Source organism: Calypte anna, chromosome Z (assembly GCF_003957555.1).
Source record: "Calypte anna isolate BGI_N300 chromosome Z, bCalAnn1_v1.p, whole genome shotgun sequence".
NCBI classification, from domain to species: domain Eukaryota; kingdom Metazoa; phylum Chordata; class Aves; order Apodiformes; family Trochilidae; genus Calypte; species Calypte anna.
In genome coordinates, this window is record NC_044274.1 from 64,425,251 (window position 1) to 64,562,841 (window position 137,591).

Sequence of the window (137,591 nt, forward strand, 5' to 3'; positions counted from 1 at the left end):
AATGAATGACAGATGCTCTTTATTAACCTCTTTCCCTTTCCAGAAAAGGAAAGAGAACAGGGCAGAGTAACAGGTTGGAAACTAAACTACGCAGTTTGAATGGAACAATAATGAAGAAGAAAGTAATTAAACATATGCAAATATTACAAAACCACTATCACATTCCCCCCACTAACACCATCAAGGCTGCTGGACAGGCTCTGGGAAAGTCCCAGACCGGGCTCCTGGAGTCAGCATCATGTGGGAACTGGATTCATCATGTAGGAACTGGATGCACAGATTCAGGAACACACAGATTAGGATCGAAGACAGAACAGGTGAAGTCCTCTCAGCACACTGGCCACGGAGAAAGACACCTGGATCCTCTTGATCCCTCAACTTTATTCCTAGTATGACATGTGTGGAATGGAACATTTCATTTGGTCAACTTGGGTTCCAGTCTCCTCCTCCCCATGGGAGGCATTGCTGGTGTGACCCCTTCACCCCTTTTTGTTTCTGGAGCACAAGAAGTTTGGGAGAACCAAGCAGTGACCTTGATTCTGCAACCATTCTCCATCAGTAAACACAAACACTGGGATTTATCAGTCACAGGAAGCAGATACTCTCTGAAAAACATGCTGGTAATTTCAGAAAGTGCAGTTACTTAAAAGATACTTAACTGAAGAGCAAAATTACTAGAAAGAAAATTGTTTCTGAGCTGGCAAAAATTGGGACACCTGATTTTCCCAGGAAAAGCTTAATATTAAGGCAATGTTCCTTCCAGTTATGCTGAAGCACAGATGTTGCACTCATTGCCAAAACAAGTCTTTGGGTAGAAAATACACAAGGTGGCAGATCAGCTGTAGCAGCTGTGAGGCCAAATGTCTACTTTAACGAGGATTTTAATGGCCTTTCCTTTGCCACCATTATCAAGGGGGGCTGTATATGCATTGTAGAACAGCAGCAGGAAGAGTGCTACCCAAAACACCCTTCGTGGTGTATGTATGTGTGTATTTATGTATGTGTGTATGTATGGATGCATGTATTTATGAACATGTGTATGTATGTATGTTTATATATTTGTATGTACAGGAGCAGTAAAATAGAAGATGCCCTTTACTTCTCATTGATCCAACAGAAAACAGAGGGAAAAACCTGGACTTTGCAGGAGTGATCTTAAATTACACATGCATTCAGGAATATTTCAGAAGATTCTTCCCTGGAAGAAAAAATAAGTGGAAACAGGCTAGAAGAAATCAGGGAAAAGATGGGCTTTCCAAATCTGGGGTCTATTGTGTATGTGTTTCTGTCTGTTCTGTTTTGCAACACTGCAAGCTTGGGAAAGAGTGAATGAGCCACACCTGAAACTGTTGATCAACATAAGCTGAATATAAGCCAGCAATGTGTCCAGGGCAGCCAACAGCATCCTGGCTTGTGTCAGAAGTGTGGCCAGCAAGCCTGGAGCAGTGATCCTTTCCCTGTACTTGGCACTGGCAAGGCTGCACCTTGAGTTCTGTGTTCAGTTCTCTGTTCAGTTCTGGACCACTCGCAAGAAGGACATCAAGGTTCTGGAATGAATTCGGAGAAGGGCAGCAAAGCCCTGGTGAAGAGTCTGGAACAAATGTGTTGAGGAGAGGCTGAAGGAACTGGGGTTGTTCAGCCTGGAGAAAAGGAGCGCTAAGGGGAGACCTTATTGCTCTCATCTACAACTACCTGAAAGGAGGTTATAAAGAGGTGGGGATTGTTCTCTTCTCCCAGGAGAAGATCGTTCTCTCTCACAAGCGACAGGATAAAGGACATGGACCCAAGTTGCATCAGGAGACTTCTTGACTGAAAGGGCTGTCAGGCACAGGAATGGTCCGCAGAGGCGCTTAAAGGACGTGTAGATGTGGAGCCTGGGACGGATGTGGAGTCTCGGCGGATTCAGGTTAATCCTTCACGATCTCTACCCACCCCAACCCCCATCTCACGACGGGACCCTGCGGCGCCGCCCGGGCCGGGCCTGAGGGGACACGATCGACCCCGCCCCCGGGCCACGCACAGGCGCCTGCGCAGGGCGCGCGTCCCCGTAGCGGTGGCAGCGGCGGCAGGAGGAGGAGGAGGAGGAGCGGGAAGGGGAGCGGGAGCAGGATCGGGAAGATGGCGGCAGGAGGCGGTGGGGGCGCGGGTCCGGGCGGGCGCTGGCTGCTGTGGCTGTGGCTGAGCGCCGCGCGGGGCCTGACGGAGGGCCTGTACTGCGGGCGGCGCGTCTGCTACGAGGTGCTGGGCGTCAGCCGGCAGGCCAGCAAGGCGGAGATCGCCCGCGCTTACCGGCAGCTGGCCCGCAAGTACCACCCCGACCGTTACCGCGGGGATCTGGGCTCGCCGGACGACGACGGCGGCGGCGGCGACGACCCACAGGCAGCCCACGAGAAGTTCCTCCTCATCGCCACCGCCTATGAGACCCTCAAGGTGAGAGAGCGGGACCGCCACCGCGGCCGGAGCCGCTCCGGTAAGAGACAGCGCGGGGGGCCGGCGGAGGGGGCCGCCCCGGCGGGCCGCGCGGGGGGCGGCGGACCGGGTAGCGGTAGTGGGGCTGGCGGAGGGCGGGCAGGGCGCCCGACCACCCCCTATCGCCTCTGGCCGCGTCCCTCGGCGGTCCCGGTTTCGGGAGTGGAGGCGCCACCTGGGCGAGGAGGTGCGGGGCCGGGGCTAGCGCCGTCCAGGACACGCTTCTGGGCACGCTGCTCGCCTCTCTTGGTCATCGGCACCGGAGTCACCCGTGTTTGTGTACGGGTTGCTGGCAGTCAGCAGTCCTGAGAAGGAAAATGGTAGCCTTAAAGTACGCTGAAAGGTATTTTAAACCCTGTAAGTTTTGCTCGACGGCTGCGCCTCATTCGCTGCGTGTGTCCCTGAAGCGTGCTTCAGAAGAGATCGAGATCGGGAATCGGCTCGAGTTTGGCCTCTCGGGTGGCTTTTCCCCAGGGGTAGGATCGGAACCTCTCGGGATCGCAGTGTTCATCTCAGCAGGCTCTGAGGGTTTCCTTTCCCCTGTGTGGTCTCAGCCGCCTTGCTTGCTACCAGCAGTCGGGAGGGGGGGGAAACCCCGAGAAACCTTTCTCGACAGACAGTCAAGGAATGCGGGAAGGGAATAGAGTTTTTTTGCAAAACATTCTGTATTTAGAATCTGTTCTCTGGAAAATAATTTTGTATTTAAAATTAACTGACTGGGCTTTATCTTAGGCATATGCTGCCAACCAAAAAAGTAAGCAGTGACTTGAGTGGCATGTGGGATCTGTGACAGAGGCTTATCAGGGCAGAATATATGTGGCTTGGCAAAGATGCAACTTAGGGATGAAAGAATGAAACTTGAAAGTGTTTTAAGGCTGCAAGAAAAAAAAAAAAAAGGAACCTTTTTTGGGGATAGGAAAGGAATACATTTCAGAATTACAAAATTAGATTTCTCATCTCTTAATTAGATGGAAATGAGGATAACCCCAGAGAAATTAAGAACAGTGAGGTTATTTGAAATGGCCTTCCTTTAGGCAAATTATACAGCCCTGAAAGATCCTTCTAAAATATTTGTAAAACAATCTCCTGTTAGGTTCTTCAGTTGACTGTCTTTTCCTGAGTGACATTTCTTCACTAGTCCATCTGGATTTCCCATTCTGGAGCTAAAAATGTCTATTTTGTGAATTTCAGTTGCCTGTCTTTATATCAGTATGTATTTTTATATCAGGATTACATATCTTCATGCAGTATGTGCTTATGCATTTAAGATCCTGTATGTCAGATGTGTGTGGGCAGATGAATGTGAGAACCAATTAATTGAGAATACAAGAAAGAGGATAAAAGATTTTCCTCCATGCTTTGTACCTGGTGAGGTTGCAAATTTTACAGCAGTGTGTTTATAAATGAGATGTATAACATGGTTATAACAGAATAAATGAAAGCGGGGATCTGAAGCTGCACATGTTTTTTGTCTAATTCTGCAGGATGAAGAGACACGTAAAGATTATGACTACATGCTGGATCACCCAGAGGAGTATTACAGGCATTATTACCACTACTACAGCAGGAGACTGGCACCTAAAGTGGATGTCAGATTAGTGATTCTAGTTACGGTGTGTGCCATCTCTGTGTTTCAGGTAAAATTTCATGTTTTTGTGACACTGCTCAGGGAGTTTCTCACTGAGAAGTATCTGTAGCTTTAGTAATGTGTCAGTGAGGGGGCCCATGCCTGTCTGCTGCATTAAACTTCTGCATGGTGTCCATCTGAAGACACAGAACAGTGTGTGTTGGGTTGTTAAGCGGCATAAGTAATTTTTAAAAAATCAGAGTAATTGGAAACTAAATTCAAGTTACAATTCAAGTTACAATTCCGATGATAGGGCTAAACACCAGCAGTTTACTAATGTGTGAATCTTACATTGCAGTGTGGTTAAACACCACAATGAACTCAGGAGAGAAGTCAGTTCAGTTCAGTGAATTTTGCTCAGAAGGTGGTAGTTCCAAAGTCGAGAAGATTACCTGTGTTTTCAATTAGAAAACTTGTGCCATTGCTGACAAGTATTTAAATGGAAGAAGGTGCGTAACTGAACTTAGGCATCTGTTGGATTTGTTGTTCAAAACATGGTTAAAAACACCCTGAAAACAAAGAGGTGACAATACAGTTCTTTTTGTAGTGCAGATAGCTCACTTTTTAGTGGGATTTTAGAAGTTAAAACAAAAATACCCGGTTCAGAATTTGGGAGCTTGGAGTACTAAATTCCAATGGCATATGCAGCCAAATACTAAATTTCTCTTCAGATCTACTTCCAGTGGCAGAGTTTCATTTCACATCTTATTTTGTCTGTAAATGGTGACATTCACTTCCTTGCGGTCCAGCTGCGAGATGATTGCAAATTCAGTCTAAACATCTGTATAAACTGATTTACCTCTCTTTTGCTCTCAATTGTTTCTCCATTTTGGCCTTTGTTAAGGCTGTATGATGTATCTACCCTTTGTCTTGGTAAATGTTATGAAATGCTGCTTTGTAAAAAAAGTTGCCCCAGTAAGACCCCAAGCACTGTGTTTCTGGTTTGTTGCTTTTTTTTTTTCTCTCCAATTTTTTTTCCCCTAAATTTTTGAAATTTAGAGGGTAGCTAGAGATTAGAGAGAGATGTTGAATCTTGTAAAGTCAGCCCTCTCAGACTGATGAGATTTCTATGTGCTTAATCCATGTTTAATTAACTATTTTAAACGGATAGCCATTTTGTAATGAAACATTCATATACTAGCTAGCTTATTGATAAACCAAGAGGGCTTTTGGGAACTGCTGGCACAACGTAGCATTAAGCTTCAGGAGTTAACAATCTTCTTGTGAACAGAACCAGTCTGAACAGTGTCTGCTTGTCCTTCCTCATCAGTGTGTATTGCTGTGAGATACATATCTGTACATCTATTTTCCAGGTGCTGTACTAAGTTTGGAGGAATAATTACAGCTTCTGTAATACTGCAGAAGTATTGTTACCTTTAAGTTTTTGTCCTTGCTGTCGTGTAATTTTGGTTAAAGGTGTATGACAACATTAGTGTTTTTCCAGGCAAATCTCCAAATAGGAAGGTGTTTGTATAAAAACAAGTTTTTCATGCTTACTCTTCTTCAATTACAGTTCTTCAGCTGGTGGAATAGTTACAATGAAGCTATCAACTACCTAGCTACAGTGCCAAAATACCGTATACAAGCTACTGAGATTGCCAGGCAGCAAGGTTTACTCAATAAGACTAAAGAAAAAGGCAAGAACAGGCGGTCTAAAGAAGAAATCCGTGAAGAAGAGGAAGAAATCATCAAAGACATTATAAAAAATAAAATAGATATAAAAGGTGGTTACCAGAAGCCCAAGATATACGACATCCTTCTGTTTCAGATTCTTCTTGCTCCTTTCTACTTGTGCAAATACATAGGTTGGTACTGTTGGTGGATTTATTGCTTCACTATTAAAGGGCAAGAGTATGGTGTGGAAGAGAAGCTGTATATCATACGAAGGTACATGAAAATGTCCAAGTCTCAGTTTGACAGCCTAGAAGAACATCAAAAAGAGACCTTCCTGGAACGGCAGCTGTGGATACGAGAAAACTATGAGGTGGGTGGCTTCTGCTGGAGAATCTGGTGTTAGTTATCCAGTGCTCCCAGAGTAAGGACAGCTGTTCTGTGAAGGTGCTTTGGGACAGGGCCATGTGAAGCATTGCTTCTTATTTTAGCTGTTGCTTTTGAAATTGAAAAGACAGACACTTGGTGTGCTTTTATGCTTATGGAGAGCAGCAGCTCCTCACTGTGCCTGTCTATATAGGAAGTGGGTCAGGGGACATCAGTCTGTGATTGTAAGGGAATCTATGTGAACAACATGTAGTTGAATTTGATTAAAGGTTTCCTTATAACAATGTGATAAGACAAAATTATAACATCAGATGGAAGACTGTTCTCAAAACAGTAATAATTTGCAATAAGGATTACCTGCATCATCTGAAATTCCTTTCATTGGTCTTCTAAGCCATTAATTCCTAAGTAGTTTTTTGAAACTGTCCCTTGATAGTTCTTTGGCCTTCAGTGAGTCAGAGACTGGTCTTGTGCTGTATACCTGTTCAAGTAGAGATAGCATATGAAACACTGTTAAGTGCAACTGCTACTCTTGGATAGCCAGTTACTAAATAGCCAATATATTTTTTTTAGCTTTCTGTGACAGCAGTGAATGAACATTAGCCACAGCACAGAACTGCAGTCCAGAATGACTTGGGATGCCTGGCAGATTGACAGAATCGTTCCACAGAGGCTCATCTGTGGGCCATCTGGGTGTAAGGTTTTTGGAAAAGAAACAGAATACAAAGTTGGCCTGCTTAAGGGGAAGAGGATCTGTGCTAGGAAAAAATAAGATGGTGACAGAATTGCATTTGCTAGTGGCAGGGCACCAAAAATAGAGAAATGCTTCTTTTGAAGTATGCAAGGGTGGATTAATCTAGAAACTTGTATGAGGAAAAAAGTAGAACTGGTATTACTGTAAAAAAAGAAATAGCCAATAGGTACATATACATGCTGAATTACCACAAGCTAGCTAGAAAAGAGTCTAGAAGTCCAAAGACTTGAGTAAAGTTACTTGTAGAAAATGAATTTTCTGTAGATAGAGTAAGATAGGATGGATATCCTGTTGTTGTAGAAAAAAAAAAAAAAACATGTTTGGGATCCATGTAGTCACTAACAAACAGTATGCTGTGGTTTGAGAGGACCAGGATAGAAGAATCTTGCCTGGGACAGCACCAGCAGCTTCCAGTCAGGTGACCCAAATTGAACAGTCACAGTATTCCTTCCTATGGTGCTCAGGGTAAAATGGATCCCAAGAGAACCCTTTGGTGGCTTCCCTGGCTGCTGTGCTAGCTGGCTTGGGGCCTGTTGCTGCTCCTCCCACTGCTCCTTGTTTCCTCACTGGAGAAGAGCGTTATAATGCAGGTTACTTTCTGCCTTCCCCAGCAGGACTGGCTTGGTTGCTCTTGTGTTGCCAGCTATCACTGGAACCCTGGACTTGGGCACCCCCATCTGCTGCCAAATCCAGTGTGGGACTTTTCCACTTGGGGAGCAATTACCAAGCTCCACATTTACATAATTTATATAAATTTTTAATTCAGCTTCATATTTATATAATTTATATGCATTTGTAGTTCACTATCAGTACTTCATTAAACATAACGTAGTTTTTTCTTCCAACCTTGAAGTTTCTCTCCTCTCCTTCATCATCCCCTGGAAGGGTAGTGGGGGAATAACAGAGAGCATCTGTCATCTAGTTACTGTCTAAAACCATGACGTGATGCTTTGGTCACTGAATATGACAGCTGTGATTTTTGCCAGGAGTGAAGGCTTTTCAACCCAGACTCCTCTCCTCTGATGGCCAGCAGGTATTTTTTTTGTGAAGAATAGATGAAAATTGCACATATGTAGCAACAGTCCAGTATAACTTGCAGCTTTGGGACTTCCTGAAAGGGAAATTGTGTCTTTGTAGTCAGTTGCTTTAATTAATTTTCTTTTGATAAGCTTATCTTTTCACTCCTTGAATGCATTAGAACTTCCAGTGTCTGCAGTACCATCTGGCCAGGAATTCAACAACAGGTGTAGAAGAGGTTGTTTTTCTTTTAAGGTACCTGTGCATGTGCTGGTTCTTTTATTACTGGAAATGGGGAATAATCATGCTTTTGTCTCCCTTCAGGTGCTTCCTGTGCTTCTGTCTACCATTCCTGTAGCCTTACATGAAACTTAGTAACGTCTCTTCTAGGCTGAAAAAATACGCTTAGGTGTTTCTCCCTAAAACCAGCACTGTTCTTTGATTATTCAAGGTGCCTGTCTGCATGCATCTGTCAAGATGCCTGAACTGCATGTTCAGTTTTCTAGTGTCCTTTTATAATCACTGACCAAAAAGTCAACACATAGGTGTACCTTAGAGCTCCACAATATTTTTCCCCTCTTGCTTTCCTAATAATTCTTAACATTTCTGTGATCATTGGGCATTGAGCTAGTACATTTATAAAGCCAACTATAATATTTCTATAGTCCCTCTTGTGCATAGTAGAACCTTAAACTCAGTTCCCTTCTGAGAAGAAGTCAGATGACACTTGAGAGGACATTAACCTGTATGGTGTTGAGGTTTACACTGTCTATATCTACATAAACCACAGAATAAAAGTGCAGATACTGCTGCTTTTGTTAGATAATTGAATTTGCTGATAATTGTGTATTTCATATAATCACAGAATGGCTAGGGTTGCAAGGGACCCCAAAGTTCATCTAGTTCCAACTCCCCTGACATGAGTAGGGGTACCTACTGCTAGATCAGGTTGCTCAAAGCCCAACCCAACCTGGTCTTGAACACTTCCAGAGAAGGGGCAGCCACACTTCCCTGGGTAACCTGGGCCAGTGTCTCACCACCCTTGTAATAAAGAATTTGCTCCTTATATCTGATCTAAATCTCCCCTCTTCCTGTTTTTAAACCATTGCCCCTTGTTCTCTTGTTACATGTATGTGGAAAAAGCCCCACCCCAGCTTTCTTGTAGGTCCCCTTCAGGTGTTGGAAAGCTGCTATAAGGTCATCTCAGAACTTCCTCCTCTGCAGGCTGAACAACCACAACTTCCTCAGCCTGTCTTCATAGGGAGGTGCTCCAGACCTCTGAGCATTTTAGAGGCTCTCCTCTGGACACGTTCCAGGACATCTGTGTCCTCCTTATGTTGGGGACTCCTGAACTGGACACAGTACTACAGCTGGGGTCTCACAAGAGCAGAACAGAGGGGGAGAATCATCTCCCTTGACTGTCTGTGCTTCTTTTGATGCAGCCCAGGACACAGTTAGCTTTCTGAGCTGCAAGCACACACTGACAGCTCATGCTGAGCTTCTGGTCCAGCACCACCTCAAGTCCTTCTCAGGGCTGTCCCCAGTCCTTTCTCCTCCCAACCTGTATTCATGAATGGGATTGCCTCAACCCAGGTGCAGAACCTTGCACTTGGCCTTGTTGAACTTCATGCAGTTTGCACGTGCCCACTTCTCAAGCCTGTCAAGGTCCCCGTGGATGGCATCCCTTCCCTCCAGTGTGTTGACTTCACCACACAGTTTGGTGTTGTCAGCAAACTTGCTGAGGGTGCACTCAGTTCCCCTGTCCATGTTGCTAAGAAAGCTGTTAAACAGCACTGGGCTGAGTACCAGCCCTTGAGCAGCACCACTCATCACACATCTCCATTTGGACATTGAGCCACTGATCACAACTCTTTGGGTGTGACCATCCAGACAGTTACTTATCCAATGAGTGGTCTATCCATCTAATCCATTCTGGTCCAGAGACCAGAATGACCTGACTGGCCTGTAGGTCACTGGGTCTTCTTTTTTTTCCATTTTTTTAAAATGAGGGTTATGTTTCTCCTTTTCCGGTCAGGAGGAGCTTCACCAGACTGCCATGACTTTTCAAATATGATGAACTGGCCATGGTGGATGGCTTTGAAACTTCATCCACCAGTTCTTTCAGGAGCCATAGGTAAATTTCATCAGGTCCCATGGACTTGTTCACTTTCAGGCCCTTTAGATGTTCTCAAACCTGCTCTTCATCTGTAGTGGGAGGATCTGCCTTTTCCCAGCTTCTGTAACCTGGAGGGTGTGACCAGAGTCCTTGCTGTTGAAGACAGGAGGGCAAAGTAGTAATTGAGTACCTCAGCCTCCCTCATCCTGGGTCTCTCCTGTTTCCTTCTGGAGTGGGACTACATTTTCCCTTGTATTCCTCGTATCATTGATGTACCTGTAGAGAAACTTCTTGTTGCTCTTTACTCCCCTTGCCAGATCCAATTCTCTCTGTGCTTTTGCTTTCCTAACCTGATCTCTTATTTCTCTTGACTGTTTTTCTGTACTTCGCCCAGAGTATCTGTCCTTGCTTCCACCTTCTGTAAACTTTTTTTTTTTTAAACTTAAGTGTGTCCAGGAGTTCCTTGCTCATCCATGCTGGCCTTCTGGCACTCTTGCCTGCCTTCCTTTTCACTGAGACACATTGGTCTTGGGTGGTTCTTGAACGTGGACCAGTTTCCTGGGCTCCTTTCCCATCCAGGGCTTTGTCCCGTTGTACCATACCAGGCAGGTCTTTGAAGAGACGAAAGTCTCTCCTTTTAAAAATCAAGTGCCATCAGCTTACTCACCCTTTCCTTGCTGTCCTATGTCATGATCACTGCAGCATTGTCTCCCATTCAGTTTTGCATCACTCACCAGCCTGTTTCTCTTGGTAAGTGCAAGGTCTAGCAAAGCTCCTTTTCTGGTTGGTTCCCGTGCCGTTTGGAGGAGGAAGTTGTCATCAGTGCACTCAAGGAATTTCGTGGAGTGCTGGTGCTTTGCTGTCTTGTCCCTCCAGCAGATGTCAGGGTGATTCAAGTCCCCCATGAGGACCATGGCTTGCAAGTGCAAAGCAGCTCTTATGTGTCTAAAGAGGGCCTCATCCACCTGGATGTCCTGGTTGGGTGGCCTGTAGCAGATCCCCATATCTCTTACCCCTGACTTCCCTTTAATCCTGATCCCTAGGGTCTCTGTCAGCTTCTCACCCATCCCCAGGCAGAGCTCCATGGACTCCAGATGGTCATTGATGTAGAGAGCAATATCCTCACCCCCTCTTTTGCCCTTCCTGTCCTTTCTAAACAACCATCACCACACTCCAGTCATGGGAGGAGTTCCACCACTGAGGGTCCCTCTCCCTTGGCATCCCTAGTTTAAAGCCCTCCTAACTTAAATTGGCCAGTTTCTGGCTGGAGGGTCTTTTCCCTTTCTCTGACAGGTGGGCCCCTTTGGCTGCCAGCAGACCAGGTTTATTAAAATGAGCCTTATGGTATAGGTAGCCAACACACTTGACTCTGGCACCACTCCTTCAACCATTTCTTGACTTTTCCAGTTCTGTTGGCCCTTTCCTGCACTTTTCCTTTGACTGGGAGGACTGATGAGAACACTAGCTGTGCTCCCAAGTCCTCCCGTGCTACTCAGCACTCTGTAATCTTTCCTGGTAGTTTTCAGTTTACCCTTATCTGTATCATTGGTGCCCACATGAAAGAGGAGTGGATAATAGTCACCTGGATCTATGAGTTCAGGCAGTCTTTCAGTTATGTCCTTAATTTGAGCCCCTGAATTTCAGTACAATGACACCATTTCTTGACAGAATTTAATTACTTATCATTTGATACTGCCAGTACTTAATGCAAAGAAACTAACTTAGTTGAGAAACTCAATTAGGAATTAAATATTCCATAGCCATATTCTATTTAGGCAACGACTTTGAGATTGGAAAATAACTAAAGCAAGGTGCTGAAAAATTGCATTGATCAGTGTGGGTTCTGAGAAGGGACTCAAAACAAAACCTAACTTTCTGAGCATTAGCAGCTCTTTACTGTGAATTTTTTTGTTGTTGTTGAATGCCTGAGCATCGAGTTCTTTTCCTCAAAAAGTTTTGGATCTTGCAGCACTGTCTTACAAGGAGGTAATTTTGATCTCAGCAAAAATGAAGAGCATTGCAACTGCTGCCAGTAGGCTCCTTGGCTGGAGGTACTCCTACGCTTCATGTTGGTCAAGGTCTGCTTATCTATTGCAGCTCAGTCTTCTGTAAAAAATGCTTATACCCACACTGAGGTTCACTTGAGCTGTTCCTTCAGCCTTATTAAAAACTTTTCTCTGTCTTTCAGGTCTATAAACGAGAACAAGAGGAGGAGTTAAAGAAGAAGATGGCCATGGATCCCCGATGGAAGAGGTACCGGAGGTGGATGAAGAATGAAGGACCTGGAAGACTGACATTCATGGATGATTGAAAGTTGAACAAAATGTGTAATCATGTTAGAAAGTGATTTGCAGAACTTACCACTACATCATTCAAGAGTTTTGTCTGCTGTGACTCAGCAGTAATCTAAAACTCAGGAATTACAAAATCAGGCCGAAAAATATTACAGGTTTACCATTTTTATAATTCAGACATATTAAACAGGTTCAGCTTGATGTATATATGCCATTTACTTGGGGATCTGTGTGGAATTCAGTATTCCAAGCAATGTATTTTCTCAACGTTTCATATTCATGATCAGTGGAACCATAACTCAATAGTCTTTCTGAAAATGTTTCTAGATCAGTCCTTGAAAATCTTATTTTTCCTTTTTAAACTGAAGGGTTCCTGCAAGCAATCACTGGAAATCATATATTCTGAAGCAAAAGCCATTTTCTGTTTTCGTCTCTCTTCCGGCTACTTTTCAGTCTTAATTTCTAAGATGCCAAATTGTTTTTTGATGTAAACAATATGGGGATTATAGCAGAGTTTTTGTTATTCCTATTCCAGTTGGAAATGAATTTTATTCTTTGTGGGAATAAATGATGCATGATTGATCATCACTGTGATGCAAACAAGCCTTAATTCTTTGTTCTACAGAGTGAATAATGAAATAATAAGCTCAGATCTTTTGTCTTTTGAGTTTGGCTTTTTGTCTTGTATGTTGGATTGTACCTGCTTGTTCAGAACAAGCAGGGGGAAGTTCAGATTGGATATTAGAAAGAATTTTTTCACAGAAAGGGTGGTCAGACATTGGAACGGGCTGCCTGGGGAGGTGGTGGACTCTTCGTCCCTGGAGACATTTAAAAAGCGACTCAATATGGCACTCAGTGCCATAGTCTAGTGACTGTGGCGGTAGTTGATCAAGGGTTGGACTTGATGATCTCTGAGGTCCCTTCCAACCCAGCCTATTCTATGATTCTAAGTATACCAGTGAATATTAGTCTACTTAAAGTGACATTTTTTCCACCAAATCATTGGTAAAAGGGAAAACGACTCCTTAGCTAAAAAGGGCAATTTTGTTGATGTCTTATGTTATCTTGGGCTAGTGCAGGGATATTTTGGAAGCGAGGTGGCCCAGGGGGTGGCTCCTGTGAGAAGCTTCTGGAAGCTCCCTTGTTCTGACTCCTCCTCTGCCCAAGGCCAAGCAGACAGGAGAAGCTGGATGTGCATCTATGAATAACAAGTTATAGAAGGGGAAATGAAACCACAAACAATAAACGGACCTGCAGAGGAGAGGAGAGGAGGTGAGAGCAATGCCAGAGTAGAGACGTCAGGGTCCATGGAGACAGAAGGAGGGGGAGAAGCTGCCTGAGCAGAGATTTCTTTGCAGCCTGTGCTGAGGTGGCAGCTGTGCCCTGCAGCTCATGGAGTGGCGTCATGTGGCATACATGGATTTGTGGCCCCTGAACACTGACACTGTGGAGTGTCACAGGTGAGCAGACATGAAGCTGCAGCCTGTGCAGGATCATGGAGAGGGGCAGATGTGGCTCTGCAGCCATGAATGACCCCGTGTCAGGGGAGGTGACTGCTCCTGAAGCAGCCGTGACTCTGTGGGCAGCTGGGGCTGGAGCAGTTCCTGAGGGACTGCACCCCATGGGAGGGACTCATGTCCCAGGGGTTCCTGAAGGACTCTCTCCCATGGGAGGGACCCCGCGTCGGAGCAGGGGAAGGCTGTGAGGAGTCCTCCCCCTGAGGAGGAAGGAGCAGCAGAAAAACCGTGTGGGGAACTGACCCTGAATCCCCCCTGCCCATCCCCTGTGTCCTGAGGGGGAGGCAGCAGGGAAGCAACCCAGGCATGGGGAGAGGGAAGGGGTAGGGGGGGCAAATATTTTATGATCTCATCATATTTCCTCTTTCTCCTGGTAGATTACATTAGGTCGTCTTCTTCACAAGTTGAACCTGTCTGTTTTTGCCTATTAGTGTAAGCGAGGAATGCAAACCTCCCTCTCCTTGTCTGGATTGAGATGGATTTTCTCCTCCCTGTCCCACAATGGAGGTAGGGAATCAGTGATAGGTGGCCCGGTTGATACTGGCTGGGCCTAAACCATGATGTGTTAATAAAAGTGTATATAATATACGTAATGAACGTGTTTTAAATTCTAAATCTCAAGTATTCTTTATCTGTTCTCATCAGAGTACTTAGAATGAATAATGCCAGCAGAACACTGGTTTCTGCTCTAACTCAGCCCAGGTCAGTTTCCATGATTTACTGGTAGAGGGATTCTGTTACCACATTTTTAATGAGATCTTTTACTGGGGAAGGAGCAGGTGGGGAGCATAGCCATATCAGACTGCTCCTGTCATTTATCACATCTCTGAAAGCAAGTTCCTCAGATGTGTTCCTGCTGGCTTCTGTGGAGACTGGGCCTTGAAGAGAAGCTCTTCATCTTGCTACTCATGCCAAAGCCCGTGTTAACTGAAAGCTTTAAAATTCTTTTTTATTAAGTCTCGAAGAAGGACATTTCTGATTTTGCAAATGTGACCTGTCCTCATTTATTGGGGAAAACTTTTTGCTCTCTTTGTCTCTTGCAGTTTTTCTTGGAGTATCATCTCAGTTTTCTGTTTAAAAGCATACATAATCAAAACCATGCTAGAAGTATTTTGCTGAATTGATAACTATTGTATGTTGAATGATACAATCATATAATCATCATGGTTGGAAAGGACCTTCAAGATCATCAAGTCCAACCATCAATCCAAGAGGAAAAGCTAGATTTGTCCTTCATCTCTGCTGCATGCAGTGCAGCTATAAATTCAATGGTCACTTCAAATCTGAAACTTGTTAAAGTGGGCACATAGAATAAACTGTGCTTGCTTTCCTGAAGTACTCTTAGGGACACTGTAGTGGTGTGGCAGGCTCACTGCAAAGATGTTGGTGAAGTGAGAGACCTTCAAGCTTGGGTGTATTGCTGCTTTGGCCCCAAAACAGCCTCCTTCAAGAGTGGAAGGAGAAAGATGAAATTGCTGTAGTAAAAATAAAGGGAATAAAGGTAAGCATAAGTGAAATGGTGTTGATTATTAGGTAAGACAGTTAATTAGGTAGGTTATTATTAGGTAAGATAGTTACCTTTTCCAGATGTGGAGAAGACGCACACAGGAGGATCTAAATCTGTGGCCACAGTTTCACAGAGTAACAGCTCTGCTGGTCTTGCCTCATTTTGCTGTCTTTTCCCTCCCAAGCCATGCATTTGGATTACACAAGCAAATGAAACCTCAAATCTGTTTTCCCCTTTTACCTTGGTTAATTCTAATCAAGATTAATTCCCTGACCCAATGCTACTGAAGTAAAAAAGGTCCAGTGGTGGGGCAGTCCCTGGGGAGGACAGAACTGTATTTCTGTGGCAGTGGTGTCTGGTCTCTGTAACACTGACCTGAAAAGAAGTGAGTGAAGAAAGTCATCAGGTGTATGACCTGGTGGTAATGTTCTGCAGGCTTGAACCCTCTTTCCTCAACATGTGAGCCCTTTGAAAATAACCAGACCTAGGCACAAATTAATGGGTTTCAGCAAAAAAGTGTCTGGCAGTGGCACTACAATCATACCTCCACTGTGAAGTATAGAAAACAATTGTATGTTTACAAAGCTGTGGGTGTTGCAGTGACACTTCATTAGCTGAGGCTGCTGAGCATTTCTAGACTAACACTGTAATTCTCAGTGATGTGTATCTGCTGGACATGACCTTTCAGACCCTATTTATCTTAAAATTAACTTGACAAAGCAATCACATATATAATAAAAAAGGCAGGAATAAGGCTGCTATACCTGGTAAAGGCAGTGTAAATAGAGATGCATCACAGAAAGTTAAGGGTTGGAATGGACCTCAAAAGATCATAGAGCCCAACACCTGACAGGACAGGGTCTTCTACAGGAGGTCACACAGGAACACATCCAGGTGAGTTTTGAGTGTCTCCAGAGACTCCACAACCTCCCTGGGCAGCCTGTGCCAGTGCTCTGTCACCCTCACAGTAAAAAAAATTTCCCTCATATTTATATGGAACCTTTTATACTCAAGTTTATATCCGTTGCCTCTTGTCCTATCATTTGGCATAACTGAGAAGGGCCTGGCACCATCCCCCTGGCTCTCTCCCTTCACATATTTATAAATATTTATGAGCTCACCCCTCATGCTCCTCCAGGCTGAAGAGCCCCAGCTCCCTCAACCTTTCCTCATAAGGGAGATATTCCACTCCCTTAATCATCTTGGAAACTCTGCTCTGCACTCTTTCAAGCGCTTCCCTGTCCCTGAATTGAGGGGCCCAGAACTGGACACAATATTCCAGATGTGGCCTCACCAGGGCAGAGTAAAGGGGAAGGAGAAACTCTCTCAACCTACTAACCACACCCCTTCTAATGCTCCCCAGGATGCCATTGGCCTTCTTGGCCACAAGGGCACATTGTTGGCTCATGGTCCTCCTTCCATCCGCCAGCACCCCCCAGGTCCCTTTTCCCTTCACTGCTCACCAAGAAGTCAGTCCCCAACCTGTACTGGTTCCTGGGGTTATTCCTACCCAGATAAAAGACTCTACACTTTCCCTTGTTGAAATGAATTATTTTTTTCCCTGTCCAGCTCTCCAGCCTGCCAAGGTCCCTCTGAATGGCAGCACAGCTTTCTGGGGTGTCAGCCACTCCTCCCAGCTTTGTGTCATCAGCAAACTTGCTGAGAAGATACTCTGTGCCATCATCAAGGTCATTGATAAAGATGTTGAACAGGACTGAACCCAGCACTGATCCCTGGGGGACCCACCAGTCACAGGTCTCCGGCTGGACCCCATGCCACTGGTCACTCTTTGGGCTCTATGGCTGTCCTGGTTTGGGCCAAGATAAAGGTGATTTTCTGTCTTTTACTTTTGCTTTTAGCTAAGTCTCTTGTAAGTAGTTGCACTTGCTGAAATTAACAGCAAGTTTCTCAGACAGTGTGTGCTTCTAGGACTGATAACACTTGATGTTTATAGTTACTGCTAGATACTGGTGTGCAGAGCCAAGGACAGCTCTGAGAAAAACTTTTACCCTCCAGAAGGAAGAAAGAGATCCCACCTGCAGCCTTCGTTTGGGGAGGAACGGACAGGATAGATGCCAGAATTGATCAAACACAGTATTCCATCCCATACACGTCATACTCAGTATAAATTTGAGGCATCACGAGGGCCAAGCCATGCTTCCAGCTTCCAGCTGCCTACTCTTCCTGCCTTTCCTGTTTCCTGGTGTAGCCAGTTCATAATCCATCTCAGTGTCCATTCTTCTACCCTACATTTCCTGAGCTTGCTCATGAGGATGTTATGGGAGACTGTGTCAGAAGCCTTGCTAAGGTCAAGGCAGACCACATACACTGGTGTCCCTGCATCTACCCATTCAGTCACAGCATCATAGAAGACTGTCAGATTATTCAAGCATGATTTCCCCTTGGTAAACCCATCCTGACTACTCCTGGTAACTTCTTCTCTTCCATGTGCTTAAAGATGATCTCCAGAATGAGCTGCTCCATCATTTTTCCAGGGACGGGCATGAGGCTGACTTCAGAAAGAAATGTTTGTATGAGGAACTATTGCTGGTACTAGGTAGCGATGAGATCTTTGTGTGGAAAAGTGTGGCAAGATCTTGGAGAAAGATTCCACCGCCTCTCAGGTTTTTTTCAAAGTACTGTTAACTGTTTTGTAGCATGCATGTACTTTCAAATACATAGCGTATTGTGGGGTGAAACATCCATTTCACTTAATATTAAAATCGTATTCAGATCCAGGAGCTCCCATGCTCAGCCTGAGTCTTTTCCAAGACCATACTGAGCCTTTGGTTGAAGCTCAAGCATGTCCATGGCTGGTTGTCCCTGTGTTCAGAGAAAACATTTGATGCTATGCTTTTCAGCCCATTAAACTTTTAACAGGCCATCAAACTCTGATGGCTGGCAAACCCCCACCAAGAAGTGAATTATTTATGGTCACCACTGACACGGTGATGAGCACTGTGGTGGGGGGGCAGATATGCAGCAGCTGCTGAGTGGTTTGAGCCCCACAGCTCACTGAGGGCAGAAAAGGCTTTTCATTAACTCTTTACAGGCTGTTTGCCCTTTTCCTTTTCATCTTCCTTTTCTTTTTCCTTTCTCCTCTCCTCTCCTCTCCTCTCCTCTCCTCTCCTCTCCTCTCCTCTCCTCTCCTCTCCTCTCCTCTCCTCTCCTCTCCTCTCCTCTCCTCTCCTCTCCTCTCCTCTCCTCTCCTCTCCTCTCCTCTCCTCTCTTCTCCTTTCCCCCATGTCTCCCCCCCTTTTCTCCCTCTCAACACTTTCCCCCCTCGCTTCCCCGCTCTCCCTTTTTCCCCTTTATTCCTGCTCCGTTTTAACTCAAAACCTCCCCACCAGCCCATCCCTCCCACCCCGAAGAGGCCCGGGCGCCGGGGCTGGTCTGGACCAGCGGGGCGGTGCCGAGGGGCGGCGGGCGGAACCAACCGGGACCCAGCCCCGGCCCCTCCTCGGGGAGGCTCCTGGGGAAGCCTAGCCCAGTCTGGGGGAGCCCACTCCAAACGAGCCGAGCCGAGCCGAACCGAGCCGAGCCACCCGTCTGTCTCCGCGGTGCAGGCGTCCTGGGGATGTCGTCGGGCGGCAGCCTGAGCACCATGCAGCGGCTGGTGGAGCAGCTGAAGCTGGAGGCGGCCGTGGAGAGGATCAAGGTGAGGAGAGGCAGAAGAGCTGCTCCCCGGGTCATTTCTTCCCCCTTCGTCCGCGCTTCGTCTTCCCCCTGGAGCGGGTCGGCGGGGCAGGACTGGGTGGTACCGTGCGTGGGGTGGGTGCCCTCCCACCCAGCTCTGCTGGGCAGTGCAGAATCCACTCGTGAATTCTGCACCAGCAAGCAGGGTGGGCAGGAGCAGTTCCTGGCGGCAGAGCCAGCCCACCCCCCGAAATCACCCCCGCTGCGGGGCAGAGCAGGGTCCGGTGTCTGTCGGTGTCTGCTGACACGTTCGGTCAGAGCAGGCGATTTTCTACGCATGCATGAACCTTCTCCCTCCAGCAGATTTCCAGACAAAGGCGGGCTGGTGAGGCCGTCCTGACAGCGCCCAGGGCTTGGTTTTGTTTATTTTGCCCAAATCGCCCGAGCAGAGCTGTCCCAGGGAGCTCCCGTTTCCCCCCACAGCGGCTGGGGGGCGGGGGGGGAGATCTCCACAGCTGCTCTGCAAAAGCGACAAAATCCACCCACCGGCAAAACCCGGCGTAGGCTGTAAAATGATGAAGGTCATATTATTTTGTATCCTGCACTTTCTTCTTCTCTCATCGCCTCCCTGTATTCGCCATCTTTCTCTGGCCAGTCACAGCACGGCAGCTTCCTCAGTCTGACAGTGCCAGTGTAATGAGCTGCAGGAACTTAACTAATTGATTTAAAGAATAATTCAGAACACCATTCCTCTCTTAGGCAGGCAGAAACTTCAAGTGCTTATTGCAAGGTAAAACCAGTATGGCTTTTGGACATTGTTGCAATCGGTTCGTGAATTTTACCCACAAATGCTGAATTGGCAGATGTTTGATTCACTAAAAGTGACCGTATCTCTGCAGTGATGTGTGGGAGTGTGTGAGAAACAGCACAGTACAGAGTAGAAGTGTGTGCTCTCATGGAAAGAGGGATATTGGGTAAGACAGAAGTGACTGACCCAGTATTTCTGTTGCCTTATTCCACAAGCAAAAGCCTGGATCTCTGTTCCTGAGGTTTTTCCTCTGTTCCTGAGGTTTTTCTTTGTTTGTGTTTACTTTTTTGAGGCATACAGCCCCTCTCCCCTCTCCTCATGTAGGTATTACATGAAAATACAGTTTTATAATTTATTGGGGGTAACTTTGTGGCAGTAACAAATTCTGTAGATGAAATTCTTCAGGCTACATGTCTAATATGGGCTTGCTTGTACTCCAGGGAGAACTGGCCTTGATGAGACCTCAGTTTCCTCTTCCTTGAAGCATTGTGTATGGCAGTGTCTTTCCAGGTCTGCTGTTCTAGGAACCTGTTAGTGTCCTTTTATCAGCACAAGTCAAAAGTGTGTCCTACAAAAAGAGTCACCTGGGAGTTGTTGATTAGTGTAAAAACCACGAGGCTTTTTCAGCTGTTGAAAAACCACTTGGATCAGTTTTAGCAGGCACAAGAGTTAGGAGAAAATGTTTTGGCTGCTTTGAATAGGCAGTGTGCTTTCAGAAGAAAGCTGGCTATGAAAGGGTATTTAAGAAAAAAAAAAATTCCGATGGTGATTTTGTTTACCCTGCCAGCTGAAAAAGCAGACAGGAACAATATTTTCAGAAAGAGGAAACCAAGTAGGAAAGAAGTACCCACACACATCTGCATGCAGGAGGCTGCCACAGGGAGCGTGTTTGTCCTGTGATGAAATACAGCAGAAACCCCAGTGCTTTCTGTGTGAAATGGAGGAGTGAAGAATGGGTGAGGCTAAGAGTAAGACAGATCTGTCCTGGAACAACATTCTGCTGCCATATGGATAATTCTCACACAGATCTGAAAAATGAGGTTTGTACCTTTCCAGGAGCATCAGGGTATACAGAGCTCAGTACGTGCTCCAGGGCTTGGCACCAAAGTGCAAGGAGACGCAGTGAGGAACTGCTCAGCCTGCTGTGCTCACAGGGCTCTGGGTGATTCTCTGCTCATTTTCCCAGGAAAAAGGCTCAGGCAACCTTGGCCTGATAGCTCTGTGATGCTTAGTTGGGTACCAGCAAGGGATTGACTCTGTGTCTGAGACAAGAGAGTTCATGCTGCAGGGCTGGGCAGGGATGGAGGCCTGTGCAGCATGCAGAGAGAGATCCTCCCCAAGGAAGGGAGGTGTCACAGAGCCCACTGACAAGCATCCTTGCTGATGCTTCTCCCTCTTCCACTCAAGAGAACCTGGGGGGCTGTGGGGACATGCTTAACAACTCCCTATAATGCTGACAGCTGATGGGTAAGTTTGGACAATTATCAGGATGAGTGTCCTGGAGGAGAGCTGGGAGGTGGTGAACAAAGGCAGCAGTGAAGCAGCAAACAAAAGGCCACGTGCTAGGCTGGGTTTCCCAGGAGCTTCCAGGTGCTGTTAGATGGGATTGCCAAGAACCAAAATCCCATCAGGGTGCCTGGGGTGGCCCCTTCAATCAGGAGGCTGTGAAGCATGGATGATCCTTCAGGCTATGGTCTGGTCCCTCCTCTAGCAACACTGCAAAACTGTGTTGGAAGAAAATTCATTATTCCAGGAGTTCTGTTACAAAGGCAGAAGTGAGGTCAGAGGGGAACTTGAATTCTCATCAATATGCTCAGAATTTCCTTCTGCAAGAAAAATGTAGCAGACAGTGTGGTTCCCTGCATCTGCTACCAATGTGTGTCTGAGAAACTGAGAATTCCCTCATGTTTTCATTCATAAATGCAGACACATGACTGACTTGCTGTTCATAGGGAGAGATGGGGAGTTCAGTGCTGGAGACATTTTGCTTTTAGGCGCCTGGGCCTGTTCTGTCACTCTGGACTGTCCTCTTTGGGGGTGAGAATGTCACTTCACTGATGGGGGAAGGTGGCAGTTTGGACTTTTCATCTCCATCTTTTTGCTTTCATCCCTTGTTACGCTCTGCGTTGCTTAACAGTTTGGAAATGAAAATCCTTTTCATAAATTATCTGAGGAGATAAGGGTTCAAATACACACTTGAAACAGTGCTGTAGATTGGAAAATAGTGTGGTCACAGCCCTGGGCATTTTAATGAAGACAGATTCTGTCACATTTGCACAGTCTTCTGGTTAATCACTGGAGTAGTATTTCATGCATGTTGCACTGGAGCTCTATAAATGTGCATCTCTGCTGATTTAGTTGCTGTTTTAGAATCCAAGAGCTGACCTGGCTGCGTTCCAGCTCTGCTTGGTAATGGTTCTTCAAGAGGAAATGCCTAATAGATGTTTGTGAATGAATTAGTTTCCTGTCTGGATTTGTTTTCCTTTTTCCTTTACACAGGTCTCTCAGGCAGCTGCAGAACTCCAGCAGTACTGCATGCAAAATGCCTGCAAAGATGCCTTGCTTGTTGGGGTTCCTGCAGGGAGCAATCCCTTTCGAGAGCCCCGGTCCTGTGCTCTTCTCTGAAATCAGGTAATAAAGTCAGAGACAACAACACAACAGCTCTGATATGAAACTTAAGCCCTAGGAGGGACAAGCGCACATGGTAATGGTTGAACGTTGAGTTCTCCAGAGCAAAGTGTTCATTGCTTCTCTGCTGGCTCCACAAATTGTCTTTGGTTTCCTTTAGGTGTGGCAATTGAAGCATGTCTTTTTCCTATGGCTCTTCCTAGAGGTGTTTTGTTACTGAGGATTGTTGTTTGTTTGTTGTTGTTGTTTTGGGTTGGTTGGTTGGTTTTTGTGTTTGAAACCTCTAGGGTCATCAGTGGCATCCAAAAATAACAAAAAATGTCCATGTCACACAGCTGTGTTTGACACAGCCAGACATAAAAACCACTGACATAACCAGCTTGAAGAATAAGACCAAACTGTGTCTATTGCATGTGTTCCCATAACTCCCTTGCAGCTTAAGCAAGAACCTTCTTAAAACACATTTTAGCTTCAGCATCACATTGCAGCTGATTTGGCTGCACTTCTTCTTAGGCCTTTTCTGTTGTTACTCTTGATACAGCACCAAAAGCAGTGGGGGAAGAAAGGAGCTGAGGCAATCTGTACTCACATCCTCTGTAACCTTTTTCAACACAGGTCTAAAGCATGAGATACTTCCTAAATTCTGTCTGCTTTGCTTGCAGCTGCATGATGTGGACTGCATGACACCTGCAGGCTGGGTGGCTCCAGTGTTTGCAAATTTATGTTGGAAAAATTTATTTATTCTGTATAACAAACAAACATGGAAGTATTATATTCAGAAAGGCTTACTCTTCTTCCAAAAAAAAAAAAAAAAAAAAAAAAAAGAACACAACAAAACAGTTCCCACTAGAGAGCTGAAAAAGCTACAGAGAAGAACTACTGAATCATTTGAGACTGGATCTTTCTTTGAGACAGGTATTAAAGTGAAAAGGAATGTTTCCTTCGAGAGCAGAATTTAAATTAGAACATAAACTACCAGTAAAATCTTCCCCTTCGTGTTCCAGGGCTCCTGAGCTTACATCTGTGCTTGTGTTTCATCACCAGCATGGTTTTGATTGTTGCTACATAGATTTGACAAAACAAGATTGAACCTGAAGTGTGAAAACAACTCAGCATGTGATACTCTTTTGGAAAAATCTGGGAAGGGAGAAAGCACAAGCAGAAGGTGCTACCCTCAATTCTTCCTGCAAATAAGAAAAAATTGACAGTGATTGCTGCATATGTTCTTTTGTTACTGAAGCAATCTTCCAACTTTTTCTTTTTTGTGTTTCTGTGTATGTCTCTATTTCAAGGATTCATGCTTCATTGCACCATCCAGACAGGATAAAAATTATTTTCTCAAACAAGCTTGGTGGTTAATTTATGCTACTTCTAGAAATGCATAGCTCAGCCCAAGATGTCATCTAGTCACCTTCTTATAGTATGTCAGTTATCTGGTTTATTATTATTTAGTTACCTTAGGATCATAAAAAATGAAAATAAAGTCAAAAAGCCAATGAATTTTTTTTATTATATTCAAGGATGCCAGCATTCAGAAGAGAAAAGTAATTATTCAGTTTTTTTTCTCAGTGCAAACAAAGCTTTTGTGTTACAACTTTCAAGAGAAATGTGTACCTTAGGAAGACAGCATTTAATGAACCTTTTTTTCCTCTTACAGACAAGATCATCAGAGAGTTGCCTTCAAGCAAGAGGTGAATAGCAACTGCCTTTCCTTCACAAGAAAGTCTCTTTCTGTGTCCCAGCCTTTGTGTGGCTAAACCAATGTTTATTTACCTGTTTGTTCTTCTGTATCTGTACTTCACTACCTTTTGCTAATGTTTGTGAATTTTTTAATGTAACTCTTAGTCTTTTCACAATCACCACTGTTGCTACACTAGTATATCTTAACTATAGAAATGTTACTTGAAATTTACATTTTAGGAAGAAAAACACACGAATTTCTACCAAATTACTTTTATTTTGGTAAACTATAATAGTAAATACTATTTGGGTTTTTTTCTGAAATAAAACATCCAAAAAAGTGAATGGTTAAAGTACAAAACTAAATGCTGTTATTACTGAAATAGTTTTCTCAGTGGGAATTCTGCTTCCACTAGCAAGATCTGGAACCAACAAGTTTTTTTTTTGAAGTGTATGTAGGTCTGTGAATGACACAATATGTAGCACAGAGTTGATTCCTAAGGCATGTTTCTTTCAACACTTCTAATCTGTAATATTCTCCTAATTTGTATTTGTAAAGGTACTGCTGTGGTGGGATTTCCTTGATGTTTTTAAAATGTGACCAAACAGATACTAAAAATCCATGAACATCCAAATACAGGTGCATGCATAGCTGTCAAAGTTTGCAGTACACAAAACTTTGTAATAGTTTTAGTGCTTGGTCATTTGCCTTCAGTTTTATAGAGCACTTTTACAAGGACGACTAACTTTTTAAATAGTTTTTTTGAGTTTTTTCTACTTTCTATTGTTTGTATTAATCTTTTAGAAGTTTGGAAATAAAATTCCTTTCACCAATGGCTTTGAACACATTGTTTAATTGTAACAAAGAGCAGATACTTTGTGACAAATTGTAACAAAGAGGATGCTTTGATCTTGCAGTGGAAGGTGAAGCCTCAAGCTATTTGGCTTTTTAGAAGAGAAGTTTGATACTGAATTTTTAGAAAATGTTTCTTACTAGCACAAAAGTCCTATTTGTTGCTCTTTACCATGTTATTAGTAAATAGTAACATTACCATGCTCCCTTGTACATTTGAAACTACAAGGAAGAAGTTTGCAATCTGAGTATTTAATTTTTTATGGGGCAATGATTGTCCTCCGGGCTCAGTCTTTGTCAGAAGATTTTCATGCTCGCTGTCCTGCAGGAAGACACTGAAATGAGAGTCATAATACTGCCAGTACTCATTGTGCCTCTAAATACAGAGAACATCCTTCCTTGAGAGCTTTTCTTCACTCTGGCTTCCTTCCATTGTAAGCTATTTGAGTATGGCAGCTTTTGTGGTACACATGCACACACTGTGGAAGCCCAGAGGAAGAAGCATGGTTATTCTTGCACAGAGGCTGTCAGAGATAGAAGTCAAAATGCTCAAGTCAGGGTGGAGGGGAGAGATTTGAGAGTGTGCTCTGAATGCCTTCAAGCAGCCAGCATCTGGCTTGTGGCTGGTCCTCCCAGGTAAGCCCTTCATATACTTCTTTTAGCTCCTGCAATAAAACCTCACCTGTCCCCAGGCCCCTCTGCTTTCCTGCTCAGCCTCCTCACTTGGAGCTCTGGGTGGCTGCTGAGCTGGCATGAGGAGCTGCCAAATCACAGTCTGCAGGGCAGACCAGCTGCTGGCAGTCAGTCAATCGCTGCAGTCTCTTGGCTGCCCTGCCCTGCCCAGCTCCCTGTGGTTTCTTTCAGTTGGAGAACCAGGGTCCACACAAGTGGGAGCAAAGCTGTGAGCATGCTGCAGGTCCTGACTGCATCCCTGCCTTGCACCAGCCATGGTTACACAGAGCCGTGCAGCAGCTGTGGGATGGATTGGTGGCTCCCTACCCTGCTGTACCTGTGAGTGTGGTGGTCATGCTGCAGTCCCACAGGAGGATTCCAGTCTCTTCAGAGGAGCTGTGCTTGCAGCATCTGTGTCCAGTTCTGAGCCCCTCAGTTTAGGAAGGATATCGAGGTCCTGGAGCAGGTCTAAAGGAGGGCAACGAGGCTGGTGAAGGGACTTGAGCACAGATCCTATGAGGAGAGGCTGAGGGAGCTGGGGCTGTTCAGCCTGGGAAAGAGGAGGCTCTGAGGAGACCTCATCACTCTCTACAACTACTTGAAAGGAGGTTGGAGCCAAGTGGGGGTTGGTCTCTTTTCCCAGGCAACTCTCAGCAAGACAAGAGGGCACAGTCTTAAGTTGTGCCAGGGGAGGTTTAGGTTGGACATTAGAAAGAATTTCTTTACGGAGAGGGTGATCAAGCATTGGAATGGGCTGCCCAGGGAAGTAGTGGATTCTCCGTCCCTGGAGATATTTAAAAAGAGACTGGATGTGGCACTCAGTGCCATGGTCTGGTAACTGCAACAGTAGTGGATCAAGGGTTGGACTTGATGATCTCTGAGGTCCCTTCCAACCCACCCAATTCTATGATTCTATGATCTCTTTGCCCTCAGGGCAGTGTGCAGCTGAGCTGCTGGGTAGAAGCAGGGAGGGGGGGATAAGATGCCAGCAATGCCACCTCTGCCCTCCCAAGGCCTGGTCTGTGACAAAAGCTGGGTGTCAGAATGAGCTCTAGAACAGAGTTGGTTGGAGTGAAGTCCCTTGGGTTCCTGTGGGGAGTCTGTTATTTTGTGTTGGCTAAATGAAGCAGCCTGCATCTCAACAGCTCAGATTTTGCAGGTCCCCTTTTTTGAGGTAACCAAGGAACCTGACAGATGAGTCTGGGCAGGCAGCAGAGCAGGGAGTCTCTTACCTGCACAGCCCACAAGACAGTCTCTCACCTCCAGCTGCAGAGGGCTTTGCATTGCTTTGCTGAAGGGAACATCTCATTTTCCTTTACCAAAGCCTATCCAAGAGGGCTGCCTGCTGAGGTCCCAGCTCTCACCAAACACTACACAGAGTCCTTCATGCCAACCTCATGGCAGCAGGATGCCCATAATAGAGGAAACTGAGTGCACAAATAGAGCAAAGCTCTGTGCTAAGTGCCTCAGCACCCCAAGGTCGCTTTTCCCACTGTCAGTCCATCAGCCAGGACCCCCCCCCCCAAGTGCAGGTGCCACCAGCCATGTCACAGGACAGTTTGCAAGACTGATCCAAGAACTGAGTGTCCCTGCCCACCTATGGAAGTCTAATGAATAGCTTTTATATTGCATCTTTTTGTCTCAGAATTAGTTGTGTCCCAACTCCTAGTTAGGGATGATTTAGGAGGGGAAAAATAGAGAGCATCTTTATACATAATAATAATTTTCTTTCCTCATTAAAATGACAGGAAGTGTTGGGGGGGGGAGAATGTCAGGTGATAAATTTGTCAATGTGTACATAGCTGTGGGAGACTAAGAGTCATAAACAAACACAGGAAAATCTGCTGGTCATTGGAAACCCTTTGTTTTCCACTGTCCAGCCAGTAACTAACTGTACACTGACATTTGTTCCACCTAATGGGAAATAATTGCAGACAGCACTTGAATTTTCTTTATTTAATGTAAGCAACATGCCTTTGTTTTCTAACTGATGCAAAAATTGTCTGAGCTAGTCTCCCATGACTATTTAGGTGAAAGTTTTGGCATCAGCCCTTGCCTGTGGGAAAGGGAGATGTAAATATATTGCTTGGCTGTGGCAGATATGATTTTTTTCACTATGGTCACTTGTGACTGAGACTTTGCAGTGCACTCTTAAAAGTATAGATTCCTGGGCCTGGAAATTTGTGAGATAATTCTGAAAAAGCAGAGCCAAACATGTGATTCAAAGAGATGGAAAACGGTTTGGTCAAGTGACCACAAAAATGGGCCAGAAATAGTAAGTGATCTGGAATTTCTGTTTAAGACTTTCTCTTATTTTAGGCAAAATAGGGAAACTGTGGCTTGTTTGCAATTCTTTTTATGCTATACATGAAAAATACTTCCTACAGTCTTGCAAAGAATTGAGGTACAAATGATTTAGGGATATTACTGTGAACTAAAATTGCTATTAGTGCTGTCATCATAACTTTTAGGAATTCTCAGCTAAAAATCTCCACTTCATTTTCTCCTAGAGACCAAAGCCTCCTCCCCTAAGTGCTGGTTTTGTTTTTCTGAACAGTGAATATGAGTTCAATGAAAGCTCAGTATTAAGAAAGTATTTTACTGCAAGCATAAACCATGAACTTGGTTGGGGTTTTTTTCCTTTGTTTTGGTGGTTCCTTTGTTGTCAGTTTTTTGGTTGGTTGGTTGGTTTGGTTTTGATTTTGTTTGTTTGTTTTCTGTTTGATTGTTTGTTTTCCCCTTTCTCTTATTCCATCTAACTTAAAAGGACTTCTGAGTTTGAAAACTGAATAATCTCAGCTGAAGGCCACTGAACAGGCACTGCATGCCTGCACAAACCACTTAGGCAATGAATCATGTATCCTGAATTTGCAGCAGAATGGAGTTACTGTCTGCCATTAATCCCACATGTATTTCCAGTCCAGCTGCCAAATCTTTAGATGGAAAAGTGAGGGTTTAGGCTCTATCCTCTAAAGAGGGTTCTATCTTCTTTCTCTGTAGCTTGTATTTAAGATGACTTTATTAAAAAAAAAAATTTAAAAAAAAAAAAATCTCTTTGCCCTTCCAGCTGTAGCCTACAGTATCTGTCACTGCCCCCCAGAGGACTCATAACCCTACACTGTAGCTAAAAAAAATTGTGGATGCCACCAAATGGCCTCTGTCAGATTACTCAGAGAGCTACGGTCCTAGTTTAGTTCTCTGAATTAAATAAATGTGTTAGAATCCTAAATTTCGACATATCTTTCACATGCTGTCCATAAAAAAATCAGGTTGTTTCTGCAGCTTGTTATGATGAGAGGCTCATCACATAGTTTCTAAAGGAGCTTTCAGAAGGAGAGAAGTGGAACTGAGCCCAGGGGACAGAGTCACAGCTGTAAGTGCAAGAAAGCTTTTAAGATGTCATGAGCAGCCCCGAAGTTCTGACAGATCTAGTTCATCTTTAAGTCTGGAAAGCTGCATGTTGAGGGAGCAAACATGGAGAAATCTATGAGCTTCAGTGTCTATTCCTTTATAAATATTTTTTTTTTTGTATAAACAGTGATAAAGTTAAGTTCATCCATGAGAACAAACAGACAAGCAGTAATTCATCAAGTTCAAGCAACAAGTTTGTTTAGTAAAATTTTAAAAACATACAGAAGAACCCTGAATTAGTATGGGTTCCTAAACTCTAATTTCTCTCTAAAACTGAACAAAATAAAGAATTTAATCCATTTCCCTTCAAATAGCTTAAGAACTTTTAGAAGTATGTGTAATATGCATATCCTCATCTCATTCAAAAGAATTTAAGACGTGTTTGTCCATCTCTTCTTCCAGGGACTCTTTCGTATGTCAGTCTCCTTTTTTTGAACTCTGATATTTCTGCAAGACCTGAATCTGGAAAAGAAGTGTAAAGAAAATATATGTATGCTAAATTAAAACACAACACACATGCAGACTTAACTGTTTCTCAGAAGCAGTAGCAGACTTTAGGTTTAATCAGTATGCTCTATATGAAAAGTATCGACTGCCATAAAATCAAATGTTTACAGATTATCTGCTATTTATTACCACTGATCAGCTTTATGCATACTGACCTATAATAATAATACAGGGCCTTATATAAAATATATACATCAACCTGTCACAATGTTTCAGTAAAGATTTTAATGCTGATTTCTGTGTCATCAACATTACACTCAGTACTATTCAGTAACTGTAAAAGTTAATACTTTTTAATGAGACATGTTTGTGTTTCCAAGTCGATTACAAAGCTACTGAAACACTTTTGATTCAGGTATTTTTGCAATAAAATATTTGAATAGTTGCTTATTCAAAGCAAATGAGTGCAGTAAAATTCTGTTTAGCCTTTACAAAGAATATTGTCAGAAAAATTTAAAACTGACCTAAGAATTCCATTGTTCAAGTGGGAATTCTGGTTTGGCATATTGGCATTAATTGTCTGTGGTTTAATAAAAGTTTGATCTGCAGCCTGAAGAAATCACTGGGGGTTCCCAGAATGTCCTTTTAACTTGGCTCTGTTCACATTTCTTAAACTTGGGCTTTCATATTTCTTAAATTTGGGACTTCAGAAGGCCTTCACTGTATTAGGGACTTTTTTTTTTTTTTTGCAGTAGCGTGCACTACTTACTATACTTATTTTTCCTCTAGCTAGTGAATAATAAAGTAAAAAAAAGCCTATTCTTCAATAATCTAAAAAAAAATTTTTTTTTTCCTTTTTTGGTTAGATTTAGATTTAGGTATATCCTACTAGGCAAGAGTAGTACCGAAAGCTTATCATTTGGAAGTCAAAATGTTTTCAGAATGCTGTATAATGTACAAGAAGAAACTGCCCTGATCTCTATGGAAACAATTGTATTTAGGATTTTATCTGATCAGTGCCAATTACAGGTTACTGAAATACTGTTAACTACTCAGCAATCCTCCAGGTCTCCATTTTAATCAGATCTGTTCAGAGTTTCCTTGTGAACATTTTAATTTACATAGGTTGAAAATTAAATGCAGTTCACCATATCTAATTAACTTTTCCCCTCTTTACTTCCAGAATAGCCTTAAACAGCCCATGAAACATAATTATACAAATTAGTTACTTGTGTTTTATGAATGAGTCTGATCTAATTAAAGTATTTAATGCTGCGTTGACCTTGCTCTACAAGAGATTGAACAATAGGCAGCAACAGAGAAAATATGAATTGAATCATCTGCATTGTGAGTTAAGCACATTATTTAAGAGACTGAAGCTTCCATTTTTAGGCAATGTGGAACCTCACCTATAAGGAAGCAGCAGAATTAAAAAAAAAATTCAACACACAATACAGCAAGACTCAGTTTGACAGGTTCTAGTGATGCTTTCTTGATTTTAAGACTCTGTGGATACATAGAGTATGGATACATAGTATAGCTTATCAAAAAAGGTCTCAAAACAACTGTATTGGGGAAAATAAACCAAGGGTAAGAAAACTACAAAACAAGAGAGAAGCCTAAACTTTTTCTGCAAGGACTGTAAACATCTTCAGGCTAAACAAAATTCTGAAGTACACACCATACCAGCTATTTGAAGAAATATGGCTTGGAATGATTTCAAGATGGAGAGTTTAGCCTTGGAGACATTAGCTAAAAAAAGCATTCCAAGAATAAGGGAACTGTATAAACCAAATTTAGAAAGTTGTCAGAGTGAAATTCTTAGGCAATTACTGCCAACAGCAAACACAACTGTTAGTAGTATCTAAATTTTACTCTCTGGATTTGCAGATTCTACTTTTTGTGCTTCAGAGAAAATACTTTCTAGTCTTTTCATAGCCCTTTTTGTCTGAACTTATATTTACAAAAATAATCTTTCTCAAAAACTTATAAAATAAATCTTGCTTGGTTATTATGCACATTCCAGGCACTGTAGAAGAGAGAAAAGGCTGAAGTTTACAATATTGGAGAGCTACACTTTTAACTATTTTACCAAAAATGATGGCATTAGTACGGTTCTACTTAAAAAAAATATTCTTTATGCTCAGACCAGAAAATAAATGCTTAGGAACCTTTTATCACAGAAGAAATATACATACAAGCAAGTTTTTTGGTAAAAGATACATGCAAATGTTGGGCTGGATATATTTAACAACTATTTGAAGAAAACACAGAATCTAATCTTACAGCTACTACTGTTTCTAGTTAAGATACAAACAGAATTTCAGCCTTGTTTTGGGCCTACCTTTTCTATATTTTTCTTTTGTCCATAAGACTTGTTTTCTTTTTCTTTTAGATTCTTTACCTACTTGGTGAAAATTCAGACTTCGAAGCTCATCTGGGTCAGCAAAGAAATTAGAGAGGAGACCATCAGATACAAAGGAACCACATGGGCCTGTGGGTGAGGGTTCATTCCACAGGGTCTGGTCGATCAGAACTTCTGGTGTCTTAAATGTTGCATCTCCAAATTCTTCCAGAAAATTCTTAGAGCTCTCCTGAGTTGCACAGTCACTGAAAGTTGAAAAGAAATCCTCTTTTTCAGAGTTTTTTGAAGACTGATCAGAACTATACTGTGTCTCGAAGGAATGTCTTTGATCATCAAGAGAACTTCTAACATCAAGATGAGCAAAATCTTCACAGTCCTTCGGTACAGCAAAAAAATTCTGCTTCTTCCTTGTAATTACTTCTGAAGAACATGATTTCTTTTGCATATAGCTTGGAAGATCAGAGTCAAGAAAACCCTGATGATGATAGAAGGGAGTAATTATGGCTTCAGAATTCATATGAGGTGGTCCTGGTAGAGAAAAATTTGAATGATTCTGTTTGGAGAATGAAAAATAATCTTAATTGCCCACATTTTACAGAAAACCAAGATGCCATTGAGCATTTTGATTGCAGTTTGTTTCTTCAGAATAACTGAAGAACTTTTTATCATAACTTTTTATGATTCTAATATACTCAGAGTTTAGTTTGCTTTCAAAGCAGACATGTTTTCCTAGTAATTAAAAATATTACCTGTACTGTTTTGTGCCTTACTGAGCAGGTCTGAAGACTGATGATTTGGTTTGAAATCTGGACAGAATGTGTTGAAGTTATTCGTGTTTCCTAGGGATAATTCAGCTTTCACTGGTGCTTCTAGTGGAGCAGCAGCTTTTACACTGTATGAAGATGTCATTTCACTAAAATGCTGAAATAAAAAAAAAAAAAAAAAAAAAAAAAAAGGATATTTGAGTACTTGAGTGTTTATCTTACATGTCTACACTGTCAAAAAAAAGTTAAACCAATTGCTAGCAGTCTAAGATGTATGAGTTTTTGCTCACTGGAAAGAAAAGACTTACTGATATATGAAAGATATGAAAGATACAGGAGTCAATGTGCCACCTGCCTTAAATCAATAGAAGAGAAAGTAATAGCCTGTGTCTTGATGTACAGGAAAATCAATACCTTAACAGACTTTATTCTATTTCATTAGTTCAGGGCTCTAGTGATGTAAGGGTTAATATAAAATGCCTGCTAGTGATTGTCTAGGGGTCACATTGACCTGAGAGAGGCTAACACAGAATGCTTCTTTAATAGAAACTAAAAAATTATTTAGGTAGCCATCACCTTAAAAGGGAAATACATGTGCTAAACTGGTAACTATAGCAATCTCCTTGAGATAAGAAACAGAACGCGTTGTTGGCTTGGCTGAAGACTGAAGAAATGTGCATGGCCAGAGAAGAAGAGCTGAAGAGTGTACATGGAGTTTCATTTTTACTTTATCCCCAGGACCCCCACTGAGAGACACCATGGCAAGTGCAGGGAGGACAATATGAAAATTACCTCCTGGGACTAATTTTGATACAAAGCAGGAGCAGGTGATGCATATGTATCGGTGAAATGCAATGAATATGTAAAACTTTAGTGTCTGTAACAAAAGCCTGATTGTGAGATTGGTGCACACAGATTTTGAAGGAATTATCCCCTCATCTCCCAGTGCTGAATAAACACTCCCCTCCCTGTAACTTCCCAAGTCAGTTTTGGTGGTGTCCCAGATGGGACACTTCTCCACCTGGGTCCTGCAGGACTGACAGACAACCTTGGAGGGACTCGGTTCCTAGGCACCCACTGTGGGGTGGACAAGAACTGTGATTAAGGAATGTTTAATGGATTTTAAGGTACAGGGACCCATAAGTTGTTTAGGACACTTGCTCTGGGTCAAAGCTGCCGAGATAGTGCACCAAGAGATGTCTTGTGCAAGGCAGAGCTCATTGGGTAAATAGAGAGCCCAATAGGGCACAAAGGACCTGTCTATTAAGAGGCAGGAGAAGGGTACCCGAGGGACCTTACCAATGACTGTATGAGTCGGGAGAAGGGTAAGAGGAAACAGCCAGATGGTGGGATCCTAAGTGGGATCCTAAGTGAGGAAGTGTGATTGTAGCCTAGGTAATTGTAACTTTGTTTTGTCTCTATGCTAAGAATCAATGGTGTGTGTCTATGTGTGCCTGAATGACATGAACATAGTTATGAAATGAGTATCCTTTTATCTGAGGAATTACTGTTACCTGATTATGCTCTGAAGTGTGGAAACTGTGGGGAGGAAAAAAAAGAGGAGAGGAGAGGAGAGGAGAGGAGAGGAGAGGAGAGGAGAGGAGAGGAGAGGAGAGGAGAGGAGAGGAGAGGAGAGGAGAGGAGAGGAGAGGAGAGGAGAGAGGATAGGAGAGGATAGGAGAGGAGAGAGGATAGGATAGGATAGGATAGGATAGGATAGGATAGGATAGGATAGGAGAGAGGATAGGATAGGATAGGATAGGATAGGATAGGATAGGATAGGAGAGAAGAGAAGAGAAGAGAAGAGAAGAGAAGAGAAGAGAAGAGAAGAGAAGAGAAGAGAAGAGAAGAGAAGAGAAGAGAAGAGAAGAGAAGAGAGAAAAAAGGAAAAAAAAAAGGGAGGTTTATTACTGGGAATTGGGTTTCACTTACTGTAAGTGTAAACTTTGGTCTAATTGGGACTATTAGTAGTCAAAGGCCAAAGTTTTAAAATTTTTATAGGTTTGGAAGTGAACAAAGTGAGTGTGTGCTACATGGGGATTATCATTGCAACCTACTTTATGAGATCCTTTGTAGGAGGTGCAGAAGTACATGGCTGTAGAATTTAGTGGTGGTGATTCTTATGATCCAAGCTTTTATTTAATATTTTGATTGCGAGGAAAGATCGGCCACTACTCATGAATGTTACACGAATTTACAAAAATGTCAGGCTTTATGATTTAAGTGAACTGCAGGGATTTATTTTGAGGAAGGGAGAAAGTGGCACCACCTTTGGAAGAAAGGGCAGGTTTTCGGGCGGAGAGATTTTGCATGGATCAGTCACTCTGGGGAGAGAGTTGTTAAGAAAAGAAAAGAAAAAAAATGAGAGCAATAAAGTTTTATCACTGTCCACCAGTGCTGGTCTCTGGATGGAGACAGGAGGGGTGAGTTGGACCCCCTGTTCCTACTTGGCTGCTGTTCTCAGCTTTTTTCCTGCTCTCCTGTAGCTGAAGCCGAAGTGGTGAGAGAAAGCGAGGGAGCTGGGGGGGTGAGGGAGGGAGGGGGAAGAAAGAAAAAGAGAGAAAGAGAGAGAAAGAGACAGAAAGAGAGAGAGAGAGAAAGAGAGCAAGCACCTTCTCCTTTTCTCTTTGAGTTTTTATACAGCAGGAAGGGCTGTCTTTTCAGAGACTTTTCCATCTCGAGAACTTCTCTTTAAATTGGAAATGTTCAGTGCTTGTTATCTCACTAAATTTATTATCTTTGTCTTGACAGCGTACCAGGAGACCTTCTGATTAGCATTCTTATCTTTAGGCGCCTGCTAGGCACGATACAAACAGTAGCTAGTTAAGTTTGGCGTAAAAATCTGATAATTGAGAATAGGTTTGACATATTTTTAAGAGTAAAAAATGCTGAATTTGAGAGACAAGTTCATGTTTTCGAAGTGTTTACATCAGTCATTTTGTCACTAGGACTGTGATGTATCTCGGGGGCTCATCCTAGAAAAGTGGAGCTGACTCTACTGGGAGTACTTAAAAGCAAACTTGGTGTGGAGTATTACCTGTTGTTTTTCTTCTAGCACCCACTGCCTGAAAGTTGTAAATAAGAAAAGCATTCTAGATGTCTGGAGGCATCTCTCCAACTTAAGTCTCACTAAGGCTCTCAGAGCAAAGAAACTCATTAGCATTCCAAAGTCTCTCATCCTAATGCCAATGGCATGCTAAGGTTCAGTAACTGCAAAATAAAGTGCAGCATATTGGACTGCCCCACAGTAAAAATTACTGTTTGTTAAAGATCTCAGTTTCTCTACCCTCTGTATAGCAATACTGCCTGCCTGATGGGGTGGTAGCAGATTTAAAGGAAAACGTACCATCACTAGTGTGGACTTTCCTGTGACAGTCAGGGCTGCTGAAGAGCCAAAGGGCCAGCTGCAGCTTACAACTTATCATGGGCAGCTGTAGGTGTCCTCACCTCCCCCTCCCCACTGCAAGGGGAATAAAAAGGGGCCAGGCCCTAGCGGAGGCAGTGGCAGCGGGACTCTGCCTGCAGATGGCCCGCAGAAACCTCAGTGCTGTGGCTGCCACCATCAACATCGTCACAGCCTGTCACCTCCTGCCCGCCATCCTCAGGGACCTTCCCCAGCTATGCAAAATTGGCTGGGGGTGAGCGGGCATTGGAGGAAATGAATTTCTGACTGGAGCAGGGAGAAGGAGACAGGCACTCGAGGTGGAGGGAACAACCTAAAGCAGTGGCCAGGCCAACCCAGGTGCTGAGCTTCCCTAGGAAGAAGCAGTGGGTCCCCAGGCCAAACAGAGATAAAGAAGAGGGAGTGCAGAGACATTTCACGCAGCCCGAAAACCCAACGGCAAATTAGAGACAAAAGCTCCGAAATGGCTCCTTCTTAGTGCAAAGGACACGAGCTGAGCAGCACAGGGGCGGCTTCCTCGCCCTGCCCTCACTCGCACCCCATCCACCATTCAGCTGGTGGAGGAGCCAGGTTCCCAAGACTGGGGCTGAACTCATCCAAAGGTGGCTCCAGGGATGCTCCTGAACAGGGCCTGACATCACAAGGGATCAGGGAGAGGGAGCCTACCCACCAGGGTGACGCTCCGTAGTGGTTGGAGCAGGGATGGTACAGCGGGGATATAGGGGTGATGATTATATCGGAGTAAAAGGGAACCACCACTCAAGCTGAAAAGGCATATTTATATAAACACTTAAAATACAAATTGGGCAAACAAATAGGGATACATAAATTTTTATATATGCCCAACTCTCCAAAGCCCCTTTGGGGTAGGGACTTACTGGAACAATTGGGAGCAGTAATAAGATTTATTAAAGGAGAAATAACTCTTGAAGTAAGGGATCAGAATTATATTAAAATAATTAGCTTATAATTGGCCACCACTCCCACAGAAGTTAAAATGGACCAAAAGATAATAGATCAAGTTTACCAAGGAGTATTGGCTTCTGATATCCCAAGGAGAGCTCAACCAGTTATACATTTTAAGGACTACCAACCTTCCTTGGAATGATGGAATGGTGTAGGCTTTGGATTTATAACTATGGGATACTGGTTAAACCATTGTATGCACTAACCAACACTGACCAGAAACTGCTTCAGTGGAATAAAGCAGCAACAGGGGCCTTTGAGAAACTGATAAAAGCTCTAATGGAGGCCTTGGCACTTGGAATACCAGATGTGAGTGAACCATTTTTCTTATTCTCACATGAAAAACAAGGTATAGCCCTAGGGATACTGGCCCAGGACCTGTATGGTCCACCATACAGACAGGCAGTGGCAAATTTTTCTAAACAGCTGGATATCCTGGCTAAAGGTTGGCCCAGATGCTTGAGAGCTGTAGCTGCTGTACTATCTAATGTCCAGGAGGCCTGAAAATTCACAATGGGCCAGAAGATCACTGTGTTAGTTTCCCACACAGTCTCTGCTGTCCTGTAAACAAAAGGTGGCCACTGGTCATCTCCTCAAAGGTTTCTTAAATATCCATCTATAATGGTTGAACAAGAGGATGTGACTACTGACAATAGTCGTAACTAACGTTGTCAACCATCTTCTTTCCTTAGTGGAAATACAGGAGAACCTGTTGAGCATGATTGTCTCCAGACAATAGAGGCAACCTATTCAAGTTGACCAAACCTTAAGGAGAATCCCATGGAAGAAGAGGAAAATTAGATCATTGATGGAAGCAGCTTCGTCCTGAATGGAAAAAGAGCATCTGGATATGTGGTAACAACGGCCACTGAGGTAACAGAATCCAGCCTGCTTGGCACAGCTGGCAGATACCTTGGCACAAAAGGCAGAAATCATAGCCCTTACTTGAGGGTTGGAGTTGAACCAATAATTCATATTAAGGCACACCAGAAGGTAATCTCCAAAGAAGAAATGGGGAACTGACTGGTGGATGGAGAGGCAAAATGGGAAGCAAAGGTAGAAATATGTACAGAGAATGCCCTTGTTCCAGATGGACAAATCATACTTGAAGGAAAGCCTGTATATATAGAGGATCAAAAACTTGTAACTGATATAGGAAGGAAGTAGTGTCTGCAATGGATTGGCATGTAACATCATATGATTATCATACATCATAGAAGAATAGTAATGAGCAGGGAAGGGAAGAAGAGGGGGTAAAGGGAGGTAGTGAGGGAAAGCAGCCAGGAAGGCAGTAAGGAAGTCACATAATGATGACTTCACAAAAAAAGCTGTTGTGAATTAGGTGACTCAACGGTTTAGATATGAATTATATGATAAAGCATATAATTAATTCTTATATCATAGCAGCAAGTAGCTTTGTATCAAAAAACCCCACAACTGTACTACAACAATGCAAAAAGACATTAATTAGTTTTAGATCTAAGACATTAATTAGTTTTGGCCAACCTTTAAAACTTTTTTTGGAACCTCTGGGAGAAGTTCCTGAAGTTGATCAAAGCTTGCAAGGAACAACTTGTTCAGTGAAGATTCCTTCTTTAACATCCACTGAGCAACCAGAGGGTTGATACATGGAAATGTAAGCAAGCATTTCTCTTTCTGGAATGGAAGTTATTTGGTTAGATTAGTATCTGACAAAGTTTTTATTTTCCCTGCTTCTACAGAATTTTACCTATTCCCCATGAATAGGTCATACAGTTCATCATAGAAATAGAGCTTTCAGTCACTGCATTTTTATAGCCCCAGGAACACTTTTTTTTGTAACTACAAAATCCCAATAGTGTATAATTTTTTTATAAAACAGTTAATTCTGCATAATCTGATAAAAAGCAAGTACAGTCTAAAATTGGTTCTTTTCTAGAGGATGAAACTAGTGAACCATGTAAACTTGCATTGAAAATGCACCACCAGCTTTATGGTTTATTCTCCATTTTGAAGAGAATTACCTAAATCAGGATAAACTGAAAAAGCTGGTTTTGCTTTACAGAAGTTACATTTGATAACAGCAAAGACACCAGTGGCAAAAGCAGGAGTTGGGAGGGATAGGCTCAGTGTCACACAGAGGGCAGCAAATGAGAGCTGTAGCATTTTAAAAATGCCACCTTCCAGTCCTGACTCTATTAACACTCTGTTGTCAACAGATGCCAGGATTTTAAAAGTTTAACAGAAACAAAATACAACCAACAACTCCTCTCCCTTTTTATCAGCACCCTTAATCTCTACATACTACCACCTTTGCTCAAATATCCCAGACATGAAAGGTCACACCAATTCCTGCTTTAAAATACTTCTGAATTTTGCAAAAGCCAGAAAAGATCATGGCTTTACAAGAACTCGAAGTTTCCAAATAAAATGAACAAATACATGTTTAATTTGAAAACCTGTGTATACAAGTTAAAGAACACCACATATTGGATTGTGGTTGATGGACCTGTTCCACCACTTACTGTAAATACCCAGTAAATAACTATGGCATGAAAAGTTAAACAAATTTCTGCTATCTTGTATTACAGCAAGTCTGTAAGTGACACCACTGACTTCAGTGATGGATCAATACTTCTGAAATTGGCTTCCTGCTACAGTGAGCCATTGTATGTGTATCCTTTGCAGCTGGGAGAGTCTTTTAAACTTAGTGCCTGGAACTGGAGAACTGTACACGCTGGCCACTGGAGGATGAACTTCTCTACTCATTAATTGTGAAAGCATGAAGAAATTCCAAGTTGCAGCTAATCACGCTGGCAAGGATGATGGAAGCATACATATATATATACATATATAAAACCATATATATATATAATGTGCATATGTATATATATACATTGTGTATATGTGTATATATATATGTATATAAATATGCATACATATGAAGCGTGCATTATACATATGTATGTATATATATGTGTACAAAACAATGCTTTTTTAAAATAATATGTTTTAAGAGAACAACAAAAAAAAGCCTAGAAATGTATGGGTCTGAGAAACAGGCAGAAAATAGTGTAATTTAATGGAAAGATAAGCAAACCTCAGATGGCAAGACAGAGAGCCAGGATTTGTCCAACCACTCATGAGGACTGGAATGAGATGCTATTAAAATGTTGTCAGCAATCTGACGAATTACCAAGGCTGTCTCTTCGATTCCTGGCATAAGAACTACCTGAAAGTGACATATAATATTTTTTGTTAAACTTACACTAAAGGAGAGTCTTAATTTGCTGCAGTAGTTAAATGGGAAAGTTTATAGGTGACCCTGAACACAACAGCTGGTAAAGTGGAGTAATTAAACCTGATCCATGATTATAACATGAAGGAATTCCAACCTCTCAGCTGGCCATGAATTACACTCCTTATTTATGCAAATCCTATGTAAGTGAAATTAAGTTTATCCTGTAGTCTTTCACATGTGATCATGCTTATGGGTATAGTATGAGTTCCTAAAAACTAAGTAATTCTTAGATGCCTAATACAGTTTTAGAAGATGTGTAACACTTTGAAGTTGGAAGTAATTTCCACACGAACTACACTGTACAAATAAGTAAAAAAATGTCTAAAAAATGTGATGTCATAAAAAATAAGTAAGTTACAGAACTCAGCTTGGTAGGCTGAATGAAACTTTTGCTCCATTTTCTAATGTTGATTATGTTAGGTACTCTATGATGTGATTTATAATGAAAAAAAAGTTAATTTATCTTGCAATAGTAAAAAAACCCAAGAAACCAGATGACTGATAAGGAAAATATGCTTTCTTTCCTTCTACTACACTAGTAACATCATATTAATCTGAAACTTCAAATTAAGCCAAATCAGGATTTATAAGCATTCAAATAATTTATGAAACTATGAAATTAAGGGTACAATCTAATTTCTGGACTCCTACTCATAAAAACACTTCAGCTATTTGAATCTGATTCAACTTGCAGTGGAGTCAAGACAGTATCTTCACTGATATCCAAATCACTGAATTAAGCACCTATCTCATTTTAGTAATTTCAAGCTGCTTTATCTTTGTGATATAAAACGCATACTTGATTTTGCACTTCCAAAATATCATACAATTACAGTTAAAACAGAAAGATTGTTACAAAAAAAAAAAAAATTACCTTCACTTCAAAGTCTTCTGACTTCTGTGTAAGTTCAATTAGGGTGGCATAAATTAAGGCAAGGTTAACAAGAGTATCTCCCCTGAGACTGTACCTATAAAACAGTTTCATTGGACCATTCATGTTTCATATGCATATGTAATAATTCTAATAATTCCATATGCTTATAAAAGCCAGTTTAGTTTCCTGGAATTTAGGATACTAGTACAGTTTGAGCACTAGTATCTGTGAAAGGAGAATCAGGACACAGTGATAAGTGCTGCAAAGATGCACCATGAGGAAGAGTGTGGAGTCAGCCCACAGCAAAACAAGCCAGGCCTGAAGGACTGAATCAGAGTCCTGGAGAAAAAAGTGTAAAGAGAGGAAAGGTGGTGTTTGGAAAACTTACCACTTGCTCATAGAAAAAAAAAATAATCTCAGCATAGGTAAAATAGGAATGTTTTTGAACTGGCATCAACAAAAGCTGTGCTTTCATAGCAAAAGGAGAATCTTGATGGAAGGGAAGAACACTTGAAGATTATCTTCCTATTGCAGATGAGGTACAATGATTCTAACACAATAATTTGTAAGCATTCTAGGGGTCAATTTACTTCAAATAATTATAAAGAATGATTCCAGAAGCTTCCTTACTCCTTTGAAATTGCTGGACCTATTGATTTGTAATACACCTCATATTAGCATTACCTGCCTCAAATCCTGCTACTTTATAAGAACCATTTCTGTATCTCTTGCGTGAGACTAGAAAGAGCCTAACACATAAACCCATCTTTGCTAACTTTGTTTAAGGTGCCCAGTGATTACAGTTACTTCTATCAGTGAGATTTTTAACACGAGCATGATGACACTGTAACTAAGTGAAAAGCCCAAACCCACACTAGAAATATGAGTTTAAGATATTTATATGGTTCTATGAGAAATGTGCTCCTGCAGACTAATTTAAGTGAGATTGTTAGCTTCTTCTAATATGCAGCTTTCTATAGTGTCAGGTTTGTTTTAAAAATACCCAGATAATGCAAGAATTAAAAAACTTACTCTAAATCCAGTCTTTCTCTGGAATAAAAAACAATCCAACAGCATGTATATTGAAGTGATAATGCCATCAGCTTTGATATTACATTGTCACAGGACTTCTCATAATTTAATTCTTCCATACTCTACCATAAAATTAATATAAAAAGTAAAAAGTAAATGTATTGTTAGGGCTATCACAAGCTTTTAATGTGCATCACTCTATTATGCAGAAGTTAGATCAAACATCAACAAAATTAAATAATATAGGTATTAAAGACATATGCAGGAGTCAGGAAAACTAGGGTTTATTCCCAACTTTTGTTTGACCTTTATAAAGCTGATTCTATTTCATGCTGCTTTTTTCCTTTTTATGATATTATTTTTCTTTTTTAAAATGAAATTATGATACTATTTTTCCTATTTTTTATGATATTATTTTCCTTTTTTTTCCTTTTTATGATATTATTAAGATTTCTAAGAACTTTAATAATGCAAGATATGTAACAAGCCTCATGGTACTTACTTAATCTATACAAATCACATTATACCTATACTGCATACAAAAAGTACATTGCTAATTGAAGTGGCACTTGTAGTAATCTGGAAATGCCTACCTCTGTTGTGCTTGCAATACAAATTGAAAAATTTATTCTTTGTCTATCTTTCAGTAGCAGTTCTACCTGCAAAGTCATCTATCTAAGTGAATGCCAGAATTTAAGTACTATGCTATTGTCTAAACTTCTGTTTTATTGAAAGGATAACAAATTATCCTCTAGACTAATTTAAGTAACTGTCTGAAATGGGATGAATTACCACACAGCCCGATAAGAGAGTGTGGTCTCAGATACACTTAGTTGGTTAGTACAATATTTCCTCATACAATTCTATTTCCAAGTATGTATCCTTTAACTATACTTAATACAATCCAGTATTAGGTCAAATGTTACATTTTCATGAAGGAAAGTAGGTTCAGACAGGAGAACATTTGAAACTAGTCAGACTGGCACTGATAAATTGTGGAGTTAATGAATTTGGAAATCATTTCTGTCATGAGGCAATGCAAGAATTAAACACAAGGAAGAAAAGATATGTTAGAAGGCTACAGATATGGCCTAGGAGTGACCCAATGAATAACAGAATTTGGATATATTAGGTTTATTTTGTACCTGCAAAAAGATAGCAGTACGTTCATCTATTGTCAACACAACATATCGATCTGTACTTCCAAAGAGACTTAAGGAGTAATTGCTGCTTCTTTCAACAAAGGTAATGCTGTACCTAAAGAAATAGAATTATTTTATCAAATCTCAATTAAATGAAATAATAAGGTTTTCTTAAAGGAAATCAATAACATACATTTCTTAATACAATTTTTTAAATCAAACAGTCTTTTCTACTTTGATCTCAAATGCTCAAGTTCACTTTAAGACACACTTGAATACACACCAGTGGAGCAGTGAATTAATGAAATGTTACTGAATTAATTATATCATGTTGCTAGCTGTACTGAATATGACCTTAATATACAGCCTTTGGGATAAAAAAAAAATAATAAAAAAAAAAATCCAAAGACACAGTATAGAAAGTGGGAGAGATAAACCAAGAAAATACACTGATAACCCTTCTGAGCTGCTATTATTATTGTGTACTGCATTTCTTTTCTTCCTTTCATAATTGTGCAGCACAGGGAAAGCAAACTGAGTTAAAAATCCTTGACTGCCATTGGTATGATCCTAAATTTTTCTTACTGAGTAAGAACTGCCTTCAACAAAGCCTCCTGTTACCAGCTGTGTTAGCAGAGTCACTGAATGAACAGCACATGTTTTAGGACTTCTGGGGGGTCTTGGCTGACTAATGAGGGAAGTTGAGAAAAGACAATTGTCATACTACTTGGCCTCATCTGTAGAAAACACAAGAGGTCTTGACCTGAATCTGCCAGCAGTTAAGTCCTCTAGAAACTTGTATGGACAGTGTAAGCAGACATTAACAAAAAAAGTGAACTATAAGCTTTTCTGAAACTATGTAGTTCTTTGCCCACCTATTTAATTACTTCATCAGTGCTAAAAGTAGCCAGTGAGAAAGTACCAAAAAACATTCCTGAATATTTGTCTTACAGCCAGGCCACAGAGCCTTTTAAAAGGTCAGAGTTTAAAACTGCCTGTCAAATTTAATCATAGAATTTTAAAAGTCAAATATGTAAAGTTTTTTTCTCCTGTTGAATTTCAAATAGGCATAGCTCAGAAGTAGCCTCTCAGTTGACTTGATACAACAAGGATCAAAACTGGTTTATCTTTAGAGCAACACAGTGAAGTCAGCAATCTCTACATCTGATACTGCGCTTAAGAGAGCTGCTGATTTGTCTCTTTTCTCTATTATTTTTCTGATAAAAGGTACTTTTATCACATACTACTGTGAAAACAAATTGCAAGAAAATTATTTCAAAGAAAATTATGCATACGTGCAATCATTTACAAGCATTGGAATTTTTGTGGGTGTTAAAAAGTATTCTAAGTAAATATTAGGAATGAAATTTACAAATAAAGTAGATTTTGTTTTTAGCTTAGCCTTTCATGCATCAAACAAACAAAACCTCTTCTATTGTTGCTTTTTTTTCCTTTTTTAAAGCATAGCTCTGGTACTTCAAATACAAAAATTCCCAATAATTTTTTATGAATAATTAAATACTAAAAATAAAAATATATTGTATAACATTAGGATTTTCAAGGGGAATTAGGGAATTTTAAAAGTTGTTTTGATTAAAAGTGCCGGTTCATCATTAAAATAAACAAATTGGCAATTGCAGTCCAGGTGATATACATGTGAAACTATGGAATTAATCCATCAACTTAAGGAGAAAAATGATTGTCTTGCCTTTTAAAACATTAATGGTATAATTGTAGTAATGCATGCTAGAGTAGGACAAAATAGATGTCCTGGAAAACTGGAAATAAACAGTCAATAAGATTAAATGGGTTATTTTCACTCACTTGGATTCCAAAAGCTGAAGAATATTTTGCATGTTAAGAAGTCCTTCAGTTGTCAGAAATACATATGGAATTTGTACTTCCAGAAGAAATGAACCATACTGACTCCCTGAAACATTTTGTGTATGTAAGATAACAGTTCCATAGCTATAAAGATACATTTAGGTATTTAAAGAGACATATTTTTGAGCGTGACTTTATTCATGCTCATTAAAATGCTTCCATTACATGTTTTTTGTTTGGTTTTTTTTTTTTTTCAAAATTGAACTCTTCTGAAACTCTTTAAAATTAAAATTTAATTTATATTCCTTAGATCTACGGCAACATCCCCTTAGGATGAGGAAGGGTAGATACATACTGTAGTATCTGTAAATGACTGGTGACCCTGGCACAAGTCTTTATCATCTTTATCATTTACTACTACATCCTAGACAACACTAAGCTCATACCCTAAGGAAAACTTCCTGTTTTATAGATAAAACAGCTGTCTGTGCTTAACTTCAGCTTTCAGAATTTGTTATTCATTCTTTTCCACAGTTACATGAGCATAGCATTTTATTAGGGAACAGAAAATGTTTTCCTTTCATATCCCAGCCCAATTGTTTAACACAATTCTGGAGAGCACTTACCCATTTGTATTGTTTCAGGGAGGGTAGTTTTAAAAGTCATGTAAGTAACATTCAGTTTTTTGCACAAATTATTCCAGCAAGAGTTTTCAGAATAATCATATTCCATTACTAATGAGAAGTGTGTCCATGGGAAGTCAGCTCCAATTTGCTGATTATGTACAATAACACAGGAATATCTACTAAGACTTAAAAAAAATATAACAAAATATTTTTAAAATTCAGGTAGAATTGCCCTCAGAATAAAAAAAATATTTTTGCTTTGAAGAATTACCACTGCTTAAAGTCTGTTTACAAAAAATAATTTACCCTTTCTGAATTTTAAACTGATCAATTTAATAATTAAAAGCTGTACTTCCCATTCTCCAGTTACCTACCTTGGACTATTCATATGTTCCTGGAACAACACAATCTGTCATTATTCTCCCTCCCCATTAAGTCCTCCCCCCTCTTCTTCTGAAACATGAAAACTCTACATGTTTCTCTACATACTTTTCTAAGCAAATTTTCCTAAAATGTGCAACTCCCCCAAATTAAAAACACAATTGCACATATTTGAGAAGTTCCTATAAGCCTCACAGATAAGCATTTTACTAGAGTGTGGACAAAATTCTCCCTTCCTAGAATGAACAGGGAGATCCCTATTCTGAATGTTTTCATTCCAGACTGGAAAGTTCCATGGAAATGAAAAAAGTAAAAACTTGAGTGAAAACCAGGTAACAACCTGAGTAAAAACTTCATTCTCAAAACTGAAGAATTTAACTTACTTGCTGATTATATCTTTACAGCCTAAAAAGGTTCCCTTTTTATCCGAATTCAAATCCACAGCTTTTAAACCTGTACAAAAAGAACTAAAGTCTTAATTTAAAAAATGAGCCTCTGCAGGTATGAATCAGCAGTACGTAGTAAATATGAAACACTAAAGAGTATTAAAATTTTATCATTGTCTTAATGAAGCCAAATGAGATTTCAGTTTCTATTACATTGGTGGGTATAAGGATTTTAAAACTTCCATTTTTTAATTAAAGTACAAAGTAAAGTAAACAAGTTTCATGTCTCATAAACTAACAACCTGATTACCTTAAAATGAAAAATTAAAAATTAGTGCAAAGGGAATAATCTCTGCCACTTTGTGGCAAATGTAAACTCCTTTATGTTTTCTGTACACTTCAAGTTTTACAAGTATGACTGGTGTAGGTAAAAAGGGGTATTTGTGTAAGACAATGCCTTTCTTCAAAAACTTAGTTAGCTGGGTTGACTTGTGTTTGCAGCCAAGTCTTAAGATCTTAAAACAAATAAAATACTTAACATTAACTATTGTTATTAGTAAAAGCATTGTGAACATGCCTCCTCCCTTTGAAAACATTCTAAAAGACGGGGTTCCTCCTTTTAAGAGAGCAGGAAATTTACTTTACTAGTAAAGGCAAAAGAACAATGCAATACCTGACACTGTTGATAAAATTCAAGCAAGAATGAGCCACAAAAAAAGGGTTTTAAAAAGCAGTATAGAAGGAATCAGTGGCTTGCTCTAAACATAAGTGCAGGGTCAAATAGCTGTCCTCTTAAGAAATATTTATTTTACCAGCTGAATCTCTGATGTAGAACAAACTTGTACAAAAACTGCTCACAGGTAGAATGATGAATTGATTAAAATGTTGCTTGGGGGCTGAGACACTGGAAAAAGTATTTATTTTCCTTGAGCTTATTGCTACAGCTGACAGCTTACATATTTAGCAGATGAGAAAAGCCATCAACAGATGGCCAAGGGAAATAATTATCTGTACCTAACTACTCAGTTAAGATTTTAAGCTAGGGAGCTTAGTTATGAGTTTCAGATTCTAACTGTAACCAAGGTTCCAAGGAAGAAAACTCGTGACCACTGATCAGCTAAAAACAGAGACAATCTGGCCAAAAACCCAGATGGAATCATAATTAGGCAAAGGGCAGCCCACACCTCATTTGTTTTCTGTTAAATAAATCTCTGACTTGGCTGATGAAATACCATTCTCTCGCAACGAAGACCACCATACTAGAATTCTTAGTTGGCAGAAAATAAAATTAGAAGATATAAAAAAGGTTGATGAAAGAGTTTGAAACAGAAAACAGGGAGAAAAGTGTATTGAAAGGTTCCTGGTGAGGATAAAAGGGACGAACACCAGCAAAAAGTATACAAATAGGAAAGCAGCAAAGATCAGAATCACAGTAACTTCTTCTTTCAAAAACACACATAAAAATAATTATTTACCATCTACTTTAGATAAGCTGTGAATGAGAGCTCCTTTTTCTCTCTCAGAGTCCATTCTTGTTATGATTAGTATCTGGAAGAAGTAAAGTAAAAGAAACTCTAGTTCTGTAAAAAAAAAAATTTCTTCAGTCTGCATACATCTTTCTTTCTCCTTTGCACAGGAGGTGGGAGATGGACTAAATAGGTGGCAAAAATGGAAACCTTGGAGTCTTCAACAATGACAGTCACAGAATCATAGAATATCTCAAGCTGAAAGGGACCCATAAGGATCATCAAGTCCAACTCCATGCTCTTGACAGGAATATCTAAAACTAAGCCATATGACTAAGAGCATAACCCAAATGCTCCTTGACCTCTGGAAGGCTTGGTGCCACAACCACTTACCTGAGCAGCCTGTTCCAGTGACTGACCACCCTCTCACTGAACCTTTTCCTAACATCCATGCTGATTTTCCCCTGATGTAGCTTCATTCCATTTACTCAGGAAATTCATCTTAAGGAAGTTGTAGACTGTGATGAGTGCACCTATCAGCTTTTCTTCTCCAAGCTGAACAAACCAAGTGATCTCAGCCATGTTTCAAAAGTCTTGTCCTTGAGGCCTTTCACTGTCTTGGTTGCCTTCCTCTAGATGCACTCTGACAGTTCAATGCTGGTTTTTTTGTTTGTTTGTTTTGTTTTTTGTTTTTTGTTTTTTTTTTGTGTGTGTGTGTGCCCAAGACTGCACAACAGTACTTGAGGTGGGGCTGCACCAGTGCAGTGTAGGCAGAGACAATCACCTCCCTCATCTGGCTCGCTGTGCTGTGCCTGATGTGCACCAGGACAGGCTTGGTTGTTTTGGTTGCCAAGGCAAACTGCTGGCTCATATTCAACTTGCCATCAACCCAGATCTCCAGATCTTTCTCTGTGGGGTTGCTCTCGAGACTCTTGTCCCCCAGTTCATTTCTCTAACCAGATTTACTTTATGCCAGGTAACAAAATCCAGCAGTTGCTCTTGTAAAATTTCATATGGTGATTGCCCAGCTCTGTAGCCCATCCAGACCTATCTGTAACCACTCTCTAACCTTGAGGGGACTTACAGCTCCTCCTAATTTATTATCAGGAGGAAAATCATCAAACTCTTTTACTGTGCATTTGACTCCTGTATCCTGATAATTTACAAAACCATTAAAGAGCACTGGCTTTAAAATTGAGACACCAGGGACTGACAGCCAGTTTGAGGTATGCCCATTTACTATAACTTTTTGAACCTGACCCAGCACCCAGTTGCTTAATGCGTTGTGGATTTGTGTAGGTGTGTGTGCTAGACAGTTTATACAGAATTGTTATTGATCCAGACAGTAACAAGAGTTTTGATAAAACCAAAAAAACACCACACCCACCAGCTTCGCTTGGTCAGCTAGATGGGTGACCTTGTCACAAAAGGAAATTAAATTTTTAAAGCAGGACATTCCTCTCATGAAACTGAGCATGACCAATCACTGCGCTGTCTCTTATGTATTTTTCAGCAATTCCCAGAATAACCTTCTCCATCACTTTATCAGGCACAAAAATGAGCCTGACAGACCTGTAATTACCAGGTCTTCCTTCTCACCATCTTGAAAATTCGAATATTTGCCAGCTTTCAGATGGCCAGGATTTCCCAAGACAGTTGGAATATAATGGAGAGGTTCTGCAATTACACTAGACAGCTCTTTCAGTACCCTGGAATGAATCCCATTGGACCCCATAAATTTATAGGGAACAGATAGAGCAGCAAGTGTTAAACAAGTTGAGAGCTGACTGGGAGTTTATCATCACTCCAAACTTCCAGCTCCAGGGGCTGGGGTGTTGAAGACACTGTTGAAGACACGGTGAGGAGGGTGTTAAATATCTCTGCTTTATCTATATCCCTATTTACCCATTGAACAAGAGACCAATGTGATCTCTAATTCTTATTTTGCTGTTAACATTTTTAAAAGCCCTTTTTGTTGTCCTTCATACTGCTGGCCAGCTTGAACTGTAATTGAGCTTTGGCATATGAATTTTCTCCCCACAGTGGCAAACAGCACTTCTGCAGTCCTCCATTTCCTGTCCTTCATTACAGTGTCTGTTTCTGCCTAGAAGATTTCCCTTTGTTCTAGAAGAAGGTCACCGCTCAGCCAAGCTGGACTTCTGCCCTATTGCTTGGCTTCTGACACTTTGGAATTGCCTGTTCCTCTGCTTTTAAGAGAGGGCAGTGAACAGCACTCCTGGACACCAACACCTTTCCAGGGGGTCTTACTAAATAGCTCCTTCAGCAGCCTGAAGTCTGCTTACTCCACAGCTGGGTTCAAAGTTTCTCTGGTGTTTTTTCACCTATCACCAATGATTTGAAACTGGCAGTATGTGTTCATTACAAGAGTTGAAGAAACAATATCATAGAAGACATCAGTATCAGAATTCAGTTTTATAACCAAAGCCGTACTAGAAAAAAAATCTTAAATGCAAAAATTGGAATAAAAATTTAAAAAGCTAAGGACACTATATAACCTTCTTACTGTTATACTACACAGATTATAACATTAGAGGCATTATCACTGTGGAGGCAAAACTTAAAGAGATCTAGAACTCAGCCTGCAAGACTGTGAGGAACCAGAGGGAGGTATTAAATGTACTGCTGAAGTAACCAGAAAGATTTTTCTGACCATAAATGGACTGCAATGAAGTGTTCCTGCCAGAGAATCTCATCTCTGAGACATCAAATACTGCTTAAGATGAAAATGTTGAAAAGGATTAGAATCTACAAAACTGATACAGTCTCAAAAAATGGCTACCAGAGAAGGTGTTTATACTGTCCACTGCTTCGACCAATAGAAACTGAACTTGCACTACATCAGCTGTCTGAGTATGTAAAGAAGAACATGTACACACAGAAATGATTTACACCTTACTTTCAGACAGAATGATCTCTGAACCTTTATGCTATTGTGTAGATAATTTTCATGGAGCACACAAGATTTTTAAGAGGGCACATAACACTGTCTAACTCTTGAGATATACTGATGCAAGACAATCATATATGTAAATATTAAGTATGTTAGATCTTGTCTGAAGAGAACTTCTGGATAGCAGACTGACAAGATTAAGGCAAATTTCCATTTCCTTACATCAGTGCACAGAGCAGCCACCTGGCAACACACTGGCTCCTTTCAAACCAGTTTTGGACAACCGCATTTTAAGAAGCAGACCTCCTTTCTCATAAGCCATAAAACAGTGTACTCATTACAAGTTGTGAGCTAGATGACATTTTAGTCTTGTTCTGTCTAACAATGAGCACAAAGGATAATGAAACAGAAAATAAAGTTGTTTCTTCCATTCCATTAGCAACTTCTTGCTAATGAAGGAGATGTCTCAATATAATCCTTCATCAATAATAATTTTAGTTAATAAAAGGATACTGAATTGTCATATTTCACATCATATTAACTGACAGTGATGTAATGGGACAGGAAATGGCTTATTCAACACAACTTTGACTTCACATTAAAACCAGAATATTCCTTCTGCCTATTCTGGCTCATTGAAACCTGTCTCTGAACATCAGAGAACAAAAAACAATCTTATAATAATGAATACAACAATATATATTCTCACAATACATGGGTATGCATGCATGACCTTCAGTTTAAGTCACGCAAGGAACTCAACACTCAGGAGAGTTATAGTTAAAAATCTTTAAAAAAATACTATCTAATGGAGTTCAGAAGAAAAGCAGAATTGTCACTGAGCTGACATAAAGATGACAAAGCTGTCATATGTCTCTTAGTACAGCTTAATCCTAGCACCACAAAACAAAATGCATTACTCTTAAGAAGGAGAAAATTATGCTGAAATCATCTTAGAGGACTATTGAAGGACAGACACCAAGACAATCAACACCATTTTGTTTTGGCTTCTTCATTTCCATTTTAAATTCATGGGGGGTGCACAATAAGCTATTATATTTTTTTTAGGAAAGTTTAATTGAAGGATGTTCAGAGCTCTTAGAGCAGCTCTTAACAAAAAGGAAAGTGGAGTATGGAAACAAGTTAAATAGATGAAAGTAAGCTTTCAGCTACTCGTGTTACTTTGGTGTGTGTTCAACAGTGTGAATTCTAATCCAAACAGTCAGGACACTTGAAAGATGTGGTAAATGTTCTTTAAATAAATAGCAAATTTTCTGCAAAGGCAACTGGCATATTGCACTGTGTGGTGTCTCCCAAAATATTCACATATCCAGAAAAAAAGAGTATCTTCGGGTAACTTGAATCACCTCCACAACTCTTATCTTCCATACCACAGTTATTCTTTATGGATATTTGCATCTTATATAATTATAATGCCAGGAGATTGGCCTGATACATGGGTTAAGCAGAGGCCATCTGTGAATAACAAAACTCATACTCCATTGTGTGTATTCTTGGAGACACACTGTACAAGTACACAATCCTGATTTGTGCTGTGATTCTCTTTGCACCAGAAACAGACCAGAAAAACGCCACCTGGTACAAGCAAACTGGCAACCATGCAGTAATTTTAGAACTTGTATGCCTGTTATTTCAGTCATTCAACAAGGGGAGATTTGATCAAACAGAAACCTGAGCTGCTCCTGATAGAGCTCTTAAACTCTGTTATCCTTATTTAACAGAGACTATGAGTTGGAAAGGTAATTATAAAACTTTCTTCCATAAACCAACTCTTGTTGAAAGATGGTTTTATAAATATTCACATAGTTTGGAGCAGTTTTGTTTGCTTAGAGAAAATGTTTAGATTATTAACCTTAACACTGTGTTCCTTTCCATTGCTTTGCATCCAATTTAACATTTGACTCTGAAGTTCTGTTATTTTGGGATTTGTTTCATGCTTTTTCTGGCTGCTGTACTGTACAATCTTCAGCTGCCTCCAGATGTTATTCAAACAGGATTCTAAGATGTTTTTATAGATATCCTTTGCCTTGGACAAATAACCTGTTAATAAAGTAACAAAGTAATTGCAAGGTCAAAAGATAATTGCCACGGTTTGTGTTTAATCTACACATAGATTTAAAATTTGTGTGAAGAAAAAAAGAAAAATTAGTGGCTCATCAATATGAAAGGACACTATTGCTACAAATCAGATACTTAAATAGCATTTATAAAACTGTTGTAACTCCTGTATATTATCTGTTACATGACTCCTGCCAGAATTATAGAACATTGCATTCTATAGCTGCGAAGTTTCTTTTGTTAATTTAACTGCTTATACTAAATAACAACTTTATATTCTCACTGTGCAAAGCTTTATTTGCTCTGTGTTTTCATCACATTATCACAACTACTTCTCAAGTCAAAATGATGTCTTTTGTATATAGTAAATGGTGAACAATACTGGGTTATTTGAAAATCCATAAAGAAAAAAATACATCTATGATAACTACGTGATGAGTGACACAGCACAGCACAACATCACTGCAACAGTGAGGACCCCAGGGCCTACTTAGAATCTGGCTCCATTTTCTAATTTTTTTTTTTTTTCATTTTTACTTGTGCAGTTTCCTGTATGAGGTGCTGCTGTGATATGAAAGGACATAATTCTGAACTAGCTTTTGCTACAACAGAACAGAGGAAGAACAACTGGTCATTTGTCTCCCTCCTATTGTCCTACGTTGTTTATAGTAATCATAAAAAGAATTCCACTTATCATTCTAGTTATACATAAATTCTGTATTTTTTTTCCAAGTCTCTTATTGCTAGAAATATTTAAAGGAACATAAAATAATTTCTATCCCCCATAGGTCTATCTATGGTAGATGTTTTCTGCTTTAGGGAAAGACCCTCCATCAAGGGATAATTCAGAGTGACTCAGGTTAGATGCTCTGAATCACTTTATCTGTTATAAAAAAGAGGGAGTTTCACTTTTCTAGCATTCAGAGTTAATTTCAGCTCCTTATGAATGCATTCTAATACATCTGAAAATTTACAGTATACAACTATGGGAGTTTAGCAAGCATGGCATTATCACTTTATGCATAAAACTGGGTTACAACTAATTTTCACATTCCAAATTTGAATGCGTAAAACCAGAAAAGCTCAAAAAGTATTTCTGTGTGAGTTCAGTGCTGAAGACAGGACCTTAAATTCAAAGTCCCTTATCATATTTTAGATAACCTTTAGATATCTTTTAGATAACCCTTATCATATTTTAGATAAAAACCTTATCATATTTTAGATAACATTTCAAATTTTGCTTAAAATACATTCAGTTTTAATTTCCTCATTTCCAAGCAGCCTAAGAATATTTTTAGGTGGAAATTGTTCCACACTTAGAAAAGGTAGATTGTAAATAACAAAGAAGCTGACAAATGTGTGTTTTGAGAAATTGGTGTTTCTCCGTTTCCAGTGATAATTTTTCATTCTAATATGCAAGACAACACATTACAGTAGTGGAAGTTTTTATGAACATTTCGTAGAAAAATTCATATAACAACATAAAGAGCCGTATATTAGTCATGAACTGAGCATATACACTGCCAAAGTACAATCTTCAGTAAGTTCATTTCTAATGATGGAACAGAAATAAGCAAGAATACGTGGTTGAAAATCATATTGAAGATGTCACTGGCAAAGAATCACAGCCTACAAACATGAAGGATGGACTGAAGAATAGACACCTTGGGTTTCTGGGTATCATTATTCACTGTTAAATACAAACCTATTGCTGTGTCCAAGCCACATGTTAAAAGAAGATCTCGAACTGTCACCAGCAGGTGCACCAGAGCTGCATGTCTGAACAGCATGATCTCATTCTCATCTACTTTACCTTTGAAAATAAAAACACAAAAATTTGAGAAATCATGCTATACAGGTGTAATTAATCTAAAAGATCCTGGTATCTCAGAATTTTCATTAAACACACTTAAACAGACATAATCTTGAAAAGTTGGATGTGGTACTCTTGGAAAACAGCTTATGATATAGTATAATTTTTCCCATGTCATCTGTTCCAGGGCAAGTGTTTTTGAAAGGTATGTAGGGATAGATGCAAGGGATAACAGTTTCCCAAGTTTTGCTGTAAAATTAATACTGCCTTACTGATTTTAGTACAGGAATCTGTAAATATATATATGGAAACAGCTAAATTTCTCATATTTTGGTCCATTTAATTTACTCATCACATTAGTCAAATCACTAATTTTTTCAACATCACTGTAATTCCATTTAACCTGTTTTGCAAATATTCCAGAACTCTCTCCAATAAAAATCATTACCTACTAATCAATGCAATTTTGTAGCACTTATAACCATAAAATGAACTTTTACAGAATCTTTCCAACAAATTTTAGACAATAAAACTCACATTCTCTATGGCAAATTTGGACCCAGCAAGTCCTCACACATGTGAGAAAAATTCCTATTGTCTAGTTTCTTAACTTCTGATAGCAACTTTCTCTCACCAAATTAGCTTCTCCTGATGAAAATCTTAACCTTCTCTGAGAAAGAAAATTTGGAAGACATATGCTTCTTCTTGGATCCATAGAGTAAATAGAACAATTTATGGACTACTTATTCTGTGTTATGTAACAATTTTCAATAAATCTTCAAGGACTTGATTGAACAGGGAGGAACAACTGCTCTGAAGAAGGAAGGCATTTTTGGGAATAGCACACAGAGTGTGATGCAGTTCAGTATCTTAAGAAAGGAAGTATGTGCCTGGTGCAGAGTAAGTGGACTTAATAATAAAAAGCACACGTTCAAAATGATAAAAGTGGCTGAGAAAGATAATTAAAGAATAAATGACTGATGAAGGAATTACTGAATGAGATGCAACAAGTAAAAATCAGCTAGTTCTGCGAACTGGTATCAACACACATTTTAATTAAAAAAGACAAGTGAAGTACTTAGGAAGTAAAAATCAAACTTACAAAACACAGCATACCAAAGCATTAGCTGGAAATAGCATGGAAGACAGAGACAATTATACTTTATCAAAAGACAGAAAGTGACTGTTCATCTCTATCAGTCAAAGTGCTGACACTGAAGGACAAGAACTGCTCTTGACATTACTTGTAAAAACTTAGTAAGGAAAACAGGCAATTTAGAAACAAAGCAAGAGAGTAAAAAGCACTTTTTATAGTAAAAAATGGGAGTATTTGGTGATATTTGGTACAAAAAGAAAGGACCAGCAGTGGAAGTTCAATAATAGCCTAGCAAGTCATTGTTTTCTAGGTTCACTGAATGACTAATTAAAAAAATCAATGAATGGATTACTAAGAAACTGAATCAGCACATTCTAGAGTAAAAATTGGATATTGCACAACTATTTAAAACCAGGAAAGCAGTAGAAGATTTAAGGAAGTTACTAGGGACGTTTTGGAATTTTCTGCACAGTTAGAAAAAGATTAATTAGGAATGGGTTGTATATGCTATTGTCTTCCTCATCTACGTGTTAATATGGATCTTCCAGCAAGAAAATTTTAATTTCCTTCTGCTTATTTACTAGGGAAAAAAATGCAAGTCTCCCCTTGCACTTCACTGTCTTTTCAGTGCAGATGATAACAGCTACATCAACCTGACCTGAGCAAAAAGGTTTTAATCCTTTCCTTGATTTCCTTGAGCTGTAGCTGAACAATCCAGCTATTTCCTGCGTCCATCTTGTGTTCAACTACAGTTTGAATAACAAGGTATAGGTAAATATTACCCATTCCTCAGAAAACACTTTCCCTTAAGAGCAAGATGACTATTTGTCTTTTCAGTATTTTAGCTACTAAACATTTTCATTGATTTAATTGCTGTCATTTTAGCAGCTAGTAACATATTGCACAGCTAATCTACAGTTCCCTGAAGTCTGAATGAGCATGCCACAGCACATAAAACTGCACCTGAAAGGATATAAGTTTTCTTACACATATCTTGCATTAAAATGTACACTCCTCCATTTTCCCTTCATCTAGAGAAGCAGTAGCAGCTCTCTGTATACTTTTCTAAGCATTGTTTTCCTTTCTGTGTTTCACCAATACAGATACTGAGTTTCTTCCTCATGTTTGTAAAGATGTTTATTTTTATCTAAGCTCCCTCAAATTAAGATAATGCTGTCACTGACAAATTTAATATAGTAGTTCTATAGATCACACACTGTCATTCTGCAGAGACCACTAACATTTTTTTGTTTGCCTTGTCATTAATTTGTAATTTCATTATGATCAGCTTTGAAAAAAACAGATCCATCATCCAAAGCAATAAAGTTTAGATAGTTAAAGTTTGTCACATAATTCATAACATAATATAAAAACTTGGCAGGTAGTGGACAGCCTGGAATGTTATACTTACAAGGTGAGCAGAAAAACTAAAAAAATAACTGGTATATTTTTAATAATTGATATAATTTTAATATTTGATATAATTGACATATTGAATAGCTTTCTAAGTCTTCCTCAAACACAATCTGTAGTTTGCTGTGAGGTTTTTCCTAACCCTCTCTTTATCTATAGCAAAAAATCTTCATAGGGAGTCACAGATTTGCTGGCTTTTTTTCTTTTTTTCTGTTTTTGTGGACTTTTCATATATCACATAAGAAAGAAATGAAGTCAGAAAGAATCCAAGTTAATATGGATTTTTTTCCTTCTCATTTCTAATATAGGCTTAGCATTTTGCATCATACAGGTGTGACAAACAGTAACTACTAAAAGGAAAGAAGGCAGGTTTTTATTTTTTAATTTATCATGAAAAAATAATTTCAACATTGTTTGCTAAATAAGGAGCATTTCCAAAGCTTATCTAAAATATTTTAAAGTTAAATTTAATTAGCTTTTTTTTTTTTTTTCCTCTTCTTCAGTATTCAGGTTAATAAATGCAATGCTGAAGAACTGGAAGAAGTTCTGGAAATAAAAGAGAAAATCAGGTACTGTAAATCTACAAGATAAACTGCTGGAAGTTTTTCCATTATTTTACCAAACAACTTGAATTTTGTATCACCAATTAAATCTTTATTAGTACTAAAAAAGAAAAAAACCCTAAAAGACATACCTTCATTAAAACGATCACATATCACTTTCTCTTGCTGTTTTAAGAAAAACCTTGTATGATCAAACTGAATGCTGTCAAAGCTCCACTTAACAGAAGCAAGTACACCCAGATGTGCCAAATCTTTTAGAACAGGTGTGGCTGCTTCTTCCAAGAGGCAGTATGCCTGGCATTGGCTTTCTGAAGAGCACAACAAGCAAAACATAGTGGTAAACAAAACATAATGGTAAATTTTGGTTTTATGTACTACAAGTGGACAGCAATAGACCTAGCATAACACAAGCAATACTGACTTCTTTATAATATTAATAGAAAAACATTTGCTAGACCAGGTGCTTCCTGAGTGGTAGGATTAAAGAGATTGTCACAGCAGGCAACCATGTTATTCCATGCATTTCATAAAGTCATGAAACTGCATGATGAAGAAGTAGGATCTTCTACTCCTTTGACTCTCACTAGGATTGCACTATTATTCCATTGCTCTAAAACCACCCTCTACTTTGTTGTTTGAATTTATACTTACTGCCTTTACATCCACTTGTTACTATAACTTCACCTTAAACGGTTCCCTAGTATTTACCTCATGTCTTTGTCTATCAAGGTTAAACAAGCCAACTCTTAGTCCCTTTGTGCTTTCATACTAACAGTTTTTAACATAATTTGTTTAATATCATGCTGTTTCACAATTATTTCAAAATTAAAAATTATTGGTATTATTGGTATTATCATCCATCACAAAGATGTCAGTTGCTAGATGAGTTGAAAGGGATGTCCCTTTCCTTAGGAAAGGAGATAAAACTTTTCCATACTCACTTTTTAAAATTATATTTGAAGATCAACAAGATCAGATCTCTGTGATTCTCCATTTTGATGGACTTACTATTATTTTTCAAAAATACTTTCAACTGATCAATATAAATGATGTAATTTGATTATCAGCTGACTTAGCTTCACTTGCTCAATGAACTACTTCATGAGATCATTTAATAATTTAATATTTTTAAGCAGTCTAAAAAAAAATACATTACTATGTGCAATTTTCAGCCTTTATGGAAACAGGTCAGATACTGCAGTATTTTGGATGCACATTGCATAGTTTTATTCAGGAATTCCTGTATTAATGTTTCATTTTCTTTTAAAAGTGTATTTCTACTCGTACATCTTCAGTGTTCCACTCTTAAGTAAAACTCTTGTCTGAATCTTTCTAACATTTTTTTTGGCCACAGGCTTGTGTTGCTAAAGAAATTTTCCCTCTTGTGCAAGGCCACCATGATGGAACATTCTGTATTCCAATATATAATAGAACATCCAGTCCCAACAAATACTTATTGTGCAAAACGCTAAGTTTTGCTTTGACAGCACAAAAGGTCTAAAATCTTCATTTATATTCAAGGAGTCTTGCTTCAAGGTTTACTAAAAAAAAAAAAAGTATTAAAACATGAGCTTATGGCTGTTAATGTGATCCCCATCTCAGATGGAACAGATTAAAATAACATTCTACTCTTTCACTGGTATATTGAAAGAAACTTCCATTAAGCACATGGTTGGACTGAATGTATTTCTACATAAAACCAAACTAATCCGTGCTAGGCCTATAACTTTCTAGCTCTGTTTGTGCTTAATGTGAGGCTGTGAAAATATCTTTGATAAATATCTTCTATGCTCTTCTGCATGACAGAATTGTTGTTACTGCACAGTCTTTGCTTCAGTGCTTGAAAAGCACAACAGCAAGGCTTCACAGGGTAGGGCTTACCCATTTATTTGATAAATCCATAGTGGATGACTACTGTGTTAAAGACATTTCTTACCAAAAGTATTGCAAATCCCTTCTGTTCCCAGTTCTCTCATTTAGTCATTCACAAAAAAAAAAAAAAAAAAAAGCAAAAAAAAAAAAGCAAAAAAAAAAAGCAAAATAACAACTTGAGGGTATTAATTGATATGAAGAGATTAATGTTCACTGATTTAGGTCAGATATAACTTAAAGGCTGCATTAATTTTGCATGCAATCTGCTTTAGCCTAAGGATGGAGATCAATAGCCTGCTCTCACAGTTGTGTGAAAAATAAATATTCATCTTCTTGGAAGAGTTTTCAGTCACAAGGAGAAGAGACTACACCTAATAATTTCTGTATTTGTCTGAGTAGTACAATTCAAGATAAAATTTTATTGCAAATCTATGTTAAATAAAACATATTGAAAGACAATATACCTGATGCTTGAATATCAACTACGACACTGTCCTCGTTCTCTTGTTCTTTTTCCTCTGTCCTGATGGTCTCACAAACAGAACTGTCCTCTTTCTGGATATGTGTATGTTCTTCTTCAGGTTGTGGCACTAAATCATTAAAGAGCAATGAACATTTAGGTAGCAGTATCATGTAACCAGCTCAGTGAATAAGAAAACTGATGTAAATGAAAATACAAGCACAAAATTTCAAGATAATTAGTTTCTACAACACATACATTTGCTTTTAGCAAACTTCATTATTGTTTTCATGGGTTTATGTAGTATGGAAAAACATCAAGAGAGAGATGAGGCACCATCAGACTTCACAGCCTAAGAAGTCTAAAATTATCAGTCTCCTTTTCCTTAGGGCAGAAATACAGAGCTGGGAAAATTAAGGAGCTGGTACTATTGCCCTGTAATAGAGCTCCAGTGAGAAACTCATATGCCTTTATGTGGAGAAAAAACATGTATGTGAAGAAAGATGCTGCTGGGTATAAGGAGCTCAGACTATGAAAAATATCTTGGTATGTGTGAATTGAAAAGATCAGATACTATAAGTGACCTAGAAAAAGAACATGGAAGCTGCAAATGACCGGGGAAAAAAATACTTATTCAAAATAACTTCTCCTGTCTTTTATCTATCTTTTTTAATATGTTACTCTTTCTAGGTCTCCTTCCCTTCTTCCTCATAAATACTGAGGCATGAGCAACAGCTTCTGCCCACAAAGCTTCCTTTGGCAGCTCTTTCTCTCTTTTTGAGTGGGCTTCTGGCTGAACAGGTGTCTCTTAAATATGACTGATTTTTTCTAGTTAAGAATACCAGTTTCCTTGGATAACAACTGATTATACAGAGAACAAAAGAAAATTACTTTTTTTTCTAGTTAAGTTAAAAGAAATTCCTGATTTTGAAAAACCTCAGAGGGTTCAAAATTGGATTATATTTTCATTTATACTTAGTCCTGTGTATTTACTGAACTAAATATGATACACAATTACATCCCTAGAAAACAAGCCAGACAAAAAAAAGCCAATATAGAAAGAGCCCTATAAGTGATAGCATTATTAATTTCAGTTAAATTTATAATCATACTTAATAAAAACTTTTCGTTATTACAAAAAGTATAAAGTAATTTACATCATTTCTATGTGATGAGGCCTATATATTTTAATATCTGCTCTATATATCAGATATAACTGATCTGCAACACTGGGGTTTACCTATAAACGTTTTCTAAACTGGATTTAACTTTTTAAAACTTCTGCATGTAGTACAGCTTGTCTTCCAATACAACAGCACTTCTTGTTACGAAATGCAGTTCAAGGAAGAGTTCACTAGATGGTAGCATAAAACTTGAGTTCAGCATCTTGAGCTCACACTTCGGAATTTTTGCTTTCTGAGTCTTTCGGGCATGCTTACCAGTGCCAGTAACACATCAATACTACCAAGAAATAATTTAATCCACAAGATTACATATTTTTGCAATTAAATAAATATTCCAGTTTTATAGAAAAAATGCTGCAAGCTTTCATGTAAAAATTTTAATATTTTTATACATATAACTGAAACACAAAAATCTTCCACACAACTCCAAAAATTGAAATTACATTATTGAACACTTTTAGGGATGAGGCATCCACAGCTTCTGTAGTAAACCTGTTCCATTGTCTCACAACACACACAGCAAATAATGCCTAACTTAAATCTTCCCTCTTCCATTTCAAAGCCTTTCTTTCCCCCTTGTCCTACCACCTCATGTCCTTACAAAAAGTCCCTCCCCAGGGACTTTTCACACTTAAAATATTTGAAAAAGAATTTTACTTCTTGTTCTTGTCTGTGCGATGTTGGTTGCACAAAATTAGGAGTATTGGTAACTATGGTTTGACAGCAAGAACAGGTAGCCTGGAAGGAATAGAGAGAATTTGTCTGAGCAGCCAGGGATTAGATTAGAAAAGTTAAAGCCTTGATAGAATTAAATCTGACCAGGGACATCAAGGGTAACAAGAAAATCTTCTACAGGTATGTCAGCAATAAAAGGAGGCCTAGGGATAAGGGAGCCCTCTCCAAAAGGAAACAGGAGACCAGCTACCCAGGATATGGAGAAGGCTGATAACACCTTCTTTGCCTCAGTCTTCATTATGAAGGACTCAGGTCACACCACCCAAGTCACAAAAGATAAAGCCAGGGACTGGGAGAATGAAGAACCATCCCTGTTAGGGGTAGTCAATTTCATCTAAGAAACTTGAAAGTGCACGAGTCCAGGGTACCTGAAGACAGGCACCCACAGGTCCCAAGGGAAATGGCAGAAGAAGTTGCTAAGCCACCATTCTTCACATCTGAAAAGTTGTGGCAGTCCAGTGAAGTTCCCAAGGACTGGGAAAGGGGAACATAATCCCCATTTTGAAAAAAAGGGAAGAAAGAAAGACCCACAAGATCTGCAGGACAGTCAGTCTCACCTCGGTGCCTGGCAAGACCACAGAGCAGACCCTCCTGGAAACCTTGCTAAGGCACATGAAAAACAGAGATGATTTGCAACAGCCAACATGGCTTCACTAGATGCAAATCCTGTCTGGAAAATTTGGTGGCCTTCTACATGGGGGTTACACACTGGGGAGAGAGGGACTCTCTGGGTGTGGGAAAAGCTTTAGCTGCTGTTCAGAGATAACATCTTTTTCTCTAAAATGGAAGGACATGGATAAGGAATCAGCGGGATGGTGGCAAACAGTTGCAGTCAATAGCTTGATGTCCAAGTGGAGATGAGTGACAAATGGTGTGTCTCACAGACTGGTATTGAGAGCAGTGCTGTTTAACACCACTGCAGTGACAGGGACATTGGAACTGAGTTCACCATCAGCAAGTCTGCAGATGACAGTGAGCTGTGTGGTGTGGTTGATACACTGGAGGGCAGGGATGCCATCCAGGGTTGAGAAGTGGGCCTGTGGAAATGGCTTGAAGTTCATTAAGGCCAAGTGCAAGGTTTGGCATGTGGCTTGAGGTAATTCCATACACAAATACAGGTTGGGAGGAGAAAGGAGCAGCCCCGAAGAAAGGATGGTGACGTGCTGTTTGATGAGAAGCTCAACATGAGCTGGCAATGTGCACTTTCAGCCCAGAAAGCCAACTATATTCTGGGCTGCATCAAAAGAAACATGGCCAGCAGGTTCAAGGGAGGTGATTCTCTCCTTCTACTCTACTCTCAAGAGATCTGGAGTAGTGTGTCCAGTTCTGAAGCCCCCAACACAAGAAGGGCATGGATCTCTTGGAGTGAATCCTAAAGAGAGCTGTGAAGATGATTAGAAGGCTGGAACAACATTCCTATGAGGACAGGCTAAGAGATCTGGGGTCATTCAGCCTGGAGAAAAGAAGACACCAGAGAGACCATATAGCAGCCTTCCAGTACCTGGAGGGGGCCTAAAAGAAAGTACAAGGGAGAATGTTTTTAAACTGGAAGAGGATAGGTTAGATAAGATACTAGGAAGAGAATGAGTGAGCTACTGGCAGAGGAGCTGTGGATGCCCCATCCCTGGAAATGTTCAAGGCCAGGCTGGATAGGGTGTTGAGCAACCTGATCTAGAGGGAGATGTCCCTGTATATGGTAGGGGGGTTGGACTTAGATGATCTTTAAGATCCCTTCCAACCCAAACCATTCTATGATATGATAACTACAATGAACTTGATAAATACAACGGATGAGTATTTCTCCAATGAGGTCAGGAGATCTGATTCAGAACAAGTGGACAGAAGAGAGCCCCAGGGGTAAGTAGCATTTTAGAGTTACTTTGTCAGAATAGTGTTAAATTAAAATATTTATTTTATTGAAGATCACTTTATGCCACCAGAAAATCCCCAAACTCAAAATAAAATCACCACACCATCCAAGAGAAACAAAATCCCCTGAGATACCTGAAAAAATAAAAGGCAAGATTCTTAGCTGAAAATTCATCTACATTAAAGATCATGAAAATGTTACAACTGGCTTCAGAAAATTTTTTTCTTTATAAATCTACTGCAATGAGCTACCATCTGTGGTAACTGATAGAAGAGAGCAGAATTAAAAGTGAAAAGATGGCAGGATAAAATGGTTCACGTACCTTTTGCAGGACTATCAGCATCATTTTCCCCATCTCTTTGGGTGAGTGTATGTTTAGATCTCAGCATGATAAAGTTGCTCAGATCAGAATCATCATTTCCCCACTTCGTAGGAAGTTCAAATGATGAAGGCTCTTGGTCACTGGGTGAGTTGTCTTGTTTAAATGACACTTCTTTACTGGTGACAGATCCAGATGATTGGGGTTTTTTTTTATCTTGGTTCAAGAAGTAAACTGCTTCTTCCAAATTATTTTGTTTTATACTTCCTCCAGTAATCTCTTCCACAGATGTATTTATACTGTGGACCTTGGCAGGTGATGCAAGGGGGGGGCAAAAGTGCTGCTTTTGAGTCTGTGGTGACAAGTCCAGATTAATTACTTTTTCTGACTGATGCCTTTCAGCAGAAAGCAGCTCCTGGCTAGTTACGTAAGTATTCTCCTCAAGCCATTCTAAAAAACAAAATTTAATTATTCTACTGCAACTTGTTCCTGGCAGGAGTTAATTATTTTGTATAATTATAGAGAAAGCATTTTTTTCATTTCTTCTTTCTGCCTTCTTAAACCCTTACAATCTGCTACTAGAAAATTTGGATTGATTACTCCTAAATACAAACTTTCAGTGCTAAGAAACCAAAGCCCATGCTGCTGTTTGGAAAAGTTCTCACTATCTGCCTGGTGCTTCCTGGTGTTAAAATTCTTTTTATTAAAATGGATGCAATACTTTTCATTAGGAGGAAAGATTTAAAGATTAAGGTTGTATTTTATTTTTTTTTCAGGAAAAAAAAAGTAAAGCATGTAACTACCTCCCTCTAAAGATCTGCAATTTTTTGCACTGCTGCTGCACATCCATGTTAAACACAGTAACTAAACATTTTATGATATGAAAAAAAGCAGATAAGTGAAACCATTCTTCATTAGCAGTGCCTATTTGTTTCATAATATATTATCTTATCATCATTCCTTGGAGTTCTACAACCACAACTTGTGCCTTGCTCTCAGGCAAGTATTTGATAAACTCTAAATTTTTTGCATTTTCTATTAAAATATGATGACAGGTATGCATAGTGGACAATGAAAAATTCTGAGGTTTATGAGTGGTTCATAAGTAGCCAGCATAAACCCCTTCTGAATAGCATCACAAAATAAAGAATTTTCACTGTAACACTCTCCCCACTGACCTGCAGATAGGACTATATGAATATCTGCTTTACTAAGATATACCAATGCAATGTTAGCATTTTTAAATAAATCATCAACATTACTGTTAATTGTATAAATTATAATAAATAATAAACTATTTCTTCAAAAAAAGTGTGGCTGTTGGAGGCTGCTTTCCGTACGCATGTTAATAGAAAAGATAAGTGTACTTAAACATTTTTGTTCCCAATATTTGTTCTAACTTTGTAAAAGTAAACCTGAATTCCAGTTGTGTTGCTACTTTTTATTGCTATAAAATATTTCATTCTTGAAAAGAAGAACTCTTCCATTTCCTTCCTTCATGGAGGTATGTAACTGTCACTGTGTGATTTTCTATTATTGTACCTCTCATTGCCTTTTAATCACTTTTTGTTAAACAGAAGATACTTACTTTCTAAATGATACGATGTAAATTTTGTGAATGTTTCTACTTCTATAGGAAGCAAACTGTTTGCATAAGTGGCATCCACATATAGTTGCTCCATAGTCTCTACAGTGACTGGATTTAAACCCAAATGAAGCCACCAGCCCTCCTCCAGTGAGCTAAGCATTGGTTCTTCTACCTCAACTGGTAGCATTTCCTTCAGTTCTATAAGTGAATAACGCTGATGTGCAAGTTCACCAGTAGGATACTCTACAAGAACAGAAATCAACATAAAGTATTATTAATCTAGAAATAGGAAAACAGAATGCCATTTTGGAAATTAAAGCTCCCAAGATTTGACCAACTACGCATATCCCTTGTTTATACTTCCATTTGTACCTCAGTGTCCACTAGTGAACATAAAATCAAAGCAGTTGATATTTTTTTTAAGATCTAGTAATGTATAGTGGCATTATTAAAGCTAAAAATTACTTTGTTCATTATCTGTGGGTTTACTTGTCACGCTTACAAAGACTTAACATAATCCTCACCTGAAAATAAAAAGAACTTAAATAGTCATGAACTTACCACATTTTATTTGCAACTATAAATGAATGTACCAATTAACTGGACAGCATAACATGAACTCTGCTCTTGTCTGCTCTTGTTGTCTTGTCATAACATTGTTTTCTTTTAACAGTACTTTTCTGTTGATTGATACGTATGTTGAAATATTATTCAAGTTTAAAACAGCACACAGAAAATAGTACAAAAAGCTAGCAAATTTTGATACATTCTGTCCACAAACATGGAACTCTTCAACACCAATCAGAAATGGATAATCAAACAGATATCCTTACCAACAAGCAAACGAGAGCTCATATTATCCCGATACTTCTCTGATTGCCATATCAAAGATTCCAAATACTCCCTAGAGGGCTCTGTAATCAAAATACTAGGAAAAACATAAAACAAGACTTAGAGGTATTAAGTTGAACAGCATTATCTGTTGAATATTGATTTACACAAGGCTACCTTTTAAAGATGTACTCTCTCTGTAAATGTTCAGTTCATTCGTTCATTCACTCATTCACTAACATTTTGCCCAGGTAAAGGAACTTCTCTCCTTAGCTACAGAGCTCTGGGAGGAGGCAAATAAGTTGAGAAATACCAGGAAGTTCAAGACTGAGATAGACTACTGGAACTGCACCCTGCTTTCCCTAAGACAGGCCTGTTGAGCAGACAGGACACATGATATGGAGGATTTCCCACCCTCTCTACCTGGCTGAACGCAGTGACTTAAGGGATAGAGGCAACATCTACCCCGTGACCACCCCATCTTTCCAGGTGCTCTGGCATGACAGGTATGAAGCTCTGCAAGCAGAACTGGACAGTGATGAGGATGATGGTTAATCCAGCCTGGAGGTGTTGCTGAGGTTAAGCAGGCCCCTGCTCTGTGTTAAAATGCTTCAATTAAAAAAAAAAAAAAAAAAGAAAAAGAGCAAAAAAGCAAAAAAAAAAAAAAGCAGGTCACTGTCATAGGAGACTCCATTCTCAAAGGAACAGAAGGCCCAACATGCAGACCAGACCCACTTAGGGAAGTCGCTGCCTCCCCGGGGTCCAAGTTAAAGATGTACAGAGAAAAACTCTACCCTGGTATGGCCCTCAGATTATTTACCTCTCTTGATTCTTTAGGTAGGCATCAATGGAGTTGCAACAAGATGTCCAAGGGCAATCAGAGGGTACTTCAGGGCCTTGAGATAACAAGTTAAAGGATCAGGAGCACCAGTACTGAGCTTCCCTCTCCCTCCAGTTGCAGGGAATGGTAAATGAGGTAACAGAAAGTCACCAGATCAATACCTGTCTCTGAGCCTGGGCTAGGGATTTCAGTTTTTTGACCATGGGTCAGTTTACAGGACACCAGGCCTGCTGGCAACAGATGGTGTACATGTGTCTCAAAGGGGGAAAAAGATCTTTGTGCGGGAGCTAACAGGCACAGTAAAAGGGCTTCCAACTAGATTTGAAGGGGGAAAAGAGACAAAACAAGGCTCACTTGAGATAACCCTGGGGGCAGTATGCCAGTGTTTGAGGGATGGTGTGTTAGAGGTTCTTTGGTCTGCTGTCTCAGTGGAGGTAGGGGATGGAGACCCAAATGGCAGCAAAGACACAGCCACATGGAAATTAGGGCTTCCCCCCCAAAAAAAGAGATGATTCATTTAAGAGTACAACTTAAGTGCATCTACACCAATGCAACGTAATGTATGTGAAGGGCAACAAACAGGAGGAGCTGGAAGACACAGTGTATCAGGAAAACTATGATAAAGTTGCAATCACAGAAACACACGTCTGGAGTGCTGCAATGGATGGATGCAGACTCCTCAATAAGGATAGGCAGTGGGGTAGCCCTCTATGTTAGGCCATGTTTTGACTGTCTACAGCTTGCTGATGGTGATGCAATGTTGAGTATTTATGGGTAAGAATCAGGGTCAAGGCCAACAATGCAAATGTCTTGGTGGGATTATGTTATAGACCACTCAACCAGGATGAAGAAGAAAGCGAAATAATCTATAAGGAGGGGGGAGTAGTTTCATGACCACTAGCCCTTGTTCTCATAGAGAACTCACTCAATGTCTGCTGGAAATTTAACACATCAGAGAGTAAACAGTCTAGGAGGTTCCTGGAGTGTGTGGAAGAGACCTTCCTGACACAGCTGGTGAGGATATTCAAATCTTTTTGTGCATATGCAAGAAAGATGGCAAGGCAAAAAATGCTAGTCTTAAAAAAAAAACAAAAACAAAAAAACAAACAAACAAACAAACAAAAAAAAAACCAACACAGAGAGAAAGAAATGATAAAGCAATCCTGATCCTCTGTCAGCAGGAAAAAGGCCTAAATTCTATTGCAAATTCCATTGCTGAGAGATATTCCCAAACCAGACAATACTGTCCTCCTGCATGAGACACTTACTCAACATATGTATTTGCCATATGTATAAATATATGGATACATATACATACTTGCTATATACATATTTACTGTTGCCTACTCCAAAAGGAATAGATTTTTCAGGCTATTAAGTCTCCCATGACAAAGAGGCCTGCAGCAGCAACTGCTACTTCATTTTTCAAGCTCCCTTGAGAAGCCACAGGTATGGATCACACATTCTGGTCAATTTTTCACACAAAAATGGAAATATATGTATGTGTCTCAAAGAATATAATTACTATTTCACAAATTGACTAAGGCAATTTTTTGCACTAATTTAGAGGATTTATGAATTAAAGGATTTATTACTACAAAACTTTAATTACCTGTTGCTAGAAAGAGGAATAGGTTCTTCTTGAAGGTCTGTGCACAGAAAATTAACCCATGATCTTTGTTGTCTGCGTGGGGGAGTTAAAGGTACTTCCATTTCTTCTTTCAGATATGGAATACATTTAGCTAGAAATGGTATAAAGTCCCACCCCAAACAAAACAAACAAACAAACAAACAAACAACCCTGAATCACAAAGTTACTTGTGAATGTAACACACATACTTAAGAATTTTACACTAGTGAAGCTTTGGATTAAAATACTGAATATTTTCATGGGTCAATTCACTAGTTAAGCAGTAAGTCCCAAATATTTCACATTTCACTTCCAGACAGCTTGGCCATAAAAATGTGTGGATTACATTCCTTTACTCATCCTGTAATGTAGCTCTGGCTAAATACTGTTCCCATGCAAAAGTAATTTTTAGGATTAAATCAACAGGTACTATGTTTGAGATTTTGATATTAAGTGTTCATCCCTGACTGCCTTCCCACATAGATGAAGTTAATTAGACAGCAGATTCCAGACCAAATTGTTGTGTCTGTAGCATTCAGATGAATGGACTGAGGAACTTCAGAAACAGACAGTCAGGATTTTAAAGACAAAATTTCTCTTTCAAGCAGAACTAGTATTCATTGTAATTTCTATGGATGAACACTGAAATGAGTTACAACACTATTTTTTAAAGCAGTATATAAACAAACCTGGCATGTTGAAAGTCCCCTGCAAGTCACTTTCCATATACTTTTTTTCCCCCCAATAATATCGCACGAGGACATTTTAATGGATTATTGCTTTTCATTCAAATCAATACAGAAATTGCAATTTGCAATTGATTTTGGTGTGATTCCATAAAAACTGACAGTTGACACAATTGCACTGGTATTTGTTGGCATTCTTCTAATAATATTTTTTGTTAAGCTTGACTGGAAAGTAGAGGTCACAAAACCCACAGTTCCTCCACGTTATGTGAGAACAGCCAGAAAAACTGCAAATAAGTGCTTCCATAAGGAAAAACACTTGTAACGAGTTTCCTATTCATTCCAACAGGCAGTAAGCAGCTGCAATCACCACAAACACATTGTTTGGCCAACTGGCACACAGCAGGCTAGGAATCAGACACCTGCCCAGCTGCTCACAGCTGCTCCTCATCTGACCTCACAAGCAGATAATAAGGACAAAGAGCAATGTTAGAAAGCCAGAGGATGTCCAGTACATACAGGGGAAAACAAACAAAACAAAACAAAAGTGAGAAATAAAAGTAGTTACAAACAAAAGAAACAGACTTCCCATTTGCCCAGAGAAATAAAAATAAGCTCAATGAACTCCTCCGCCTCCTCACAAACTGGTTCTTGGGATGAGAAACTAATTTAGCACCTTTTTTTTTTAACAAGACCAGAATTGATCTCAGGACATAAAAAATTCCTGACATACCTAGGAAAAGCAATTGTTTCTCCTTGAGAAATACTTTTCATATTTGTTCTTGTGTAGTTAATTTTGCCTTTGAGGCTGAAACATTTTGACCATCTAAATTAGTTAAATCCTGCTTGCACTCAAAATGCCATTCCCCTTCTCAAAGCATTAATGGCTGAGTGAATTCCCTTGTCCCTCAAGAATTTCATCAATAGACAATCCCCATAGCTAGCAGGAGAGGAAGGCAAACTGAAAAATTTACAGAAAATGCAATTAGTTTATGACTGTTTCTTCTTTAAGTTTAAGTGAATGTGTATCACTTCTGGTAACTCATAAACAGCAAAATTAACTAGAAGGAGAAGACTTCGGGTTGTCTCTGCTGAAATTTGACACACAATGCAGGAACTTTCATTACCAAACAGAATCTTAGGACTGCATATACAGATTTTCAGGTCTCTATCCAGCTGATCTGAGTATAACCTTTTAAAAAAAAATACATGGAGGGTATCTTTGCCCCAGATTGAATCTTACCTAATTCAATGGCAGAGCTAAGCCAGCAAACTGGCAATAAAGATTAATGTAATGACTTTATTTTTAAAACAATTGAGGGTGATTTGACTGCTCATCTACTTTCTAGGAATGGACAATATCCTAGATTAGAACACAGCCATCTTGTTTTTACTGTATACAGGTCAAAGATCCCAAACTGCTTAGTTCTACTGCACTTAAGCTCCTCCTGCTTGTTATAAGCTATAGAATAAAAGAGAAGTCAGACTGTTCATCAGATTCAGATTACAGTAAATCATCCTAAGCAATCATCTCCAGATGGAAACTAAGTTTAACTTTGTCTTGGTAGGACAAGATATGGTGGCTTTGCCTTGAGCTTTTATATCAGACACTTTGAGTCTGATATGATTCCTCCCAGCAAAAGCTCACTACAATACAGTACCAGGAGTGTGATGCTGTCAGCCTGAAGGGAACCACCACTAGTTCAGCTTAAACCATATTGACACCAAGGCAAATAGGTGGGCCTCTGTGTTGAGAAAACTCAACATTTCTCAAGGATTTTAGTAAATGTTGTATGGAATACTACCCAGTAAGCATGCACTGGAAGATATTACTGCTGTTGTTCAATGCAATAATGGGTAGATTTTTTTTCCAATGTAGGATATATATTGGGATAAGAGGTACATGTTTATTCACCTCAGTCCAGATCACATCCATTTGTAAATGTCACTCTTTGCATGACCTTACTGTGAGAAATTTAAAGTGAAAAAAAAGATATAGACAACACTTGAAGCCAAGAGGAACATGGAGTTGTTTGAATTTCACTTTTAAAACTCTGGAAGGAATACAGCACTTCTACCTGCTTTCAGTGCAGGTACAAAGCAGTAGATTACACAAAGCAAACATTCTGATGTCTATACAGTGCATGTCTTCCCAAGAATGGAATATGGAGACAATCACTTGAAGAATTTATTTGAAATACCACATGTTGATTTATGTAGATCTTCCTACCTGACTCACAGAATCCCAACATACTTCTGCTACCATTGAAGGAAACCTCTTGTGGCACAGGACAGTACTTAGAAATTTCTATTTTGTATGTAATTTCTGCTTTGAGATCTGAAATCAGAATTGAAAGGGTACCTCAGATGAACCATTTATTCTTTTTTCCCATCAGAGCATTTTTTTTTCTTTTAATCCTCTTACTGAATCTCCATAATAGATACTTAAGAAGTTTTACAGCTATGCTCAGTAACCCCAAATTCCTCAGCTAATCAGAGCAGTGCTCAGACCTTAAAGGTGCCAGGAAAAAAATATAATACCGAACAGTCACTATCTGAACTATTCAAAGTTTTTAAGACTACAGTGATGTAATTTCTGGAACAAGTAGATAGCTCAAATGTATTCTACGAGTTGTATGTGTATGTAGATTTTCTTGCTACTAAAAAGGACTGAAACTGCATAAAAAAAGAATGATATGTTGATAAGTATGTACAAAATCCTCAAACTTCTGCACTGGAGGTTGGGACATTCAGCTTGGGGCATAGCATGTAGACTGTGAGGTACTAAATGTATCAGAAGAATGCACATAAAACTGCCCTTGTCAAATACACACTTTAGGGAGTTTTGTTCCTATCTTAAATAAGAGACTGGGTTCCTGCCCTATCAGAAACAGAATTCTGCACACACCCTCCACACTCAGAAGCATGAATCTTTCTCCTTCAGACTGATTCCTGTCCACCAAAAAAGTGGCTTTCCCCACTTGCTCATCAAAACTAAGGCATTTTTTACAAACCAGAATAAAAATCTCAGGCACTACTTTTTTATTTTAATGACAAAAAAATACTATCATAAATACCAACCCAGTATGCAGTAGCTGCCACTAGAGTTGTACTTCTCTATAGTATAAAAGCATTTAGTGAATTTTCTTACATTCCTTTAGAAGAAAATGCTACTGTAATTTATAATATTCCTATTACCCATGAAAATATTTAATGCTTTTTTCCCAGGAATCTGCTTCTGTGTTTGAAACTGTAATACAGGCTATTTTTACAGTATAACAGTACTGCATATAAGGATGTCTCTGAAAGTAAATTTAATACAGCTAAGAAAACTTAGCACAAAATAATTATACTCATGGTAGACTGAATATCATGAATGCAGCTCGTGCTACATTTTTTTCCCAAGATTACAACACAAGCATGGATTCAACCAAATGGCAAATAGTTTACTTCCCCTTGGCTACTTGAGGAGACATTTTTAATACTCACAAATTTGGTTATAAGCACAATCCATAGTCTCATACAGAGAAATTCTCATTTGATAGCCTGTGATGTAATTCATAAGAGAACTTAATAAAAAATAATGTATGCAAATGAAAGGAAAATAAGGTCAAATATATAAGGAAACCACGACTCACCTTCTTTGATCAACTCTCTGCACATGTCTTCAGCAGCCAGAGTTTCTGGAGCTAAATTTAACAACTCTTTCACTTCCAAGTGTGATGGAATCTTAAGAGAATCTGATCTGCCATTACTGGGTTTGCAGAATTTTAATGGAACAGGCAACATGAAATTCTGAAAAATAGTAATCAAAAGTGAATGGTAGGGAAATTTCCTTTGATGTTACTGTACAGTCAAGGGTTTCTCAAAATCTTGAAATAGCTGACTTCTAAACCAATAAAAGAGCTTTTAAGAAAGAATACATGTGACATTTACACAGCATAAGCAAAGCTTTTTTTTCTTCCAGTGCAGAGATAATGCAATTTAAAAAAAAAAAACAAAACCAACACAAGCTGGCCCTCCAAATTACATAATATGTGTTGGACCTTTCCCTCTCCCATGCCTGTGTCATGACTCCCTGGTTTGGTTAATTTGTATTTGTAGAGTAACAGTACCTACATAAAACTGCCATCATATCAGGTCCCAGGAGAAATGGCTGATCAGACTGGAGATTCCCAACAACAACAAAGAATTTAAAAATCACACATAATACCAGTGTTTCTAGCCTTTTACAATGAAGGCTACAAATGTTTGGTCAGTATGAAAAACATTCAGTAAAATGACTTGAACATGAACAAACATGCTTATCATGAAGCAATCATTAATATAATTATTAAAGAAAAGTATGATACCTCTTCATCCTTTAAAGATATAGTACAGAAGTTCTCTTTAATCTCCTGCAATTCTTTTTTACTATCTTTCATCTCCATTTCATTTTGGAAAGTCAAACATCCCCTTTAAAAGATCATAAAATAAAGTTTGTTACTCCTTTGTCTAACTTCAGATCTAGGATTAAAAGCCTTACCAGTAGCTTAAAACTTATTATTTAAATTTTTTTAAAACCATGCTTTTATAAGAAAGCAATTCCAAGGGATGCTGTACCAATCTGTGTCATGAAATGAAAGTCTGTTTCAGTAAGTATTACATTAGATACAGAGCAGGAACAACGCAATAGTGGGACCTGCCTTGTAAATGTTACAGAAAAAAATCCCCAGGCTAAATTCATCTCAGCATGTAAGCTCTGTCACTTAAAATGCCTTCTATAAAAGCTGCAAACCTAATTTTCTTCTAATGTCAAGTTTTTCTACTATATACAAAATCTCTGTAATCTTAAATGTTGGCAATATTTATATTTTGTCACCTTTCATTTCTATTTTCAGGAATCTTTCAGTGCCAAAGGTGGCACAGTCATGTACACTATTAATTGAAATGAAAACTAAATGTGTGTTCCCTCGTTTAACTGGCAAGCTTTTAAAATGTCAAGAAGTAAAACTCAGAATTTGGGGGTGCTATTTGTCTTGTAAAGCAAGGATACAGGCACAACAGGGATGAAGATTTTCCAAGTAGAAAGAAAACCTTTCACCCTTGTGGCCATTACAAAATCTAGAATGACTTTCTGGGGGGATAGCTTCCTCAGCAGTCCCTGGCACCACTCCTCTCCTGGAGGAATACTTCAGTCTGAGAGTATAGATTATTCCATTCCTAGCCTTTGGATGCTCACTGACTTTCAGAAGAAGTCTAAGCTCCTGTGACTAGATGTATCTCCTTGTGTGCTCCACAAGGAGATGTGGACTCCCACCTGGAGAAGGTGGGAGAAGCAGCAGGTCAGAGCTATTTCTGTAAAGGTTCACACTAGCAATTTTTTCTCCTGCCACTGGTGTCTCTGAAACTCGTTGCAGAATTTGCATCATGTTCTCTTCATTGGATATTTACAGCACTCACACATGCACATTGTCTATGTCTAAGATTCACTGCAAGGTAAGGGTGTTTGTTTGAAACAGCTGGCAGACAACATCACTCTTCTCTGTTCTCTTACTAGGTAGGGACAGCTAAATCAGTTAAAATCTGATTTTCCTTGCTTATGAATCATGCAACCCTATCAAGTGCAAAACAATCTACAGAAGTCATCCAGGCATGGAGTAAATCAGCACAAAAATTTAGCCAGACATTATTAATGCCTGTGTACAGATGAATATATTTACAAAAAATACAAGGCACAATCTGAATGTAACCCATACTGGTTTTAAAGTAACTATTCAAAACCGTGACATGAGACAGCATTCAATTAAATCTAAACAACGCAGCAAAAAGTGAAGGAAAAAGTGAGCAAAAACCTAAGAATAATTTATATTTGAACTTGAGGAAATACATTCAGCAGGGTAAGAGCACAGACTTACTGACAGTCTGACTCCGAAGAGAAAGATGTAACATGGAAGGATGTAGAATCCTGGCTCAACTAAACTTAGTGGCATTTTACTGATAGGAAAAAAAAAGAGTCTGAGGGAGGACCATGTCCATTAAAGATGGACATTCTTATCAGTATTCAAAAATGCAATCCTGAGCACGTTTTGCACTTCCAGAATTACATAATTTTAAGCATTCAGTTCTTTTAAAGAATGCAAGGTCATCCGAGTTATTTTTCATAAGAAGAAAAGCTCACATCCACCTGTTGCAAACGTAAATGAATTTAAAAATTAACACACAAACTTAAATGAAGATGCTAAAATGTTAATGGTATTGTGCACAATTACTTATGCTTAATATTATACAATTTGTAGATACCTGAAAACATTCTCTTCTGTTAAAGTTCGTCCTTCAGAATCTAAAAGGGGATCTTTCACTAAAAAAAAGTGTAGTCTGCTCAAAAGTACAGATGAAGTGGGCAGTTTTTTACGAAAATTTTCAAGATTATCAATAAAAACAAATTCCTCCTCCAAATATAAATCTGAAGAGAAAGAACAGAGAGTACATTAACAAGCAATATAAACGTAGGAATATAAAGACAAGAAAATTATGAGAGTGAAGGGTACTGTTGACCAGCTGTTGAAATGCTATAAATGTCAGCAAGAAAATAACTACTTTTTCCTTCAAATATTTTAGGTTTTTAAAGCTTTAAATGCAATGAAGTTTAGAATTCCAGTGGCTGGTGTGATAAGCCTTAGTTTTCTTTTGCTTTGTCTTTTATCTTCTATTTTACTTATTAAAAAGAACACATACTTCCTTTTCATGCCCTTGTTTGCAATGTAAAGTATGATAAAGGAAATTTTGGGTTAGACTTGACTGATAAACATAGTTCAGTGGAATTTCTAATATAGAAATGAGGCAGTCATTGCATACACATCCAAACCTAAATTAAGACTCTAACTTTGAGACAACCAAAAAAGTAAGGTTACAAAAGGAGCAGACAAAATTCCAATTTCATGGAATCATGTACAATAAGGCACAGCTTTACTCTTGATTTGCAATTGCTATCCCAGTTTAGCTGTAGTTTTAATTATTGTTTTTTTACATTCTTTATCTTTTGACTCTAAGTGGCTATAGTACTGAAAGTGTATGGAAAAAAAGTTTTTCAATTGATGCAATTATTCTAATGTGATTCAAATATTTAATTAGTGCATTTTTTTGTTAATTTTAATGTATTTTAACCTCTTACTCCCCATCACAGGAAAGCATGCCCGTGCAAGAATCCACTTAGATGTTTACTAAAGTGCCCTCCTGAAGTGAATTTATGCCATCACATAACTGCTTTCCTAATACAGAATTTTATGATTGCAGCAATAGCTGGAGTTTGAAATTCACAAATGGCAGTGTTTGAAATCCACGCAAAACTGAAATGCCTTGCCATCTTGTGATTTCAGGAAGTGCAGTGCCACACTTCTCAATATGCTTATTTTTTCAGAGTTGTCACATGAATGTGGTATCACCCAATTCCTTTGATTCAGTAATTTCTGGTCATCAAAGTACATAGGAGAACAACTTCCAAGAGGCTTAGGCATGTGCTCAAGTACTTTATCAGTTTGGGAGCAAATATTCATTTTGTGTTTGCATGGGTATTTTACTTTCACTGCTATCATGTGCAGTGTGAAGTTAGAGCTCTTCAGCTTAGCAGCAAAACATGGATCTCATTCCACTGCGACCTCTTTCTTTTAACAGTCTGTGCAAAACAGAGAGGCTGTCAACAGCATGCTTAATATTGAATATTTGGTTGTAATCTAATAGAAATCTAATGTAGTTTGGAAGAAAATTATAACTCCACAGCTATGCACTCAACCAAATGCAGTTTTTAGGTTTTCCATTTGATGTGTTTCATATTTCAGAGTTTTTAACTTTCTTGCTATTTTCCACTGCCATAGCCCAGTAATAATTACATAGCAACATGTTAAATTTGAGAATAATCTATTACACTAAATGTCACAATATTCCTGGAAACATTTTTGCTTTGAACAACAATATTTAAATACTGCAGTTCTTAATAAGAAGTGTAGGCATTATTTGTTATACTAAACCCCAACAAATTAATGACTGGAAAATTTGATTTCGTGCTTTGAAAGGATGAACAGAAGTGTATTAACAGAAAAAAACATAAAATATTTCAAAATGTATAAGCTCGTAGTAAAAATTTCTTGCAGTACTAAAAGGAGCTGTTTTGATTTCAATTATAATCTTTCTCCATGGGAAAAGTAGATTTTAACTTGTAATTTCAAATCCTTTTATATTTTTTTTTCAAAACAGGTTAGATAATTATGTCATATAACCCATAATATTTTAATTCCTACCTATCAATAATTCCACACATTTTCACAACCCCATGTACATTTTTTCATGCCTTTATTGAACTCTCTTCAGTTTTGTAATCTTAGCAGACTAGCTGGCATTAATAAGCAGGTTCTTCATGTCACAAAACACCTTGCAAATCTTTCAGAATGGCAGCTTTTAAAAATGTCAGAACTTACAGTTGCCTCAAAAGCGAACAGACTTTTGCTAACATTTCATTCTTTAATGCAAACAGAAAGTTAGAAAAAGGGTAGGCAGTCACACATTGGTTACATTGAATGATAATTACGGATCTGCTAATTCAATGAAATAGTCATTACAATAGGGAATAATTTTGTATTCTACCAATTAAAAAAAAATCTTCATTTTTATTTTTGTTTAAGTATAGTAATAATCAGTAACTTCAAAAGGTATAAAATGCTTTATGACATTTATACTTCTTTTACTTTATTTCAGAGACTTCTGTGGATGTAAAGGAATGGCTAAGGCATGGGAAAACATCTGAATTATTTCTATCCTTTTTGTTAGCACACAATATAGAGAGATTTATTAACTACTGAAACTTCCTGCATTATGCCAAGTCACTTGGAAAAAAATCAGGTAATTACCTAATCAGATTAATTAAGATTACTTGCTTTCACTTATTATCTATAGTACACTTCCACTATTGATATTATGTTCCTAGTGAATGTTATCTTGTATAATATCACATCAAGAACCACCTGCCTTCTCTGTTAGAGTGTAGAAAAAAAAACATTACTTCCCTATTCTGAAGGTAACATAATTTAGAAAAACTAAAAAAATCTGTACTGAAAAAGTATACCTGATATTACCCCATTTGAACAACTTTCACCCCAGCAACTCCTTAATTCTTTCCCTCTTTAACACAGTAAAAGAAGATGCCACAAGGATCTAATTTTTAAAAGGATCATTAACATTTTGATCCATGACTGATAACATCTAAATATGGTGATGTTTTTTGAAACTTTCTGCTATGTATTTAATAATCCTGAAAATTCTTTTGGCTTGCACCTACTTTGAGCTGTTAAGACAACCCCCTGCTTTCTCCAGGGAACAAATCTCTCTTAAATGTTTACAATGTTTGCAAGTGCAAATTGATCCCTCAAATGACATCTTTGTTGTTTGTGTAGCATGCACTCTAAATTATGGCTCCATGAAAAGGAAGAAAATAATGAACTAAATTCTTTACCTTGCCACTGTTCTTGAAATTCAGTGGCATAGTCAGTCTTAAAATGTCTTTCTTGCATGCATTCTTCCTCAAAATCATTCTTCTTAAGTAAAAAAGGTCTTTCTACCTCAGTCGGAGAGGAGGGGTTTGAGCTTGGAATAATGTCTACTGATTCATTACTAATAAGAAACTCTTCGCAAGACATAGGTTTCCTAAAAAGCAGAAAAAATATTTCATACTTAATCAGTTGTAAAAACACTGTCATAACTTTTCTGACCCCTCAGTTAATCAACAGCATTCAAAAAGACACTGTAAGAACTTTTACAGTCACAGTACTCACCAAAGATCAGAAATTATAGAGTTGTTATCATTGTTCACAAGATACACAGTCAAACTACATGTTCAGTTTTTTTTCCTGAGACAAAACCCTTCAATTTTACATCCAGCGTTAAACTGTAGAAAAGGATAGTGTCTGTAAAAAAGCATCCAATCTATTGATGTCATAACACTTGTGACAAAAGTTTTCTGCGGGTAAAATTTATAGCTGAGTTTCAAAAATCATGATTTTATCGCTAAAAATTATAGTAATAACTGCAATAGGGAAAAGACAGCATAAGTGGGGAAACAAATACAAATAATTTTCATGTCACTCTTCATACTCATCACAAGATCTCTACTATTTGTCATAAAAAAACCCTGCTTGTCATATGAATCACAAAATAATTTGATTATAGAGAAAAAAAAAATCACACTTGTGAATTAATTATGCATCTGGATAAAATATTTGTAATTGTTAATTGAAATGTGGTCGTTTTAATTCTATGTTATCCATGTAGATTTACTGAAACAAACTGATGAGTAGTGACAGCATTGAATACCTCAATAACAACTGATTTCTCAACTGTGCAGCCTATTGATTTACTAATTTTTTTAATAATCCCTTGTGTTACACAATCTTGTTATTCACTAGCAATAGTGAGTAATGTCTACTATATAACTTTAAAAAGTTTTAACTATTTTACAACTACTCAGTACAGCTGAAAACTTAATTTTGAAACTACAAGTAGCACAGTTCACGAACAATAACTATGCAGTATTGGTAATAATTATTGTTCAAACTTCAACATGACATAAGGTTTTGAAGATCCATAAAACTTAGAACACTGTGCCACGTTACACATGGGCCAACTTCACTGGTTTTCCTATTGTTTTATGCAGGTCATGGGCAAGTGAGTCACTGATTTGAGACTACATGGGCCAGCCTTTTCCAGAGTCAAGACCTTAGTGGTGGTGTTCTGGATAATGGTAAATATTTTATATGAAAGACAATGCTTAAGTTTGGGAACACAAGTTCAAGTCATACAGCTATGCTTGCACAGTGTTTTGGACTCAGAAGGCACTGCAATAGAATTAACATATTTAGTGTCAACCAGATCATTACAATATAAAGTAGGACTTCCAGGAGTCTATTTAAAATATGGACAGTTGAGTCCCATCATCAAAATATGCATGGTAATTAAATGCATGTACTTTCGTAGGTAAGGGGGTTTTTCCAATTAAGCAATCTGGCAGTATCTAGGAATTATAGACTCAGTTCCTTATCTCCTTTGCTGCCAGATGTCCTTTCTCACAAACACATCTTTCCTCCTAAATGTAACTGCTCGCTCCTTATTTTCTAGTGTCATTGCAACCAATTATTAATTGGGACATAGACTAAGATGTCTTTGCATCGGTTCTGCAGCATCCTCATAACATTTATCAGCTCCTGAAGGTGCAAAGATGACTTTTTTCCTTTATTTTTCCTGAGGATGCAGAAGGTAATTCAATCATTCTTCACTGCCGCTTTCAGCACTAGTCTAAACATATAGTCAAAACTCATTATAAGGGAGAATAATTTCAGATGAAATTACTTTTGTAATTACTTTATGTGATAAATCTCAAAATCTATATAGTTTTATTTAGAAAACAGTGGTGTAGTGGTGACATTGATAGATTCTGGACTGAACTAAAACCCCAAAATATAATCAAATGCTTCCAGATCACAGTATCACAAGTTGAGGCAATCCCAAGCACCAATACAGGCTGAGCAGTGGCTGGCTTGAGAGCACCATGAGGAAAAGGGCTTGGGCGTGCTGGTGGATGAGAAGTTCATCATGAGCCATCAGTGCACACCTGCAGCTCAGAAAGCCAGCAGGATCCTTGGCTGCAGCAAGAGAAATGTGGCCAGCAGGTTGAGGAAGGTGATTTTCCCTCTCTACTCTGCTCTCCTGAGGCCCCACCTGGAGTCCTGTGTCCAGTTGTGGAGCCTTCAATACAGGAAGAGCAGAAATGCACACAATTTACTAGCTTTGCAAAACCATAATTTCCTTTCATATCTCAGGTACACTGTAAAAACTGTGCTGCAAACCTGTTCTTAAAATTAACTCCATTTCAGAGATCACTTGATACATTTTGACTTTATAGATATAACTTAAGAATAAATAAGTCTATCTTCAATTGCTGTAACACAAATTTGACGTTTTATGTCTGCCTTTCAAAAGTCTATAGATACTATTATTTGAATTGCTTCATCTGCGGTTATGAGAGCCAACTGCCTTAGAGAAGGAGGAAGGAAAACCGTGCTCATGCTTCCTCTTTGTGTTTATGCACAGATTTCAGAGACTTTCTCCAAGGTCATAGGTAGATTACACAACCATAAAAAAATAAAGAAGCTGATTAACTCAATAAAACCCACAATACTACTTTTAGTGAAAAAGCCATCTTTAAGGGGCCTGCTACAGTACACAGTTCTAGAACACTGTACACTTGCTATGATGATAAAAAAATTCTATATTATGTTATCATTAGTTTATGATTCATGAAGTACCTGAATCAAAGGAATCATGTATATTTTTACTTAAGTTTACTGACTTTTTCAGAAAATCTTCCACGGATAGACTTTTCTTCCATTCATCCAATGCTGAAATAGTGAGCATGTTCTGTGTTGAAGTAACTGAGACAAAAAGAGAGGAAAAGAATCACACAGAGTACATTAAAATTAATATTTATGTGTATACACAGGTTTTAAAGAGGAAACAATGGTTTTAATTACCACTAGCAAAAGCAAGTGCAAATACACCAGAAAGATGCAAATACTTTTATATTGTATAAAATACAAAAGTTTAATATTTTATATTATTCATGCTTGGAAATACTAATTTTTTTCTGCAGCTCAAAACCTCAGCATCATCTTCCTAACCTCTCCCAACTAAGTAGATTTTGTATTTTACTTATCTCTGATCATTGCTTTTTTTCCATAACCACATGTCCAGGCAGAAAGCTTTCCAGATATCTCTACAAACTAATTAAAGATCATGCTTATTTATGCTGCCCTATACAAATAAATATCCATTACCCATTTGATTCTCCTTAGGCAATGAACACATTCTACCTTCATGAGGTATATGAACTGACATACTACTACTTCCAGAGGTAATTAATTTTTTAGCAGATTAATCACATATACACATATACAAGCTTTTCCTTTTAGCTTTTAGTAAATCTAAACTAATACTTAAGGACTTCTTAACATACTTCTAGTCCACGGCTTCCTATACTTATCATCAGCAAAGAGTCCATTGAGATGATACTTTTCATCTTGTTGTAAACAGGGAGGGAAGCAAAGGGATAATCTTGAGATGGAAAACTTCTGCCTTGCCATGGCCTGCACAAAAAAAAAAGCATGTGAAAAATTGCTAGAAAAACAGTTCCTTTTTTTTTTCTTTTTTTGCAGTGCCACTTGAAATAGTTCCACTGTTTTCACGTGTTTTCTACTAGAACATGATATTTCATACTTAAACTTCTTTTTTTTGGAAAACTGACACAGTCCAAACTAAGAGAAGATACTAACATTTACTGACCTGAAATTTGACTTCTAATCTACACATATGCAAAACTGCACATATGCTAAGCTACACTTACCTAATATTTGCATGTGCAACTACCATCACTTATCTTAACCCTTGCAGTGGTCTCTTGTGGTGATATGTGTGAATTAAAAATTCCTACTAATAATGTTTAAAGTGTTCATATGATTATACAGCCTTTTTGCTTTCATGTACCATGTTGAGCTAACAAAAGTCGTATATAAATCCTTTTATCTTTAATAAAAACAACAGGGGATCACAGTAGTAATTAACTGCATTCTAGAAATAAACAGTCAGTGTGGCAGTCCCATTAACTCTTCACTGAATATCACCTTCAGTAAACTACCACATTGTTCTTTTGTCACAAAAGCCTGCACACAGTATTATATAAATAGCATAGAAGCATAGAATAAACAGTGATCTTAATAAGCAGGGAAAAATTAGTCTTACTCAGGAGTTTTAATTCTATTACTTAGAAAGAAGTGGTACTCAAAATTCTGGGGTGTAGAAGGCATACATTATTGGAAGAAGTAATTAGCTATAGAAATGTGGAACAACATCAGGAATTAAACTACAAACATCTCTCTAGTTTTAAGCCCAGTGCCTGACTTCAGGTCTGTTGCTTCAAGATCTAGAAATGTCCACCCATATGAGCACATGTTGTCAAGCCAGTTCTACTTTGTACTGTTTGACATCTCAGGTATCAAACTCGAAATAGTTCACTGACTAGGTTTGCTACCAGAAAAACAGTGTTGTTGGTGTACTTTTCAAACTTTTGTTTATAGGCCGAGAGAAAATGAAAAAATAATTTTAAAGAATAGATACAGAAAGAAATATGAATAAACACTGTCAGTTCTGTGAAAGGTCACTATTACAGATACTATTCCCATTTCAGTTTAATCCCTTGTGGGATAGCTACAATTCTGTAAATTCTAGTCAGTTTCAACAAAAAAAGGCAAAAACTACTACCATCACAACATCTTTTCTTTAGGAGGCTTTTGTAAAAAACTGATACACACAATACTCACACAATGCATTCCCTCTTGCCTAAGTCAAAGCATGACATTTCCCCAGTGATCTTTTCTACAAATTCAAACAAAGAAGGCAGAAACACACAACCACAGGCAACTGCACTTCTGTCTTCTACATAATGCTGGTCATACTGTAAGAACTGCATTTATCATAAAGTACAGCTAGTTAAGTTCCTGGTAGAGATCAAAGGGTCAGAGAGCACTGATGACAGCCTTTCTCTTCACTAAAATAGGATGTAAGAATTGTGACATAATTCAGACAAAGAAGACAGAAACACACAACCACAGTCAACTGCACCTCTGTCTTCTACATAATACTGGTCATACTGTAAGAACTGCATTTATCATAAAGTACAGCTAGTGAAGTTCCTGGTAGAGATCAAAGGGACAGAAAGCACTGACGAAAACTGTGTATTTTACAAAACATTTTCAATTAATTTCTAAGTGTACAGGTTAGGGTGAATTCATTCACTTGATAAAGTTTGCCCATACGTAGACTTTCTTGCCTTTCTCAGATATACAAAGGTGTTTTTCAGTGCCATTCTTAGCAGTTTTGGCATTTAATCATATTTACCCTTGTTTCTCAAGGAAACTGAAAGGCCTCTATAAATTTCTCCTGTAACCAAAAGATATTATGTGCATCTTTGTACACATACAGCTTGTATATCTTGTCAGTTTATAATGTAAGAGAATGTTGAACATCTAAAATGACTCTGTAATTACACCTGCAACACTCCAGGAATCAAACTCGTGTCCCTAATGAGAGAAAAGGCTCCTTTCTTCAAAGATACATTTACAGCTGGAAGAACTATAGCTGGCGTTGATAAAAGAACATTATGAGTGGGACTCTACACCCACTTAATCTAGGTGCCTGCAGCAATCAGGGTTTGTTATGCTCATAGAATTTCAGCATATCCTATTAACTGGAAGCATTAGATGCACTGGATATATCAGATGACTGAGAAGTCAATTTAATTATCATGTATTTTCTATTTTCTGTGAAAAAGATATTAAAAATATGTATATATTTATATTCTGGAACAAGAAGCTGCAGTTTTATCACAACGTATCCCTTGTACAGTCAGGTCTGTAACACCTTTAAATGGGCAGTCACATCCCTTAACCTGTTCTGAGCAACATTCACACTCTGCTTCAGAGCAGTCATTTAGCAAGCAAGTAAACATTTAGTTTCTACTACTTTTCATCTGTCCTGTTGTCACTACTACTCTGCTCCTCAAAATTCAGGCAAAAAGAGCCATGAATTGTACCTCTTCTTTTTCACATGATAGCCCACAAGATGTTTTGCTAAAACACCTATTTTTTTATTTGCAGACAACACAGAAACGTTTGAAGGTCAAACTGAATGGAACTACTGTGAGAAGGTTTTCCCACAAATATTAAATGCCAGACTATGTGATAATGGAGTTACAATAGAAAAAGATGTCCTTATTGCCTCAATCTAAGGAAAACACCAGGTACATACACAGGTACTATATGGAACAACAGCTACACTCTTAAGAAAAAGGACTGTGTTTCACAACAGGGAGCTCAATTTAACCAGAAGTGTTACTGCTGGACCACACCCTGGGCTGCATTTTTCCAGCCACATGACAGGAGGACTTCTGTGTGTACTTGCATTCTCTCTGAACTCTTGAAGGCATCGTGTCTTGCTACCTCATTCTTCTGTTCACACATGAGAAATATTCTCTTTTAGCAAAGCACCACTCTGCCAGAGAAGTTTCTCATTTGGCCCATATCTTTGAAAATATAAATAAGCAAAAACTCAACTAAGAGATAGTGTGCTTCAATGATAAGCAGCCAGTAACATCACACAGATGCAGATAGGAAGGAAAATGAGGCTTCATAAGGTTTCTGTGTCTTAACTGATCAATGTCCACAAAGCCTAAATATTCATTGTAGGCATGAAAAACATCTGCTCTCAGTGAATTCAATCTAAACCTTTACAAAAACTCTATCATCAGTAGGGAATACAGTATTGTGTATCACTACCCCCATACATATTGAAGTAGCTAGAAAATTGGATTTGAGCTCCAAAAAGGTAATTAATCAAATATTATGCATTGGAAGGCATAGTGCACTCTCCAAAGAAAGCTCTAAGCAGGAAATTGGTTTAAAATACAATTACAAAGGCAAGAGACACTCACAAAATTTGATGGACCGCAGTGTTTGCACCATTGTGCTTCATTTCTTTATTTAAAAAACATGGTAATCACGTCACTGTTATACCAGCAAGTTCAGCACAACCTCACTGAAACAGAATTCCTAAGAAAGTAGTTCTCCATTTCTTTTTTAATGTGCACTCAATCTCTTCTTCAGTCACTGCCATTTTCCTTTCAAAATGTCAAGAAAAAAAGAAAACTGTACCTCATATAAATAATCTGTTGAATGATACTTTAAAGCAGCAAACATCTTGGTTGTGATGTTTTCAAGACTTCACTTGTCTAGAAAATATACAAAATACAGGTTAGTTAAAAACTTCCTAGATCATGCAAAAAATTGAAAAGACTGCAATTAGGGTACAAGAAGAATAATTTCCTAATTTCTGCTAGCACATGCATTCTTGGCTGAATTTCTCATATAAGGTGGCCACCAAAAGCATCCCTTCGATCTTTTGGAAGGATTTAACAAACGAACTTGCAGACACTAGATTTTCATCCAAAGGAATCAGGCTTTTGCAGGTTCTTTTAAAATAAGCCTCTTGCTGTTCATTTCACAGAAAACCCTTCAAACCATTAAGTGAATATAAGTAATACAAATTCCTGCCCCCAAGAAATAATTTTGAGAAATTAAGCAACTGGATTGATTTTTATGTATTCTAAATTAGTTTTACAGATAGTAGTTAAGCTACCTAGGCCAGTCCCTTTTCAGTGCCTTGTGTATTTAAGAGAAGACTTTTTTCCTCTACTTCAGTTTCATTAGGGAAAGGCGATCACATAGGCCAGTAGTGAGCAAGAGGTCTTGCTGGGACAGCAGGTCTCTAAATTGATGCTTCTGAGAGGAACTGGGAATGAGATGAAAACCATACAAGGACAGAGACACAATGTGTGTGCACAGCAAGATATATTTTTACTCAGGTATGCATAAGGCAAGAGAATAGTTGTCCTTACTTAGAATTAGGAAGGAAAGACAAGGCTAAAGCAATATATTTCTATCCAAAAAGTGTACAGTGTAATTGAAACATAACCAATATAAACTGTGGTGCCATAAGAGAAACTTGTGAGAGAAGGCTGTCTTCATATTCATATCAGTAGGTGTCAGTGACATGACATGAGGCTAAAATCACCTTGTAGCTATGCTGGAAGAAACAGATTTTGGTACAGATGTAACAGAATTGAGAACCATGAGGAAAGAATAATTAGGGGCTGGTTGCCTACTTGAGTGGAGTCTGGGCAGAGAAGGAAAGTGCAAGGAAGGTAAAAAAGGTGGGTTCAGGATAACAAACAGAGAGAGTTATAAAATTATATGGAGAATAAAGAAGAGGGGAACCTGATGGAAGGAGTGGGGATGGTTAGACTGCAGTGAACCCAACCAGTGGACTAAAACCACTGGGGATGCTGAGTAAAACATTTCATGTAATTTTTTGGACCCTCCCTAAGGTTGATGTCTGGCAGTATTCGGGTGGGAGGGTGAAGCAAGAAGGGACCAGTTTGTAAGAAGGGACAGATTTGCAACCTAATACTAAGAGCAGAGGAATGGGGAACTGTAAGTTAATAGTATTGATGTGTATCACTTTATACAAGTATAACCACGCATACAGATATTAAGCAGTAGAAGTAAGTGCAACCACTACTCAGAGTGATAGAATTGTGGATTAATACAGCTAATACTAGTGACCTGCTTAGCAGCCAGTTCACGGTACCATAGTTTTTTTCACGGAGAAACAATAAGACTTCAGCACCTGATCCTGTTTCGTTCCCAAGAACACCGTTTCAAGTGAAATACGCCGTACTTCTGGCAGCAACACGTTTATGAACCCACTGAAGGAGCTGAAGCTACCTCAGCCGGACGCTCTGGAGCGGTGTCTGAGGTGAGGGAGGGATCCGCACAGCCCCGCCCGGGCCGCCCTCCCCTCAGTGAAGCTGCCGCCAGACCCCGCCCCCGCCCGCCCTCCAGGCGAGATTGGCGCCTCCGATTGGTTGTCGCGTTCCCGCCTTTGGCGCCGGGCTCGCTCCCTCTAAGCCCCTTCGCCTCCTTCTCTGACCTCCCCCCCGCCCTGTCAGGACCGCTCGGTGAGCAGCGACCCTGGGCTGGAGGGGTCCGAGGCGTGCTTGTTACCTCGGAGGTCGGGGAATGTCGGTGTTTGACACGGAACGAGTCCAGAGAACGGCCACGAAGACCATCAGAGGGCTGGGAGCACTTCTCCTACGAGGACAGGGTGAGAGAGTTGAAGTTGTTCAGCCTGGAGAAGAGAAGAAACCGGGGAGACTTTAGAGCAGCCTCCCCAGTGCCTGAAGAGGGCTACAGGAGAACTGAGGAGGGGCTCTCTATAGGGGCAGGTAGTGATAGGATGAATGGTTATGGCTTCAGTCTGAAAAAAGGTAGATTTAGATTAGACACTAGGGAGAAATTCTTTCCTGAGAGGGTGGTGAGACACTGGCTCAGGGGGCCTGGAAAAGCTGTGGCTCCCCAGTCCCTCAAAGTGTTCAAGGCCAGGTTGGATGGGGCTTGGACAACCTGGCACAATGTGTCCCTGGCTATGGTGAGAAGGTTGCAATTAGGCGATCTATAGGGCCTCCTCCAACCTAAACCACATTGTGATTCCTCGGAGCTGTCACAGGGTGGTCCACAGAAGTCCCTTTGAACTGACAAGGGATGTTGCTTTGTTCCTAAATACTGCAGACTTTACAAGCAGTGCTGATGAAGGGTCAGGAGCAGATAGCTCCTAATCTCTGTATCAAAGAAGTATTCTCAGGAGGAGCAGATAGGAGAGATTATAGGATCTTCAAAGCAGACCTGAAAATATTTTTAAGGCAGTAAATTCAAGTAAGTCATTAAGTTTTATCTTCTGTCCACCAGTAGCAGCTTGCATGGGAGAAGCAGCTAAGGGAAGAGATAAGTTTAGTTTTGAAAGTGATTGTATCTAAAACTTAAGCGAACTGGCAGTTACCTTGAGAACAGGAATAGAACAAGGCCAGAATTTAATATCCAGAAATGCTTCCACTTCATATGGTCAGCAAGCATAAGAGATGTCAGTATCTATAGATAGCTGTCACTTTTAGGGAAAAAAAGATTTTTTTTCCTCTTTTTAAAAATTGTCTTCCTAAATAGCTCCCACAGTCCTGAGGCTGCTGGCTGTGGAACAAATTGTGTGTCTCAGCAGGCAGTTTATCAGCAGATTTCTGCTGTGGTCCAGACTCTGATTTATCCCTTGACTCAAAGAAATTTCAAGACAAGTTGTGAGAATGCTCTTTGTTGTCTTGGTTTTACATAAATCCTAGCTGCAACTAGGCTCCAGCTGCTGTTCTGCTTGCCTTCTTAATGTGGTTTGCACCACAAAGCCCCATCACATTGGGTATCTTTAACTCCTTTTACCTTAGAAGGGGATACACACAGAGGATGCATCACAAGTGCAGGAATCTTAGGTATTGCTGCAGCAGGTACGTTTAGCCTGTTGCTGTTACAGTATTCTTGGGAGTCTGGAAAATGTGACACCTCCAAAAACTACTTGCAGGCTGAGTCCCAGACAAGGACAGATTTCGGTGAGAAAAAGTTACACTCTTTACTCGGTTTTAAGAGCTACATTAGCTTTTGTACTTCTCATTGAGTGTAAAAGTTAAGTCAAGAGTATATGATGGGGTACAGGATGTTACAGCAGGGGAATTAACATGCAGTAGCAAAGCTTTTGAAGTACTTGGAATAGGTCGACAATGGCGAATGCTAGGGCAGGTGAGTACCCTCTCCAGCTACTCCAAGAAACAATGCAGCAACACACACTGTGATTAAAGGGACAGAGATATCCTATGAAGATTACAGTGTCTCCAGATCTCCACCCTCTGGATGGCATCCTTTTGCACCAGAGTGTCAGCCACACCACTCAGCTCAATGTTATCTGCAGACTTGCTGAAGCTGCACTCAGTCCCGCTGTCCATGTCCCCAACGAAGACATTTAATAATACTTGTCCCAGTATGGAGCTCTGATGCACAACATTTATCACTGATCTCCACTTGGCCATCCAGCCTTTGACCAGCAACTCAGTGTGACCATCCAGAAGATTCCTTACCCACTGAGTGGTCCATCTGTCAAGTCTCTCCATTTTAGAGACAACAACGTTGTGTGGGACAGCAACAAATGCTTTGCCCAGGTCCTCACAGATTATGTCAGTCCCTCTTCCCTTATCCACCAGTGCTGTAGCCCCCATGTAGAAGGCCACCAAATTTTCTAGACAGGATTTGCATCTAGTGAAGCCACGTTGGCTGTTACAAATCATCTGTTTTTCATGTGCCTTAGCAAGGTTTCCAGGAGGGTCTGCTCCATGGTCTTGCCGGGCACCGAGGTGAGACTGACTGGCTTGTAGATCTTGTGGGTCTACCTTTCTTCCCTTTTTTCAAAATGGGGATTATGTTCCCCTTTCCCAGTCCTTGGGAACTTCACTGGACTGCCACAACTTTTCAGATATCAAGAACAGTGGCTTAGCAACTTCTTCTGCCATTTCCCTCAGAAGCTGTGGATGCCTGTCTTCAGGTCCCCTGGACTTGTGCAGCTTCAGGTTCTTTAGATGGTCTTGAGCTTGATCTTCTACAGTGGATGGTACTTAATTCTATGTGAACTGGGTGGCTTGGATAGAACTGTTAAATCTTTTGAAAATGTGGTTGTATAACCACAAGAGTTTTAAAGTTTTAGAGTTTGATCAACAGCTGATAAAAATCTTCTATATACATGCTCATCTAGCAGGAGGAAAAAAGGCAGAAAAATCACAGATATGAAGGATCACATTCTATCATATATATGTAGTGGTCTGATTGCCTCTTATATTCTACTTAGGATTTGCTCTGTAAATGTGCAACTGAGTCTTTAATGTGCTGTCTCCCGTGTGAATGAAGTAATTAAGTTAATTACAAGGTGAAATACAGCTCTGTGCAGAAGGAATGAAGAAGGGAAGGATAGCAGAAGGAATCTATCTTACAGTCATTATGAAGTGGTCTACGTCATGGTATCATGAAAATGGAAAGAATCTCAGGTAAGCACATGTTTCAGAAACAGAACTATTCTTAGAGACTAATTCTTTATGTCCTGCTTGCTCTTTCTTACTCATGTTGCAAACCCCATTGAATTCAGTGGAAAGAATTCTGTCTTATCAGTAGGGTGAATAAGAGGGTTGTACTGTCTGACCTCTGACTGTGTGTCATCTCACAACCGTCTGACTGTACAAAACTTTGAGTAAGGCTTTCTTTCTGAGATAAATACACTTTATCTGGGTGTGACTCCATTACTGGACTATTAAGAGATGAAATGCTGCTAATGTGTACTCAGCTGCAGGTAAAGAAACCTGGGTTCATCTCAGGTCAGTGACTTAGTGCAGTCATTCAGAGCTTTTATTTATGAATATGACATCAAAGTTACTTTTGCAGCTCTGCTTTTAACAAGTCTAGTGATGTTTCTACTGGATTTTAAATGCAGTGAGGTGGAAAGCCTTTTGATGCTTAAAACTTTCACAGAATTAACTGAAACAACTTGGCGTGATATGTTAATGGCAACCCGTGATACTGAATTGTTTTCACATATTGTAGTGAATCGGCTTTAGATACCAAAATATTTATAGACCTTTTTCTTTGATTCTATGACAAATGGAATAAAACAATATAAGCTACTATTTGTAAAGTAGTCATGCAATGTAGAGTAAAGCATTAAAGTAGTCTATGTGTTTTGATCATGAGTTAAATCAGTTTTCAGTTAAACATGAGCTACTGAAGTGGCCAGCCCAGACCAGTGGTATATGAACAAGCCAAAAATTACAGAATCAGAATCATCATGGTTGGAAAAGACCTCTCTAAGATCACCACATTCAACTGTCAATCAAACAAACAAAAACAACCAGTCACCATCCCCCTAGAGCATGTCCTGAAGTGCCTCATCTACAGAGCTTTTAGTTACCTCCAGGGATGGTGATTCCACCACCTCCCTGGGCTGTCCATTCCAACAGCTAACTACTCTCAGTAAAGAATTTCTTCCTTGGATCTAGTCTAAACCTTCCCTGGTGCAGCTTCAGGAAATTTCCTCTTGTCCTACCATTGTTCACTTGAGAGAAGATGCCAGCACCCACCTCACTACAGTCTCCTTTCTGATAGTTGTAGAGAGCAATAGGGTCTCCTCTCAGCTTCTTTTTCTCCAAACTATAAATATTTCCAATTCGCTCAACCTCTCCTGGTAGGACTTGTTTTCTAGACCCTTCACCAGCTTGGTTGCCCTTCTGTGAACTCTCTCCAGCACCTCATTGTCTTTCTCGTAGTCAGGAGCCCAGAACAGAACACATACTTGAGGTGTGGCCTCACCAGGCCATAGTGCAGTCATTCTTTGCAAACCAATCATACAGGATTAGATGATACAGGATATAAGGGAAAGAATACAACACAATAAAAGTTAAGACTCTTTCACCGTGATTCATGAACACCATTTAATTGATTTTTTTTTTTCAGTCATTGATTTACATGTAGCCTGTGGAAATTGTGTGAAAAAAGCTGTCCAGATAATAAATATGACTCAAAGCATAAATGTCTGACTGACCTTTCACTAGGATTTTTAGAAGTAACAAAGACACACTGTCTCCCTTCTGTAACTCATGCTGTGGCTGAAGTAATCTGTTACTGGTATGATGTGTGTATGCTTAGCTGAAAATGGCCAATACCCTCAGACTGAAAGAGCCTGAAATAGGGAAAATTGTCTCTCACAGTTTTTTAGCTATCATGCAGAATCAGCCCTACCCAGGTAAAGGACTTCCCAGTGATCTGCTTTCATAATTGACATAATTTCGTAATTGTCCTGGTATTTTTGCTTAAATGTAAAAACATAACAAAACTGGTGTCTCAGTAAGATGTTGGTAACAGCAGTTACCCTCAGGACCTGAAGTCGTGATCTCAGCAAGACTACCTTGATCATTGCAAGTTTTTCCCAACTACAAGCAAAAGCCTATCAATGTACATGCTGACGAAGCATTCCTGTTGCCAATAGGATTTTTCTCAACAATTCCAGTGAGAGGGGTTATGGCTTCTTTTCTATCACTTAATAAATTTGTACTGCTGTCTCTAGTGCAAAATTTTTCTCATAGACCAGTAGTGCTTTGATATTCCGTGATTCTTGCATTTTTTGTGCTTATTTCAGCAGTTGCCTGGACAGTGTATGCTGCTGTTAGGCCTCTTTCAGTGCTGCCATATATGCTAAATTCCGACAGTTGCAGTCAACCTGCAGTCACAGATTAGGGTAGCATCAATAAAGCTGACATCCTTCCTGTGCAAGTGACTCATTTTTTACAATACTGAGCTTTTGAAGTTTCAGTCACAGTAGTTCTGTTATTTAATTCCTGATTCTGAGGGAGATTTGTGGTTTATGTATGCAACAGGAAAAAAAAAATCTATGACTTACGTTGCAGATATACTAGAAGTTTAGAGTACATCTATATGAACCTAGGTGTTAGCCAAAACATCTTTGATTAAAAGTGCTAGCATTCAGATTAAATCAACTGATGCTGTCACTGCAGCACAAAAAACCCCTATCTACCCAGAACAGTGCAATCTCTAGATACCTGCACTTTCTGGAGGTCGATCAGGAGTGGCTTTTCAAGCCTTCAGCACCTTCGTCAATGCATTTCCTGGATGTGCCATTTTGGGGGCACACTACATTTCAATAATTTGCTATCCTGCTGGCAGTCCTTTCCTCCTGAGCATACTTAGTTAATTTTTATGCTTACTTTCTGATTTACGGAAGTACAGACATTTCATAATGGTGGAGCACACACCTCATGGCACAGAAGTCACATTTTCAAATAGATGCTTTTCTTTTTCACTTGGGGCTTGTTTGCAATTAAGTTAAAAGAAGAAGATAAAACAAGGAATGCTCTGTTCTTCACAGAAAGCATAGCACACAATACACATGAACCAAGTGTCCTTTCATCCTAAGATGTGTTGTTACATGTCTGTATGTTAGCTTGTATGTTTATGGTAGTCCCCTTTCAAGAACAGGGAGGAGAGGCATGAGGAGAGCTGGTGTTACTAAGTACTGAATCATTTGTATTTTAGAGTTAGCAAGAGTCTTCCCAGTTGATGTAAAGGCCTAAAGAATTATGCATTGTGACTGGAGAATGCACTGAAGTTGGTGGTCTGGTTTGTACAAGGCAGTTGTCTCATTTCCCTAATGAAGAACTGTTTGGCTCTTGAAGAGCACCATTGTAAAGTACTGTCCAAACAAAAATAACAATTATAGGTAGAGCCAAGTCTCTTTATTCCTAGAGACATTATTGTGGAGTTGTGATTCACTGAGGAAATTGGAAGAGTTTAACTGGTGAACAAGCACTGTGGAGTCTCTGGGTTTTTACAGTCTCAGCTATTCTATTTACATGAGCCATGTAATGCACCTCTAAAAGTTATGTGTTAGTATGAAGAAATATGGGTTGAGGAGACTGTTTATCCCACAAGTAATCATTTTCTCCATTTTCTAACTTTTTATGGTTTGTTAAATCAGCTTTTTTTGTGCAGTATTCTTTACACCTACAGGAGTATTTCAGTGGTTTTTAATAGGTACTTTGAATCAGATAGATTCAGGGCTGATCTTACCATATGTTAGATCACTTTAGTCACTTGGAGACTGCCTTTTGTCAGATTACCTCAATCAGAACTCCCAAATTTCATTATAATGTTGATAGCAGTAACATCTACATCAAGATTAAAAATCCTGTTAGTTGGCAGGAATTCACATGACATTAACAAACAACTTCATGGCAGAGAGAGACAAAAATGACCCTTTCAAACAAGACATGTGAAGACTGCAGTTATTAAAGGTACTAAATAATGCTGTGCTACCTTGCATGAGAAGAAATGTCAAATAATTTTTGTTTTACTTCTGAGTAATGAGAAAAACAGTAAATCTTTATATTCTCAGAAAAAAAACCCTGGAAAATAAAATTATAAGGTCTAGAAATGATAAAGGGAGGAAAATAAAACAACTTGATGAACCAGGTTACATAGCTAATACCTAGTTAGAGGGCATGACAAATGAAGAGACTTGAGATCTTATACACTCATCACCATCACTGTGATACATACACCCAGGTAAAGCAAATCCCTCAGTGCTTGTTGTGGAAGAGGTTTTGTGAAAGGATGTAATTGTGCTTCACTAGAGGCTGTAATTATCACACATGTATTTAAACAGCTTCTATTTGCAAGAGCAAAATATGGGCAGAAAAATCCCACAGGAATGGGAAGAGGGCTTCAGATCTCCAAGTCTTTCCTAAGCAAAGTATCTTCATGTGAGACTAAAGAAACAACTCTTTTGTCAGAACAGAGGAAGCTCAAAAGTGGAAGTGGCTTCAATGAAAGCTTCTGAAATAAAAGTGTAATACTTTCATGGGATTTTAATGTGTTTTTTTCATTGTTTGATTTACTTGCTTCCAAAGGACAGAAGAAATGAAGGTTAGTGACAACTAAATTATTATGTTGCCACAGAGAATTTTTGGGCTTAAAGATTTTTGTTTAACAGTTCCTGAGTACTGCAAACTATGCTGTCTTCTTTGAAAAAACAAGTATGTAGGGCATGTGGCTGTTCACATGTGCATACACTGTTTTCTGAGGAGAATGTATTGTAATATTTTTATATAATTATTTTTTTCAGTATGAAAAAATACATCTGTCACACATGTTGCAGCTAAGCCTTGGAAGAAGTTCTAATAATTGAGTAGTACCTTTCTAAGAATACTTTTTGAAGTATATTTGCAAACCTCATTTTATACTAAACAAAGCAGGTATCAAAGTGACAGTCGATGACTCCAGTCCTTGTCTGTTTGCATGGCTAAGGGGGCACATTTAAAAGTGACCATATGAAGAGTTGCTAGCCCCAGATGTTCTTGGAGATACACAAAATACTTAACAGGAGGAGAGAAGAGTTTTATTCCATTGATTTCTCTAAGACTGGAGTTTTATTATAGTTCATTTTACAAACTGAACAGAGACATTCTGTGACATGCCACAGGCACGCTAGCTGTAGAAATTTGGTGGAAGCATAAAACACTACCTCAAAGAACATTTAGATTTGGCTGAGACTTAATCTTTGAGAGTGGCACACAAAGCAAAATAGATGGATTTTTTTCATTGTTTCTCAGTGAAATTATATGGGAGAGGCAGATTAAACTTTTTGAAATTGCAGATAAGGATGGTCATTGGTGGAATGTGTCAGTTTGTTGACTAATGTAACTTATGAAACACGAAACAAGACAGCAGCAGCTTCAGTGGTGCCTCTTCCAAGGTTCAAAGATGACCTTATAAATTGATGTTCTCTCTCCTTGAGTCTAATATCTGTTTCATAGGCTCTTAATGCATCTCATGTCTTTTGAGATTCATTAACTGAGATATTGCTGGGAGTAATCCATTTAACTTTACCCATGGCACAGGTCTGAGTTAGGAATTAGGTTTGATCACAATGCTCACATTGACAGATTGACAGTGCTCACATTCCCTGCCCAAGATGCTGAGGTTTCTTCAGCACCACCAGTGTAGCAATGCTTCTGTTTTAGGTGTCTGTGGAGTTACAAGAGAGAGCAATACTATAAATTATAACAAAGCTTTTTCTTTTTTTTTTTTTTTTTTAGAGATTATACGCATCCTACAACTCAATGCCTTCCTTTTCTAGGGTTTATAACATCCTTTCAAGCTATCACAAGGAACTGTGTCCTTGCCAGCTCCCTAGATCTGAACAAAACAAAGTCCATGAACCATCATGAGAAATCTGCAAAACAATCACGATTTTCACACCAGTGTCTTTAAGATAACAATATATACTTGAGAACTGTGCTTCTGCTTTAAGATTAAAATACACTCAGCAAGTACTATACAGATATGGCAGGAGAATGGAATTTAATTAGGGTGGAAACAAGAGCTGTGATGGCAGAATTTAGAAACTAGATCAGGAGAATCAAAGCTTAGTCCAACTTGTCCTTAAACTTCTCCAATGCTGGGGCACCCACGCCTGCTGGAAGTCAGCTTTCCTTTCACTCAGGCTTCCAGTAGGACCAATGGAAAGATGAAAGATGGAAAAGAGAATGGAAAAACATGTTAAGAGCAAGGTGATTAGAGAGGTGCAGAGAACACTGTGCTATGCATATGTTGGCAAGGGCTCACTTGATGAAGTAGCAAAGGCCACAGGAGGAAAGCCAGAATTATGTTTTGTGGGTTTATAAAATTTGCAGTTTCTAATAAGATTAAAAGACTCTGAAATACAGGGGTCCAGACTTGGGAAGACACATCTATAATGTCCTTAGGGATATACCAAATTTAAAGAGAATTGTCTGAAATTAGATATTGCATCTCAGATGAAGGAAAGCAAATTGTTATCTTTAATACAGGCACTTTTACTGTCTTGGTGTACTTAATATGCTAACTTAAGTCTCTTAGGCATTCTTTCATACATTTTTCCTGCACTTGCTAACAATTGGTAGTGGTTCTACTTTCTATGAGTTCATTTGATGGTGGATCTGAGGTATTTATGTTTGTTTTTCTCCTGCATTTCCAGAGATATGAAAAGTTAGATATTAGAAATTAGATACCAGAAACATTAGATGTTAATGAACTCTTAATAGAAAAAAGTCACAAGGCTGTTCATAATACTGACCTGAGGTTGCTGATTAGCTACAGGGGTTTTTTTCTCTTGGTTTCAGTGTATATTTGTAAATAGCTTGAATAGTTCTCTTCAGGATAGGTCCATGTATGGATAAAACTTCACTAACATCTTGGGCAGCCATTTTGAGCAGCAAACTTCAGGCATGTAGGAAGTTGGGTATGGAGAAGTTAAGTGCTTCAGCACTGGCCCCAATATTAATTGCTAATGTGGCTGATCTATGGAAGTTAACAAATTTTGAATAATACAGCTGAAATGATCATTTGTTAAGTAAAATAATTTCTGATGTATTTGTAGATGGGGATAAATATATCTATGGGATGTATTTAGGGTGTTAAGGATAGATCCTTAGGATCTATCTTAAAATAGGATGTTAAGGCAGATCTATTGGGCTCATGTAAGTTATTAATTATTGCTTTATAATATAAAAGTTTAGTAAAGATCTATTTTCTTGGTTTACCTATCAAGCTTTTTTGATTGTGAGATTTAAGTTTAAGAAACTAAACATTTTTGCACATAAAATGAAGAACAACTGTGTAATAAAGATTCAAGAATGTGGTTGGCATCTCCAAGCATCTTGACCAGCTAGTGTTTTCTAGTTTGTCGCAATAACACTTCAGCTATACCTGTTGAGCTACATTCACCAAGACAGAAAACTGCAGCAGAATCAAGGCAATGCTGACATTAGTAGAAAGCATTGTACTTCATTAGGTGAAGATTTTGTAAATATCTGAATGGGAGGAATAGCCTCCTCTCCATGGCTTGAATTACAGATATGTGCAGTACATCTCAGAAAAGAGGAATTTTTTCCAGGCAGAAACAAGAGGAAAGTAGTTTGAGTGTTAGGGTGAGAAGAAGTACAGGTGTGTCTGGACTGTGTCTGAACTTAAGGGCTTTTTTAATTAATGGTTGAGCAGTTTCCTTTGATAGATGGATGTTGGAGACTTTTGACAGTTCCTCTGTATGCTTCCTTATCACAATCAGACTCAACATCTGATCTGAGCTGAAATGAAGCCAGTGGTTGACATTCTGCAACTTGCTGGGTTTGACAGGTAATAGCATCATACAGCACTGGATATCCAGCCAGATTAACTCCCGGCTTTGCAACAAGACTGTAGTTCAGATATCATCTCAGAAATTTCTACTGAGGTTAGGAGTGACTTACAAGTGAGAGAGCAGAGGGACTAGTTTGAGCATTTTCTTTGAGTAGAAGGATGTGTTGCTGTTGTCTGTCAAGCCTGTCAGTCAATAATGAGGAAAAATGAGAATGCTCTTTCCCTCTGCCAAAGGACTCAGGAGCCCCCTGTAATCATTAGGATGGAGGCTCTTGAACAAATGATAGAATCATAGAATCACAGTGTTAGGGGTTGGAAGGCACCTCTAGAGATCATCTACTCCAAAGCAGGATCACCCAGGACAGGCCACACAGGAACACATCCAGGTGGATTTTGGAAGTCTCCAGAGAAGGAGACTCTTCAACCTCTCTGGGCAGCCTGTGCCAGTGCTCCATCACCCTCACAGTAAAGAAGTTTCTTCTCATGTTGAGGTGGAACTTCCTGTCTAGCTTAAAGCCATTATACTTTGTCCTATTAGTGGGCACCCCTGAAAAGAGATTGGCCTCATCCTCTTGACACACACACCTTGGGTATTTATAGACATTAATAAGTTCCCCTCTCAGCTAAACAGCCTCAGTTCTATCAGTCTTTCAGCAAAATACAGCAAAACTGTAAGGAAGGGAGGGAAGCAGCTGGCTCAGGAAAGTATGATGTCGTGAAAACTCACTTCCAAACCAAATTGCAGTCAGAAGTTTGGAAACACTGATGCTCTTGACAAAGAGGTCAGGAGGAGACGGGGTGTGGCTTTTGACATTTGGGTGGGCATCGTGTATTCAGAGCGTTGTGTATGTGGTTGCATAACCACAGCTAGTCCATCTTACCAGTAAAAGTAATCAAAAGATCTCTCTGTGGTAACCGCAGACTTCAAGCCTGATCTCTGGTATCACCTGCTTCTTGCAGAAGAGTCTGAGGAAGTGAGCAACTGCCATGTGAAATCCCTTGTATGTGGGGTAAGTGTCCCAGCCCATACTACAGTGTGCAGTGAGTGGAGAGTGACATCATGATCTCAGGAGGATTAGCAGCTGGTGATGAATTCCTTTTTTATAGGCTTAACTGTACACTGAACACTTCCAGAATGATAAGATGTTTACAGCTGATTGGACATTATAATCCAAAAGAAATGCAGCTTTTTGGAAGGCTGTGACTTAATACATCAGATGATAGTGCACTAATTTGGAATGCACTCAGAAACTATTTCTGGTTAGGGGAGGGCCTTTACAGAGCAGATCCTGCAAGATGTGATTTTTATGGGTCTGTAGTAAGTAAAGCTCTGCAATTAAATGTTTCAGGGCTATAGAGTATCAGTGGTGGCTCCAAGGAGAGCTCAGTCCTTCTAATTAGAAGAATTAACATAGTCATTGGATTCAGAACTTACCTGAGCTCAGCTGAGCTGAGGACATGTCCATGTTAAGATGTTTTCTTTAGGACCATGCTGATGCTATTTCTGCTGCACTTTGGTAACTATCACTCCAACAGCTGATGGTGGGGAAAGGTAGCTTTGTGGTCAGAAAGCCTCACCTACACTGATAATGACAGACTATACTTCTTCCCATCACCTTTCACCTTTAATTAGCTCTTTCCACACCAGCCGGGTATTACCTGTTTATTGTCTCCTCAGAGGCACTGAATATTTTAACTGCTGGAGGAGGTGCAAGACTGGGCTGGATGTAATAGTGGTTTAATGTAGGAAGCTGCATCTCAGATTTCAAACCATCTCTGAGTCTCCAGGCATTTTTACTCTAACTTTCTTCAGATTTTAGTTAGTTATCTGTTTGGTTTCATGTTCTACACTTGATAGAGCACAGAGCACTGCTTTGGACTGACATTAAAGTGTCCTAAAAGACTAACTACTGAAAAGCTGTCCTCCATTGTACATGCCTTCCATGTACTATCACTGAAGCTGTAAATATCATTAAGTAAAATATTTTTCAAATTGTGATCTTTAGGAAATCTTTGTTAACAGCAGTGACTTCTCTTTATGTGGATCTGTTAAATGACAGGGGTTTGATTTTTTAGGGAAAAAAAAAAAGAGATTAACATAAAGAACATAACTTGTCTAGGTATTTCATAGCAAGGGGATATAGATTTGAGGAAAGTGTGATTAATTTTATATGTTAAGTGCTGTCTCCTCACTTCTGATGCCAATTTTTATCACTGGCTCTAAGCCTGACCTTGAGCAAATTATTTCATCACTAAGTGCTTCCAGGATCATGGATCAAACATAATTATTGCAAAATGTTATTAAGTCAGGTTTCTGCTTCTGACTGTATTCGAGCAAATGATTTGGCACATTCAGACCTTCCAAGGGTATTTACTGCTCTGTGCTCTCCCTTCCTATCTTGGCTGCAGTACATAAGGGCAGGGGTTTTATACTGCAAAAATTAATGAATGTGAACCTGGCTTCCTGCTGAGACATTACAATTGATGTTAATTATGGGAAACATGGAGAAAAGGGAAAAGAGAGCTGGTGTAAATTCATAGGGTTGTCAAATATAGTTGGAACAGCTTATACAGAGAATCTTTCCCAATAGACTGTGATCATCCTGTACTGCACATGACTCCTACAAAAGGTGGAAGAAACACAGCTTTAAAAACTGTAGCAGTAGCAAAAATTCATATGTGGCAACAGTTGTGGGAAGCTTACTGAAGTGAGGGTGGGAATCCTGAGGTGAATGAGTTTGAGAATTACCAGGATATTCTTCTGTAGTGAAGTCACAGTATTCCTGTGTCCCAGTACCCATAGATAGGAGAATTTTTTAAAGTTCTTCAGGGGTCCTTGGTACAACTGGATTGTACTTGTCAAGCAGTGTTTTCTTCAGCTTCACAGGGACATCCCAGCAACACGATTCAGTCCCTGCTATGGGTGTCATCTTGGCTTGCTTTTGTGCTGGGAGTGCTATCAATCTGGGATGAATTTCTACACAGTTGTGTTTCAAGTGCCTTCATGATGTCTTCTTGTTTACCTTCCTTCCTTCTGGTCTGTGTGAGTAGCACTGTCTAAGCCAATTTCTTCCACACATCCAGAGACACCTGTTCTGTCAGTTGAGTGGGATAATTTTTCAGTTGGCAGAAAGTCAGAAGGAGAGAGGAGCTCTAGAGTTATTAGGCTTCATCTGTAATTTCTGCTAATACTCCTGTTCTGGACTTGCCTAGATCCCAAAAACTCATGCAACCTTTTTTTTTTTTTTTTCTTCCTCCCCAGGAAGGCCTAAAAAGCCAAGCCCAGAAAGAAGAAAGATTAAGAATCAAATAGCCTTTCCCTAATCGTTAGATCAGAAAGCTACCAAGGCTGGATCCTCACAGCATGCCAAGCAATGCCATTCTGATATCCATTTCCTGGCACCTGTCCATATTCACATGTCATGTTTAGTGTCCCTGCAATGCCATGCAGCAATGGTAAGTTACAAAATTATTAAGTTATTGTTATTGGAATGAGAAAGCTTCTTCCACTGCATGATTTGTTATGTACAGGCATAAGAATGGTATGGTCATGCAAGAGGTGCTTTGCGTAACACAGGTCATGTCACACCTCCAGAGTGTAATTGCATGTTCCATCACTACTGCAGGGAGGGCAGGTGCATTCTTACAAGACTCTTTGCCACGTCTGTTTTTTGCAACGTTGTTACGTTGTGTCATATTCTTAGTGTCTGAATCACAGGATTTGTCAGAAGTTTCGAGATTGCCCGAATTTCCATGCCTGTGTCTTGTTTTGTAATGGAATATTTGGAGTCTGTGGTGTTCTCCTTAAGAATGAGACCTTCATCTGTGACAGCTTCATTACTCATTTACACCAGAAAGCCAGGGAATTGTCCTTATTAGTATATGCCACAAATTAATGCACAAAAGCAGAGTTTCAATCAGAGTTTAAGAACCTATTTTATTTTTCTTTTGGTTTATCTTCATTTGCACTGTAATAACTGATTAACTTATACTTGAAGGGAAAAATCTTGATAATTTATTTTTCTTAAAGCTTGTCCCATAAGAGTGCAGCTATAAAACTGAACTAACAGCCCCTTTCTGTTCTTTTGGAGTGGACTGGTACTCCCTTTGAAATATCTATCATACCAAATGTCTTTTGAGATATTCAGCACTTTTCTAAAAGCTACAAGGGCAAGGTTAAGGCAACAAAGTAATCCCCTGCAGATTTTTTTTTTTTTTTGAGATTGCTTGAAATTTGTGGTAGCTATGTTGTCCCCAAGATTCAGACGCCCTTTGACACAGTTATACTCTCTCTATTATAGTAATTTGCATATGTTAACTTATGTATGTAATATATATATTAATGTGCTATATTCTCTTTTCATGCCCTTTTCTTGTTTTATTACTGTTTATTCTTAACTAAAATTTCTTCACAGGCAAAAACCAGATTTTTGGCTGGGGAACAGAGAGTCTTTGTGTCTGCTGGAAAAAATCAAACCAGCAAACCCTTTCAGTCATTTTTTGCAGGTAGTTATGTTCATGACTGTAGCTCATGTCAGACACTAAAATCACAGAAGGCAAAGACAAAAATCAACCTTACATTCTCTGATCTTTCTTTGCGTCTTGTCCATTTCTTACTTTACTCAAGCAATTAGTCCTTTTTTTTCCTAAGCTGAACATCCTCACTGTGACTGATACTTATTAAGGTGGATAGGCAATACCAGCACAAACCAGGGCATCATTTGCTGCACGGGGCACACACACTTAATAAGAAAGTGAGCCTTGGCTCCAAATGTGCTAATAAATTTTTAATAGTCAGACTCTGTATTGCATACTAATGTATTTACACAGTAGGATCTATTCGGAAGAGAGAAATATTTTTAATATAATAAAACTCTTTGTGTTGCTGACTCAGCTCCCTGTGATTTTTGCTGTACACTAACCCTGCACCTAATGTTCACATCTGCAGGACAGTCTTGAGATCCTGTGTCTTAAGATGGCACTTTTACATGGCTGGGAGATTTATCACAATGCAAAGCAGAGATAAGTTAAGCTGTTTTTGTTTTGCTGTCCAAAATCTACTTCCACTCAGTGCTTATCTATGTAAAACTTGTTGACAAGAAGCTCCACCTTTTATTTTGTAATTAGTTCTGCATTATTTTATTATTGTCACTCAGTTTAGGCCATCTGTGATCTAAGAAAATGATGCAATAAAAAGGAAATGGAAATAGGAAGAAAGATCATTAGTGAAATGTAACAGGTTTACTTGCATGCATATATTAATCCTGCTAGTATTTTAATAGAATGCTTTTTGTATAGATGCAGACTGTGTCTCTATAATTCATGCTGAATAGCACTGTGATCCATGAACAGTCCCACTGAAAACCTTTGGAGTTAGAATGGCCTTGGCTGGTCTTGGGAATGTGTCTGGCAGGGAGCTGTTTTGATATTTTGGTGGCAGTGTTGGGTTTTAATGATGTGACGGACAAAACAGAAAAAAGTAATCAGTGAATCCAACATTCCCATGTATGAAATACCCATCTATGAAATTAAAGCACGTATACATCTTTGAAAGAAGAGTCACCACAAGAAATGACCAGAAAAGTCAGAATGCTACACAGAACACCACAGAACTTGGTATCCAGGACTTTATGGCTAAAGAGTCTTTTTTCTGACATTGTAGCAGAGTTAAAACTATAACAATCAATAATCAGGAGGAAATACGGGCAAAAATCTCATAAAGCTCACTTCTATCACAATAAATCCATAAGAATAATTCTAGTTTTGAATCCACTCACTCTACATTAGCAAAGAAAACCACAGAGGATTAAAAGTCTTACAGGAATTTTTGGGTGAAAGAGTTAATTTTTTCATACAGAAGTCTTAGACTGCTCAATATAAAAAAATTCACAGTCATTCAGAATGGAAGTGACCTTGGAAGCACATTAGCCCAGCCTCCTGCCCAAAGCAGAATAATCAGGGTTTTGTCCAGTTTGTGATCAAGAACATTCAATGACAGAGACAGCACAGGTTCTCTAGGAAACCTGGTCCACTGCCTGGTTGTCCCTGTGGGAAAAACATTGTTCCTTATCTCTACCCTGAACCTCTCTATCTTCGACTTATGCTTTTTAATTCTTACCTTCCTGTCAGGCACCACTCTGAAGAACCTGTCCCTACTCTCTCCATCCCCTGCCCATTGTTGGTGGGGTGCTGTTCGGTGCCATCTGGGTTGCAAAGCTGAGCCGTGCTCACGCTGCTGCAGGAGCTTCTGCTGATCAGACAGGTGTCTGGCCCTTGCTCAGCTGCCTTCCTACCAGGGCCCAGGATGTTCTTCTCTCCAGCTCTGACCCCAGACTCACTTTCAGTGCAGGCTCTGCCTGCCTGGGCCAAGGCTGCACATTACACCTGCCCCAAGTGCATGGGGTACCTACTGGACCCTCTCTCCTTCCTGTCCAGGTCCCTCTTGATGGCAACCCTGCCCTCATGCATTATTGAGTGGTCCTTGCACGTTGGTCTTACATGCTAATATGATGAAACTGTACCCTGTCACCCTATCCACCGTGGCTGTGATACACATATTAAACCTGACAGGTCTAGTACAGATCCACACAGACCCTCTATGTTACCACCCTCAAGGCAGAGTGTAACTCATTATCTACCAGGTCTGAGGCCTATTGTTCAACCAGGTATTTACTCAGCTGCTTGTCTCCTCTCATCCACAGTTCCAGTAATTTTATCCCAGAAGACACCCAGATGGTCACACATGATTTACCCTTACACATTCAGTGCTGACTGTCCACAGGCACTCCCTTCTACATTGCTTCATGTGCTTCAAGGGGACTTGCTCCAGCCTCAGTGAGGCTGACTGCTCTGTGATTTTCCAGTGTGTCCTTTTCAGTTTTCTTGGAGACAGGTGAAGATAAGTTTCTGCTTTCCATTTTTTTTCAGTTGTTAAAGAGACCTTTCAGACGTTACAGGAGCCTTGCAAGGACACTGGTCATCACTTTTCAGTGCAGCCAATGGGTCTTACCAGCTGTGTATTTATACTCCCAAACTGAGATTTCAGGCAGACATTAATTTGACTCATAAGGAAATTGTCCTGTATCTAACACAGCCTAATTTTCTCAGCTGAACAGACCTTTAAGTATAGCAGTGTGATAGATCTTATTCTACACCAGGTCTCTTTCATGCAGAAGTGACACTGCACAAAAGTGCACAAAAGGTCCTCTGCATGTTGACAACATGTGAGAAGTTCGAAGAGCAAGTTTGCAGGGGGTGTCAAGCACATTGTGTTTCAGCTACGAGAGGAAGTCAGCACTTGTGTGTGGTACGTGTTCTGTCAGCATACCTGAACTAGTCAGTTAAGTTCTGTCAATGATTTTACATATAAACCATGACTATGGCTGTGCAGAGTAGTTCCCCAGGTCTCTGCTCTCAAAGGACTATAAACTGCTTATGAAGGATTACAGGAGTCATCTTAAAAAAACAGATGATGGGATTTGGGCTTAGCCCTTTCTTCACTGAATCATTTCCTCCACTGCTGTAGAAGAGCAAAGTTAAAAAGAAGGGAAGCAGCCTTAGGCTGCAAAGGGCTTTTGCCTTGCTGTTCCAGCACATGCACTGTGCAGCCTCAGACCATTTTGGGGGTGATGTTGCTGGTCAGCCATGAGTAGGGTTTGTCACGTGGGTGATTGTAGTGAGGTGCTGGGGTGGTAGGAGGGTCTCAGTGAGCCAAGACAGCTGGAGGTTAATGGCCTGGAAAATTCAGAGGGTGAAACTGGATCACTGTTTTAACACCTACAAAGGCAGTCAACCCAGCTGCTGCTGCTGCTGGTGGGCAGCACACAAACTCAGGCTCAGCATGGCTGCTGTGAGAACACACATGCAGCTGCATGGGGCACCTGTTTTCTACATATTACTAAATCCTGGGAATATCTTAGAAATGCGTCTTGTAGCACACAAGCCTTACTAACCCTTGTAGCACACAACTTTTTTTTAAGATGGTGAAGATTTTGTTTTGTAATTCATTCATAAATAAAATGAAAACTTGTTAGGATTTTCCTTCCTTAGAAATTTTGGACACACTGTATTAATTCCTTATTATTATGTAAAATATAATTTTATTTGATATATTATTAGATATTATCTGTGTACATAAGGCTCTGTGTCTGTTTTATATGCATTACATTAAAGGCAAAAATAATTTGCAAAGTCTCATTGATAACTAAACCTAAATAAAGATGCACTTTATGGTATTTTTCTGTTTTTCCTCTGTGGTTCTCTCAATTGAATGTCACAAATACCTTTGCAGCTCTAGGGCTGAGAAGGTGGGTTTTGTGCACAGAAATTTACTGCCATGAGAAAAAAAGCTTCACTCACAGATTTGGAGGCCATCATAGGTAGGCCCTGTTGCCCTTGTAATAGATGAGATTCTAACAGAGAAGCCACTACCACCAACCAGAATGGCTTGCATGGGTGTTAATGTAAGTCTGGAGTCCTTTCTTCCTCTGTTCTCACCAAACAGTGAACCACACTGACCTTTTAAGGGAATAGCTCAGATTACATCTTCCTAGATGGTCCAACAGAATGATCCAACAGCAGTATAAAAACATGTGCTCCCTCCAGACAAATTTAAGATAAATCATCCCAGATTGCAAGGCTCCTGGAGAGAATGACAGATCATTTGAGCCTCCAGATATCTTGGCACGACTCCTGTCTGGTGGTCTCAACCATCTCCTGACTCCCAGCTGTGGCCAGTGTCTAGAACATCAGATAATGGCCAAAAAGAAAAATCAGCTGTTTATGCTATTATCTTAAAAAAATAATTCAATTTTTTTGGCAGTGTGACTGCATGAACTTTGCAAATCAACAGTGCTATGGGTACATTAAGGTGTCGTCTCTGACAGCTCTCCCTAGAGTCCTTAGGAAAGAAGGGGATATGATATGAAGATTCACATGAAAGTATCTCTTGTTAGCAATATTTGAGACTGCTGGTGAAATAAAAATAATATAAAGCTGCTTTTTCTAGTTCTCTGCTTCCACAGTTACGTAGAACAGACACCTTTGTCAAGGGAGCAACCATACAAGGAGATCCACTTGCTGGAAGTCAAAACTAATCAAATTCAGACTGCAGGTAAGGCATGAAATTTTTAACAATGAAGGCAATTAATCACTGGAAATGGCATTCATCCAGAGGTTCTTCATCTCCTCCAGGACTGGAGAACTGCTGAAAAGAAGTGCAGAAATGCTCAAGCAGAAGGTACATGCTTTATGCAGAAATTGCTGAGTTTTTATGAACATACAGGAGTTCAGTTTCTGTCCCATCTATCCTCAGAAACTGTGCCAAGTCATTCAGCAAAACACTTCCACAGTATCACATAGCTGCTTTTAAATATGTTACCCTCAGATTAAATGCTAGCAAGCCCAGACGGATTAAACCAGCTAACCAAATTAAACTAAATCTTGCTGGTTTAGACACTTTCTGATATCTGAGATAAGGCACTGTTGTCATGACTGTGGATGGTAAGCACTGCACAACAACTGGGACCCACTGCAGGGGTGAAGTGAGTCAGCTTAGGAAGCCAAACCAGGATGAAACTCTCTGCTTATTTGGTGGGGCTGGTTTTCTGTTTTCTGTCAGTTTAACTCTGTTATGCAGCTGGTAAAACAAACACCAAAAGTGATGAATGAGTATCAGCAAGCACAGGAGAGAAGAGCAGGGCAGATTTAACACCTGGCTTCAGCAGCAGCCCAAAATTGGAGTAGTTCACTTATACCATACCTGACCCTGGGAGCTGTTCTTCCTTAAGATGCAAAGATGGACCCTTGAATGTTCTTCCTTTTCTCTTCTGGCAAATATGAGTAAGAGCTGATGTTATTTTTGTTAGAATTTGTTTGTATTGTGTAGGTGCCTCATAGGCCACCCCAGGTAATCCCATCTGGGGATTACCCCACACACATTATTGGAGTTCCTTATAATAGATATAATGGCTGATGAGTCCCACCACTTAATTATGATGAGGTGCAACATACATAAGGCTTGTGAAATGACATGGAATTTCAGACATCACCATGATGGGGCAAAATGTAAACATGTAACTGGACAGGGACATCAGATTGCCTTCTAAAGTTACCTGGGTCTCAAATAAGCACTCTACATGCAAAGAAATGAACAGTCCTTAACCCTTAAGCCCCATCCAGCTGCCCAGCAGAGCCTAGGGGTGTGGAAGGGCCATGAGTGATGAGCAGGAGGAATGGGGAGGCAGGAACTTCTCAGAAGAGCTTTATCACTGGAGTAAACATATCGCTGAGTCACACCCCTTTTTTGTGATGGGAAAATACCAGAAGATAGCTAATTGTAGGACATGCTATCTGAGTATTACCACTGTTTAAGCTACTATAATTACAATAATGCATCATAACTGAATACAATACTTCAAGTATTGCAGCTACACGAAGATGGCCATGATGGCTCCATACTGTCCCAGGGTGCAGTACTGTCAGTTGGTATGTCCTAAGTTTCCATTATCCTACCAGCTTTACTGTCTTGTTTTCTTGCAGAAAAAGTGTTGTTCCCTGAGTATTTAGGAAAGTAGATATCTCAGATACTTTATTTTTTAGTTCAAAGTAAGGGATAGCCTATTCCCTTTTGTTATCTCTCAGTTTTGATGTATTTCCCAGAGATGTCTTTCTTCTGTATCAGCTCTGATCAGACTAGTTGATCTGTTGGAACCATTTTTCTATTTAAATAAAATGTCTGATTTTAGGTATGTCTGCAAATGTGAAAGCCTGTTGTGTAAACTGCTAAAGTTGCCACAAATTCTTTCTTCATCCCTACTAAAAAATTAATATTCCTTTGAGGACGTTTTTGATCACCATTTAGATCTACACATTAGCGTTGCAGAGGTCTGTGGGGTTTTCACACGTAAGAGCTTTTTCTGGTTTTGTTTTTGTTTTGTTTTTTCAGATTGGTAAGGCAATTGAGAGGTGGCTTTAAAAGAGACTGACTTTATTAGCACCATCAGGTAATGCAAACCTCAGCTGCAAGATTTAACACACAGTTTGCTTCCTCCATGTGAAGCTATGGAATTAGTCTGTTAGGTGTTAATCCTGGTGAGCATGGTGTCACATCATCATACTAAAACAGAAGCTTTGATTTTTTTAAATTTTTTTTTTTAAGTTATAGGCAGTTAAAGATTTAAAAGGGTATGTATCACAGCTTTCAGACCTACACATGGCATGATTGCCACAGTCCTGTTTGGACACCTACCCTTGAGAGTACATCCCAGACCTTTCTTTGTGCCAGCTCTGGCAGCTGTTGGACTCTTTGTTGAGGAAGGAAAACTTGTAGCCCCAAAAAGGAGAGTCAGTAGCTGGCTCCCCTTACACTGTTAGGACACTAAAACTTTCTGCTGTGGTTTGTTTTGGCTGAAGTTGCCACTAAAAGCGGAAATATTTTTCTCCTTCTTCCTCCTAATCTGAGTTCTGTGTGATAAGTTGTCTTGTAAACAAAAAGGACAGATAAACTCAAGACTGGTTTTCCATCTTGCCAATGAGTGTTTAAAGAAGCACTGCAAATGCAAAGAGAGGAATATGAATGTCCATGAGTGTGTGTGCCTGCTTTTTTGAAGAGAGCTTAAGACACTGCGTCAAGAGCTCTAGGTGAACAGTGTGTGTCTGCTCAAGGTATTAGAGAAACTTCAGATCTATTTGACATACTTACTACCAAAGAGTCTTCTGCTTTTCAGGAGAGTGCTTCTGTCTTTATGAAGAATTTGCAAACATACCAAGAATCTCTGCTTGGGTTTTTTCCTGTTTAGTGATGCCAGCACCCATTCATGCTGGGCCTCTTATTTTTGGTTATCAGGATGGACGGATTTATATCACAGGACAGTAATAGCAAGTTCTATCACAAAGGTAAGTTGTTGTGTCTATTTTAGTAAAATAAACATTTAATTAGCAAGTTTTTATTAATGTGCATGTATGAAGGAACAGAGGGATTAATATTCTGAAATGATACTAATTGTTTTTATGTAGTATGTGTGGTGGCATGTGGTTAAAATTTTCTGTACTATACTAGAAATATAAAAAAAACTAAAAAAAAATTGAAAAAATAATCCTGGACTTAGACAAGTTTCTGGCACATTTTCCATGAGCAATGTTACAGTAATTGCCATGCACCTTGAATAAAAGAAGGAAAATTACTACAGAACAGCCACAATTTGGGAAACAGCTTCAGCCGTGCTATAAATAACGTAACTACTGAAAAGAGCTTAACAGATCAAGGCTTTCACAGCCATTCTGGGGGAAACAGAATTAACACGCATTAACTAGATAGGCTCAGAGGTGGGGTGCTGGCAGCAAAGTGGTGACACTTAGATGATGAAAACAACCCACATGAGAAAAGTCAAGAACAAAGAGACACCGGTATCTGAAATTCTGTGCAGTCTTTTTAATTTGTGTTTATGTTTTGATAAGACATTTTATTATGACTGGTTTTAAGATTAGATCCCAGCCAACAAATTGCACAGTAGCTCAGCTTCTGCACAAATGTTCATTGCTCTCCATGTCATGATGAAAAAAGAGGTTAAGCACAGTTCATCACAAACAGCTCCTTGTCATTTTGCCTTGTGCTTGAAGAAGATCCTTTCTCCATTTTCTCTCTTTGAGCTTTGAAGACCACTTGTATTATGCAAAGTGTCTTGAGGCTTGAGGATCAGTGCAGCACATCTGTGGAAGAAGAGCCTACTTGTTCTTTGACAAAAAACTGACAGTGTTAGAAAATCCAAGGCCTTTCTTTCCCTGAGGGGAACAGCTTTTAGGCTGATGAAGTATAAAGAAAGATTTGCCTGAAAAAAACAGCTTTCATGAAGTCCCTGCTTGAGGGAAGTCTTCTTAGGATGACCAGCTGAAATGTTTTAGATGCAGTTCCATCCTTCTAATAATGTTATGAGGCTTCCCATTCTTGGGATTTGCCTAAAATCAGGGAAAGGCTGAGCTCAGATGCACCTTGCAAATCACTAGTGTCTTCAAAGAACAAGAAAACGCTATTTTTTTTCACTAATAAAAGACAAAGAAAGCTGTCATGTCCTGGCAAATATTGGTATTGTTGTTATAAAGATATAATATACTCAAAGTAATTTTTCAAGGTGGTTGGTGGAAGCTGAGCCCCAGAGCTATTTGTGGACAGGCTGTGACCCTGCAATCTCAGTGCTCAGTGAATGCTCCATAATGTAGTCAAGAAGGCCATCCAGACTGTTTCCTGGACTGTAACAGCATCATTCTTGCATCTCAGTTAATATTCTGTTCTGCCAGCATCAGCTTCTCCAAGAATCTGGCCAGTCCTGTGGTAGAAACTTTTTTCAGAACACAAGTCAGTATGCCAGTGGGGACAGGTTTTCAGGCTGTATTCATCTTTGTCATTCAGAACACACTGATCAGGAGTGTGGTCCCAGGTTAAGGGACATGGTTATTTCCCTTTAATTGTTTGAAACCATACTTCTGAAGCTGTACCTAGAATACTGGTGTCCAGTTTGGGGCAGAACAACAGGGATACCAAGAGATAGGAGTGATTCCAGAAGAAGGCCACTGTAAACACTGATGAATTGCAGGGAAAGGCCAAGAAAGGCAGGTGTCTTTAGCCTGCTGAGTAGAAAGATAAGCATGGGTCTAACTGATTTCAAATACTTAAAGATAGGCCACAGAGAAGGCAGAGTCAGAGATGCAGAGTGGAAAGACAAGACACAAGCATTATTCACTAGTTACAGTAAGGAAAGGAAGGAAAGGAAATAGCTGAATATAAGGAGAAAAATTTTTCACTATGAGTGTGGTCTATCAGTGGCCCAGATGTCCAGGGAGTCTGTAGGTTCTTCATTCTTGGGGATATTCAGACATGAACAGGACCCCAAGGAACTTAATCTGGATGCTTCTGCATTGAGGAGAAGGGGTTGGACCAAAGATCTGTATGGGTGTTTTCCCATCTAATTATCTTCCCATTATTTTATGACCTAATATAAAGCACCTGAGCTGATCATGATACAGAGTGGTAAGAGGGTTTTGAGAAATAGGGTGACTTTGCAACTACAAATAAAAAGGCCCTGAACACCCATACGATCCATAAGTAGTGCTTTATCTAAAGGAGTAAACTTTTGTATAATGAGGCTCAAATCATAATAGTCGGGATCTCTACTGTATTGGTCAAATGGACACCCAGGTAAATCAGGGAGGAGTAATATATCTATGAACAGCTTTCACAATGGATGAAGACAAGTGATGTTTAGTGCCCGTCTTTGATTTCTCTATCTGATTTTTAAAATTCATATTCTCACACTTCTAGATAGTCTGTCAGTATTCTATACAATAGGTACAGATAGCCTAAATGCAAATAAATAGTTTCAGCCTCTATGAAAGCTGCTTTCTTAGCTGAAATAAATTGCAAGCATGTCTTTATATTCCTATCCTTTTCATTAAAGAGCACCTGAAAGGCTATGGTGGACGTTAAATCTTCAATACAAGCACAAGAAAAGTTACTGTAGTATTTTTTAACTAGCTTGTGACTGATTTTTTTCTGAATGTAAGCTCTTCAGTTGTATTTAAAATTTTGAACAGAGCACAGTAGTTCCTTCTAAAAAATAGTGTCTTGCCTAAAAGAAGAGGGTGTTTGCAAAAGGTAAATTAGTTGACTGAAAAATGCTGTGGGGACACATTCAAGTGTTGTTCTCAATCTGTGTGCCTCTTCAGTTGACACTACATCCTATCAGAGACCCATTTTTAAATGTAGGATCATGAATCACACACAAAAAACCCCTAGCATATTAGAAGCTAAAGGACATAGGACTATAACGATTGATTTTGTTTTGCTCTGTGAGCAAATATTTGTAGCTCCTTGCCCTGCTCTGGCCCCAATTTTTAAGAGAGGAAACAAATAAAAAATCCTGTTCTGAGAAGAAATGAGCTTCAAGTAAATGAGTAATGGGAGTTAAAGAAACAGGAAAGATAAAGTGGAACCTCACCCTCAACAGAGGGTGAGAAAAGGACTGGAGGAATGTGAACATATAAACACAAGAAATTAAAAAAAAAGCAACAAAGATTCCTAATTCCTTAGGTGCTACATATGAAGTTTGATTTGCTGCTTCATATGAAGTCTGACTTGCTAGTATGTGAAACACTATGAAAAATTCATTTTTAACAGCTGTAGTGAAACACCTCCATTCAAGTCCAGTCCTGTATATCTCACAATATATAGGTATTAGCAGGCCTTATCAGGCCCTTGGCCTAGAGCTGTAAGACCAGGAAGCACATGATTTCCATGGTAAAATAAAGTGTAACAAGATAAACTGAGTTAAAGACTCTGTCCGTGGATTGTCAAGAAACACATTTCTCTGTAATGACATCTTCCAGACTGGGGTGGTGATCAGACAGAAGAATACTTGGAAATCCTTTCATCTGTGGAGCTGCAAGCTGTAAAAAAGCTTTTGGGAATAGTTTATGTAGGAGACTGTCAGAACTGCAGCAACGTGACGGAGCTTTCCTGGAAGATTTAAAAAAAAAAAAAAAAAAAAGAGGAAATTTCCTTCCTTTATGCCTTCTCCATGAATGCCTCCATGAGATCCTGTGTTTAAACAGTTGTGTAGGAGATTGTTTAGAGACTCCACAATCTGGAATCATACAATGGAAATAAAAGGAATCAGTGCAGGAAACTCGTAGCTAGCATGTTGTCACTTATTTTCCTAATCTAGTTTTTATCTGACTGAAAGTAAAATTTGCTGCAGGTGATTGAAGACCTGTGTTGGGTGATGCCCCAGATAATTCAAAAGTGCAACATATAAAAGTAATTTTTCAGTTGGAGCAAGTGGCAATAAAGACACACTTGATGTCTGCTGAGGTTTACCTATCTGATATATGGAAAGTGAAAATAATATGCATCAGTTCTGGTTAAATCTAAGTAATGTCTTTTACAGAAGAGTACTTCTTTGTTGATACTCTAGTGGGGAGGGAGGCCATCCAGAGGGACCTCGACAGGCATAAGAGGTGGGCCTGTGCAAGCCATAGGAAGTTCAACAAAGCCAAGTGCAAGGTCCTGCACGTGGGCTGGGGCAATAAAAAGTACAAATGCAGGCTGGGCAATAAGTGGACTCAGAGTAGCTCTGAGGAAAAGAAGCTGGGGTGCTGGTTAATGAGGAGCTAAACATGAACCAGCACTTGTGCTTGCAGCCCAGAAAGTCAACTGTATCCTGGGCTTCATCAAAAGAAGTGAGGCCAGCCAGTCAAGGGAGGTGATTCTCCTCAACTCCCATGAAAACCTGGAGCAATGCATCCAGTTCTGGAGCTCCCAGCACAGGAAGGGTGTGGAGCTGTTGGAGACTAGAGGGGAGCTGCAAAGATGATCAGAAGGCTGAAGCACCTGTCCTACAAAGACAGGCTAAGGTAATTGGGGTTGTTCATCTTGGAGAAGAGAAGGCTCTGAGGAGACCTTACAGTGGCCTTCAAAGGGGCTGAGGAGGGCCTTTTTATGTGGACATGAGTTGATAGGACAAGGGGGAAGGATTTTAAACTGGAAGAGAAGAGATTTAGGATAGACATAAGGAAGACATTATTTCCTGTGAGATTGCCTAAGGTTGCCTAGAGAAGCTGTGGATGCCCCATCCCTGGAAGTGTTCAAGGCCAGGTTGGATGGGGCTTTGACCATCGAGTGGGAGGTGTCCCTGTATATGGCAGAAGGCTTGGGACTAGACCATCTTTAAGGTCCCTTCTAACCCAAACCATTCTATGATTATGTGATTCTTTCACCCCTTTGAGACATTAAAGCACCAGTCATTTTTTCAGAGAATCAATGCCATGTTAACATCTAGGAATTAGAGTTTATAAGAGCTTTGGACTGCCAGAATCATGGATCTATAAGCACCTGAGACAGCTTGTTTAAGTGTTCTCAGATGGGACTGAACTCCACCAGTTATTGATGCTGCTGTGATAGATTTGAATCATTAGAGGTCAGGCTTATGGCCTTTTTGAAAATGAACTTCTCTAATGTTAAATGTGAAGTTAACCAGATACTCTCAAATGACTTAAGAAAAATCGATTAATTTAATGTTGAAGTAAATGTGTGAGGAAAAGATGTTGTCATTATTTCTGTGTTAGAGAAAAGGAAAAGGACCCCTACAGACAGCCTAATGTAAGAAACTTGCTTAAAGTCCCACAGGAAGTATAATACAGGAAATTGAGAAAGAATACCCATATCTGTCTGTGATTTTGGATCTGAATCACAAAAGCGTCTTTTTCCTCAAAGTTTTTCAAGCAAACTGTATGCACTGATAAATTATCTGTATTTTTACCATGGCTCAACTATATTTTTTCCTCTGCCTTCCTTATTTGAAAATGCGTACTATTTTCCTCTGTTCATTCTATAAAGGCTAAGGTACATTCAGATCTGCATTGTGTTTTCTATATAAAGAAAGAGAAATAATAAGTCAGAGATTATCACTTTTAGCTCAGTATGTCTATAATATGTCTATTATTATTTTTCTTTATATAGAAAACACAGCCATTCTATAAAGGCTAAGGTACATTCAGATCTATATAAAGAAAAAGAAACAATAATTCAGAGATTATCACTTTTAGCTCAGTATGCCTACAATATGTCTATAATTATTTCTCTTTCTTTATATAGAAAACACAGCCATTCTGTAAAGGCTAAGGTACATTCAGATCTATATAAAGAAAGACAAATAATAATTCAGAGATTATCATTTTAGCTCAGTATTTCCTACAAGATGGATATTTATTTTATCTGGTTTTTTTGTGTACAAAACCAGGTTAGATTTGGACCCTGGACCACTGACAAAACATTACAGCATTCATCACATGAGTTAGTCTGTAGCTAGTCTGGAAAGCTGCATCACTTCTGATGGTGAATATGGTAAAGCTTGTGAGAGGAGTACAGACTGAGGTTTGCATAAATGGTTTGAAAAAGGAACACATAAGCTTTTCATTCAGCTTCTTCATTAATAGTTATTTCCAGGGTAATTAATGTGCATGTAATTAATTAAATTTGTACTGATATCATGAGGAAAAGCATGCAGTATCCTTGGGGCTGTCTGTTAATAACTTTTAGTAACTTGGATAGAGATTCATTTGCCCTACAAATGCTGAAAAATCTGTTTTGCTTAAATAACTAGTGCAATGGGAAGCTGGTAAGCAATAAATGTGAAAGCCTGTCTCGATCACTGTCTGCCTGTTTTCTTTAATTTTAATAATGGGGGTTGTTAAACAGTGAAGTATTATTTTATCCACTGCTTTGTTTGAGATAATTAGAATATTCAAGTAAATGTGATCTGTTTCCTCTAGCTGTGCTTTCTTCCAGTACTTCTGTATTCTGCATGAGAAGAGAAATTCTTCATCTTATTCTTGCCCAAAAGTCAAGAACAAAGATGATCCACCTGAAAGAGCAGAAACTGCCTCATTAGCTTCTGTCTTGTAAACCCTCATCAGAGATCCGTGTTGAAAAATGACACTGTACAGAAAGTAATCTTATTTTTAAGACTTAGTGTTCCAGTTCAATTTATAACTGGTCCTCTACCAAGCTGTGCTACCACTACAAAAGCAGGAGAGGTGAACTGCAGTGAGAGTCTGGGTAACAAGAGAATAGGTAATTTTTGAAGATAGATTTTCTGCCAAAAACAAGATCTGAGAAGCTGCATGCTGAGACAGCCTGGATCTACAGGAAGTGGAACATAGCTACAAGCAGAGTTTTAGATGTTGAATTCTCAGGGAAGTTATTTTTCCTCCCTATAACCTCTGATTCTAGTCTTGTGCTTACAGAAGAATCACAATTTGTTTTGACATTCCTAACTATTTAAGATTTCAGGCTAAGAAGTGTCCTAAGATCATCATTGGCTTTGAAACTAAACCCAGAGAAATTAAACAGAATATTTTTGCTTTGTGTGACTTTCAAGCCTATCTCATAGTTTTAGGCAAATGTCTCTGTTGAAGCTCTAAGCTGCTGGTGATACTGAGTAGCTATCAACTACTACTACTTCAACTATCACTTACTCTCTACATGCAAAAAATCTTGGCAAAGCCACTGCTTTCATACAAATATGCTGCAGTCCAAAAGCATAGACAAAATTAATCAAACTGAGAGGCAAAGCCCTGTTACTCTCCTCTTGTAATCTTACACGCTCCACTGGAGCATTCTTAATCCAACAGTTTGTAACCAACTTGCCCCACAAAATACATACATTTATTTTCTGTTTCTATAACCTTTACCCTCCACAAATCTTTTAGGAAATGAGCTATTTTTCATTCACAAACCTTCACAAACCTTCACAGTTAGCTACTGTTAATAACCCCAGAGAATTACTGAGAGTAGTCCCTGGACAAGTTCAAGCAGAGCAGAGATAAAAGGTAAGTCCAGTTTTTAAAACCCCACCTTTACCTGCAGTTGTCTACCTCAGGGGATGTGTTAGGAAGCTCTGTATCCAACATTATATATTTGGCATAATTTTCCACTCTTGTTTACATTGAGGGTTCAACAAAGTCAATAAATGCAATTGGCAAAACAGTTCTTGGCTGAGAAGTAGCATGATAACATGAAAATGCAGTGCTGTGTTGATGAATACAGATGTCTGGATTTCTACATGTGTTGGCCAAGTCCTTTCTTTCTGCTTTGCTTCACTGTTAGGAACATGATTTCTTTGTCTTGTAAGAACTAAATACTTCTTTTTCTATCCAGACTTGGAGTTCCCCAATTTCTTCCACAGGGCAGAAATAGCCCAAAAGGGCTGGAGACAAGGTACTGCTTTGATATAAAATATCAAATAAATATAAAAATATAAAATATCACCACAGTCATGTTTTTCAAAATGTACAGCACCAGAAAACTCAAGTGTAAGAAATTGTTTTTTAGTATTTAGATGCAGTTCCTAAAAGTAATTAAATAAGTAATTAAATAAGACAATAATACTCAATTCTTAGAAAAGCTGCCTCAGAAGAGACCTCTCCCTGCTGCCTGTGGCAAATAGGCATTAGGAACGAGTAAGACAATATTAGAGGTTGTTTTTTTTTATTTTGTTCCTCTTAGTTTAAAAAATCCATTATAAATGTGGAGTTTCGGTCCATTGCAAGGTCCTCCAACCTTTGGAATATTCTGCAGCAGTCAAAAAGGCAACTCTTTTTTCCTCAGAGTAGGCACTTGAAATTAGTAATGGGAGAAACACGGGTGATTTAAGGGATAACTGGAAAACTGGAAAATAAAAAAGATGCTGGAAAATAAAAGGGATAACTGGAAAATTTGCTGAGTGGTCTTAAAATGAACTGGAAAATTCCATCTGGTTCTGTGACATACTTTTTGTTGGTTCTGTTCTAATCAGAAGTACTGTGGCAAGTACCTTTCACTCTAAGTACTTTTGGTTTTAGCCTACAGTGAATCTTGGCAATGGAAAAGGAGATGAGTGAAAAAGGGATGGATTTGAAAATAGTTTGCTTTGGGCTCCTTATATGTTTCTGCCATGTAAATTGTTGGCTAATGAAAAATTATCACTCTTACAATTCTTGAATAGGGTTGCTTTACAGATAAAGATTCAGATCCAGTTGAGTGTAGCAAATTGTTTTTACTTGTTATGACATGCTATCTACAGAGAGTCTTCCCTTAAAGTTGTCTCCAGACACAAACCAGATGGTCAGTTCAGGCTTTACTGCTCAAGCTTAACGTGAACAAAAGTTGCAAAATGACTTTTTGTACCCTTTTTTGTACCCCTTTTTGTACCAACTTTTTCTTCCCACTTTAGAATGTTAAATTTCATTGACTGGAAGATTACTTTACATAGGCTAATACAGAATAATACTTAGGATTCAAAACTGTCTTTACTCCAAGCAAGGGCTAACTCAGTGATCTAACTCAGTATCTACTCAAAGCAGCCTGTGAAGAGGATTCCCAGATAGTATCACACAGCACCAACACTTAACAGAGATGTCATAGAATGAAATAGCCCGATTTTTCTTATTTATTTTTTTAAATAAATGGCTAATCTTATATACTCTACTACCACTTCCTCTTTTTTGATGCTTCTACATCCAGCCCATGTGAGAAAAAGAAGAAAGTTTCTTTCTGCTCTGCCTGTAGAATTTTATTGCTTATCCTGTTTCCTTCAAGTGCTGTGTTTATAGCACCCTTGGGAAGAAAGTTTTCTGCACTTTCAAGATTTAGATTAGCTCAGTTATCACTCAGAGTGGTTTTCTGTTACTTTTTATGTAAGTTTTTTTTGTTCCTTCCTGTAAATTTTAAATTAACACTATACCAACTACTGCTTCATACAGTATCCTTTACAGATAGACAAGAACAAGTAACAGCTAAGCTCAAGGTGCAGACTGGATTTATAAAAGCATTTTGTTAATAAGATGTAAAGATGCTCACATGGACAACTGACAAACCTTCCTTGATTTCAGTATAGGATAGTTATTAGACCTAGAGAGATATTTTAGAAAATCCCTTCTAAAGGCTACAAATCTCTGCCAAATTGTGCTGTGAATGCTAGCTGAAATGGTTTTGGTCCTTTACTTTGCATGTATTGATTGAGAAGATGTCCCATAAATATATACAGCATCTAGAAGAAAAGGGATAAGGAGGGTTTGTGCACTCCCCTTTTACCTGAATTGACTATTTTCTTATGGAAAGGTGAAGAACAGGGAAAGCAACAGCTTAATTTAGATATAAAGTTTGCTCTAAGCATAAAGGCAGTTTTGCTGCTGTCCACAGAACTGGCTTAACATGAAAGAGCTTCTTTGAACTGAGGCCTATATAATCAGATTTCATCAGCAAAAGTACTTTCTGGTGCAACTGGCTTGTAGCATTATCATGCAAATGGTACAAAACACAGAGGGTGAAAACTAGATCCTAACTGTAAGATAACTGAGCTGATTTGATGTAGCAAACAGGTTGCAAAGAACAATTATTACCTATGATAGTAGTGAACTGTGATTTCTTGATTTCTCCCACATTTTGCACTACTTTTATGCAATGTCCTTCCTCTGAACGTGTTTTTTCTTTCTTTTTCTTTCTTTCTTTCTTTCTTTCTTTCTTTCTTTCTTTCTTTCTTTCTTTCTTTCTTTCTTTCTTTCTTTCTTTCTTTCTTCTTTCTTTCTTTCTTTCTTTCTTTCTTTCTTTCTTTCTTTCTTTCTTTCTTTCTTTCTTTCTTTCTTTCTTTCTTTCTTCTTTCTTTCTTTCTTTCTTTCTTCTTTCTTTCTTTCTTTCTTTCTTTCTTTCTTTCTTTCTTTCTTTCTTTCTTTCTTTCTTTCTTTCTTTCTTTCTTTCTTTCTTTCTTTCTTTCTTTCTTTCTTTCTTTTCTTTCTTCTTTCTTTCTTTCTTTCTTTCTTTCTTTCTTTCTTTCTTTTCTTTCTTTCTTTCTTTCTTTCTTTCTTTCTTTCTTTCTTTCTTTCTTTCTTTCTTCTTTCGTTTTTTTTCCAGAGCTTTTTCCACAAATATGCTATTTTACAAAACAAATAGAAGCATGAGCATGTGAGGTACATTGATAGATGGTCAAAACTTCAAATCGAGGAGATTAAAAGCTCTGAATATAATTAGGTACCTCCCGATCATAATTTTTGTGTTCTGACTCATCACTTCATTGATAAAATGGGGCAATATATATACACAGATGTATTTAAATTCATGTATTCATTTTCTAAAACCGAAATACATATAATCTGCAGCATAGTACATTTAAGAAAATCCCAGCTTGGAAATTGTCCCAAGTATGGGCTTTCTGCATTCTGACTTCATTCTGTCTTTTGTATACACACTTGTGTGATTTTAGTAGCACTGCATCTTGCATAATCATAAAGGTAGGCTATTGTTTGAAAGGAGACAGATCTGTTCAAACTGCTAAGTCTCATTAAATATGATTTCCTTAGAAAACAGGTGAGAGACATGAAATGTCTGACGTATCTATTGATATGTCATTTATTGTTATTCACATAAAAGGCAGTATTACACAGGCAAGCACAAGAAGTTCACAGTCCTGTCACATAGGTTCATCTTGGATTTCTAGGTAGAGAAAGAATCAGTATTACCACATTCCTTGAGCCCAGAATAAGAATATAGGATCCAAATTTCTCCTAATTTTCCACTCTGTTTTCTTCTGCTCTTGGTGCTTTTTTTTTTCAGAACTAGTAACTTGCTGACCAAAATCTTGTATGCATTTGTGCCCCTCCAGGTTACAACTGATTGCATTCCAGAAAACATTTTTTGCAGTGCATCTCACAATTAAGTATAAGAATGCTCCTTACAATTGAGTATTCCCTGGCTGAGGTGTCCCTTGCTCAAAGGACTGTTTTTTACACACTTTATATAAGTAAATAGATTCAGAAAAACTGCTGCAAAATAACATTATCTGTCAATATTTAAATATACAGATCTCACTGGGGAGAGCATAAAGCCATCAAGACAGCTGAGAAATTTCCCAGGTTTTCATGACAGAGTCTACAACCATCCATACAAAATCACAGCATCCATATAATTTTAAAAGTTTTGTGCTTCATCTGGGAAGCAATACAGGAGAATAGGTTGGAGATGTGGAGTTATATATCTCCTGTAAATATAGCAAATTACTTATGACAAATAACATCATTAATGAAATATTGAACCTTCACATGAGAGGAGAACATGGAAAGCTTGTACTGGAAGCAAAGTGATCTGGAGAGTTATTTGTCAGAAATATAAATTCTGATGTAATCACATTCAGGGAGGCACTGAGTCATGTTTGCCCGTGGAGTTAAACCAAGAGGGAAGAAAATTTTCTTTGTGGCATGATGCTGCATTGAAGTTACCTTTGCATGGTCTTATTTCCAATACAGAAGTGACCAGGCAGAACAAAGAACATCATGGTGTTGCACTGCATAACTATTGCAAAGAGAAAACCAAATGACATTCAAGGATGCCCTTCATTTAACTCATCCTTTCATATGATTTTTTGTCTCAGACTGTGCTATGTGGCTTCTGCAGGTGGTTTTCTGTCTGGTCAGTTTGCCAATATAGATATGTGTATCTGGAGAAAGGCTCATTTTGAAAACAGCTCTGTTATCAGGAATCACCAACACCCACAGGAAAAGGAAGGCAGATATTTTAACAACTTGTGTATATTCTATCTTTAAGCCATAATTATGGGATTGTTGTGACTGCAGAGGGTGAGGTGCAAAGGGATGACAGATCCTGCAGAAGTGTGCACCTGTGATTTGAATATCCCAGCAAACTGCAGAAAGTTGTAGGATTTCCTGTGCCTTTTATGAAACAGAAACTCATCAAGGAAGCAGCAAATACGTGGTTGTTATTACACAATACTTACTGTAATATGAGACTTTACTGAAAACAAACTAATGTATTTGCAAGCATACAGTCTTAGCCCAGACACTTACCACATAAAACCTGCATACAACTAGGAGGAAAACAACAGGGTGAGTATTCATAAACAGTGAAAAATTCAAGGCGTTTTGTCACAGATCATAAGCCTAAGATCTTAGCTGCTTTTCCTTACCTGCAGAATAATACTGCCAGATTCATCACAGCATGATGTTTTTCAGGTATGAAAGAGCCCAGATGAGGATCACACCCCAACTATTCTCAGAGTGTCCATCCTGTATTTACTGAACAAGCAACAGAACAGCACAGTAAATGACTGCTCTGCTGAGGCAGATAAAAATTAGCATTTCCTTCTAGTGAAATCTCCCTTTTATGATTTTGCTCTGTGCAGAAAGTTGCTCCAATAAATCAGTGCACTTGCCATCTGTCCACCATCTTTCCCATATTATTTCCCATGTTGTGGTGGGGAGGTTGTATTACAGAACAGTTTGAAATGTTGTTGTTGCCCATTCAGCTTCTACCAATTCTCTGCATACAGCATTCATAGCAGCATGCCTTTACATGGGAAACATCATGGGCAACTCTGTGACCACCTCTGGAATTTGGATGATCTGGAAGCTGAATGATCTGCTGTCAGAATAGGAGAGGGTTTGCATAGATTTGTCTGCAGGGCCACAGCCTTCTGTCCAAAACACCCATGTACCCAGTGTTAGGAAATAACTGAGTGCTCTCCTTGCAGTCACCAGTATAATGTAGTTTTCTTTATCATCTCACGTCTTAGAATGCCAGTGATATGAATTTGGTCATGACACCTGCACATTTCTGACCAAAATCTTTTAGAGTCTCTAATGTGGAAGATTTCAAATCTGGATCAGAATCCATTACATTTTCCCATGTGAAAGGACAGAGAAGATCTCTGTGCTCTGCCAACAGCCCCAACAAGCATAGCACATAGAGCCTCAGTGAAACAGTATATTTCAGATGAAAAGAAAGCCTCAGAGTTTTTCCAGACTAAATTATTGTGAATAGAGTGAGAAGAATGACCATTTACTACAGTAAGAGCAGAAATGGAAACAGAAATCACCAAAGATTACTAATATTTTGTATAAAATCCCATTTATTTCTTATGTCACGTCAACAACTTGAACTTTCTGCTTGATCAGAAGGGAGGTAAAACATAGCACATTAAGTTAAAAGCAGAACATGAAAGAAGGCAGGTGCTTCTAGGGCTGAGGCATTGCCTTGAGTACTCTGGGCCATACTCCAGCATTAAGTTCGTAGGTGACCTTGAGCAAGTCACACGGAGTGATTCATCCCACCCAGTGATGGCTGAAGTAATGTCTAATTTAAACTATTTGTGTAAATTACTCCTGAAGAAAGAGATTATTCCCAAGCATTTCATTTGGGTTGTGTACCCTTCTGCAGACATCTCTCTTGTCACTTACTACATAAGAATCTGCTGGCTTACTTAGAATAGATATTTCACTGGTGTGTGGTCATATGTAGTAAATACAAACCCAAGTCTCTGTTAAATGTATTATCTGTAAGTTTTAGATCTAAGAGGAAGAATAATATTTTCTTGCTCTGTCTGCTCTCAGATGAGCAGAGCCTTAGTGTCACCAATAGCTGTGGGGAAAGACCATGTCATTGCTGTCCATATAAATGACATTTATGGCATGTCCTCTGACATAAACACGGGGCATCATGTGGGAACACAGAAGAGCTGCAGGAGTACCTCACTTCTGGTCTGCAGATGGTAGAGCCCAGTTGTAGGCACTGTGGTGGGACATAAAAGTCTAGTGCATTATTTCCAGGCATCTGCACTGATTGAGCTCCCTCAGGGAAAAGAAAAACTCTATTAAAATGAACTATTCTTATCCCAAGTCTGTTTCCTTAAACATTTACATACCCAGTGTATTTTCTGAAGAACACCTGAATAGATGTTTACACCTGCTTCTGCCCTGGGGCCCACAGAGTCAAGTGTGAGCTGAGCACAATACTTGTGTGTACACCAGCAGCAGATACACACCACAGGCACCACCAGAGCCCAGCTTCCCTGATGGCAAGGAGCTGCATCCCAAGTTTGGTTTATTGTTCTTTGCCACTTCTTGGTGTGTGCAGTACCGCACTGTAAACATTACACCCTCTACAGCAAGGGCTGTCTTCCCATCCATTTTCAGGGCAATGTTAATCACTGGGGCATTCCTACCCACGCCGGGAGTTTCTATGCATTACCCACAATGTATATAGCAACCAAGAACAACACTAAGTGCTGTCTGTCTGCTTTCTTCCTCCATGCCAACAGCTGAGGGGTTTTTTTGGGTGTTTATCTGTAGTTTGTAAAGAATTGTGGAACCCTCCCTTCTTAAGTGGCATTCTACACATCACAAGTCAAAGACTTCTGAGAATTTTGCCCACATTTTATTTCATTATGGCAACCATTCAGTGGCAACCATTCTTGCCCTGGATTGATCTGTAGATAAAACTCTGAATACTACAGGGCTTGCTCAAGGGCTGAAGACCAAGGACACCATGTACTGCACGGTCAGCTGATGCCACTGTGACATTGATGACATTCAAACCCTGAAGCATGAGCTCCAGGACATAAGCTTTGTGATGCAAACTATGTATGACCAAGATACTACCAATCCTATGGCCATAGTCCTGTCAGAGGTTTACTTGCATGTCATATGAAATGGAAAATCATCATCCATGAACTCACACTGACAAGCCAGCCCCCTTCTGGCTGTGAGCCACCTCTGGTGCAGGAAGACAAGTAAACTGTTGTTCAGGGAAGGAGGCTGAACCTAAGCTTTAATTCATTTATAGCACATAGACATGCCTGTGAGCTCAAGATTTAGAGCTGACATAGCTCCTGCTCAAGTCCTTGTACCAGCAAAAAAATGAAGTCACCATTGCACAGATTATTTACATTGAAATTTGTAGCACTTTTTTCCTAATGACCTAACAGAGTAATGGAAATGACTGGAAGAAAGAGGTCACATTGCCCATTTTCCACAATACATATCACATGAGGAGCAGAGAAACAAAGACTACAGATTGAGTACTTCTTCTTAACTGTTAGTTTCAAAAGCAGCTTGTTGGGTAAAATCATCAGCAATACAGAATGAGCTGAACAGCTCCATTTCCCTAATGGGTGTTGCTATGGAAATGAGGACAATATGCTAATTCCTTGAATTACAAGGACATGAAAGATAATGGTGACAAAATATACATTATCACAACCTTTCTTCAGTGATTCCATGTTACGAGACAAAAATGTGTATGTCTGTGTATAATTCTTATCCCAAAAGTAAGTCTGTTGCCATTTGCTTGTTCTCTGTTTGTCATAAGCACTTCAAGCATCAACCCTTGCACAGCCATGTTAAAACCATGAAGCTTTACTTAAAGCTGGGGCTGGGGCAGCCCTCCTGTAAGATTTGCATTGTTTTCCCTAGTGTTTCCATGGGAACCTCTGACTGCTGCTGGTAACCGAGAAAGGAAAGATTCAGAAAGTTCAGCTAATCCAATTTAAAAGAGCAGCTGCAAGCTGCTCATGTAGTCTCAAAAGGACAGAACAAAGGAAGCTTTAGCATAGTGAAATCTGTATGCCACAGGTTATATATATTTTTAGGACATTGGTCCTTTCAGTACATATAGGGCAGAGTTCAGCTAAAAGCACATAGCATACTTATGACTCCATGAATTACTAGAACTGCCATACTAAGGGCAAAGTTTAATTTACTGGGTAAAGTGCAAGCAATACAGACAGTGCATGTGCAACTAAGAAGCAGCAATGCATCTTATGTCTGCCAAGAACCTAGAGACACTGTGCCTGGCTACAACCCAGGTTTCCCCTTGTAATGTACTGTATTTCTTGGACTCCTGAGTGCCATGGATATCACACTAGCCCTACATCTTTGTTACCAGTGTAAATGCTGGGCTTCCATACTAAGAGTACATTGTTGCCTAGAAGAGAAAAAAGCTGGGGCAGATCTTCCGGAGGCTCAGTTTGCTGGCAGGGTTCTCAGTCCTGCTAAAGTTGTTGCTTGATGAGGGAGTGTTGCAGCTGAAGTACAGAAAACAGTGTATTATGACTTGGCAATAGACAGGAACAAATGTGACTTGAAATTTATTCCATTAATAAAAATTCATACATAAATAAAAAGTGGGCCCAGGGACTGTATCCATCTATTAAAACAAAAAAGGGGACATCACTTGTTCTCAAAGGTAACTTGGTACAGTACATTTATTAAGACCATACAATTGTATCCTGGAATTTATGAAGCATCAAATATAATATGAAAATAGGAAACTACTGTTCTTACTGGGGAATTTGTTATTGTAATATTCCTGTGTGAATACTGTCAAGGATTAAAGGAAATCGTGCTAAATGGCTATCCAGGGTCCTAATTTTCTAGTAGAATCTAGTTGCTAAGTTTTGAGACTTATTTGATTTCTGCCTTCCTGCTACATGGCAGCTTTGGCAAACTTAAAAATTATTCCCTCTAGTGTGTCTTATACAGCAGCAGCTCAAAGAACTTCAGAAAAAACCCACGTATTTGGCAAACGTAGATTGATACTTTTGGTAGCCCATGGAGTGATCATTGCACAGCAGTCTCCATGGGGCACATCTTGGCATGTTAGCTTTGTTTTGCCAGAAAGCTAAGTGCAAGGCAGATATTGTGGTTCTGCCCTGCTCTGTTGCTGGTAAAATGCAAAGATGAAAACAGGAGCGCAGAAGGTCAGAGCTTCTGGGATTTCTCCCTGTGTTGTAGGTATCGTTGGGTCATGTAGATACAAAGGAGTGAAACATCTATGAGAAGAGTGAAGTTACTATCATTACTCCAAGCCAGTCTGCTGTTTTTAATAAGTCCATCACCAAGGCAATCAAGTAATAGAAGTCAGGTTTACACTGAGCCACAATTGCTGTCAGGGAACTTTGCCCTGATACCATGAACTTTGTTTCACATTAATTTAAAGTAAAGCTTGTTCTTAATGTTCCTGTTGCTCTCCATCACAGAGAAGGATGATGGTATTGGGCCTAGATTGAGACAGTTGGAGTCCTTAGTGAAATTTGACCAAGTGCTAATCTCATTGGCTAACATGAAGAAAGTAATTTAGACTGGGGTCTATGATCTCACTTAAAGTTCTATAAAGCACATTAATTTGTCTTAGATTCCTTTTTCTGAATGTGACTTTCCAAGTTGTTCCAAAAACTGTAAATAAAAATAAGATCTTAATTATTTTATGGCCTGAAGCAGTGCATTAAACATTGTATCTCTATTATGTGTTCAGTAAAATGGTGATAATTGTACCTACTTGACTCACTGAAGGATTGTGAGACTAAAATATTGTTCATTTCAGGCTGAAAAAACATGTATTATAAGCACTGAAAGAGGAAAGGAACAGTTAATGGTAACATTCACAGATAAGCAGAGGCAGGAAAGGGTCACAGTTAAAACTTGCTTCCCCAGGTATGCTTTCAACTGTTTCCTCACCCAGTGTAGCAATTCCTTCAGGAGAAAACAAGTCAGGCACATGGAAACAAAACTGAGATGCTCCTGGCAGAATTTTCAGGTGCAGTCCAGCACTGCAGCAATGTCTGCTCATGGCTTTTTGGGGCCACTGTGGTAAAGTCACATGAGACCCAGGGCTGTAACACCAGTGAAGGAAGAGAAAACAACACATCTGTTTACAATTGCTTATCATGGTTTTGGGCAGTGGCCTTCCCAGGCCCTCTTGAACACACCCTGGTATCTGGGAACACTTCCATGCGGAGCAGTTACGAGATACTGTGGTTGTAGTTCTGCTAACAAGCTGTAGCAATATTTGTAAACTGCAAAGCTCTACAGATAGTAATACATTTGGTAACAGGAAATGGGACGCGGTTGCTCCACCTGTGCAATTATTGCAGCAAGTTTCTGCATGTTCATACACCCTTATACAAGCAAGAAATGGACAGAAAGATCCTGGTGTCACCCAGACTCGTCAAAATACCATAGAGACAGTAAAGCATCAGAAAGCCAGATAAAAGAGCATAAAATGCACCACCTTCTTACAGTCAAATGCTCTGATACTTGTGCTGCCATGTAAATAATTACAGCACTGACAATGCTTGGCTATTAGTATGGATGGTATCAGGTCAAGGCACTTCTGTTTCTATGCAAGATGAGGTTGTTTTTCTCATCCATAAGGAAAGGGTTCACTTTCTAAAATGTGTATTTGTTTCTCAAGCTGAGGAGCTCTGGAAATGCTGGGCCTCTGCTTAAGACTGAAATCCAATAATGACAAATAAATGTAGAATGGTAGAGAGAAGTTATAATCTTGGTCAGGACATCCTTTATCAATGTTTTGCCCATGTTCATCAGCCAAACAGGTGTCATTTCTTTTTTCCCAGGCACTGAGTTAAATTGCCTGTGAAGAGCATTTCTTCTCCTCCATGCTAGAGCCAAGGAATTTAATCTAGCTGGGATCAAAATCTGTGGTCTCACTGGCCATAAACTTCAGATTGATGTAGTCCGGTTTTGCTTAAGCAACACCAAATTTCACATCACTTGAATTCTTATTCCCTGACAGTGGTGCAAATTAGCTCTTTTCTAAGAGCTAAGGTTGCAAAACATGTTGCATAAATAAAATCAGCTTACTTTTTAGAAGGTTTGTCAGAAATTGGCTATGCATGTAGAAGAGGAAGGCAATGGAGTGTTAGCACTAAAATATCAGTCAACATCTAGGGCAGAGCTCAGCCTACAGTCAAGAAGCAAGGTCTGGGCATAAATTTGGAAAGCTGTTTAAAAATGTTTAAGGGTATGACTCTAAAGACAGAAAGACCACATTATTCTAGGTCTTGGGTTAAGGTTTGTAATGGAGAAAAGCTTCAGTGGAGTGTCAGCAGTTATGGTCTCAGTGACAGAAAACCAAAGTTCTGCCCTTACAGGAGGATTGGAATGAAATGCTAATCTATTCTGAAGTGGCTGAAAATCAGTTCAGCATTTTACTCCTGTCCATCATGCAAAAAAGAGGTTTTTCTGCAGCTGGTACACTTTAGAAAGACTGAGTGGAAATTAAAAATAAATAAAAAAAAAACAAAACCAAAAAGAAATAGACATATGTAGCAAAAGCATGGAACCTTGGGCATAGAGGGAGAGGTTTGTTTTCTACCCTGCGCATTGCTGATGGCATGGTTGGCACAGTGTACATCCTAATCACAGCCATTAGAGATACCCAAGTGTATGCTGCAGATATTCTCAGCAAAGTGCTTAACCAGTAATGGCTACTAGTGCTGCACTTCAGTACGTATCAGCAGAAATATTTAATTCTGTGGGCCAAATATTCTTGCATATTGCTTTGCCAGGAGGCCTCTTATTCAGTCCGGTGAGAATCCCACTCGCAGAATGGTGAGCAGGATTTCTTTGCTGGTAAACTGCTCACACAGTGCTTACTGCAAGCCAGAGACACACATGGGCTTTGTAAAAATGAGAACACAACCCTGAACCCATACAGCAAATGACTCAAAATGTTTATATCACATGGTTATATTTCCAAACAATCTTGCCACATATTTTTCTGAACGACATTCTTACAACATATTCTGCTGACTGTCATGGTATATGAAGGCCTGCACCTCGCTGATTGATGCACTTTTTTTTTTTGCCTACTCAAGCTGGTTATGCAAAACCAAACATTTTTGGTTTTGTTTCTGGGCTTTTTGTTTGGTTGGTTTGGGGTTCTTTTTTTGTTTGTTTGTTTTTAATTAATTTTTCTTTCCAGGTTTTGTTTAGTTTTGTTTGATTGTTGTTGTTGTGGTGTTTTTTTTTTTTAAATCATAACCTCTGTTTTTTGTTTTCATGCTTTAGCCTCCTTTCATTTTGTCCTGTTTTTTGGTATGAGATCCTTCTTCTGTCCTTAGCTATGTGGGATGAGATCTTAGCTCCTTTACAGCAGATCTAAGGCAAGAGTGATAAAAAGGACTTGAAAACTCCTGTATCTATCCAGGAAAGGATTTCTGCTATGCAGGCAATTCAGAAGACAGATCTCTGAGTGAGATCCTCAGAAACCCTCCCCTGCATCAGACCAATGATAGGGGGAATGGTGAGGAAGCTGGGACAAAATGCCTGTGCTATCTAACACATAGATTGCAACACACTGAGAGGCTTTTTTACAGGGATAGGTGCCTGGAGAATTTACCTTGACCTTTATTTTGGCTGGCCCACACCTATGGCAGACAACATCAAACTCTGTCTATTTAAAAATCAAGGGCCTGCAAAGGGATCTCAAATGGCAAGTAAGAAAGATTAAGTTGGACTGAAATGGAAAAATATATAGGTCACATAACACATTTTAGTCAGTGCACATAACACATTTTAGTTTCATGTTCTTGACCATGGAACAGGAGCATTGCACAAAGCAACTGGACTGCTGTAAATGTCATCATCAAGCTACAGTGAGCAGTGAGAGCCCAGGAGTCTGTGTGCCATGTCAGTAAATGCATGTGTAAGGTTTTAACAGTGAGTGTTGGCAACAAGAGATGTGCTGAGGGAGCAGGGTCACTGTGGAGAGGTAGGTCTAAAGGTCCTCCAGGCTCAGAGCATCAAGCTGGCTCTTCAAGAACTTTTGTTCTCATTCTGATCTAACTGCTCATTGTATCTACAACAAACACATCAAACAAACTATGCCTAGTCTCTTCTGTTGAGTTTTGGGGAATTCAGTCTCATGTTTTAAAGGAAGCATTTCCTTCCCTCTTCTTTCAAGCTTACTTCTGCCCATTTCCCCAGGAACAGAACAGTGAGATGGGAGTGATCTTCTGAAGAGAGAGAGTATGGAAGAAAGTAATTTTGTGCTTCTAATACAAAAATATTTTATAGTTGTGTACAATTTGTATTTCTGAGTACACTGCTACTATGTGCATTCTTATTTGGCTTACGCAAGTATTATAACAGAATTTGATCAGCCACGGTGCTTAAAAAAATGTTTTGAGATATGATCTTGTATTTTCTATTTGTTACATTGATGAAGAGAGACTATGAAATGGGTTTCTGATGGCATCTCTATGCTCCACTGTATTAAAAACAACTGTATATTAATTTCCCCTATTTATCTTCCCTTCTTTGTTTGTTGCCTTTGTAGTATCAGAACTAAAATCTGACAAGGAATTCCTTTAGGAACAATGTGGTCTCTTTGTTGTACTAGAGACTGTGTAACACATTTAGAGTAGAAGTGAAATGAAATTCTAATAAAGAATCTAGAAGATTTTGTATATTAGTAGCTACTTGAATTATACCATGATTAGAGCTGAGGGATGTGCCCAGGTGGCTAAGAAGGCACTGGACTTGTAGCAGAGGTGGTACAGCCAGCAGGAGGGAAATGATTGCTCCCCTGTAATTGGCACTGGTGAGTCCACTGCTCAAGTCCTGTGTTCAGTTCTGGGCCATTCACTGCAAAAAGGACATTGAGCTGCTGGAACAGTTTGGGGAAAGGCAACTAAGCTGGTGAAGAGTCTGGAGAACAAGCCCCATGAGGAGCATCTGAGGGAACTGGGGTTGTTCTGTTTGGAGAACATGAGGCTGAGAGGAGAGCTCACCACTATCTACAGCTACCTGACAGGAGGTTGTAATGGGGTGGGAGCTGGTCTCTCCTCACAAATAACAAGCTACAAGACAAGAGGAAATAGCCTCAAGTGTTAAAGTGGGAAATATTATAAACATAAATTAAATCAGGGGTGAAAAGTTCTGTATTTCAGATACCACAGTGAGACTCATGAAAGCAGAATGTTGTTTTGTTCTGTTTCAGCCTTTGCACAAGAAGGTACACTAAGGTTTCTTTAAAACTTCCCAAAATTTCTAGGATAAATAATTAAAATCTCAGTAACACCTTGGACATGCAGCATGGACTGATCTCAGTATCAGGGTCTTTTTCAATGTTGAGCCATTCTTCAGATTGATACAGCTGCAATAGGTCCATTGCAGTCAGGGTTTCGTATTACCCGACGATTAATGGTGCATTGCTTTAGCCTGGAATCACCTTTTGAGGACACTGATTACAACAGCTGCAGAACTGCTGCTTACTCTTTTGCTTCTGTGATAGTTGGTCACAGACTGCTCTATATTTAATGCATAATAGCATGCTCGAACATATAATAGCATCATAATGATCCCTGAACCCAGGACCTAGTTAACTGTGCTGATATCTGTCCTTTAAATCAGAGGATTTGAACAGACATGGTAAAACACAGCAATCATTCATTTTGCTTCTCCCAGAATTAGGCAAATGCTGTGAAAGTACTCACAATCATAATTTAACATTCATTAAATAATTGACTTTGATTGTCACACTTTTTTCACACTGCCTGGATAGTCAGCTGTCATCATGCAAGGTAGGATACTTACAGGCAGGAGGTCCAAAACAACAGTTGGGAATTCTCTTGCTGGAGCCTTGATACAGCTACAACCTGACAGTATCCTAGACTTGTACCACTGTGCCAAACCCTTTCTGTAGGATGTCAGTGGCCTGTGCTCTTACTAATAGTTTTCCCTAAAAATGGAGGTTGCACTCAGAGCCTGGGTGGTTTGTCTTCACCTCATCAAGGATCTGGCACGGGCCTTCTATTTTTTAGGGATGGAGAGTGGCCAATCCATCCCAGCTTCTTCAGGCACACAGACCTCTAACCAAAGAGTAAGTTACCATGTGAGTATCTGATCCAGTCAGATAAGTATAGATTTTTCTTTTTTCCCATTGGGAAAACCGAATATTTCACACCACACCTAGCTTTACTGCCCCAAAAATGTTTGTTTATCAGCTCTGCTCGCATGAGCAGGTTAACTGAGAAGACTCAGTGATGAATAAGTTCCTGCTGGAAATAGTCTGGAGTCTCTTTCAAAGCCACACCTATCTGCATGATACAAGCCTCTTACGTGAGCCTCCTGCTCTCTCATACCATTGAGAAACAGAGGATGTCATACCCAAAGGAAAAGCAAGGTCAGGCTGTACTGAGCACACAGATATATCTGCAAGAAAACTGTCTTTAGACAGACAAGAAACATTGTCTATTTAGCTAAATATAATGTTTGCGCTCACACACACACACACAAAATATATGTTGCCTCAGTAACATTTCTTTTTGTTTTGATAGGAAAAAAGAAGGGCAATTTCCAGGAGAGGGTACAAAAAATGTTTTTGATTCAACTGGAATCAGCAGAAGACAAAATGTCTGCTGGTTTATACAGATGCCCAGGTCATTAAGGGTGTGATACACAGAAACAGAATATAGTATTTTAATATCCAAACCTACCACAATTACATGCCTGAAAAGAACCTTTAACTGAAAATCAGAGCAAGTGACTAAGAAATGGATAAGATACAATCTTGTAATAGGCCCATTCAGAGGATGCAGTAATTTGTAGACACTTGCTTTCTAATTATCAAAAATAACCATAACACCTGATACTAACACCACAGGGTTGGTATATGTGATGCAATACAACAATGACTCATGATGACAAGTATGAAGAATGACCCTGTCCTCTGTATTTCAGGTAATCCACCCAGTTATGACTGACTGCTGAGGGACTGAACTTCTTGTCCTTAGGCAAAGGGCACAGCAGCTGTGTCTCTCATATACATTGTCAGCACTTCCAAGCATTGATATCTCCAAGCTCACTCAAGGCAAGACCCATGCAAGAGCAGTTTTGTTTACCAAAGGGCTTTATGGCACACACAGAATAGCAGAACAGCAGATCCGGGTACTAACCCTGTGGTTTTCACTTTCACACTCTGAGATGAGGTGTCAAGGAAGGTGGGAGAAATCCCTCAGTCATTTGTTTGTTCACTCTTTTCAATATATGAAACAGATTATGCTCCTGAACAAGGCAAAATTTTCATGGATTCTACAGCTTTTCTCCCTGTTTCTTCCTGGGTGTCCAGGCTGATATTAGCAACATTGACCGAACAGTAGACAGCTGATTCCACTTCTATTGCTGGCACAATTCTGCTATTACAAGTGTAAGCATGCCTGATGACAGACACTGGTGGTTTTGAAGGGCAGATGATTACAGAAGAAGACAAGTATATATTCAGGGGCATAATTTTGGACATCATTTTGCCACTAATCCATACCAAATAAAATCAATTTCTCTCTGTATATCCTTATATAGCAGTCTCTCATGGCAAAAATTGAACTGGGAAAAAACTCCTGTGTAAAAGCAGAAGACACTTGATGGAAAGACCGTGATGTGAAGAACTCTGGTATTTTCCTATCTCTTGTAACTAGCACTTTCCAGTATGCACACAGTTAACACAACACCTCAGAGCTTAATATTTGCAATAAAGAAACAAAAACATGTTCTGCCTGGGAAAGGAAACTTTATGTAGAAATTTATAAAATCACTGCTTTAAAAGCAGGAGTTCTCAGATATTTCTCAGAGCTCCCTCCATGAAATCTCAGCCTTCTCTCTCACCTGCTGTGTGCTTAATTATAAGAATATTTTGTTGCAAAGAAATTAGAACTGAACTGTGAGGCTTTTGTCATGGACGTAAATGGTAACTGAAATTTGTTAATTTCCCCATCAGCTTTCCTCACTTTCCTAAGGAATAATTCATGTCAAATATGATGCAACAACCCAGCTAAGGAGGATCTTTCATTTGCAAAGAACATTAAAATGCTATCGGAAATACTGAATATTTATAGAAACAGAAACTCAGATAGCATCGGTTATCTGGAGAGAAACTGAAAATTGGTTTCAAACTGTGCCTGTCTAGACTTAATGTATATTAGTCTTCTGAGCCATTTAACTGCTGCTTCACTGTAAGAGTGGCAATTAAATAACCACACCAGAAATCCAAAGGACCACAAAGACATCACAGCAAACCCGGCAGATCAGAGATGTCAATTCACTGTGTTAGTTACCTGTTGTCATTGTTTCTAACTGGATGCTCATCCTTGTGCAAAGTCAGAGCCTTTAACTGCTGTGGAAAATGGGCACAGCTCAGAATAGATGATACCTGTGACCTGAATGAGCACAGTGAAAATACCTGAGGTGCCAATCTGAAACTCTGTGAGAAGGACTCCCCTCTGTTTCAGCAAGTCTCAGTTCATCACACTCTGTGCACCTCCCAGCTGGGCAAGGGTGGCTACCAAGGGCAAATGACTTATTTACATTGCCCATTTCAGCATGGAATTGTGAAAACAGGTGTGCAACTGCAAGCTCACAACATAAGAGTGGTTATACCTTCCTGTCATGAAGAAGCATTTCTGCATTTGACGTAGCAGGTCTGGGCTATGCTTTAAACACATTTTGGGACAGCAAAGCTTCTTGGGTACAGGAGGCTGTCACTTGCAACTCCTTTAAATAGCAGGTACAGAAGATAAGGTTCTGCCTTTGCAGGATGTGCCCCAGTATTTGACCTGGTTAATAAGAGATACTCCAGAGAAAGAGTCAGGAAAACTTGCTTAGGGTTGTGGTGACACGTTATTTGCACAGCAGGTTTTTTCATGTTCCTGTGAGTAAATTTTTTTTTTTAGCTTAGTTTTGCAAAATAAGGAAACAGAGATGTCAAAAAGTGAAACGATTAGATGGAGACACAGCAGGAAAAGCTTCGTGAGCAACCCTGGAATCATTTATGTTTGATTGATTGAAATACTGTGTTTAAAGCTATTGAGAAACAACTGTTTCTAAACCACTTAATAATAGCCACTAAGTTCTTTTAAAGCAGTCTGAAAAAGGCAGATGAATTTTCCTCTAAAAATTTTAGCATTGTGTTTTTTTCCCTTAGGCTACACTGTCCTCAACTTTTTTCAGCAGCGCTCAGGTGGAGCCTGGAGGAGTCAAGGTGTCCCCTGAAAAAAAGAAATTTTCTCTCTTGGTGGTATATTTTTAACTTGAACTCAGCATTTATTTATGGAAGATTTTTATTCACAAGAATGTTAGTATTGATGGAAACTCCCAGAAATTCTCACGGTGAATAAGTGCTTGCTCTTCTAGAAGTCATGCAAGTTCTACCTATCTAATAAAACTACAATTTTGTTTGATTCTCCTCCTTGTATTTATAAAACTGAGTTGTCCATACAGGACGTTAACCATTATGAGGTAGTGTCAATGGCCAACTGAGCACCTTGAACTAAAAAATAAATTATATTCAGAGAG

General features: G+C 39.2%; 3 protein-coding genes across 3 annotated transcripts; 2 read left to right on the forward strand and 1 right to left on the reverse strand.

Moving 5' to 3' along the window:
• Positions 1 to 2,112: 2,112 nt before the first annotated feature.
• Positions 2,113 to 12,864, forward strand: DNAJC25 (DnaJ heat shock protein family (Hsp40) member C25). The gene is made up of 4 exons (XM_030467750.1): positions 2,113 to 2,430; positions 3,954 to 4,106; positions 5,610 to 6,080; positions 12,170 to 12,864. The coding sequence occupies exons 1-4, from the start codon at positions 2,119 to 2,121 to the stop codon at positions 12,290 to 12,292; spliced, it is 1,059 nt and encodes a 352-aa protein (XP_030323610.1). The 5' UTR covers positions 2,113 to 2,118; the 3' UTR covers positions 12,293 to 12,864.
• Positions 12,865 to 18,744: 5,880 nt separating this feature from the next.
• GNG10 (G protein subunit gamma 10) lies at positions 18,745 to 24,885 on the forward strand. The gene is made up of 3 exons (XM_030467751.1): positions 18,745 to 18,957; positions 22,243 to 22,374; positions 24,029 to 24,885. The coding sequence occupies exons 1-2, from the start codon at positions 18,877 to 18,879 to the stop codon at positions 22,366 to 22,368; spliced, it is 207 nt and encodes a 68-aa protein (XP_030323611.1). The 5' UTR covers positions 18,745 to 18,876; the 3' UTR covers positions 22,369 to 22,374; positions 24,029 to 24,885.
• Positions 24,886 to 29,348: 4,463 nt separating this feature from the next.
• SHOC1 (shortage in chiasmata 1) lies at positions 29,349 to 86,663 on the reverse strand. The gene is made up of 28 exons (XM_030467780.1): positions 86,619 to 86,663; positions 82,871 to 83,000; positions 82,208 to 82,289; positions 79,319 to 79,509; positions 76,117 to 76,279; positions 74,187 to 74,289; positions 73,473 to 73,629; positions 72,065 to 72,172; positions 69,131 to 69,260; positions 66,680 to 66,774; positions 65,847 to 66,089; positions 64,262 to 64,708; positions 60,155 to 60,280; positions 57,950 to 58,126; positions 54,639 to 54,746; positions 52,728 to 52,915; positions 47,953 to 48,025; positions 46,475 to 46,544; positions 45,707 to 45,895; positions 45,085 to 45,186; positions 43,264 to 43,375; positions 42,119 to 42,240; positions 41,087 to 41,180; positions 40,012 to 40,143; positions 38,439 to 38,588; positions 32,570 to 32,720; positions 31,779 to 32,327; positions 29,349 to 29,449 (listed from the first exon to the last, which is right to left on the reverse strand). Exons 1-28 carry the CDS (start codon positions 86,661 to 86,663, stop codon positions 29,349 to 29,351), a joined length of 4,338 nt encoding a protein of 1,445 aa, XP_030323640.1.
• Between the last annotated feature and the right edge of the window lie 50,928 nt (positions 86,664 to 137,591).

Excerpts from the sequence above, each read along its gene's own strand:
- DNAJC25 (XM_030467750.1), top strand. The coding sequence starts at position 2,119 with ATGGCGGCAGGAGGCGGTGGGGGCGCGGGTCCGGGCGGGCGCTGGCTG. Across the intron at positions 2,431-3,953 it reads CCGCCTATGAGACCCTCAAG|GATGAAGAGACACGTAAAGA; the intron begins GTGAGAGAGCGG and ends CTAATTCTGCAG. Across the intron at positions 6,081-12,169 it reads GGATACGAGAAAACTATGAG|GTCTATAAACGAGAACAAGA; the intron begins GTGGGTGGCTTC and ends TCTGTCTTTCAG.
- GNG10 (XM_030467751.1), top strand. The coding sequence starts at position 18,877 with ATGTCGTCGGGCGGCAGCCTGAGCACCATGCAGCGGCTGGTGGAGCAG. Across the intron at positions 18,958-22,242 it reads CGGCCGTGGAGAGGATCAAG|GTCTCTCAGGCAGCTGCAGA; the intron begins GTGAGGAGAGGC and ends TCCTTTACACAG.
- SHOC1 (XM_030467780.1), bottom strand. The coding sequence starts at position 86,663 with ATGTTTGCTGCTTTAAAGTATCATTCAACAGATTATTTATATGAG. Across the intron at positions 74,290-76,116 it reads ACAGAAGAGAATGTTTTCAG|GGGATGTTTGACTTTCCAAA; the intron begins GTATCTACAAAT and ends GATCTTTTAAAG. Across the intron at positions 45,187-45,706 it reads GAAACAATACAAATGGGTAA|TCAGTATGGTTCATTTCTTC; the intron begins GTGCTCTCCAGA and ends TGTTTCAGGGAG.